At 41.4% G+C, this 144,179-nt stretch overlaps 3 long non-coding RNA genes across 4 annotated transcripts; all 3 read right to left on the reverse strand.

Moving 5' to 3' along the window:
• Nucleotides 1-8,280: 8,280 nt before the first annotated feature.
• On the reverse strand, nt 8,281-12,830 carry LOC102452502 (uncharacterized). Its single transcript, XR_012906864.2, has 4 exons — nt 11,541-12,830; nt 11,174-11,283; nt 10,744-11,082; nt 8,281-9,916 (listed from the first exon to the last, which is right to left on the reverse strand). It is a non-coding gene; the product is annotated as an uncharacterized LOC102452502 (long non-coding RNA).
• Nucleotides 12,831-13,015: 185 nt separating this feature from the next.
• LOC142831209 (uncharacterized) lies at nt 13,016-39,110 on the reverse strand. Of its 2 annotated transcripts, none has more exons than XR_012906859.2 (3): nt 38,719-39,110; nt 32,580-32,891; nt 13,016-17,985 (listed from the first exon to the last, which is right to left on the reverse strand). It is a non-coding gene; the product is annotated as an uncharacterized LOC142831209 (long non-coding RNA). The 2 variants fall into 2 exon arrangements; XR_012906862.2 differs by lacking the exon at nt 13,016-17,985 and adding an exon at nt 30,739-31,236.
• Nucleotides 39,111-47,017: 7,907 nt separating this feature from the next.
• LOC149523660 (uncharacterized) lies at nt 47,018-108,788 on the reverse strand. The gene is made up of 4 exons (XR_016350570.1): nt 108,689-108,788; nt 55,590-55,654; nt 52,322-52,398; nt 47,018-47,788 (listed from the first exon to the last, which is right to left on the reverse strand). It is a non-coding gene; the product is annotated as an uncharacterized LOC149523660 (long non-coding RNA).
• Nucleotides 108,789-144,179: the final 35,391 nt, after the last annotated feature.

Below are 144,179 nucleotides of genomic sequence, written 5' to 3' on the forward strand. Positions count from 1 at the left end.
CATCCCTAGAGGTGTTTAAGTCTCAGCTTGACAAAGCCCTGGCCGGGTTGATTTAGTTGGAATTGGTCCTGCCTAGAGCAGGGGGCTGGACTTGATGACCTTCTGAGGTCTCTTCCAGTTCTATAATTCTAATATACTCTTGAACATCTTATTTGAATGAGTTGCACTTAAGGAATGAATTTACATAACTGGACTGGACATTGTTGTTTATGGATGTTATATCATATCTCACATTTTACCAGAAAACTCTTAGAAATGTAGTTCATAAGACAGATTCTTTGGTACCAATCCTGCATATTCATGCGAGTAATTTATTCATGCAAGTTTATCATGAAAGTTTACCCACCCTGTTCAAGTTTACGGCTAAGCATACAAGTAAGGGTTAGAAGGAGTGGAGCTTTATCTCCAAGTAAATTATTATTATCAAATAATTTACCCCCAAGTGCTCACCTGACAAGAGGAACAGAACATAATAGTTATATCGCTAATGCCATAATTTAATGCTGCGTAGCAATAATGAAATGACTAAAATAGTCAATACAATGAATATGGGCAGGATATATATAATATGCCTAGGTAACACCAGCTTTTAACCTCAACACAAAATTGAAAAATGTAATTAACTCAAAAAAATGTTGTTACGCTATTTGATCACCTCACTTTCCAGTAACTTTTCCTCTGTAACATTCCAAGGGCAGCCTATATTCTCTCTCATTCCTGAAGATAGAATAAAATACAAAATTGATGCTCAGAAGTCATAGGATGGTCATGGTCTATGAACACAGATAGACATGGGGAAAGACAAATACATAAATATATAGGATGGAAAAGTGAAGAACACCTCCAAAGAGCATACAAGTAAAAGATGGAGAAAACAGTCTTTCAATTTGCCAGTGTTCTAAATCATGTTGCTGTGTTCAGATACCATGGGTGCTAGGTGCATAACAGACATGTAGCTTAACAGATACATTCAATATTCCTACCGCTTCTGTGACATTTAACATAAACATGTTCTGTTGGAAAAGCAATTCTTTATAAAGTGCTATTATCGTGCAATTGATTCCACCAGTGTGTCACAAAATCATTTTTGGATCAAATCCTCCTGGTCTTATTCTGTACAGATAATCCCATTGAAGTTATGAGTAAGGCTAATGGGAGCTGGCTCATTATGTTACTACGATTTGCATTTGATGCCATGGTCTTATTTCTAAATCTAGACTACAGACTAAATCTAGAGCTTTTGCTGTTAGTGTGTCATTTGGAATGTCTCCGTTCTTCTCTGACCATCTGTGACGGGACGCGCCGCCCCCGTCCCCCTGACGTCGGCCCGCCCCGCACTAAACCCGTGGTTGCCCTGACCCTCCTGGGCACCACCCGGGGAGCGGGGCCGAGTTGCAGGGCCTGCTCCGCCGCCGCGGCCCAGCTGACGGGCGGCACGGCGGGGGCTGGGCTGACGGCGGAGCAACGACGCATGGCGGGGGAGGAGCCTACCGACGCGGTGCCTGACGTCATCAGGGCCGGACGTCGGCGCGGTTTTTAAAAACAGGCCCGGGGGAGCAAGAGAGGGGGGACGGAAGGAGAACGGAGGAGGGCGGAGAGGAACGGGGCATGAGAGGACGAGACGGAGGAAAGAGCGAAGGAGGAAGAAGAGAGGGACACAACACAAAAGGGGGGGCGAGGGTAGCACGAGTCGGTGAGGGGGCCTCGGGGTAATTGAGAGGGGGTAGGAAGCAGCCCAGGGCAGGCGAGCCCGGCGGGCCGGGGTGCTTCGGACAAGCACCGCCCCAGCGGAGCCGGTGGCCACTCGCCTGTCCTTAGGGCCCTGGGCTGGGGTCCGGGAGAGAGGGTGGGCCCGGACTCCCCTACCCCGCCGCAGCGGAGGACCGGCACCCGGAGGCTTACCGGGGAACCTGAGACAACGGGGAGCAGGACTGGGCTCCCACGTTACACCATCGTACTTCTTCACTTGATCATTTGCTATTTCTAATACCATCAAATCACAAGGGGGCAGGTCCTGAGAGGTGCGCTTCAGAATGTATACATTCTGAGTTTCATGTATTCAGTCTTCTTTTTGGGGTGTGTCATGACAAGAGCAGGAGTGGTGAGTTTGGAGCATCATCGGCCAGCAGAATAGCTCCTAGGGACTGTGCTAGCCACAGCAACTAAAAGCAACTATTTTGTGCTGCACCAGGGGTTGTTTTGGCCCAGGCTCAGGACTGGAGAAGGCACAATTTAGGATTCAATTCCTAGTTTTAGAATGCAACAATCAATAATCAGAAATGTAATGTAGTTCAGAACAAGATGAGGCTATTGATGTTGAACTAGGTGAGACAGTATTCAAGTAACTGAAATGAGTCACACAGTCCTTCCTTTCCGGCAATGGTGTAAATGCCTTTGGAGAAAACAGAAATTTGTAGGCAGTATGCTAAAAAAAATCAAAATGTCTAATTATTCCATTCAGCCAAGTTGTGAGGGTTCAGGCCAGCATCAGACGGCAGTACATGATGATGGAGCAAGTTGACCTTCTCTGGCACAGACATGATTTCCTCAAGCAAATTAACCTTTTTCTCACCTATAGACAGAACAACAAAAACAAAACAAAAAACCCCATAAATCAACTGGTAAATCTGTTATTTTAGAAAAGAGTAAATTCTTCCAATATACCCATACATCATTCATATAGACAGAAAAACAATTGCAAGCAAATCAGATTCCTTCTTTAATTGATTATGTTCACAAGTCTCTCTCAAGAAGAAAACTTGATCTGGTCTCAGTCAATATTCTGATGCCTGCTATTACTATCACATACACCCTGCCCTCTTCCCCCCCGAATTTCTTTCCTACAAGTCACCCATCTTTTAATATATGGAAAATGCAAATCTTTGCAATTGCTTCTGCTCAGAATAAGACTTTCAGATATTGAGTTTTTAGGTTATCATAGCGAAAAGACCAGCTTAGATTTCGTAGGTGAAAAGCAAATAAAACATCTTAATGTTTGTGTTGTTGAGAGAGAGACAGGGAGGCTACGTCTAGACTGGTATGATTTTCCGCAAATGCTTTTAACGGAAAAGTTTTCCGTTAAAAGCATTTGCGGAAAAGAGCGTCTAGATTGGCACGGACGCTTTTCCGCAAAAGCACTTTATGCGGAAAAGCGTCCGTGCCAATCTAGACGCGCTTTTCCGCAAAAAAAGCCCCGATCGCCATTTTCGCAATCGGGGCTTTTTTGCGCAAAACAAATCTGAGCTGTCTACAGTGGCCCTTTTGCGCAAAAGCTTTGCCCGAACAGGAGCAGCATAGTATTTCTGCAAGAAGCACTGATTTCAGACAGTAGGTAGTCAGTGTTCTTGCAGAAATTGAAGTGTCCAGTGTAGACAGCTGGCAAGTTTTTCCACAAAAGCAGCTGCTTATGCGGAAAAACTTGCCAGTCTAAACAAAGACTAGTCAGCACAATGCAATATGGCTTATCACGTCAAGAAACAAATCCACAGAAATGCCAAAGAACATTTGAATCTCTGTTTCCCAAGTAGCCAATCCTTTCCTGGGCTGGGAAGAGGAGCTAATGGAAGAAAGAAAGCAGCAGGTTACAATTTAAAAGCATCTTATAACCTCAATGGTCAATCTTGGCAGTGCTCCAATAGTTAGCATAGAGGTTTAACACAAGCAGGGCTAGAGAACAGAGTCTATTCCAAGTCTAAGATTGACTTGGAACTTGGCAGAATACAGCCACTAAGAAATGCAAAACAAAATGACAGTTTTGGGAAGGCTGTGAATTGACATGCCTGAAGCTGATGCAGCAACTCACTGGCTCAATTTAAAATACTAGATTAGGCCACAGTTTCAGACTTTTACTCCTGGATCCTAATCCCTGTCTAATTCACTACATATTTTCACACTATCTAGCTATTAATTTCCTGAGGGGAGGAATGTTACAACATTAAGTACCCAACCTGAGAGAAAATACCTTTCTATGACACCTGAGATCTTTTCAGACATTCTCTGACATAAAAAACTTAAAGGCTGAACAAAACCAGAACTACTTTCACTTCTTTCTTGTGGGAGTTTCCACTAAAGAAATTACTGCTTCTTTATGCAGACTGTAGCCTGTCATACCACCTACAGAATGCAGTGCTGGAATAACTTTCAGATTAATTGCGCTATTTCCCTCATGTATAACTTTGCAGTTCCACTGTATGCCTCGTAGCAGGGGCTGCTGCATCTTGGTAACTGTCACATATTATTGGAGAAAAAGGTTGAAGTCACATTCCTTTCTTATCATCTGAGATGATTTGAATGTAAAATAAAAGTTATATTCAAATGTACAACCTAATTAAGAGTGGTTTCTTTGCAAAATGTCTCACAGTCACAAACCTCAGTGCTTCAGATACAGTGGAAATGCATAGCTCTTGACTTCACACTTAACTAGCCTGGGCATCAGGAAATTGGCTTAGTGAAACCCTTTTTCATGCTGATCTTGGGTCCTGGAATATTCAGAGGGGCTTTTGCATCAAGACGCTTTCTAAGCCCTAAGAAATTCTTCTTGTAAAATTTTAAATAAAAAAACCCCTCAAAATTGCACCCCATTATGGAGGACTGCAACAGGATGGGGATAAACAATTAGTCATCAGACACCTCACAACTTGCTGGGCTGGCTACTTGATCTGCATGTTCAACAAGAGCTTAAAAAGGTCAACATGCAGCTGTGGAAACCCAGTGCTCCTTCTATCTCCATCCCCTCAGCTACCTCCCCATTCTCTCAATGCATCTGGTCTCGGGGAGTGCAATGTACCCTCCCCAATGTTCTGCTGGCTACTCCCTGATCCTCTCTTCATAAACTGCCTCTTATAGACAGGGGAGCAGATTGGCACTCAAAGGCATTAACTTGAAGTCTTCACTGCTCTGCTGCTCCTAGCAGTCCAAACGGAGCCTGATTCACCAGTCCATTCCTCCAGTTCTCACTGCTGGAATGCCAGCAAGTGTACCGATTATTCAAGCCAACTGTTGTCAATAAGAAAAAAAAAACCACTTGTGTCTTTGATAATTTAGTAATGACCAGATTGCATGCATGCAGCATGAAGATTGTCCATAATTGTAAAATGGCAACAAAATAGCAAAAAATATGTCATTATAATACTACTTATTGAAAGCCAGTAAACTGGGTGTATCATCAGCCATTTATAAAGGAGCTCCAGAATTTCATGATACAGTTGTGATAAGTCAAGTTTTTACTCTGAAGAATCAGACTGTCAGGCTGTTATTGCTTCTAAAGTCTCTTGCATTTCTTCCAGATAGTCTGATAAAAACAATTATCTATGCATATCTCCTGTTTGTTGCTACTGCACTTGACGCCTACATGGGCAGTTTGCAACGTTTTAAGCTGCAGTCACTTTTTCTCTTTCTTCCCCTATTTTTGTGGCTTTTTTTTAAAGACTGTCTGTTAAATAATATTGTGCTCAGAATAAAAGCCAAACTGCAGAAGCCAAATCTCTCTATTGGCATTTGGAAAGCTGTTCTATCTCTAGAGGGTTGTGATATTCCCATACTGGCGGTCCTTGCACTGCACACCTGACTCCACTTATGTTCCCATTGATCCTTTTCTGGTTGATATTAATGCTCCTCATTAACCCAATGGGATTTTGCCTGAGTCAGGAGTGCAGAACTAAGTCTGCAAAGAAAAGTGTATTCAAAATGATCAGCACTGCTTTTTCTCTCTTCACTGTCAGCAGCCCCTTTCTTCTTTAACTGATAATCACTGAGATATCTAAAATTCTTCTTAGTATCTTAATTGCATTGACTTCTCATCTCACTTTGGGTTAGTTGCATGTGTAAAGATACAGATGGGTAAATTCAGGGGGGTGCCCCAATCCTACTGGCCCTAATATTTTACAAAGTGCTGAGCCCCAAGATTTTCAGTGGGAACTCATATTCCAAAACTTTGGTGCATGTACCTTTTGAAAATCAGCCCCATTTAATGAATCTCATGCTGACACACAAACACTGAGGCCCCGAAAATCACTGGATTTCTTTGAAAATCTTGGCCATTAAGTTTATTTCATACAATGTACATGGTGGCACTGGAACAGGTTCCAACACAAATACCTTTCAAGGTCTATTTGACTGTAAGCTCATTGGGCAGTGGGACCTCTTTTTGTCTGCATTTGTACAGCACCTAACATAACAGGTGCAGTCAGTGTTTGCATCAGTACAAATAATGAACAAACTAATTATAATAATAGAGGTTACCTTCTATACTCTAAAACCTTATGAAGAAGCTTGCCATCCCTTTGGGGCAATTAGGACCTTTAGGAAATATACATACTTAAATTGGGAAATTTTTAATACCAGTCAAATGAAAATTGCAGATACAATCATATTTATTTCCTTAAATTTATAATGACTAATTATGATTTACTGGGAATGAAAATAACTTTACTTTCTATGATCTGCTCAGTCTTTTCATAAAACTTGCCCTCAAAGCTTGTTTTCATTTACTATTTAATCTTTTTTCCAATTATAGCTTTTGTGCTATTGTTTAGAGGACCTTATACACAGAGATATATAGAGTGCCTCTCCAATCTTCTCTCAGACTCTGCTTTGAATTGCCTGTTCTTATCTTCTAATTAAAATGACACATGGTGGTCGGAATTGGAAATCCTACTGAATTAAATGACACAAGGTGGTCTGGATTGAAATCGCACAAGAGTGCAGCCAAAACTGGGAATATTTTAACAGTGTCAAGTTACTGATTTCAGATCTCAGCATACTCTGGCTAAGCTGGCTAATGACCAGAAGATACACAGCCAATAGCCATTGGTGAGAGTGCTAATTCCTCCAGTGAAGAAAATACTAATATGTCATGTCACACTTTTAGCCAGCAGTTTGGCAAAGATCTCATATGATTTTTAAAAATATAAACTCATTCAACTAAATCATCATAAAAGCACTGAAAGGGAAAGGATGTTTTGTGCTAAAAAGCTTTAATGCACAATATTATTGATCGTAACTAAGATCTTATCAAATAAAGAAAAGACACACAGTTCTGTTTCTGTACTTCTTGAAGGGCACTGGAGGAAACAAATTATTCAGTCCCAACTACAACATGAACATTGACTGTGACTGGAGCTGGAATGAACATTTGCAATTAGATAGTATTTTAAAAGTGAAAACTGTTTTCAAATGAAGCAAAAACTGAACAAAGTTCATCTGGGTTGATTTTTCCTCAAAATGTTTATTAAACAAAAAACAAAAGTTGTTCCGGCTTTTGGTTCTTTGGTTTTGACTTTTGTCTTTCAGGGCACATCTACACAGCAAGGCTAAATTAGAAATAAGCTATGCAAATTGAGCTATGCTAATTGTGTAGCTTAAGTTGAAATAGCTTATTTCGACTTTTGGCACTGTCTACACAACAGTTATCTTGAAATAGAGCACTTTTCCCCTGACTTCCCTTACTCTTCATGAAATGAGGTTTACAGAAGTTAAAGAAGCCTGTTATTTCAAATTTATTTTGAAAAAATGGGCTTGCTGTGTAGATGCACACTACGTTATTTCAGAATAACCGATGTTATTCCAAAATAACACTGCTGGGTAGACTAGCCTCAGGGTATGCCTACACTTCAGCTAAAGCCCATACTGGAGCCAGGTCTCCAACCTAACCCTCTTTGCATCTATACTGCAATTGTGCTAACCCAGAGCTCAGATCCAGGGTTCCAGAATCGTACACGGTTGGAGGGTCCAAGCGCAAGTTAGGCTATGACACAGGATGTGAGCTCTATTGCTTTGCAGTGTAGATGCAGCCTCACTTGACTTGGGTTCTGGGGGTATGTCTACACTACCACCCTAGTTCGAACTAGGGTGGTTAATGTAGGCAACCGAATTTGCAAATGAAGCCCGGGATTTAAATATCCCGGGCTTCATTTGCATCTTGCCGGGCGCCGCCATTTTTAAAGCCCGGGTAGTTCGGACTACGTGCCCGCGGCTACACGCGGCACGGAATAGGTAGTTTAGATTAGGCTCTCTAATCCGAACTACCATTACACTACCGTTCTTTGAAATGGGACGAGGAGTAACGTTAGTTCGGATTAGAGAGCCTAATCCAAATTACCTACTCTGTGCCGCGTGTAGCCGCGGGCACGTAGTCCGAACTACCCGGGCTTTAAAAATGGCGGCACCTGGCAAGATGCAAATGAAGCCCGGGATATTTAAATCCCAGGATTCATTTGCAACTTCGGTTGCCTACATTAACCACCCTAGTTCGAACTAGGGTGGTAGTGTAGACATACCCTGGGAGTCAGTCAGATGTATCCCACAATTCCACAGGACAGCTTTCTTAGAGTTCTGTATCTCAACAATCTGCAAACCACTCTACTGAAAAGGGAAGCCATCCCACCCCTGCAAATAGCAGCAGGTCACTGTTAACCCATTAACTTTTGATGAGTTATCTGGGTGCACACTATCAAGGAGTGAACTGATCAAGCTTTTTGCAAGAGAGGTGCTTGCTAATCAGAGGAGCTCAGCCAGTTTTCAGTGAATCTCTGCTATAAGGCCAGTAAAAAAAGCACACCAGGAATGACCTCGCATACCAGCAGACAGCTAAAAAGCTGACAGCTCTGCAGGTTTCTTGGCAAGTGATCAAAATGCAGGAAGTGTATTAAGAGGCTGAAGAGGCAATACCAGAAAACCAATGCCAATGACACACCCATTTTATGATGACTTTGACTGGGTCCTGGGCTCGGTGACCAGCGCAGAGTTAGTTAAACTTCATGATGACCCATGAGCTAGAATGGTGCCCTACTAGCCCTGAACCCAGCATGGGGACTGATGGGAGCCAGTAGCAGGCCCTCAGTCAGGAGCATGGAGCAATGAAACTAGTCCCAGAGGAAGTTGTTGATCAGGATCAACAGCAAATTCTTGGTGTCTGCTCAGAAGACGTGTCTGATTTCAGCCCCCTGTCTGAAGAACAACTCACTGCCTACAGAGAACCTGGTGGAGACAGAAGCTGCCCTGGAACCCAGTAAATGTATTATTACAGTAATAGGAAGGATTTCCGCTGTAAGAAACCATGCAAAAATTGTAAGCCCCAGCTACTGGTGTCTGGCCAGTATTGATGGATTGTATCACAAGAGAGCTGGGTGTCCCTCCCCTCCCCCTTCCTACCCGATGAAGTGGAGTTCAAAATGGCAACTTGGAACTTCAAATGTTCATAAACAGTTGTAACAGGTTATTTTCATTGTTTGGAAATTTGCAATTCTGTAATCACACCTGCTGGATCTGTGTCACTACCTGTAAATAGTTAATAATCACTGCCTGAGTGTGTGTGTTTGGGAAACAGTCTTCTTTTTCTAAATCCAGTCTATGTCAGTTAGAGGCAAATCCATGCTGAGGTGGAGTACAGCTGCAGTTTTCAGTGTGTTTGTGTTCAGCAATGTTGGAAAGTCACGTCTGAGCTAAGCCGGTATCATGTTAATTCCCTCCTGGATTCTGACCTAGTTCTGAATGCTGATTGGTGCAAACTTTTCCTGAAACAGGAACTCCAGATAGTCAGTCACATTGCAGAGAAAGTTGTATTTTCTAGGCCCTCATGGATTAGTCCACTCCACTCAGAAATGTGCTCACTACACTTGAATCTCTTTAATATGGCAATCCTGAGAAATAGATTATGCTGGATTGAAGATTTTCCTGGGCCAGGAAACACACTGCGAGGTCTGGGAATGAGGGGGTGGGCTTGGGGTGCTTATCTGCTGCCTCGCTTCCTGGGGCGTACGTGGCTCCCTGCTTCTCCCAGGCACCGCCTCCTGCTGTTATGGGAGCGATGAGGAAAAGCCTCAAGGGAAGTGGCTCTTCATGTTGCGGTTCTTCCAGCTGGAGGAGAGGGGGAGTGGAAGCACACAGAGTCACTTACTCCTCCATACCATGGGTATTCCTGGATTGGGAATACACAGAATATAGACGTTTATATGTATTTGAATATTCAGCTGCATACAGTGTAGGTTTCCCTCCAGGATCTTGGGGTATGTCTACACTACAGAGTTTTTTTCGGAAAAAACCTCAATTTTTCAAAAAAAAACCCTTCAATTACGTCCACACTGAAATTATGTTCTTCTGAAAGAAAATCGAAAGAACGAGGGGGAGGGGTTCTGACACTGATGAGCCTCATTCTATGAGGAAGAAAACAGGGAAGAGGGAGTTCTTTATAAAGAAGAGGAAAGAGGAAAAAGCACAGGTGCCCTGGTGGCTGCTCCATCCATACTAATCACAGCCGATATGTGAGATAGCATCCACGCTGAATGTACACTATCTTTCAAAAAAGCAGATTGCTTTTTCGATGCGCTTTTGCAGTATGGATGCCCTCTTCCAAAAGTTTTTCTGGAAGATCTTTTCTTGTTCCTTGTTCCAAAATAAAAAGTGTAGTCTATTGTCGCTGCAGGGGAGGTGAGGGGGAGAGGGAAGGTGGAAGAGAGGGCAGGGGAAGGGAGGAAAGGCAAAGAGGGGCAACATGTGGGCATCTTGTAGGGAGGCCCAGTGGGGAATGTCACTGAGGTCCTTGTGCAAAACTCTCCCTCAGGGCCTCACAGATACACCCAGCCCCCTGATAGCCCTGCTAGATACCAGCCATGCATGGCTGCTCAAAGGCTATGCCAATCCGTTTGACCTCTGCCACCTACCCTGGCAGGATTGTCCCCCCCTTGCTTTCACAAATATTGTGAAGGACACAACACACTGCCGCCACCTGGGGGATGTTCTGCTCACCAAGATCCAACAGGGTGAGGAGACAACGGAACCTCCCCTTGAGACTTCCGAAGGCACACACCCTCAACAATACGGGCCCTGCTGAGCCTGGCATTGAAGCATCCCTTGCTTTGGTCCAGGTGTCCAGTGTAGGGATTCATTAGCCAGGGAGCAGAGGGTAGGCTGCATCCCCAACAATATAGATCGGCATATCCACATCCCCAACCCTGATGGTGCAGTCAGGGAAAAAGTTGCCAGTGTGCAGCTTTTGAAAGAGGCTGGAATTTCACTTGTGTCTTGTGCCTTCCCCGACCACACGATGTAGAAGTCTGTGAACTGGCTGCGGTGGTCAGTGAGGGCCTGAAGGAAAAGTACCACTTCTGGTTATTATATTCAGATGCCTGGTGATCAGGAACCCAGATGGGGATGTGGGTGCCATCAGTAGCCTCACCTCCCCCTGCAGTTGGGGAAGCTCATGGTGGCAAAGCCAGAGATGATGGGGTCCACGTCACCCAGGTTGATGACTCTGCACTGCAAGACACTGTTGATGGCCCTCACCACCTGTAGAAGAAGACAAACAAGCAGAGAATCACAGGGTTGCTAGGAACCTCAGGAGGCCTCTGAGCCCAAGCTCTCGCCTTTCCCACACACACACCAGGAGGAATCCCAACTTGCCTCATCCCTCCAAATGGCTTTGTGAAGGCGGGACTGAAAAACTTCCCAGGCAGGGGGCTTTCACCCCCTCTCCTTTCATCTCTAGGGAACCCCATTCCAGCAGTTCACCACACTCCTTGGACAATAGCATCAGAGCACCATACCTGCAAGACCATGGCCCAATTACTCGATATCCCCATGCCAAACTGATTTCCAATGGATCGGTAGCTGTCCAGCATGGCGAGCTTCCAGAGGACGATGGCTACCCCCTTCTGGAGGGAGATGGCAGGTGTCATATGGGTGTCCAATCACTGGAGGGCAGGGGCGAGACATTCACATAGCTGCAGAAAGGTGTCCTTCCACATACGGAAATTCTGGAGTAACTTCTGGTTGTCCCACCACTCAAGGATGATCCGGTCCCACCAGTCGGAGCTGGTGTCCAGTCTCCAGAAGTGGCAGTGCATGTTGTGCAGGGAAGGATGGCTGGAGTCGAGCTACATGAGCAACACTCAGAGAGAGGTGAGGAATTGTCCCATAAAGAGCAGCGGGGTCCTGTTCCTGCAGGGACATGAAGGCAACCCACAGAAACTGCAGCAAGAGGTGCAAGAAGACATATAAGAGCCGTCGACTGCTCAGAGGCAGGAGTGCTGGGGTGTCCACAAGGGCAACCACAGCAGGCAAAGAAAAGGCTTTGCTGTCCCTCAAGGAGTTAGGCAAAGGAGACGAGCTTGAGACACCACTGTACAGCGGGTCCCTTTAAGCTCAAGCCTCAGACAGCCTCAAGCAGCAGCTCCAGGAAGTGACTGCTGTCCTGATGCCCTACCTGAAGAGCTTCCGGGTGGCCTTATGTGCGATTCAGTGTCCAGTAAGTGTGCACGCTCTATTTTGAAATAGCAAATGCCCATCAAAATAGCACTGAGCTGTGTAGACACACTATTTTGGAGTATTTCCTCCAAAATAGCTTATTCCAAAATGAGTGTGCAGTGTAGGCATGCCCTGTGAGTCCACATTGTGAAAACATAAAGTATCTGTTTTCTGCTGCTTGGTGCAGTCAGCTCCTGCAGTGGTAACTGCACTTTGTGGATGAGGTATTGAATCCAGCAACCCCCCGCGCTGTCACAGGTTCTTTCAGGGGGCAAGGGTTCACGCCTGGCTTCACAAAGTTTGTGAAAAGTACAGCAAGCCACAACAATGTAGACATAATTGGTGACACTATGATCTAGATGAGATTGTAGACACATCTGCCAAAAGGGGATTCAACAAACATGGTACACCTGCCAAGAGTGTAAAATTAAGCCTTTTTTGCCATGACCTCTGAAATCAGGGTACAGTTTCATAAGCTAAGGGTGTGTCTAGACTACCTAGTTTTGTCGACAAAAGTCCACTTTTGTCGACAAAACAATACCAGCGTCTACACTACTGCGGAGTTCTGTCGACATAACGTCGACAGAACTCCGCGGTTTTGTCGACGCTGGTATACCTCATTTTACGAGGCAAAACACCTTCTGTCGACAGAGTTCTGTCGACAGAAGGTGTTATTGCCTGTAACACTGCGTCCAGACTACGGAGTTCTGTCGACAAAGCGGCTTGCTTTGTCGACAGAACTCCATGTGTCTGGACGCTCTTTGTCGATGGAAGTTTTGTCGACAGTATCTGTCGACAAAACTTCCGTCGACAAAACGCGGTAGTCTAGACGTACCCTCAGTCAACAGGAGGTACACAAGATCCCCCAGAATGTTGTGGGGGCCTATGACACTATGTCAAAATCATTGTGGGTACAATAGTGTCTCAGCCTATCTATGAATACAGACTCCCATATGACAAAAATTCTGGCATGGTGAACTTTTCCTAGACAGCCCACATTGCCATTCATAAATCTGCCTCTGTGCTCCACTACTTCCTGCATCACAATGGAGTTTATGTGTTCAGGTGCTCCTTGAGGAGGACAAACTATGGGCACATGTGTCACATCAATGCTCTTGCCACAGCGACAAACTCTCATTCTCACAAAGCCAGCAATTACTTCAGGAATATCTTTAATGCCTGCCATATTGGGGTAAACCACACATCTAATTGCCTCAAAAACCTCCAGCAGCACATCACTCAAAGTCAACTTTCCAACCTCAAACTTGTTGGTAACAGAACTGTAGCAGTCAGGGGCAGCCAGCTTGCAGACATTATAGCAAGCCAATTCTGGACTTCTGTAGCATCTCTTAGGCTGGCTAGTGGGAGCAAGTATCTCACAAAGCTCCAGAAATGTAGCCTTCTTCACATGAAAGTTCAGGACCCATTGCTCACAATTGCAGTTCTGCATGATGAGGTGCTCCACTCTGTGCATGTGGCCCTGCACCAAAAGCAGCAGTCTGTGTAGGAGGCATCAGCCATACTGAACAGCATCTGCCAATGTAGTCTATGATGCGTCCTCCTCCTGCAGCTCCATCAGGAAATCCATCAGGAACCTGTGGTGGAACAGTAAATGCTGCCAGAATGTCCACCACCACCGCACAGATACTCTGTCAGCTTCCTGCCACTAGAGTGAAAGCACAAGCCAGAGAAATCCTTCCATAGCTGACTCCTCCATGTTGCTGACTCCAGTCATTGGGACTGCCATATTATTTGGCGTGGTGGGTGCTCTAGGGACTCTAGGGTATGGTTACTTTGACTTGGGTCTGCACAATGCAGACGGTGATAGATGATTTAAGAATTTTTAAAGGACTCGGACAATAAAAAATCATCATATACATGTAAAGGAAAGCCTGCAGATCACTAATTATATGTTTCATGAGCTGCATGCTGGGTAATGAACAAGTGAGGACTCCATGATTCTAAAACAACAATTGTTCTATATTCAAAGGTGTGTTCTCAGAGTTGCCACAACTGCAGCTAGCATTCTTGCCTTGTACACACAGACTATCTTCCTGGTGCCTCTTCCAAACTATTCTTTCCTGCAATCTATACAACATGAAAGGGGGGACCAAAGTGTCTCTGCACTGAAGAGACCTATTCCCCACACAATGATTCATGGACTGTTCATGTGTTTGATGTTAAGCACATGCTTAAGTGCTTTTCTGGGACAGGCCCAGGGTCATAATGAGATACTAAAACTGTGAAGAAGAAAAAAGAGCAACAAATTTGTGGCTTTTGCATATAACTTAATAGGATATAATTCTAGATTTAGATTTATGGAATAATTGTGTTATAACTAGTGATTCAGAAGTGGGAGAGAACCATCTAAACAACTAGGCCTGAAATCTAGTTAAGGATTTCTTTGGGATTAATGTTCAACTAGGAAACTGAGAAAACAAGAAGATTGGATTTCAGCAGAGCAAAATTTGGAAGAGCGCAGGAAGTGCAGGGTGAAATTGAACAGGATACAGCAGTAGAGGAAAAGGACACAAAGGGGAAATAGAAAGTGTTCAAAGATAAATTAATGTATGCCGAAGGGTTATGCATGCCATCTAGCAATATGCATGCCATCTAGTAATAATTGCAAGGTAATTTTTTAAAGTGTGAAGGAACAGAGAAATGTAAAAGTAATCAAGGGTGAGAAAGAGGATGGGTTATAAAACATCAAATACAGAGCAGGATAGGAATGATGCATACTGAAATTAAGAGAGCATAAAAAGTGATAAGAAAAGAAAAAACACAGAATGAAAGGAAACATTTAGAAGAGGATAAAATGAAATTATAACAGAATTTTCAGGTGCTGTACATAAACAACAAGAAGCCAGCAAAGCAATTGACAGGACTTTTTAGAGGAAAGGAAGAATGATTTATTAGCTGAAGAATTATTATGGCAAGGTCTAACAATGTAATGTACTTATTATTTATAATTTATAATTGAACCTGGAATAGAACACCATTATACAATATACCATCCTGCAGTCTGATTGATGGAACTGGGCTCCTATGGCCAAAGAGACCCCCATAGATAGCGGTGAAACTCCATGCAGGCATAGGAATCTACTTTCATGAATTAGATTGTGGTATTAAGGTTTAAAGTGAGTCAGGAATTCAGAAAGAACTACAGTAAGAAGAACTTCAGAAAGTTTTAGGACAAAATAGAATTTATACTAAAATTCCTTTAAAATGGCAAAAGTGATGCTGTGCCAAAATCTTTGGCAAAGGGGTAAGTACCAATGGTGTAGTGTTGCTAAATATTGCAATTTGATTGCACATTTCACAATATTTGATGTTTCTCTTAAATCTTCAAGAACTGGAATCATGTGAGTACATGAGAATTTCAACTTTAATTTAAAAATTAAGCAGTTAGCATCCACAGTTGCAGAGAAAAGTTTGAAAACACAAACACTAAAAAGGTAATAAAAAAACAAAAGTCAAATGAAAACAACCAAAGAGTAATAATGATTTTTGGTGCATGACAGAGCTAATGAGAGCTATGTTAAAAAAAGAACACTAAAAATAACCCAAGAAACTCCAAATCATAAACTTGATTTTAATGATAATGAAAATTCCCACATGGGAATTTGCATTTTGCTCCACAGTCACTAAAGTTTATGGTCATCCTGGTCTCTTTTGTAAACAAACTCTAAATTCATGGCCCAGGTTCCTACACCTCCTGTGCACACAAGTTTCACACTTGAGACGGACAGATTATCAGAAGAGGTCATGACAAAATCATTTGCTTTTAATTTAATTTCTTGTAGCTAACAATTTCTCTTCTCACTCTTAAAAAATTTTTTCAGAGAAGTCTGGCATTCTATTTCCACTCAAACACATCATCCTGCAGCAGTGGAGAGCTCTGAAGAAACCTCCTCCCCACACTTGAGTTAATTTTGGCTCGCATCATTTCTTTTTGATGAAAGTGAAAGTTTACTTAGAGGAAGAGGTAGCCCTGCACTGATGATATCCTGGATCTGAAAAAAACACAACCTTTGAAGGAGGGGTCTGGAATCCAAATGAGGATCCAAACTTCACAGCTGGAATCTCTCTCTTTTTCTCCTCCCTGAGCCAAAATTTCTTGACAAGGCCCCTTTCATCTGAGAAGGGCCTAGAACTGAAAATATACAAAATGAAACTGGACAGTTTTGCATAGCACTAGACAGGAGTATTCAAACAAATTTTTCCTTGCCACTGCTGGAATATGTGGAGAGACATAAAGTGTGATGGTATAATCCTTCAGTTCTAACTAGTTATCATATTGTTTGGTTGTTTTTTCTTAATGAATTTCCCATGCTCAGGCATCTCCATGGAGCTGTGCATTTATTTCATAGATGATTATGTGATATTAGGTTACAATTTAGTTCACGGTAGTGTTTAAGAAGGAGGAATAGAATAATCTCACTGAGTCCAATAGCTTCCTTTCTTACACCTCAGTATGAAACTTACAAGAATAACAAAAATTATGATCAATTCATCCCCAATGCAAAAAAGGACTTCTCTCTTTTCATCTGTGAAACACTGGTAGGTGTTTTCTCATTTCTCCTCATTTGTCAAATTCTGTATGCTAGATAGAGAGGAAATGTGCCAGCGTTGTTTCACTGAAAGTGCTGGAAGAGAAGAGGGAATAAAACAAATTCAGCTTGTCATAAGAAAGTGCAACTCAAACTGAAGACTTATGTTGCTTGTGCCAATCTAAGTTTGGCTGACAGAGAGGAGCATGTGAACTCATTTCACCTTACTTTGAGCCAACTCCATTATTGTTGTTTGACCCAACCATTACTGGGTTTGAAAGGGAGAAGGGGCTCAGATTCTGCAAGTCTTCACACAAAGCACACTTTTCCTTTTAGCTAAGAAAAAAAGAGGGGGTTGGTAATTCAATCACATTTGAAAGAGGCTAATTATAGGAAAAAGATTCACAGAATTATTTTTTTGTTTAAACCCAAAATATAATTTAAATGAACCACAATATCTCATGTTTTTCATAGATCACCCATCTCTTCCCTTCACTCTTCTCCTTATATATTCACTTACGCTACAGAAAGTACTCACTATTCCTTATGAAAGTGCATGTGGAGCACTAGCAGGCAATTATTCTCAAGTACACTTCCCTAGCAGTGTAAGGCTGAGATTAGCATAGTTACTAAAACTTATGTTGGTGGCACTGTATTTAAACAATGTAGATATGTCAGTACCAGAAGATCTTGAAATTGGGGATAAACAATAAGCCTCTTATTCTCACTCCTGCCAAATCAAATGAGAGGAAATATTAAACATTCTATAATTCTCTTTCATCAAACACTGCTACTTCTCTTTCAATAGACACCCACCATAGTAAATTGAATTAATTTGCATTTGTGTTGACTAGTTTTCCAAATCTACATACCTCAGTTTTGTATCTCAATAACTAAAGAAACCCAGAAAAAAATTCAGATATTACTATAAAAATAACACTTAAAATATCAAATGATTTTTCTTTTAAATTGGAAACAGCTATAATTACTTTTACCTTATATGTACTTTTATGCTTAAGAAACATGACCTGTCTTTTAAGTTTTGTATTTCCTATCTGCAGCCACCAGAGGGAGAAATCACTTACTGGAATCTCATGGTTTCAAGTTGATTTTTGGAACAGCATCAGAGATATTACTGTAATATGAAAAATCTCGTTCCATGTGTAGTAAGTATGAAGAACACAATGAAGAGCATCTAAAAACAAAGTAAAATACACTTTTTAAACAAATAAACACCAAGTAAAATCTTCAAACCTTGCTAATTTAAACACTCTGTTAATAGTTCTTGCTTTGCTTGAATTACAGATCCTTCTATTATATTTATTCCCATTGCATTTAGGGGATGGGAAGAGATCAGTGTACTGGTTTTCCATCATTCTACAAAGGCTAGATTCTAATAACTTAAACTAACTACGATGGAAATATCATAAAATTATCTAATAGAACTAAGGGACTTTGGAAATCCACTTTTGATTGAAAACAAACCTAAGCAGTTACATTTTTGTTTATATAAGTTGGACATTTTAAAATCTTTGATGTACAATCCTCCTTTCTACTCCATCAACCGCACCAAAGATACTTTTATTGGTTAAAGCATTTGCTTGTGGTGTTGTACCTTAAATACTTCAAAGATATTACTAGTTCCTCATGCTGACAAAGGCCATTTTGGTATGAAAAAAATATTGAGGCTACATTTTCAGATGTAAGGTGCCCTCATCCTTTCCTGGTTCATTTGGAGATTTCAGTTCCAAATCCCATGGGGTCTGTTTCCCCAGGACACTCTAGCTCCAAGTGTGCTCTATGGTATCTCTTATCAGTGGTTCCTGCTCTGCATAGGAACAGATTTCCATGTTGCAGCTCTCAAGGGAATGCAGGGAACTGTGTTATAGTCAATGCCTCACTACAGTTTTAATGTATCTTCATAGGGCAAGAAAACGGCATCCCCTTTTCCCATCACCCCCACCCCAAAACCCATTAAAAGCAAACAGAACATCAGGAACAACAGAGCATTCTGCTGTGCCTTACACTAAGTAGATGGGCCTGGACTGAAGCTAGCTTGACATCATTATTATAAAGCAACTCAGTAGCTAAAATTATTGCTGGTAGTTCCTATATTTAGAACTCATAGTCCTCAATGGATTTTTATTATGATTATTATTATTATTATAAGGACAATGCTTTTATGGGTTCAGGACCCTAAACATTTCCATTTTCTCTCCACGCCATCCTGGTGGTTTTCAGAGGCTGTATATTGGAAAACTGTTGAAGGTGTTCAAGTCATTTGTTTCATAAAAGGTATTCCAGGTTAGTTTTTCTTTCTAAAAGGATTTCCACATGCCTTAAGAAATTTTGGTGTATGCCGTAAGTATGTCAGTCACAAACATTTCCTTTAATTGCAAAGTTTTTCTGTACCGAAATCTGTTCTACAATGATTCCACAATTTGCATTCTCACACAGTATTAAATGAAACCCTCATGCTTAAATAAGTCCATTGCCATTCCTGTAGTGCAACTCAGCTTGGCAGAGGCCAGACTCCATGATATCACTATTTATACTTGGCTACAATAGTAAATGTAGGAACATAGGAATTCCCATTTTTGGGAATTAGCTTTGATCAATTAATGGTATTAACATTTTTAAATCCTACATCAGTTTGAATGATCAGTAGCTTATTAGTGTTTTAAAAATGCATCTCAATGACTTTAGATGGCAGTTTAAAATTGTTCACATATTACAGTGAAAAAGACAAGAAGTGTCATGGACATGTTTGAAGCCAAGTGGGATTGTGGAAGTGTGGCACCTCTGATCCTCCTGGCCACATTTTGATACCTTTGCTCATACTGAATAGTATCTTGCACCACCAATAGTCCCAGTCCCTTTGTAGGTCAGAAAAGACGTCAGATTGTGACTCTAAAATAGCAAGGTCAGATGTAGGATAAGGTTATGTTGCCCTGGCACACTGACTAGTTCATAACTTTGTAGGGACCTCCACTGAAATCATTGGGGCTACTCAAAGAGGCAGGGTCTACACAACTGGAGTATGAATGGCGAAACCTACCTCGCCATTTCTTTGTCTTGTAGGGAACATTTATTCCTGGCTCCTTAAACAGGGGGGCTGTGTTTAGACTGGCAGCTGCTTTTGCAGAAAAACTTGCCAGCTGTCTACACTGGCCACTTGAATTTCCGCAAGAACACTGACGATCTCATGTAAGAAATCAGTGCTTCTTGCAGAAATACTATGATGCTCCCATTCGGGCAAAAGTCCTTTTGCGCAAAAGCTTTTGCGCAAAAGGGCCAGTGTAGACAGCTCAGGTTTGTTTTGCACAAAAAAGCCCCTATCGCAAAAATGGTGATCGGGGCTTTCTTGCATAAAAGCGCATCGAGATTGGCCACGGATGCTTTTGTGCAAAAGCGCTTTTGCGGAAAAGTGTCCGTGCCAATCTAGACGCTCTTTTCCGCAAATGCTTTTAACGGAAAACTTTTCTGTTAAAAGCATTTGCGGAAAATCATGCCAGTCTAGACGTAGCCAGGTTGTGAGCAGACATTTTTCCTACAAGGAGCACTGGGATGCTTTGTGCCCCACAAAGGGATAATTCCTCTTGCAGGCCCCCTGTTTCAGCAGAGGCAGGTATATTCTGTGGTGCTTCATTTCAGGGTGCAGCACAGGAAGTGGGGAGGCTGGAGCCATGGTTCTGCCACCTCCCTGCCCTCCCTGAACAGTTGCTTCTTAGCATTTGGCAATCAGCCCCTCTGCTGCCCTTGGCACACAGCTCTGATTATATTTTCCTGGCTTCTGACTGCAGGGAAAACTCTTCCCCCAGTGGTGCTGATTGCACACGCACAACTCAAGCAGTTCTTGTCAACAGACCTACTATGGCATAAAGGGAAACAAGAAGACCTTTTATAAATACATTAAAAGCAAGAGGAAGACCAAGGACAGGGTAGGCCCACTGCTTAGCGAGGAGGGAGAAGCAGTAACAGGGAACTTGGAAATGGCGGAGATGCTCAATGACTTCTTTGTTTCGGTCTTCACCGAGAAGTCTGGAAGTGTGCCTAACGTAGTGAATACAAGCAGAGAGAGGGTAAGTTTAGAAGATAGGATACACAAAGAACAAGTTAAAAATCACTTAGGAAAGTTAGATGTCAGCAAGTCACCAGGTCCTGATGAAATGCATCCCAGGATACTCAAGGAGCTGATAGAGGAGGTATCTGAGCCTTTAGCTATGATCTTTGAAAAATCATGGCAGACAGGGGAGATTCCAGAAGACTGGAAAAGGGCAAATATTGTGCCCATCTATAAAAAGGGGAATAAGAACAACCCAGGAAATTATAGACCGGTCAGTTTAACGTCTGTCCCAGGGAAGATAATGGAGCAGGTAATTAAGGAAATCGTATGCAAACACTTGGAAAGTAATAAAGTGATAGGGAATAGCCAGCATGGGTTTGTGAAGAACAAGTCATGCCAAACTAATCTGATAGCTTTCTTTGATAAGATAACGAGCCTTGTGGATAAGGGAGAAGCGGTGGATGTCATATACCTAGACTTTAGTAAGGCATTTGATACGGTCTCGCATGATATTCTTATTGATAAACTAGGCAAATATAACTTAGATAGGGCCACGATAAGGTGGGTGCATAATTGGCTGGATAACCGTAGTCAGAGAGTTGTTGTTAACGGTTCTAAATCCTGCTGGAAAGGGATAACAAGTGGAGTTCCTCAAGGGTCTGTTTTGGGACCCGTACTGTTCAATATCTTCATCAATGATGTAGATATTGGGATAGAGAGTACTCTTATTAAGTTTGCAGATGATACCAAACTGGGTGGGGTTGCGACTTCTTTGGAGGATAGGGACATAATTCAAAATGACCTTAGCAAGTTAGAGAAATGGTCAGAGGTAAACAGGATGAGGTTTAATAAAGAGAAATGCAAAGTGCTCCACTTAGGAAGGAACAATCAGTTCCATACATACAAGATGGGAAGCGACTGTCTAGGAAGGAGCATGGCGGAAAGGGATCTAGGGGTCATAGTGGACCACAAGTTGAATATGAGTCAACAGTGTGATGCTGTTGCAAAAAAAGCAAATATGATTCTAGGTTGTATCAACAGGTGTGTTGTAAGCAAAACTCGTGAAGTCATTCTGCCGCTCTATTCTGCACTAGTTAGGCCTCAGCTGGAGTACTGTGTCCAGTTCTGGGCGCCACATTTCAAGAAAGATGTGGAGAAATTGGAAAGGGTACAGAGAAGAGCGACAAGAATGATTAAAGGTCTAGAGAACATGACCTATGAAGCCAGGCTTCATGAACTGGGCTTGTTTAGTTTGGAAAAAAGAAGATTAAGGGGGGACATGATAGCGGTTTTCAAATATCTAAAAGGGTGTCACAAGGAGGAAGGAGAAAATTTGTTCCTCTTGGTTTCTGAGGACAGGACAAGGAGTAATGGGCTTAAAGTGCAGCAGGGGAGGTTTAGATTGGACATTAGGAAAAAATTCCTAACTGTCAGGGTGGTCAAATATTGGAATAAATTGCCAAGGGAGGTGGTGGAATCTCCCTCTCTGGAGATATTTAAGAACAGGTTAGATAGACATCTGTCAGGGATGGTGTAGACGGAGCTTGATCCTGCCTTGAGGGCGGGGGGCTGGACTCGATGACCTCTCGAGGTCCCTTCCAGTCCTATTATTCTATGATTCTATGATTCTATGGCAGAGTGCCGACCGCAGCCAACCTTCAGCAGAGCTCCCTGCCAAAATCCATGGGAAGGTTACTGCTTTTAATGGCCAGCGAGGCCTGTGCAACCAGCTGAAGGTCAGCACCTGAGTGTCTGATAACCCCAGGCTGTTAATGAGCAGGTTTTGATACTCCCTGCTTCAGTGTTCACACCCTGCCCAAGACTCATCCATTTTGGTCTACAAAATTTCATAACAAAACCCTCCATACCAAGTGAAATTCATCTAGTTTGAGATTTCAGGAAATGCCCAAACTAGGCACAGTTGAATGGAGGGAGATGAACCCAGATTGAGCTTCATGCAGAAGTACCCCCATCCCACTTGGGGTGGAGGGATGAGGGAGGGATTTATGGTGTTGAATAGTTTTGGTGTAACCCACATACCTACTGAGTGTGGTTCACTGTCCAATGTAGTGGCACTTCGACCACTTACAGAGGAAAAGAATGAGTTTCCTCTATGGCTTTAGCTGAGAGATAGGCTAAGGTCATAGTGTAAACTCATTCTTTCACCGTGTAAGTGCTTTAAGTGCCACTACATGGGACAGTGAACCTCACCCAGTAGGTGTGTGGATTACATTGGTTCTAAACTAGGATCAAGCTGGCAGCGATGGATATCTTTCACTTTGAGATTCAACTCTCAGGGAACGTCTACACTACAACGTTAATTCGAACTAAGCTAATTCGAACGAACGGATCCAGACTAAAAAACTAGTTTGAATTAGCGTTTTGCTAATTCGAACTAGCATGTCCACATTAAGTGGACCCTGAACCGGGGTTAAGGATGGCCGGAAGCAGTGCCGGCAGGGCATCAGAGGAGGACTTAGAGCGTGGAGATGCTGTCTCAGGCTAGCCGAGGGCTGTGCTTAAAGGGTCCCGAACCCCACCCCGGACAGACAGTTCTCAGGAGTGCCCCGCTTGCAAAGCAGTCCTGGCTCGGATTGCCCGAAGTACCCACACTGGGCACATCACAGCACTCGGCCATCAGCCCGGCTGCACTTGCCGCAGGCTGCCATCTGGGGAGAGGGGGCAATTGGGGGGCTGCAGGAGAGCAATAAAGGGCAATTGTGTTTAAAAATGGAATCTGTCTTTATTGAACAAAACTGGGGGAGACTGGGAAAAGGAGGTGGGAGAGGGGAAGAGAGAGGGTGAGAGAGGGGAGGGCAACTAAAATGATCAGGGGTTGGAAACAGGTCCCTTATGAAGAGAGGCTAAAGAGACTGAGACTTTTCAGCTTAGAAAAGAGGAGATGGAGGGGACACAGGATAGAGGTCTCTAAAAGCATGAGTGGGGTGGAGAGGGTGCATACAGAAAAGTTCTTCATTAGTTCCCATAAAGAAGGACTAGAGGACACCAAAGGAAAGGAATGGGTAGCAGGCTTCAAACTAGTAACAGAAAGTTGTTCTTCACAAAGCAAAGAGTCAACCTGTGGAACTCCTTGCTGCAGGAGGCTGTGAAGGCTAGAACTGGAACAGAGTTTAAAGGGAAGTGAGATCAAGTCATGGAGGTTGGGTCCATGGAGTGCTATTAGCCAGGGAGTAGGAGTAGTGTCCCTGCCCAAGGTTTGTGGAAGGCTGGAGAGGGATGGCACGAGACAAATGGCTTGGTCACTGTCTTCGGTCCATCCCCTCCAGAGTCCCTAGGGTTGGCTGCTGTCAGCAAACAGGCTACTGGGCTAGATGGACCTTTGGTCTGACCCAGTACGGCCATTGTAAGCTCAGGGCTCAGGGTCGGGGGTCTCAGTGGACCACCTTGATTTTCATGCACACCTGCTCCTGGGTGACCAGGCTGGCAGCTCTCCTGCCCTAGCTGGCCACTTTCCTGTGTCTAGTGCGGAGGTCGTGGACGAGGTCCACGATGTCCGCACTAGCCCAGGCGGGTGCCCGCCTCTTGCGGTCCCGGGCAAGCTCCCGGGAGCCACCAGCCTGGTGGCTGCCTGGTGGAAGAGGGGGAGGGCTGGGTGGCATCGGGTGGGTGGCTCGATCCGTGCCAGGTGCAGGGTCTGCTGGCTGGGTGCTGGCAGTCTTGCACCTGGCACGGACACCGTAGCCAGCCCGTGCCCCTTTAAGGGGTCCGGGGCCAGGAGGGGGGCAGACGAGTTTCCCTGGTGTTGGCCAGAGTGTCCACCAGGGAAAGCTGGGGAGGGCTAGCCTCCCACTAGTTCGAATTAAGGGGCTACACACCCCTTAATTCAAACTAGCTAGTTCTAACTAGGCTTAATCCTCGTAAAATGAGGTTTTCCTAGTTCGAACTAAGCGCTCCGCTAGTTCAAATTAAATTCGAACTAACGGAGCGCTAGTGTAGCGCCTATGAAAGTTAGTTCGAACTAACGTCCATTAGTTCGAACTAACTTTGTAGTGTAGACATACCCTCGGAGAGATGTTTTGGGAGTAATTACACAGTAAGATAACCAGGTTTTCCGAGAGTTGTCCCATTTTTAAGGTACCTAATTGCAGGAAATCTGTCAGAGTGCTAACTAAACATTGCCAACTCTCCAGTTTTATGGGCTCAGAATTCCCTGACAAACTGTTGTTTTGTACCTCACAGCAGCAGTTCTCGGGCAACCAAAATTCAAACTTGTTCCATGCTCCTGTGAACTGCAAGTGTTGAGTTTTTCACAGCTCTCTAGGTAGCCACCCCACAGGGCTAATCTTAGTTGTAGTTTACTCATCTTCTTCAAGAACTCTGAGTGCCTCTGGTGGAAGATAATGCTATTATTGTTGCAGTTAGAGCAGCTCCCTTGTACCACAGGCCAATGCAAAAACATGTCTGCACTGAAGAAGTCACTGAAATATGCAGAATATTGTGGAAAGAAATGACAAGGACCTTAAGTCATATGCAGTATCAAGCAAATGTACGTGGCAGATAAATGGACAAGAGTTCAAATCAAAGACTATATGACAGCGATTGTCTTCTAGGTTTCTTTCTTTCCTCTGTTCTAATAGGGGATCCAGACTTTTCAGAGGCAGGTATTCCCGCTATTGCTGGCTTTGGACAGAAAGCACATTGCTGCTACCCAGTTACATAAAATGAACAGACGAACAGCTGAATCACTGACCCTGAATGGCCTTTTCCCTAGGATTTGTGGTTTTGGACAATGAAGCCAACATTTTACATGCAGTCAGTGGTGGTGCTTAGAACTGTGAAGAAAACATGTTTTGAATGTACAGGCAGTCCCCGGGTTACGTACAAGATAGGGACTGTAGGTTTGTTCTTAAGTTGAATCTGTATGTAAGTCGGAACTGGCATCCAGATTCAGCCACTGCTGAAACTGATCAGTTTCAACAGCGGCTGAATCTGGACGCCAGTTCTGACTTACATACAGATTCAACTTAAGAACCCCAGGCATCCCCAAGTCAGCTGCTGCTGAAACTGATCAGCGGCTGATTCCAGGAAGCCCGGGGCAGGGGCTTCCTGTAGTCAGCCACTGGTCAGTTTCAGCAGCGGCTGACTTGGGGATGCCTGGGGCAGAGCAGCTGGGGTGCTGCTGGGTTGGTCCAGTAGCGCCGCCGCTCCTCGGCGCTACTGGACCAACCCAGCAGCACCCAAGCTGCTCTGCCCCAGGCGTCCTGATTCAGCCGCTGCTGAAACTGACCAGCAGTGGCTGAATCAGGACGCCTGGGGCAGAGCAGCTGGGGTGCTGCCGGGTTGGTCCAGTAGCGCCCAGAGCGGCGCTACGGGACCAACCGGCAGTGCCCCAGCTGCTGTACCACAGGCGTCCAGAGCAAAGCCACGGAGCACGGGGGCAGCGGGACAGCCCAGACGCGCCGTGGCTGTCCTGCTGCCCTTGGGCTCCGCGGCTTTGCTCTGCTTTGCTCCCCATCTCCCTGGTCTGCAGACCAGGGGGACGGGGAGCAAAGCGGCGGAACACGCGGGCAGCCTCCCCATGACGTCACTTCTGCGACCTCCTTTCCTCACCCCCTCTCCGCACCGTCAGCCGGCCCCGGCTTGTCACCCAGACGGTGCGCTGGCCCCCCCGCTCGGGGGGAGTGGACGGCTATGCACACCGTGCCGGGGAGTGCTCCTTTCCCCTGCGGCCGCGGCGCCCCGGCGGCCTCCGGGAGGGGCGGGGCTACCCCGCCACAGCTACTTACCACTGACTCACTGCACATTCACTTCAGAATTAACTTGTGCTCTCACCTGTATGGAAGCGCTTCATCCCACCCTCTTCCAAACACAAGAACCCCTTGCCCCAGGTTCAGACATGCTTTGAAACAGTTTGTGTGGTGGTGGGAGTGGGGAAGAGCTCAGGCTCCATTTTAATTTGAGCCACTAACCACCGACTTTGCCATACAAGAAATCTCAGTTATTTAACATGGGCACTGATAGTTCTCAATACCTCCCCACAATTCTGACTGAGCCATATTCTTCAGCCCTTCTTTCTATTGTCTTCTTCGGCACAAGAAGTTACCTATAAACACCACGTCAGTACTTAAACCCTATATTCCATGCAGCCTGATACATGGATACTCTGCACAGTGCTTGATGCCATTTCAGAGAGTCTCATCCCAGCAGGCTGATTGGGGTGCAGAGGCTTATATTATAGAGCAGCTCAAAGAACTCCAGCTATGCCCCCAGAAGTCCTAGTGCCTAACCCAGTTTAATGCAGTGCCAGTGTAGACATGGTTACTTGGGTATGACTTGGATGTGAGTCAGAAGTGCAGATGCTCACAGCTGAGCTTGGCTAACACAGATTCCCAGACCCAGGTTAACGCTATAGTGAAGACACGCCCTAAATCATCAAATCCCATATCTACAGAATTTCCATCAAAAGAGTGCAATATGTCTAATCACTAAATCTGAAAGATTAACTTAAATGTAAAGCAAACTGAGGATGAAAGCAGCATTCACTCCCACAACAACATAGCTTTCAGGCATACTGGCAGGCACAAGATCGCCTTTGTACTTTTGGCTTCCAGTCATTCTGGTTATAAAAATACATTTCCTAAGGCATTCAGAACACAGAGTAAACATTAAACCATGGTCCAAAAGCTTTAACTATGTTAAAGTGCACACTCTGTATTTTATCTGAAAACCCAAACACATATAAGACTTTCTCAACACATAAAGTATTACCTGGGATAGCACTTCAAATGCAAATGAAGGGCTCTGTAAAATTATTGTAACGCAAGAGCACCATGGTTTATTAAAAGCAGATTTGCAAGGTTAATTTTCAATTATGTATTTCTTATTAATTTCCTAGCTGTCTTGCTATTATTAAATTTAAAGAGGAAGATACTTTCAATGTGTCCAGCTTCTGTGGCTTTATTACTGATAATTATTCCTATTTTCCAATTTGTGTTACTCTCGCGTGTTGCAAAATTTGTAATTAATGAGCAAATAATTATAGCAGCACTTACTAGAGCTGCTTTGGTTAAAGCTGTGTCAGCTTTTGCATTAGGGTCCCCATTTTTCAAGGGTTATTACTCAAGCATAAAAATTCACTCTGAACAGTACCTTGTCATACGAGCCATCAGCTGAGAGTGATACTTCTCTTTTCAATGTTTCTAAACAGCATCATTTGATTCTTTTTTTAAATGGTTGGCCATTGTAAATATAAAATATTTGAAAACCAAGAGGTTTATTGCTCTTAAATTTTTCAGTGCCATGATGACTTTGATAACTAGATAGCTAAATATTATTACAAGTGACAATTTGCACATTTAAAATGAAAAGTGAGGGGTGGAATCCTCTCCAAAGACCACAACTGAGCTCTTGATGCCTGGGTACTTTACAAAATAAGCAGAGCAAAGGATGTTTCACATACACTGGAGATGTGCATTCTAGACCCAGCCTAGGGTCTAGAACCTTATGCCTCTTTCAAGGAGGTTTACAGGATCTGTCGAAAAAGTCTTTCTTTCTCGACAGATCCCCCTCTAGACTGCCTCTTTTTGCTGACAAAGTGCTGAGTTGGCAAAAGTAGTGGCCATTTTTATGCAACTTAGGTGCGGGATATTTAAATCCCTGCCTCATTTGCAGTGTTGGCATGCCTAATCTGCATCCCTCTGCCGACAAAGGGATGCAGTCTAGACATACCCCTAGTGAAGAGCTTAAGAGCAAACTTTAAAAAGATAGTGCTCCATTGGACTCAATGGGATTACTGCCACATGTGCTTGATGACCCTCTTCTGCAAAGCACTTAAGCATAAGCTCAACTTTCAATACATGTGTAACCCCTATTCAAAAGTAACAACTGCTTTACATGCTTTACTAAATTGGGGCTCCCGAGCTTAATCCTGGTCCCTCAACTCCTAGGGTATGTCAACACTGCGCCTCAGGTATCCCAAAATAGCTATCCCATGTCTTAACAAGCCACCCATTATTCTGAAATGTTTTTTGAAATAACAGGTGCACTATTTCTGTATCCCTGTAACCCTCGTTCCCCGAGGGTTAAGGGAGGTCTCAAATTAGTGTGTTATTTCAAAATTTGGCACTGTGTAGAGGTTCCAAATTTGAAGATAAGATATTTCAAAATAGAATCAAAATAACATATGCAATTTGCATAGTGCAAATTGCATATGTTATTTCAAGTTTAGGGTGCTGTGTAGATGCACCCCTACAGAAATCAATGGAAGCTGAGAATACTTAGTACCCCACAAGAATCTCAACATCCTCCAGGATTCATCTCTGTTCATGTAATTTTTAGAAACTGGCCATTAATGTGATCTGAAAGTAAGAGTCTGGCTTCTATTTTCCACTGTTTAATCAAAATGGAAAAAAGTCAGGAGAAGGAAAAATTGCAGCAGCTTTGCACCTACCAAATACATGGCAATTCAAAAACTCTTTTTGGAAGAATGGTATGAAAACATGCAGTAAGTTTTCTCCTAATAACCTTCACATCACGTGTGTGAATGTGGATACAATTAATTTTTTAGGGTGACCCCTGTGCTATCATATCTATATGGACAGTGCCTAACACAACGGGTTCCAAGCCTGACTTGCAACCTCAGAGTGCTCTAAGATCAACAAGAAGATAAATGTATTTTTTATGCTGGGTTGCACACACTCTACCTCTCCTTTTTTTCCCCTTCATGTTTTAGTTTGTCACTGCTTATATACATCACTGATTTTCACCAGTAAAATGAGTGTCTGAAAGCAAGAGATGGAGGTAGGTAGTACAGCCATTGACTTAGATGAGAGCTATGGACCAGACGTAAAAGGCTCTTCAAAACTGAGGAACAACTGCAATGGGAAGATACTGCATAGGTAGCGAGAAGGCCATAAAGAGAGTACAGACTAGGGAATTGATCACAATGCGGTCACTTGCAATATTAGAAACAATACAGCAAGCAGCAAGAGCAAGGTGTTGTATATGTGCTGCCATAGCTTCAAAGAAAATATGTGATTTCAAAAACTACTGGGAGACAGAAATGTAGTGTGACCACTTTCTCCCAAGCATCCCATGCAAATATATTGCTCTCAGAAGCATTGTGACTGCGCTAACTAGCCAGACCCTATTTTGTGTACTTCTTTTGCAAAGACTTTTCAGGTGCTCCTATTTCTTGGGCTCTGCAGGATCCACAATTTTTGAAGCAGCTTAACTGTAGCACTGTACACTATAGACAGAGAACAGGGAAGAGTCGTTGGGTTTTGTTTTGTTTTGTTTTTGTCCTGTTAACAAAAGGACAACTGAGGGTACTTGTTTGCTAGAGATTACCACATTCAACAAGAAGTTTTACCTGTTGGGAAACTCAGCCAGAGGCAATGCTGGCATAGCACAGCTCAGGGAATAAACAATCCTATCTGCACCCTTGCGCAATTACACGGAATCCTGGAAATGGAGTGTCTGGAGCTAATTCTGCCCTCTTTTTTCACATCCATGCAGTTTACCTCCTATGACTGTTAAACTAGTAAGGGTGTTTTGTCTATTCACCATGCTTTTTATCTGGACACGTGTATGTTTCAATTTATATCAGCTGAAGTTCCTTAGGTTCCCTTTCCCCATAATTATCTAGCCATCTCCAGATTTTAATGACTATTTCTAGTACTCATTTCTTTAGTGTAATATTTACAGAAAACTAATTCAAAATTAAACAATAGGATTCTATATTATAAAGAACCAGTTTGAAATCAAAATTGGACATATTACCAATATAAATTTAGATATCTAAATACAAATATGTTCTTCTTTGTCTTTGGTCACACCTTGCTCAATTTATTTGAGGGAGACATTTAAGGAGGCAGAAAAAATGGTATGTCAACCCACATGCATGGTTTCAACACATTTTAATCATAATTCCAGCTCATCTGAATAATCCTTTGTATTTGACCATACATCCATCACACAAGGATAGTAATGATCAGTGATTTATTAGTGTTCCAATGGCATAATACACGACTCTTTTGCGGTACATATCATGACAATGGTATATTAAGTGTAGTGAATACATCAGGCCTGGCAAGAATGGTTCTCACAGAGTAGTGAATCACCAGCAGGTCTCGATGTCACATTTCTATTTCTGTCTCTGTAAATATAGACAGACTTTAACGTTTCCTTAGAGGACGGTCCGAATTCTAATCTCAGCTATACCAGCATCCATCCAGAGTGATTCCACTGAAGTTACTTTGGATTGACACAGGTGTATGGGAGTACAGGACACAATCCAAAGCAATTGCATTTTTTGCAAGGTACATTTTTAGTACCATGACACCTCCACTGCTGAAGAAGATGCAGCTAGATTTTCTCACTGTGAGCTGTTTGCCTGTGAAGAAGCTAGATGGAGGCACACTAGTAAAGAAAATAAAATAAAAGCATGTCATTGGTGCCACCCTGAGGATCGCTTCATATTTCATATGCTTTTTTATCCTAACATCAGTATTCTCACCAATAGCAATTGCAAACCTTACCATGCTACAAGAATACTGATATCATTATTTCTCTCTCTAATAAACACACAAGCGAGTGTGTACGCGCATGCACACATGCAAACACACACACAGACACAGACACACACACACACACCAAAGCCCAGAACACACTGACACTTATTTCATAATAAAAGCTTTGTATAAATACCAGCAGTTACTCTGCATATTGGGGGACTGTCTAGCATTTGGGTAAATATTTTCTGCTGCTGACCTAATATCATGTGTGACATGCTTCCCCAGTTAAGATTAGTTTGCTAAAGCTAGTCAGAGAAATCTATATGTGTTCATATTCCCTTGTTGCTGGGGGGCCTTACATTTTGACTGTAACCATGGTGCTGGTGGATTTATCATAACTCCATGACACAATGTGTGTCTCATTATTCTTTCCTGGCAGCTTTGTATAGCTTTTATTTAGCTGTAAAAATAATTTACATTTCTTGAGCATCTGAATTAAAGATAAACTAGAACTATGACATCCAGGGATAGATATTTTTATGCAAATTTATTTATAACACAAATCACATTTAGAACATAACATCACACCAATGTCTTCTTCAGATGACTTGTCTCTTTTGACAAATATTTAAATCTTTCTTTTGGGAAACAAGCTATTCAAGTATAATGTATACATTTACAAAGAAAATAGAGTAGATAAACAAGTGTAATTCTCACTGATTATTTCCATCAATAAGTAAAATTTGGGAAGCTGGGTTAGTGATAGGTTTGGGTATTAAATTAGGAGTTTTTTCATCTTAATATAATTGATTTCAATGTTTTCCATCTCAGTAGTGATAGTCTGACTGCTAACTGATGGTGAAATCCTGGTTCCATTGACTTCATTGGGAGGCCAGGATTTTGCCCCTAATACACATTAAGCAGTCCTGTGGCCTATATGAAGTGCATTGGTGTTATTAGTTCAATTGCTGGTGGTTAACAATCCACATCACAAACAGTACCATCATGTTAGTCTCATGCCATTATTGTCTGTGACAACTTACCTGATACATTCTATCATCAGGACATTGCAATAAAAAACTAACATCTTTTTAATAATTGTTAAGAAAAATTTTGAAATTTGATTTGAAAATAAGCACAATTTAAAATCTTACAGGTTTTTAGCACTAAAATATCAATTTTATAAGTATTGCTAAAATGAATATTTAAGCTGAGAAATGACTGGAAAGAACTAACAAACATTTTCACCTGAACGTCATGAAATCATTTTTGTCAGCTTCCTCAGACTTTTCTTTCTGGTCTCTTCAGTTGGTCATTTTTAGATAATTTCTATATGGTCTCCATTTCTTGATTTGTGTCCAAAAAGTTCGATGGTTAGTTTCTTGAGCTCCCATAAAACATAAGGCTGATGTTTGATCAATGGTTTCACTGTAACCTCTTCCTGTTTGGTGACAGCAGCAGATCAACCATGTCAGAAGCCTCTGCTATTTACCTCCTTCTGCAGCTGTGAACACTCCATTTTCATTGGATGCTACCCTAAAAGGACACCGTAGAACTTTTCTAAAGAAAAATGGAAAACATACTAAATGTCAATAAAACCCATCACAAATCCTAATATATTTTCTTACTCTAAATGTGCTCTGGCAAAAGTTGGACACTGGCACCACTTCTCTGCTTCTCTTAATTATTGTATTGCTAACGCAAATTATCTCAATCTCAGAGACAGGAGCATCTGAGAGGATGGATCATGCAGCATAATGTGCTCTTATGTTAGTGCACCAGTAAATGGTGTTGCCTGTGGTGGTGGGATCCTGTGAGAATTGGAAGGAATACTATTGCTCTTCATTTCCAGCTTTCTAGCCAGATTGCTTTAGCACAAATCAGTGCTTACCCAGCCCCCTTTATATCTCTACTTCTAACTGTAGATGCTGAAGAATGGCTGGTGATGTGAGTGAACCTGCTATGGCTGATATGTCCCAGGCTGTTCCTCTTTCATCACTCCCCTTGGCACTCTGACAAATGTTTTGTGGAATAACCTCAGTCGAATGCTGCAGGCAATATCATGCTCCCCCTTTAGCTCTGCTTCCATGTTCAGACCAAATATAACTCATGAATCAGAAATAATACAAAATATTAGTTCCCGTTTGGCTGGAAAACAGGCCCTACTATGTGTTCGCGGCACTGAAACTGTAAAATCCACATGTTCCCAGACTCTTCAGCACCTGTACTTCATATAGAAAGGTGTGCAAGTCTCTACTATGTCATGCCAACTCATATGCAATCTGGCTTTGTCTCTTATCTGCCACATGAATCCTGTAGGTTTCTTCCTTTCTACACACAGAGCTGGGGGACAACAACAGGGCAAACTCTTGGGGTGCATCTACACTACAGAATTATTTCAAAATAACTCAAATTATTTTGAAAATACAAGATGAGCATTCACATAGAAAGCCTATTATTTCAAAATGATTTCGAAATAAGAGGCTTCTTATTTCGGAATAATAAACCCTCATTTTGTGAGGAATCATGCCTATTTTGAATATGCTGTTTTGAACTAGCGGGGATGTGGATGCTCCTCTTCTGCTATTTCAAAATGGCTCCTCCCCAGGGCCATTCAAAGTAATTACACCCCATTGCTTCCTGGAGCACTAAATCAAGGTAGTGCATCCACATTAGGGGAGCCTGCCTTGGACTAATTTTGAGGTTTCCCTGTAGTGTGGGAAGCCTCAAAATAGTTATTTCAGGAGTTATTATTCCAAAATAACTTATTTCTAAATACCCTTGTAGCATAGACATTGCCTTACTTATCTACAGTTCCCCTTTCTGAAACTTGTCTGTCATTTGGGGGAATGGCCAGCAAATGAAAAGTACATTTGAGATTATATTTCATTTTTAAATATAAGTTTTAATGATAGGGGCAGTGCCTGCAATTAATTGTAATAAGCAAGAACAATTACCAATGAATGTTTTTTTCAAAACAAGTCCTTCCCTAAGCTTTGCATGTTTTGCTACTTAACTGTTAGCTTAATAAACTTAAACTGCAGGCAGAACGTTCTGTCATGGTTTTCTAAGGGCTGAACTCAGTGACTGACAGGTGCATTCCTGCATCCTACATCTCCATCAAACTATGGAGACAGAAAACTTTGTGTGAGGACTGGCATATGTGCAAATAGAAGTAAAATGACAAGGGTGTTTAAAATTTAGTCTATTCAGTAGGATTCTGTTTCTAATTTAGTTCATCTACCCTTAAATGGCACAAAGGTGACTGGGCAAGGAAAGAGATCAGCAGGGATACATAGGGACAGGCAGCTATTTTAGCTGAGGGATATGAATGGGACTACTTGCAGAGAAACAACATGAGTAAAAGTGGCAGAATCTGGCCCTGAGTTATCATGGATTCCATGTCTTCCAACAGCACAATCTCACAAACCTGTAATTTCACCTCATGATTCCTACTCAATAGCAGCTCAAAGTAGACTCAAGAAATTCATCATTTCACTCTTCATTTCCTTCTAGTTACCATTATTCTGCTGAAATGTGGGTTATTGCTTGTGTGTGTATAAAATTCTTTTACATAATGTTGGTATAGCTGTGCTGGTTCCAGAATATGAGCTGGTGAAAGAGGTGAGCTTTCAAACATATCTCTTTCACTAACCAAAGTTGGTCCAAGATATTGCTTCACCCACCTTGTTTCTCTTATAAAAGCAATATTAGAGGGCCACCCGCTGTGACTTGGTTTTGTTGGTTAGTTGCTACAACAGGAGATTGCTGGGTTGTGCAATTGTTCTATTTTGATAGCATTCAAGCATTATTTGTCTGATTCTGTCTACTCTGTCCCCTTTCCCCCTTGCCTTGCAAAATCTTAATTCTTAGAGAGGTCCACTGAGCAATGTGTTTGCTGCTACCAGATCTGCCCATGGTGCATTTGCTTTGCTTTTCAGTACCCAAGACATTTTAGAATGCTCTCTTGTCCAAAATATCTGCCTTTTTCGTATTCTTAATCCATCTGACCTGCTTTTCTTTTTCATCATCCTCTCAACTCAAAAGGAAGAAAGATAAGTGTCTCTTAAACCCTTTTACATTGTTTGAGCCTTTCCTTTTAGTGATGCCATTCTAATGACCACTGACCTCAGTGAAAGTCCTGAGTACCAAATGATAGCAGAATATAGAACTTTGTTTCAATTGACTTCCCTGGGAACTCATTCCATGGGGCCAATATCTACCTTCAAATTCATGCAGGATTTCCATTGACACCAGTGAGGCTTACAAGGGCAGAAGTAAAGGCTCACTTTGCCCCTTGTAATAAGTAGTTCTCATAGATTCATTTTATTCCTACTTTCCTGATTTTTATATTATGTCCCCACATTTTTTTCTCTACTTCATTACTTTTACTAGTCCTTTATCATTGTTGCCTCTTCCATTACTATACTCATAACAACATTTGGATTTTGTTGTAATTTTGAATTGTGTCTTCATGGAAAAAATCTTATAGAATTGTACAGAAATGAAACCATAGGGTTTTATAGAAGCTACTCTAAAAAGGCCCCATTGACTATAAAAAACAATTAGATATTTGTTATGTTTAAACCATACTACAGAATCCTATATAAGGGAGAAGATTGTTGATAAAATTCTAAACAATATTTTTAAATACCAATAGAAAGTTTATAATTTCCTATAAAATGCTGAACACTTTACACTAGCAGTATAATTCAGATTGCTTTTATCATATGTACAGTACATTTTTAGCCAATTATGTCACCAACATAGCCATAAATTGGGTTGGAAAGAATACAGTCAGATTATCTAACAACACATTCACCTTGATGCTTCAGAGTAGCAACATTCGGAAAAATAATTGATGATGTCCAAAGTTAACAGATTCGTTTTGGATGGGCCAGGTATGTTCATCACAGCATCTATACTACAGCGTTATTCTGAAATATCTTAATTTGAAATAGTTAATTTGAAATAAGTTATTTTGAAATAACGCGTCTATACACAAAATGCAATTCGAAATAGCTTTTTGCTAAATCAAAATAGTGCAGCCACACTGACTGGATGCTGAATCGCATTTAAGGCCAGCTGAAACCGGTTCCGTCAGGGCATCAAGTCAGCAGTTGCTTTGTGTGGCTGCTGTCTTAGGCTATCTGAGGCTTGTGCTTAAAGGAACCCCCGGACAGCCAGTTCACAGCTTTCCCTGCTTGCTTGCCTATCTTGCTGAGGGACAGCAAAGCATTTTTCTCTCTGCTTGCTTGGTTGCCCTCACTCGGGACACGACAGCACTCAGCAGTATGGAGCCAGAGCCACCCCTCTGCACTTTGGTGCTTCTTTTGGATGTTTTGCTGCAAGCCGGGCAGCAAGTGCTGGAGACTGCCTGGCACCATCTGCGGCAGCCCAACCCCCAGGTCCTCTTCATGACCCCCCTGGGGGCCATGGAGTATCAGTGCCTGGATGCCAGTGGGTCCCGCTGCATCTGGCACCTGGACACCAGCAGCGACTTGTGGGACCACATCGTCCTGGAGTGCTGGGGAGACCAACAGTGGACCCAGAACTGCAGGATGAAGGAGGACACATTCCTCGAGCTCTGTCAGTGGCTTGCCCCTGCTCTGCGGCAACAGGACAGCACATAAGGACTGCCATTCCCCTCCTCAAGTGTGTGGTCATCACCCTCTGGAAGCTCTCCACGCTGGATAGCTACCAATCTGTTGGCAACCAGTTCGGCGTGCGGAAATCCACCGTCAGAGCAGTGCTCATCCAGGTATGGCAGTCTCCGGCCATTGTGCCAGGACGGGGGAGGGGGATGCAGGAGTAGATGGGCTGCCCCAGGGAAAAGGGGGGAGGGGATTCAAGTCCCCTCCATGGGAGGGTTTGTTCTGTCCCAGCTGCACTACAGACTTCCCATGGTGGCCAGGATTTCAGGGGGGGAGGGGTTGCTCCTGGGGAGCGGGGCAGTGGTGGGGAAGGAACACTCTCAGCCACCCTGGGACCCCAGTGACTCTTGGTTTTCTGTGTCTCTCTGCAGGTGGTCAAGGTCATCAATAGAGTGCTGCTCTGCAGAGTCATCTGCCTCACGGATTTGGATGAGGTCATCGAGGGCTTTGGTGCCCTGGGCTTCCCCAGCTGCGGGGGCAGGGGGGGATAGAGGGTGGGGGGATAGGCAGGCAATCGACAGGTTGCACATCCCCATCCATGCCCTGGAACACCAGGCCTCCCTCTACATTAACAAGAAGGGATACTTCTTGGTCATCCTTCAGGCCGTGTCTGACCACCTGGGCCACTTCCTGGACATCAATATGGGCTGGTCTGCAAAGCACATGAAGCATGGGTGTACCGCAACTCCTCCGTGTGCCAGAGGCTGCACGTCGGGACCTTCTTCCCTGACTGCCACATCAGGGTTGGGGACATGGACATGCCTGTGTGCCTGCTGGGGAATGGGGCCTACCTGCTACAGCCCTGGCTCATGAAGCCCTACACAGGACACCTCAACCTCTCCCAGAAGACCTTTAATGCCAGGCTCAGCAGGGCCCATACTGTGGTGGAGGGGGCCTTTGGCTGGCTGAAGGCCCGATTTTGATGCCTCCTCACCCGCCTCGACCTCTCCGAGAGTAATATTCCACACATGGTGGCAGCGTGCTGTGTGCTGCACAATTTGTGTGAACAGAAGGGGGAATATTTCCTGCCAGGCTGGATGGCAGAGATCAACCACTTGGCTGGCCTGTATGCACAGCCCCGCACGGCTGCCAGCTGAGAGGCCCATCGGGGGGCTGTCCATATCCAGGAGGCCCTGCGGGAGAGCTTCCACATGGAACAGGACTGAAGTCTCCCTGGCATGCCCCACTGGGGCCTTGTGCCTTATTCCACCCTCACATCCTTCCACTTATCCCTCCCTAGCCCCCCTTCCTGATGTCAAATAAAATACATGTATTTTCAAAAATATAAACTCTGTTTATTTAACAAAACTGGGGAGGGAGGGATGAAACTCTGGGGAGAATGGGGAAAGGAAGAGAGAGGGTGGGAGAGGGGAGGGGGAAGACTAGGAGGAGGGAGCAGGAAGGGGGAAGCAAGGAGAAGAAGGTGGAGGGGAAGCTCAGGGCTCTGAGATGGGGGGTCTTGCCAGGCCAACTGTCTCCCAGCACCGTGGGTACGGGGGCTTCGGTCTCCCCAGGGGAACGGAGAGGAGGATGTGGCGGTTGAGGTAGGGGGTGTGGAGATTGAGGAGGAGGGTGTGGAGGTTGAGGAGAGAGAGGCAGGAGGGGGAGAAGGAGTGGGAGGAGGAATGGGAGCTGGGGAGGCAGCAGGTGCTGGAGTGGCATGAGGCAGCATGCTCTGCACCAGGGTCTGCAGATGGGCACAGATGGCACGACCCTGGGTGAACTGTTCCTACCAGAGCTCCAAATCTAGTTCCACCCAGTGATCAACGGTGTGGTGCAGGGCTTGCAGTGCCCCCAGGTGCTGCTCTCGGTATCCCTGCAGCATTTGGCTGGTCCTCCTGTGGAGCCCTCGTGTGGGAGGATGTCTCGGATGGGGTGGTGCGCCCTGCACATGCAGCTGGTGCGGCTGTGGAGAAAGAAGAGGAGTTGTCAGTTCTCCCTGGGGATACAGTTGGTGAAGCCCAGCCCCCCTCTTCAAGGTGAGGATGACCATTCCCTGCACCATCAGAGCCAATGTGCTTGCACAGAGGCCATGGTCAGATTGTCCGGCTATCCCCGGGAGTGGTAGCTGCCCCCAGACGGCACCCAGGCCCCTGTGTTGTGAATAGTGTGGCTGAGGTGGGGGGGAGATCATAGAATCATAGAATCATAGAATCATAGAATAATAGGACTGGAAGGGACCTCGAGAGGTCATCGAGTCCAGCCCCCCGCCCTCAAGGCAGGACCAAGCTCCGTCTACACCATCCCTGACAGATGTCTATCTAACCTGTTCTTAAATATCTCCAGAGAGGGAGATTCCACCACCTCCCTTGGCAATTTATTCCAATATTTGACCACCCTGACAGTTAGGAATTTTTTCCTAATGTCCAATCTAAACCTCCCCTGCTGCACTTTAAGCCCATTACTCCTTGTCCTGTCCTCAGAAACCAAGAGGAACAAATTTTCGCCTTCCTCCTTGTGACACCCTTTTAGATATTTGAAAACCGCTATCATGTCCCCCCTTAATCTTCTTTTTTCCAAACTAAACAAGCCCAGTTCATGAAGCCTGGCTTCATAGGTCATGTTCTCTAAACCTTTAATCATTCTTGTCGCTCTTCTCTGTACCCTTTCCAATTTCTCCACATCTTTCTTGAAATGTGGCGCCCAGAACTGGACACAGTACTCCAGCTGAGGCCTAACTAGTGCAGAATAGAGCGGCAGAATGACTTCACGAGTTTTGCTTACAACACACCTGTTGATACAACCTAGAATCATATTTGCTTTTTTTGCAACAGCATCACACTGTTGACTCATATTCAACTTGTGGTCCACTATGACCCCTAGATCCCTTTCCGCCATGCTCCTTCCTAGACAGTCGCTTCCCATCTTGTATGTATGGAACTGATTGTTCCTTCCTAAGTGGAGCACTCTGCATTTCTCCTTATTAAACCTCATCCTGTTTACCTCTGACCATTTCTCTAACTTGCTAAGGTCATTTTGAATTATGTCCCTATCCTCCAAAGAAGTTGCAACCCCACCCAGTTTGGTATCATCTGCAAACTTAATAAGAGTACTCTCTATCCCAATATCTACATCATTGATGAAGATATTGAATAGTACGGGTCCCAAAACAGACCCTTGAGGAACTCCACTTGTTATCCCTTTCCAGCAGGATTTAGAACCGTTAACAACAACTCTCTGACTACGGTTATCCAGCCAATTATGCACCCACCTTATCGTGGCCCTATCTAAGTTATATTTGCCTAGTTTATCAATAAGAATATCATGCGAGACCGTATCAAATGCCTTACTAAAGTCTAGGTATATGACATCCACCGCTTCTCCCTTATCCACAAGGCTCGTTATCTTTTCAAAGAAAGCTATCAGATTAGTTTGGCATGACTTGTTCTTCACAAACCCATGCTGGCTATTCCCTATCACTTTATTACTTTCCAAGTGTTTGCATACGATTTCCTTAATTACCTGCTCCATTATCTTCCCTGGGACAGACGTTAAACTGACCGGTCTATAATTTCCTGGGTTGTTCTTATTCCCCTTTTTATAGATGGGCACAATATTTGCCCTTTTCCAGTCTTCTGGAATCTCCCCTGTCTGCCATGATTTTTCAAAGATCATAGCTAAAGGCTCAGATACCTCCTCTATCAGCTCCTTGAGTATCCTGGGATGCATTTCATCAGGACCTGGTGACTTGCTGACATCTAACTTTCCTAAGTGATTTTTAACTTGTTCTTTGTGTATCCTATCTTCTAAACTTACCCTCTCTCTGCTTGTATTCACTATGTTAGGCACACCTCCAGACTTCTCGGTGAAGACCGAAACAAAGAAGTCATTGAGCATCTCCGCCATTTCCAAGTTCCCTGTTACTGCTTCTCCCTCCTCGCTAAGCAGTGGGCCTACCCTGTCCTTGGTCTTCCTCTTGCTTTTAATGTATTTATAAAAGGTCTTCTTGTTTCCCTTTATGCCTGTAGCTAGTTTGATCTCATTTTGTGCCTTTGCCTTTCTAATCTTGCCCCTGCATTCCCGTGTTGCTTGCCTATATTCCTCCTTTGTTAGTTGTCCTAGTTTCCATTTTTTATATGACTCCTTTTTTATTTTGAGATCATGCAAGATCTCCTTGTTAAGCCAAGCTGGTCTTTTGCCATATTTTCTATCTTTCCTACACAGCGGAATTGTTTGCTTTTGGGCCCTTAACAACGTCCCTTTGAAATACTTCCAACTCTCCTCAGTTGTTTTTCCCTTCAGTCTTGCTTCCCATGGGACCTTACCTACAAGTTCTCTGAGCTTATCAAAATCTGCCTTCCTGAAATCCATAACCTCAATTGTGGTGGTCTCCCTTCTACCTTTCCTTAAGATCATGAACTCTATTATTTCGTGATCACTGTCCCCTATACTGTCTTCCACTTTCAAGTTCTCAACTAGTTCCTCCCTATTTGTTAAAACCAAATCCAGAACAGCTTCTCCTCTGGTAGCTTTTTCAACCTTCTGAAACAGAAAGTTGTCTCCAATGCAGTCCAGAAACTTATTGGATAGCCTGTGCCTCGCTGTGTTAGTTTCCCAACATATGTCTGGATAGTTGAAGTCCCCCATCACCACCAAATCTTGGGCTTTGGATAGTTTTGTTAATTGTTTAAAAAAGGCCTCATCCACCTCTTCCACCTGGCTAGGTGGCCTGTAGTAGACTCCTAGCATGATATCACCCTCGTTTTTTACCCCTTTTAGCTTAACCCAGAGACTCTCTACACAGCTATCTCCTACGTTCATCTCCACTTCAGTCCAAGTGTGTACATTTTTAATATACAAGGCAACCCCTCCTCCCTTTTTTCCCTGTCTGTCCTTCCTGAGCAAGCCGTACCCTTCCATACCAATATTCCAATCATGCGTCCCATCCCACCAGGTTTCTGTAATACCAATGATATCATAGTTGTATTTATTGGTTAGCAATTCCAGTTCTTCCTGCTTATTACCCATACTTCTCGCATTTGTATATAGGCATCTAAGATACTGATTTGATCTTGCCTCCCTGTTGTGCCCTGACCCTCCTTTCTCCTTGCCATTATAGGCCGTAGTCCCCCCCATTTCCAACCCATCTCCCAGTCCCGCACATTCAGCACTTACCTGTGGGCTTTGCTCACCTGCCCCCGACAAACCTAGTTTAAAGCCCTCCTCACAAGGTTAGCCAGTCTGTGTCCAAACAAGGCCTTCCCACTCCTGGAAAGGTGAACTCCATCTCCGCCAAGCAGTCCTTCCTGGAAGAGCACCCCGTGATCAAGGAAGCCGAATCCCTCCTGGCGACACCATCGTCGCAGCCAGGCATTCACCTCCAGGATGCACCTCTCTCTGCCCGGGCCCCTACCTTTGACAGGAAGGATAGAAGAGAATACCACCTGCGCTCCAAACTCCCTCACCCGTACTCCCAAAGCCCTGTAGTCACACTTGATCCGCTCAGTGTCACACCTGGCAGTATCATTTGTGCCCACGTGGATGAGTAGCATGGGGTAGTAGTCAGAGGGCCGGATAATCCTCGACAATGCCTCCGTAACATCTCGGATACGGGCCCCTGGCAGACAGCATACCTCTCGAGATGAGCTGTCAGGGCGACAGATGGGTGCCTCCGTTCCCCTCAGAAGAGAGTCTCCAACCACCACTACTCTACGTTTCCTCCTCGCAGTGGTGGCAGGAGACTGCTCAACCTTGGTGGTGCAAGGCCTGGTCTCCTCCACTGTGGGGGGTGACTCCTTGTCTCCTGCTGAAAGTAAAGAGTAACGGTTATGTAACAACACAGTGGGAGGGTTAGGAGCAGGGGTGGAACACTGCCTGCTGCCGGAAGTAACCAGCTGCCAGTGCTCACCCTGCACCACTGCCTCCTCCATAAGTGGCTGGTCAACAGTCCCACATCCTAGGACAGTGACCTCCGTGGACTCCACAGGAATACTGTCCAGGAATTCCTCATGGCTTCGAATGCTCCTCAGCCTGGCCACCTCCTCCTGTAGCTCTCCCACGTGCTGCCTGAGAGATTCTACCAGCAGGCACCTTTCACAACGGTTGTCTCCCCCAGCCTGGAGATCACTCAGTGGGAATTGCAAGCCACAAATACAGCAAGACCACACCAGGACCTGGGTAGAGGCATCCATGCTCAGGTTCTCTGTCTGGATACAGGCACAGGTGGAGGAGACAGGAGAAGTACTGGCACAAGCGCTTCGGGTCTTCATCACCATCAGTCACTCCCTCTGCCCAACTCCCTCTTCAACTCCCCTGTCTGCAGTCCCCTGTCCGCTTCGCTCCCCTGGTCGCACTGCTCTGGCTTTTTAAAGCCTGCTTGCCTAGGTCAGGCCTGCCCCCTTCTGAGTCACACAGGGGAAGGCTGAGCCTGAGGCTAATCAGAGGCAATCAAGGGAACAATGGCAGGCTCTCAGTCCCAACTGCCACAGAAGCTGAAACTGAAACTGCTAGCACTCCCTGGAATCAGACTCAATTCACACTTCAAACTGTAAAATTCAAACAGTCAGGCACACACACACACACACTCACACCACAGCTTGTACTCTCACCGGGTAGCCTCTTCGGCGGTGGGGTCGCTTTTGCTCTCCCTCTTCAACTCCCCTGTCTGCAGTCCCCTGTCCGCTTCGCTCCCCTGGTCGCACTGCTCTGGCTTTTTAAAGCCTGCTTGCCTAGGTCAGGCCTGCCCCCTTCTGAGTCACACAGGGGAAGGCTGAGCCTGAGGCTAATCAGAGGCAATCAAGGGAACAATGGCAGGCTCTCAGTCCCAACTGCCACAGAAGCTGAAACTGAAACTGCTAGCACTCCCTGGAATCAGACTCAATTCACACTTCAAACTGTAAAATTCAAACAGTCAGGCACACACACACACACACTCACACCACAGCTTGTACTCTCACCGGGTAGCCTCTTCGGCGGTGGGGTCGCTTTTGCTCTCCCTCTTCAACTCCCCTGTCTGCAGTCCCCTGTCCGCTTCGCTCCCCTGGTCGCACTGCTCTGGCTTTTTAAAGCCTGCTTGCCTAGGTCAGGCCTGCCCCCTTCTGAGTCACACAGGGGAAGGCTGAGCCTGAGGCTAATCAGAGGCAATCAAGGGAACAATGGCAGGCTCTCAGTCCCAACTGCCACAGAAGCTGAAACTGAAACTGCTAGCACTCCCTGGAATCAGACTCAATTCACACTTCAAACTGTAAAATTCAAACAGTCAGGCACACACACACACACACACTCACACCACAGCTTGTACTCTCACCGGGTAGCCTCTTCGGCGGTGGGGTCGCTTTGCTCTCCCTCTTCAACTCCCCTGTCTGCAGTCCCCTGTCCGCTTCGCTCCCCTGGTCGCACTGCCTCTGTATAGAGGGGGCTTGTGAAGGGAGGGCGTCCTGCTGTGTCCCTCCCTGGGGTCAGGAGCATGTCAGGTCTCTGCACACACGTGTGCGGCTATCAGGCCACAGTCTCTGTGTGGCACGCAGCTGGAGCCACCTGCCCAGGGGTGGCAGGGCACGTGCTTGCACATGCACAGGTTGCTGCGTGACCCGTGGTAAGCAAGGCCCACATGCGTGGTCCTTGGTCTCCCTCCCCATTCCCTCCGGAAAAGGAACAGTGATGGCACTTACATGGTGTGGCCTCCCCGGACAACCCTGGTGACTCCGCTGCTGGGACAGCTCAGGGGGTCCAGCCGGCATTGCACCCTCTGTGGCACCCTCCATGGCAGTTCCTCTTCTGCACCCTGGTCAGGGCCCTCTGCTCCTGGCTCACTGCGCCCTGGGCTGGCATGGACTGTCCCACCCCCTAGGATGAGGTCCAGGGCCTCAAAATAGGGGCAGGTGTGTGCCCTTGTTGGGGAGCTGCCCCAGGTGGCCCTGGCATATCCCTGCTGCAGCTCTTTAATTTTCATGCACACCTGTTCTTGGGCGCTCATGTGGCCTTTTGTAGCCATGGTGGTATCTATGCGGCTTGTGACGGGGCCGCTCCGCCGCCCACCACTGCTTCCACACCGTCCGCGGCATACTGGGGAGAAGTGGCCACTCAGCGCCACCCCCAGCGGTGCTCTGCCTGCTCCGCCGTAGACGGGGGGCTGACAGAGGCAGCCCTACACTCCCCGATGGAGCCCAGTGGGACCCAAGGGGAAGGGGAAGAAGCGGCGAGGGCGTCCCGGCCACAGCCAAGACCGTGCATGCCTGGGCTTGTCAGCAATGCCGGCCCGGGCAAGGGCCAGCAGGGAATGGGAGAGGGGGAGGAGTCAAGGACGCTGATGTGCCCCCCCCCCCACATTGGATGCACCAGCTGCGGGATGTTCAAAAGAGGCACCGCCGCCGGGAGTGGTCGCCGGGAGGAGACCGGAGGGGCTAGCCTGAGTCTCAGCATGAGAGCAAGGGAGGTAGGAAGCAACCCAGGGCAGGGTAGCAACCTGGGGGGTTGGTGCGTTGTGGGGTGGAACCCCCACCAACTGGAATTGGGACCCCGGTCCCAGTCCTCAGAGCCCTGGGTACGGGCTTGGAGTGAAGGCAGGCCTGAGCCCCCCTACCTTCCCCTGCCAACTAGCCAAAAGTCAGACGGGAGGCAGAGGACTTTGGGATGACAGCGTCATCAGACTGTCAACGACGCGGGTAACGGGGAGCACAGAGAGGGTACTTGGCCTGGTGGGGCCATAGGCAGAGAGTGGACTGACAGACCCCAGGTGGGGTAGCCCCTCCTGCCTGCTGACACGGCTGTAGATGGCCACATTCCTCCATCTAGTGTAGAGATCATAGATGCTAGAGGCCTCCCCCAAACCTCAATGAGGTCCATGATCTTCGCACTAGTCCAGGATGGCACCCGCCTTCTTCGGCCCCTAGCTGGCTCCTGAGAGCTGGGGAACTGGGTGGTGGAGGGCTGGCTGGATCTGGCTGCCTGGCTCATATTGGGACCACTGGGTAGGATCAGTGACTGCTGGCTCTGTGTTTGCTGGCAGGTAGCTGGCACATGCAGTGTGGCCAGAGTCTACCCATTTAAGGGCTCCAGGGCTGGGGAAGCAGAGAGGGGTTTTCCTGGTTTGGCCCAGAGTGGCCACCAGAGCTCCCTGGGAAGGGCTGGAGGCCCCCTATTTTGAAATAAGCATCTACATAGCGCTTATTTTGAATTAGCTATTTCGAATTTGGCATTATTCCTCATAGAATGAGGTTTAACTAATTCAAATTAAGCGCCCCACGATTTCGAATTTATTTTGACATAGCAGTTTGCCTGTATGGATGCTATTAAAGTTAATTTGAAATAATGGCTGTTATTTCGAATTAACTTTGATGTGTAGACATACCCAGAAAGTGGAGCAGAGAAGGTGGGTGGGGAGAAGAAATGGTGGGAGGGCAGTCAGAATTAAAAATGTAAAGGTTATGCACTGGTACATGTTAACTGGTGATAGCCAGAAACATTTGGAAAAGTTCAGTTGCTTTAGATCTCAAAAGGGAATACTAGCATGAAAACCTCAAGCAGGGCAGATAGTTTATTATGGCCCCAGCTCAACAAAGCATACCTGCTTAAATCCCATGAAGTCAGCTGGATTTCAGCACGTGCTTAAATCAGCACATGCTTAGGGATGGTTTGCTGAATCCTTATGACAGCATCACCACCTGCTGCTCTTGTTATACTACCCATCTAGAGCTACAAAAGTAAAATTACATTTTAAAATACTCTTTTGCAATTAGAAACATTTTTGAAGTTTTCTGGTAGCTTACAGGCATCTTCCTGTTTTTCTGCATGACCAATCTCATGTTTTGTTTCTTTAGCAGTGATTTCTGCTTATCCTGATTTGATACAGGAAAATTACTTCTATAGTCCCAAGAAGAGAGGATAAAGAGCCCAAGGAAATAAGTACAGAGTTTAAGTTTCAGAGTATCAGAAAATATAGTGTCAGTATGAGAGCAGTGTTTATGTTTTCTGGATCAGATTCCTTGCAAATTTGGAAAAAACCTACTTCATCTATGTGTCTCAAAGTGAACCTAAAGTGACCAAAGATTGTTAAGGGAGAAATCTCTTCCAGCATAACTGCAGGACCAACCAACTCCCTGACATCTTCTCTCCACTGTGCCCAAGCAGAGCTTGAATGAAGCCCTCTGTGTTCAAAGTGTAGGCTGATGTGGAAAGAAGGGTATTTGGCATGATAAGCTTGAAAGCTGCCAAAGACATAAGAATTTAAATTTTGACTCAGCCATAACTTTACCTGTTTCTCATTTCTTCTATGAAAACATATGAAACTACACAAAGCTTGAAAATTAATTACCCATTAAACAAATACAGTGTTTCAAAAATTTCCCATCCACTTTCCAATGTCAGAGAGCAAAATTAATAAATTAAGTGCACCACGATATACAGGCAGTATCTAGAATCCAATGCAGAAACATGCAGCATATTGGAGAATGGTACAACGAAAGAAAGCAGTCCCTGTTTGGAGAGTACAACCATCAACTTCCCATGTTAAGACTAATTGAATATTTAATTCTAAAATGGCAAAATACCTTTTAGCTCTGTATTGAGGGATCACTGATGAGGGGACAACAGAGGACTTGCACTCCTCCATGACACAAATACAAAGCATTAAATATGCCTCCCCTACAAAGTGACTGAATCTTTGCCAAACACAAGATGGTTCAATCCTACACTTGCTATAGTTTCTATGCATTGACCTTCTGTTCGAGTAAATTGTATGAATGAAGAACATTCATTAGGGACCTCACCAGGAGTTAGTGGGAGTATTTCCATTTACTTCCAGAGGGTTTATATATCGGCCTTTTCTGTTTACAACAACATGCTTAGGGATGACAGTTCCATCAACTGAAATAACAAGAAAAGGTTGTCACTTATTATCCTATTCCATCCCTACACTTTTCTGCCTACATTATATGCACTGCCATTGCGTCTGAACACCTGGCAATAAACAGTAATATTGCTGTTCCTCTTAGATACATCCTTGCTTCATGTTTCTCCCATGTGAAAAAACATCAAAAACATCAAAAATTAAAACTTCCATCAGTGGTTCAAAATGAATGACATAAATGTAGATATAATTCATTATTGGTTTTCATGTGGTCCCAGTTTCAGGGATTTGCTGCTGGCAAAGGTTTGTATCCTGTTTTGTTTTGTTTTGTTTTGTTTTGTTTTTTTGCTATTGTTGCAAATATAAAACAAAAATGTAAATGTAACTAGAATAAAACCTGTTCCTATTGTGGCAATTTTAGAAAGCACAACTTCTTAGCACAGAGTATGATAATCAGTGCTACTAGGACTAGGGCCTTCATTTGGATAGTAAAGCAACTCTGGGTTTATAGATAATGTTGAATGAAAGAAAGAAAACACTAAGGGCATGTCCACACTATGGGACAAGGTCGAATTAAGATATGCAACTTCAGCTATGTTAATTGAGTAACTGAAGTCGAAGAAACTTAACTTGGGTGCTTATACACAAACACTAGAAGTCTAAATAAGATGAGTGAATTAGAGTGCCTCGTATTAAAGGAGTATATTGATATAATAGGCATAATTGAAACTTGGTGGAATCAGGACAATCAATGGGATGCAGTCATACCAGGGTACAAAATATGTCAGAAGGACAGTACCTGTCGTATCTGTGGGGGAGTGGAACTATACGTGAAAGAAAATGTAGAATCAAATGAAGTAAAAATCTTAAATGAACCAAAATATTCCATAGAATCTCTATGGATAGTAATTCCATGCTCTAATAATACAAATACCGCAGTATGTATTGTCAACCACCACAAGATAGTGATAATAACTATGAAATGCTAAGGGAGATTAGAGAGCCAATCAAAATAAAATGCTCAGTAATATTCTGGGATTTCTTGATACCTTAAATGACTGCTTCTTGGAGCAGCTGGTTCTGGAACCCATAAGGGGAGAAGCTATTCTTGATTATGTCAACAGAACTCAGCGGCAGTGTAGATGCAGTTATAGTTTTGTCGACAAAACCCCACTTTTGTCAACAAAACCCTGTAGTCTAGACACACCCAATGTTAGGAATCATTTAAAAAGGGATAAAGAATAAGACAGAGAATATCTTATTGCCTCTATATACAACCATGGTACGCCCACATTTTGAAAACTGTGTACGGATGTGGTCACTTCATCTCAAAAAAGATATATTGGCATTGGAAAAGATTCAGAAAAAGGCAACAAGAATTATAAGAGTTTTGTACAGGTCCTATATGAAGAGAGATTAAAAAGACTTGGACTTTTCAGCTTAGAAAAGAGGAGACTAAGGGGGGATATGATAGAGGTCTATAAAATCATGACTGATGTGGAAAAAGTGAAGAAGGAAAAATTATTTACTTGTTCCCATAATATAATAACCAAGGGTCACCAAATTAAATTAATAGGTAGCTGGTTTAAAACAAACAAAAGTTTTTTTTTTCCACACGGTGCACAGTCAACCCATGGAACTCCTTGATAGATGATGTTGTAAAGACAGATCTTTAACAGGGTTCAAAAAAGAATTAGATAAATTCATGGAGGTTCGGTCCATCAATGGCTATTAGCCAGGATGGGTAGGAATGGTATCACTAACCTCTGTTTGTCAGAGGCTGGAAATGGATGACAGGAAAGGGATCACATAATGATTTCCTGTTCACTCCCTCTGGGGCATCTGGCATTGACTACTGTACTGTCAGAAGACAGGATACTAGGCTGGATGGATTTTGGTCTGACCTAGTATGGCCGTTCTTATGTTCTTATGACTTTTGGCACTGTCAACACTACAGGAAGTTGAAGGGAGAACACTCTTTCTTCGACTTCCCTTCCTCCTCATGGAAGCAGGACTACCGGCATCGACCAGAGTGCCCCACTCAGTTTGAATTAGTGTGTCTTCACTAGACCCACTAATTCGAACCCTGGAAAATTGACTGGCATCTTTCATCTTCTCTGTAGCATGGATGTACCTAAGGGGGAGATTGTCAGCTGATGTACCGTCTCCTATCTCAAGTGAAGACAATGGATCTGTGACAATGTATACCTTTAGCTGATGATCTGGGCTAAAGAAACAATGCAAGAACAATGACAAGAACTCTTGTCTGGATACTGGTCGGGGGTTTTTATTTTCTCATCCCTTTCTTCTCTTCCTCTTCGGTATACTTCTGGGCAGTAGGTTTCACAGATGCCAACAAGCTGCCAGAGTCCAGTTAACTTTTTAGGTTCACTGACAGTTGTTTTCAGGCAACAAATGTCAGGACATTTGGCTGTTACAGACTGCTGTAAAGTTCTTTCTGGTTTTAGTTTACAACATTTTTAAGCTTTAAAAAAAAATTAAGTTGTGTAAGAGCTCTGAATTTACAGTTAAAAGATAATTTTGTAATGCTCTAAATGATATTATTAAAAGTAAAAAAAGAGGGAAAATAAGACAATAGCAGAGTATGCAAAGAAGCTGAGAAGAGAAAGCACAGAGGAGCAAGGATTGAAAGCCTGCCTTTTCCAAGAGGTTTTACAAAATCTAGGGGCAATTTGGAAGCAAAGCACAAAATATATAGTAAAAGCTTTGTTATTCGGCATGTTGAGGGAATGGGGGGGATGGCGGTCAATGAAACGTTCTGGTTATCTAAGAGTTGTACTTAGCAGTGGAATACCAATTTCAATTAATAAGAATATGATAAAATGAATAATGTATAAAACAGTATACAGGAACTCACCAATCCAGTAATAATACCACTTTGCAGAGTGGTTGTTTTCTTGGAGACTGTAAGTATATACAGGTAAAGTTTTCTGTACAGCTTGTTCTCTTATGACACTACCTATCAGTATGGACAGTGTATGGCATTGTACACCCAGATCACTAAACACTGAACATAATTTAATTTTTCTTTGATGATTCAAAAAGCACTTCAGGATCTTGCAGTATCTCAAGGTCATCATTATCCACATCACTTATCATTTATAGATGAAGATGTTATAGGAAATTGGGCTGAATCTGTAATGACCCTATGACACACCCTAGAAGATTTTGAATAATTCCCTGATTTCAGCTTGATTACTTGTCTTCTGTCTCTTTTACATAAAAGTAAAGTGCAGAATGTGCAATTGCAAGACCTCCTGGTCAGTATACAAGTCCCAGTTACTAGATTGAAGATTTGTATTAGGAGGTATGAGAAATGCTGGTTAATATAGGTTTCTGGTTGATAAAGTGCAAGATGACACAGCTTTTACTGTATTATGCTCATTGTTTTGATATGAGGAGGTGGTAACGTAACATTCACAGACAACTGGAGACAGTCTCACAGCCAGCTGCACCTTGGTACAATTATTTCTATCTGTAAAACTAATTTTGCAACTAAACATTTCTTTTGGAAAGTCTATTTTTCTGACTTCTTTGAAAACTGCTGTTTTTAAATTTACAGGTAAAGCCACTTGGATTTGCAAGAGTTCTGTAATTTCAAGTAATAACTCAGGGTGGACACTTTTAAAATGTATTTTATAAATCAAACTAACTAAATAGAAGGATTTAGCCATGCCACTTACTATATATTGACTTAGTGGGATGGTCCATTTAATATTCATGCCCCTCATGAAAGTGAACCTTACGTTTACAAACATTCAGGCTGTGTCTACACTGGCATGAATTTCCGGAAATGCTTAAACAGAATAGTTTTCGTTATAAGTATTTCCGGAAAAAGAGTGTCTACATTGGCAGGCTGCTTTTCCGGAAAAGCCCTTTTTCCGGAAAAGCATCTGTGGCCAATGTAGACGCGCTTTTCCGGAAAAGAGCCCCGATCGTCATTTTCGCGATCGGGGCTTTTTTCCAGAAAAGACTACTGGGCTGTCTACACTGGCCCTTTTCCGGAACAGTGTTCTGGAATAAGGACTTATGCCCGAGCGGGAGCAGCGTAGCTTTTCCGGAATAGCGGCTGATTTTGTACAGTAGAGCATCGTTGCTTTTCCGGAAATTCAAAGGCCAGTGTAGACAGCTCGCAGCTTATTCCAGAAAAGCGGCTGATTTTCCAGAATAAGTGGCCCAGTGTAGACACAGCCTCACAGTGCACATTTTAAATCTAACCCAAACAAAATAATGACAAAAGAGAATCAGCTCTAGAGCCACATTTATGTGTCCTTATTTTCAGATTGGACAAATTTTCTCAGGTGATTCTAACAGACACACTATTGAGGCCTCCGGTGGGAAAAACTCAGTTGGAGGGGTCACAAATGGGAGGTATGCTATTAATCCAGCTGGAAGACTGAAAATTTCCCACAAATCCACAGCAATGTGATATGTGAAACATTTTCCACCTTCACCCAGAAGATAAATCCAAGTCATTTTACAATCTTTGAAGTCATGTGACAAGCTCTAGACTCATCTTGCATCCTCACCTGTATATTCAAGTGCCATATCCCCTCACCATCTTCATTTCTATATGCTGCCACTGTCAGCTTGCCTGGATGCTAATCTGTGAAAAATATTTATACTAAGCAACAAAGACCCACGTTTATATCCTCCCTCTCCTGACTAAAAACACTAATAAAAATCTAGAGACACAAAAGCTCTTTTCGAGTTAATAAGAATTATAGTATTTTACAGAAGGTGGTACCTACTATGTCAGACTAAATACAGTGCTGCTGGATGAAACAAGTTGAGTACTAGGAATATTACTGTTAATTATTATCAGTGGGCAGAAGTGATGCTCTGATTTTCAAATACAACCATCACGCTGCTCTACACCCCATAAATATGCACTTTCCCTGGATCATGTCGAAAGGATCAACATCCCAGACTTTCAGGCAGTACTTATCTATTAATAAAGATTATCAGAAGAGCATATTTACTGAAAACTAGAACTATTAATTCAGTATCCTTCAGTCATTGGCAGGGAGCATGTTTGGAAAATGGCAATAGAGGCAACAGATTCTACCTTTGGATATAAATGAGCAACTCATATTAACTTAAATGACCAGGCAATAAAAGGATTTTTTGCATACTATTTTCATATCATTCAAGAAAACCCCATAAAGAGATCAAAGATTTCTATCTTAAATTCCTATAAAACTGTAGAAACTGATTTCAATTTCAATTTCTTTAAAATCAAAGTTCCAAAATTAGGAAAGAGGATAAAGAAAATTAATTTCCCCATTTTTTCTCTCAGAATTCCTTCAAAAAATGTGTAAAGGTGATACCTGTTGTTAAAGAGCTAAGTCAGTATGTTCCTGGCATGTACAGATGATGTCAGTCAATGCTGGTATTGAAAGACTGGCTTTATTTTATTGTTTGTACCTAGGATTGAATTGACTCATTTTGTGAGATTATAGAAAATGTATTATATGATTATATGTGCTTGATGTCCTCTAGAGACTCTATGGAAATGAGATGATGCATTTCATATGGTTGTCTTGTCAAGAAAGATTGTACTAGCTAAATAAATAAATGGCAGTATGTGATTTCACTGTGCACCGTTGACTTCTGCTTACATGATTTAAAGGATGTTACTATGAATATCCTAGGTTGCTAATGTAAATGTTGAAGAAATCATAGGTCAATCACATAATAATAAATATTAACATAGGTTTCTCAAGGCCAAAAATGGCTGCAATTGTAATTGGAATTGGAATTTTTCTCTTGAATTATGTGATGTGGAAAACACTCTGGACCTTGCCTTCCTGGAACTGCCCAATTAAAGCCAAGCAGTCTCAAGTGCTGATTTTTGTGCTGTTCTAGAATGGACATAACTGTATTATAAGAGGCATTTTTGACTCCTTGTACATTTGTACATTATACTGTATTAATTCATATTGTATATTGACATGTGGAGGACTGATACATAGCAACTGCCATACTGTATCAGACCAGTGGTCCACCTATTCAGTATCCCCTCTCATGCATTCGCCAAAGGTGCAAAGGGAGGGGCACTTCACAATGCTTCAGAAATCTCTGTAGCCAAGACAAAGAGTATTTAATTTACTAGCCACTTGTAAGCTGCTCCATCTCAAACAGCAAAATAAAATGTTCTCAAAATGTACTCCTGTGATCACTAATACATTACATTTGACTGAGAGCCAGTCAAAACAAGGTGGTGTAAACTGATAATATAACCGTCACTTATAGTCCTCTTTATCCCACTAATGAAGTGTCCTGGACATGAAAGAAGAAAGATGATGCAAGAGATGTGCTTTAACTGGCCACAATCTTATCAACTTACCTTTCCTCTGAATTATCCAGCAATAACTCATACAATGCAGGTCATTCTTTCATTCAATAATACACTCCACCTGATGGAGGGCTGCTGTCAACCCCCTACTCCTCCCACACCAAGTGGCAGAGCATTGTTGGGATACCATCACCCAGAGTATGATGGTTAAGGGATGGGGCACATTAAAAGCATCAGCCACTTCCCCCAGCTTCCCCATAATTCACTTCCTATCTGGTTTATCAGGGAACAGATCCCTATTGAACAATTATCTGCTCTATATTGCACCTGCATTGCACCGCCACTGCCAAGCTGAGACAACTTGGACCTTACCTCCCTTGTTGTACCCACCATGTCCCCACCTGACAGAGATGAAACTAGCACTGTGCCCACAAAATTCCTTCCCAGTCCCCAGAGGCAACTAGCACAATGCCCACAACAGATCCAACAACACTAATTGTGTGGGTGAGAGAGTGGGAACTACTAGTCCAATGTAGAATGGCATCTAGAAGATAAAATAAGGTCTATATGCCCTCCCTATTTTTGAACAGAAGCCAATGGGCTTCATTAGAACTTCTACCAACTACCTTCCCCAAACTATGAGAAGTTGGCTTTCAACTGAAGAGCCACACAATGATCCCCATGTTGGAAGATTTGTGGGTGCATTTCTCCCAGAGACTTTTATGGGAGTTGCACCTATTTACTTCAGGTTTCAATTTGATTCAGCATTTGGCAATTCAAAGGTTATCACATAACAATGTTTTTCATAGTATTAGGGCAATTGGTGTATTACCAAAATAGGAGGTGAACAAGGTAGATTTGGAAATGAACATGAAAAAATAATCTCTGGTTACTATAAAACTTACACAGGAATTGCCTATTTATAGACATTTATAACTTCATGGGAACTTAGGCCTTTTGGAGACACACTTCACTGGAAACACTGTTCATAAAAGACTTCCACTGTTATCTTATCAGAATATTTTCCTATGGTTTCCTAATATGTCATATGTTTAGAGATGAACAGGCACATTCTTTCTGTTGGCTGATTCTGTACCTCTACACAAAGGAACCCAAATAGTTAGCAAATATTTTAAGACAGCGGGAAAAAAATAAGCAAAAATGTAGGTAATAAATGATATAGTATTGCAAGGTAAAAGCAAATACAGTGACTATGCAGAACTAGAAATAAAAGGGCAGGAATGAAATAACATTTATTTCATTAAGAATCAGACTCTGTAAACCATCCAACCATTGAACTCAGAGGATTCTGGCATGTTTAGCTATGAAATATATGTATACATCATATTCATATAAGGTATATGATGTATAAATATGTTCCATCAAGTAAAGACACAGCAATAATTGATGGAATTATTTAATCAGAAAGGCGCCGTGCCTTTTTTCAGCTTTTTTCCAAAATGGTTTAATTAAAGGATACTCAAAAGATACACACTTACATGAGCAGCACGTATCAGACTCTTGTAAATCAGCTCTATTCATTCTCTTAGGGATCCAAGTTCTTCTATGTAAAAGAAGAAAGATTACTGGGTTATAACCATAGGTTAAAAGACACCATACAACCTTCCATAGTCTTCCAAAACACTGCCCTGCAATACATTCAGCATGGCTTTTTTTTCTAACTTCATGCTAGATTAACAGGTTTTTTTATGAAATTTAGCAACATAAGTAAAGTCAAACAATATTAGGTCCTAATCATTACCTGCTTTCAAACTGGTTGGGTCAAAAGTGAGGCAGGCTTCCTGTTTATCATATTCTAATACAACCACATTGTACTTTAAGTATCAGGAAACCCAAATGGAATTTTTTAAAATTTTCTCATCTCCACTTGCAGTAATTCAGCAAAAATGATATGCAAATGCCTCAAAACCTCTTAAAGAAGCAACATTTTTTCCTAATTTGAACAGATGAAGAAATATTTCAACCCAAGCTCAGCAAGGGATAACAGTATTATAGTCACTGCATGGGGAATTTTGCCACTCATAATTCTAAATCCTTCTCAAACACTTTATTGCTATAAGGTAGCTAACACCAGCCTCTACACAACAGGACATCCATAGCATTAACCATGAGAGATAGGCTTCCAGAAAGAAACTATAGCAAAGTAATTGTAAATCTCTAATGATGCATAAAACCAAGCTGAATTGGTCCCGAATTTTCAGCATAAAAGAAATGAACCATCAGAAGAACCAATTCTGGTGGCAGTATAAGATACTGTAGTGTAGAAAGTGTTTATGGTATTTGCTGCAGTGAAAATATTCCTACTAAAATGCCTTATGTAAGCAATATGAATACATTAAAAAGACCTAACTGAGGCAACTTCTAATAACATTTTGTGCGACAATAAGAGCAAAGAATTTGCCAAAGGAAAATCTGATCTATGCTATACAACTTGCTATCACATTTCCTCATCACCGCTTATATCTGGCAAAATTGGTCAGAATTTTTTAAATAGCTATCAAGACACTTTCCTTGTGACATCAGATGTTTCAGTAGAAGTTTTCACATTACATTGGGCTCATGTCTTTTAATCCACAGCCCTGTGGAGGAAGCAGCATGGAATTATGCCATCACAAGAGGGCACTAGGAGAGACTATAGCACAGGCAAGTGCTTAGTGCACACACGGCACCATGCATCAGACTGACATGGTTCGCCACAGTGTGCTGGCCCTCTCTGCAGATATAGATGATAAAATATAATGAGTGACTTATATTTGTGTGTGAATGTTATTTATTTTGACTGTTACAGTGCCTGCCCTGAGTTCTAAGCACTTTGCATTGTACAAACACCTAGTCAAACATTTTAAAACTGCATTTGAAACTACTGTATTATTAATTAGTGGCCTCTGCAAGCCATCAAAACCAACTCATCCCAGCAACCTCACCACAAACCCACTGAGGCCTTCATCCATCAATCCATGACTATTTTGGAAGTGTGTATGGAAAGATGAGCTTTGCAGCAAGCTTTATTAATGCTGGTTAAAGGATATCAGACTAAATTATCCTGAAAGTGGAAGTCCTCTACCTAGCTACAGATTGGGAACAGCAAAGGCAGCAGCCTTGCAAGTCCCTTCACCTGATCTCACTTGTATGCTCCTGCATAGCCATGGAGGGTGCATCTAGACTGGCAAGATTTTGCGCAAAAACTTTTCTGTTAAAAGTATTTCCGCAAAATCATGCCAGTCTAGATGCAGCCGGAGAGAACAACTTTTGAAATAAGAGCATTGTGTTGTTTCTTTGTCTCACAAATTCCAGCTTTTTTACATACATTGCCAAGGGGGTACCAAATGGGATCATGGTTTTTATGCCATGGGCACCTGTCCACTGAGAGAGAACATGTTGAATTTGGTCCTGGATTGAGCAGCTGCAGGGGGATGGACTATTTGACCTCCTGAGGTCTCTTCCAACCCTCATATTCTATGATTCTGAGAGCTAGACAGGTACCTCCAAAATGCTTGTTTTTAAAAAAATATTTTCACAAATCTCAGAGCCAGACATCTCAAAACTAGGATATACGAACACTGTCAAAATCTACCAATGAAAAAACTTGAAAACTGTACATGCAAATAAAAAATATGGGATACTAGCAATTCAATAATTATCTTTATGGAATGGATTAGAGACCCACATTTACCCATAATATTTTGGTGACACTGGTATATGAGTTTCAGTATATGATCTCTTGTGCGCTGTTGATGTTTTATTGAGAGAACACCTAGCTGCAGCAAGTAAAGCAGCTAATATTTATCATTTTATTCTTTCAAATATTATATTGTAATTTCTCTGGTTAAAATAAGAAGTAATCAAAATGACCCACTGAAGCTTTGTATAAATTACGGAATATGAATTACAGTATCTGTGTACAATTGTTATACCTATATTTATAACCCCTTCAAAATTCTGCTTAACAGGGAAAAAATAAAACATTCTGCATGGGATCTTTAAAAATGTTTGGTATCAGCCTACCACTGTTCCTGTTAAAGTCAATGATAATTATACCAACATTTTAGTGGATACAGAGTCAGGATCATGCTAAAAAGTGAAAAAATATCAGTTTCCTGAAGACTGTAATTGTCCTCCATCCTTTATACAAATACCTAGTAATTAGTGGCAGAGAAACTGATTAACAAGAAAAGACGATGTAGAGACAACAGAGGAGTGAACCAGTTCATATTAAGGACCAGAGTCAAAGCACATTGTATATATTGGTGTGACTGATGGGTTCCCAATCTCACCTTTAACTCCAATCCCAAGCCCTCTCCCCATTTTTAGATACAAGCTAAAATCAAGCCAAACCTCTTATGATTTTCTGAAATGTGTGGATATACATTTTCTTCACTTGTTTCCACACTGGGAATGGAATCAGACCTAGTCAAATGCCACAGAAAAACTGTCCACCGAGTACTTACACCTGGAACCAACAACATACTTGATTTTTAGCCTTTCTACACAGAACATAGAGGTTCAAACAGTTTTGCTAAGCATCTGAAGTTTGGTATGACTGTCAAGCCAAACACAAATGTTGAACCTTTTGTTTTTCCCTATCTGAAACCTTTGATCACCCCTCAAACCATATCAAAAGCTTCGAGAGGTGTGAGAGACTTTTGTGATTGTTTGGAGGTTACAACTCTCCTCCCTGTTTTGAAGAACTTGCTTGGAGACGTTATTTTAGGAGGAGGGCTTGGTGTATAATACTTACCATACATCCATACCAACTCAACCAAACACATAACATCGGCTGCCTGCTTGCCCCACAAATGGACCACTACGAGAGGGCCATATTTATTCACTCTATATTCCACAGCAAACTAACATATTTCGTGAGCCATTAGAAGGTTTCTCTCTGGGCCCTTCGAGGTTTTTATGAGTATTAGTTTTGGAAAAGAGTCCAGGCTACTTGACCTGCTATTTCCGGGATCTCACAAAGCCAATGAGACTCCATTTGACACCTCTATAATTCAGAGATACCTCACATTTTTCCAATCAATTCAGGCCATCTCTAATTAAACTGAAACAAGAAACTAAAGTGAGATGAATGGTTTATAGCTGCTTCAATGCGTCTCTACATTGATTAATAGATAAAGAATTCATACCTCTACCAAATTAGTTGACAAACTCAACTGTAATTTATTCCTTGTACATGATGATCTGCAAGCACAATATGCTGCTGTTGAGGCTCAGCTTCAGCTCTCTCTAAATATACTTTGTGCTGCTTGGCTGCCTCCACCAGGTACGCACATCTCAGCAAATGCTTCCTTAGCATGCAAAGTTCTTCCACACAGGCCCTCTTGCAAAATACCACAAAAAAACCCAAGTTATTCTCAGCATATAGTGTCAGTATTGGTCAATCAGGTTCATAGCACAGGGGTCTATACCGGTTGGACTGCCCTGGTCTGGTACCCTCCGGACCTGAACCAGGGAGTTTGCCAGACCAGGGGAAGTCAATACTGGCCACTCTGCTGTTGAACTCCACTTTCTGGGATCCACTCCCAGCCGCCAGACTCTGCCCCCCAGCCCCAATTGCTGAGCTCCGACCCCAGCCAAGAACCCCCGGCCCTGGGGCTCCCCCCTCAGCCACCAGCCTGGCACTCTGGTCTGGCAATATCCGTAGTCCTGCTGCACTGTTTTTCTCCATGAGTGCTCCAACCCAGGAGCACCCACAGGATCCCCAATAATGCTGGACCATGGACGTTGCTGGACCAAGGAGTCCTGGATGAGAGAAGCTGAATTAGACCAATGGCTACTCCTAGATGTCCAGAGAGTAGCTGTATTGAAGAGTATATTTCTCCATCTGCACTTAGCAAGGTATATGGAATAAATCTCTCATTTTGGGTCTGCAGCATGCTATACTTATCCAGGCCTTTCTCGCCTTGGTCTGAGACTATTGCAATAAACGGTTCTACTTGAGATGGTTCAGAAACTGATGCTAACTCTTCCTCACTGGTCACCTACAGGTTTCCAGGTGAAATCAAGGTATTGGTACTGACCTTTAATATCATACATATTATGCATCTGGGTTACTGATGAGACTGCCTCTCTTGTGCCTCTTGGTTTTTTGTTTTTGTTTTTCCTACCTAAACGTATCAAATATCTCTGCTGTCTTGCTGTGGTGGCTTTGCTGTTCACTCCCATGTGGTCCAGTTGCAAGCCCAGTGATGACTGCTTTAAACAACCTGTGCATCATCCAGGGCTTGTGTGTTTCGGAGGTCACTGCCCTTCATCTTCAGTGTCACCAATTTTTCTTTAAAAGTTGACATTCTTCAGCTCATCACACTTTACATGATTTACCAATCAGCAGGGGGGGAAATGGTCTTTTGTCAGTCTCTCTTTGCTTGTTCCTTTCTCCATCTTTCCTGCAATCTCCATTTGTCATTTCTTCTAAGTATTGCAAGATATTTTGAAATGCTTTGATTCTGACTCTTTTATAAGGGCCAATCTTACTCCAGCATCAATCAATGGCATAATGATTCACTGACTTCAAAGGGCAGGACCATGTCCTTAGTTTGCCTGGGGATAAAAATTATATTTTACTCTGCCAATTTCAAACAATTTTCCAAAAGTCTCTTGATCTTTTTGTTCTTTTTTCTCTGTTGGCATGTTAAAATCATGTCTGAATATGATCCTTAAGTTTTATGTGATTGGGTTCCTGTCTTGCTCCCATTCAACACAATACACATTTTTCCACTGACATTTTTCTACTTTCCCACTTATTGGTGTCTACCATTTATTGATGACCTTTTAGGTTCAGAATACTGTTTTTGTTTGTTTTTAAAATTATTAAACTACAGTATCTGTAATATTTTTACAGTATGAAAGCATATCTGATGCCCCATTTCATAAAACAACCATTTTTGGATCAAATCATAATTTCTTTTGCAGGAATAAGTTCCCTCTAATAGCAGTACTCCAAAGTAGGGATAACACTAAATGCTGATTTTTCCCTAGGGTCTTCAAGGTACTTACTATAATATTAGGGCAAAATTTCCAAAAATGGAGCCTAAATTTAGAAACTTAAAGCAATATTTATGCCATATTATGTGCCACATTCAGGCATCATCTTTAGGCATCTGATTTTCAAAAGCACCCATTAGGACCCATCATTTTACAAAGGCTGACATGAGAAAAATTAAAGTCGAAGCCAAATGTGCAATGCAAATGAATCACTGGACTACATGACAAATGACAAGAATTCCCAGGTTTAGAATGGCAATGATATTCCTCTTATTTTGAATTGGACTTTAAAGCACGGACCATCTATATCAGGGGTTCACAGGTGCTAGTGTGAACCTCATCTTTTCTATAGTATATGTAAGCAGGATCTGAAGGAATGCTTCTGTAATACCCCGAAGGGAAGATTTGAACCTGGGACCTCAGAAGCTGACTATAGGAGCCTCTGCCCTCTTAGCTAAAAGCCAGCTGCCTCCCAGCCCATCCTGTAGAGGTCTCTTGATCTTAACTGTTGCAGTGGTCTAAGTGCCACTTGCAGTACTAGGGCTGTGTCTACATTGGCACCCTTTTCCGGAAAAGGGATGCTAATGAGACAAGTTGGAATTGCAAATGTCGCGGGGGATTTAAATATCCCCCGCGGCATTTGCATGAACATGGCTGCCGCTTTTTTCCGGCTCGGGGCTTTGCCGGAGAAAAGAGCCAATCCAGACGGGATCTTTCGGAAAATAAAGCCTTTTCCGGAAGATCCCTTATTCATCTTAAAATCAGGAATAAGGGATCTTCCGGAAAAGACTTTATTTTCCGAAAGATCCCGTCTAGACTGGCGCTTTTCTCCGGCAAAGCCCCGAGCCGGAAAAAAGCAGCAGCCATGATAATGCAAATGCCGCGGGGGATATTTAAATCCCCCGGGCATTTGCAATTCCAACTTATCACATTAGCATCCCTTTTCTGGAAAAGGGTGCCAATGTAGACACAGCCTAGGTGTGTGGGTCACACTTCCATTACAGATAGCTGGAATGGGAGAGAAACCTTGGGTGTGTCAATGTAAATAAAGGTTACCTTTGTTTTGCTTCGATTTGTTATCTATTGAGCAGGTGGAGTGATATTTTGCTCATTGTAATCAATTTAGTTTGTGCCCCAACACCAGCCATGTTTGTATTAAATGCAGGGAGAGTTACAGTATGATTGCCAATGTTTGCAATTTTGTGGGAATACAGAAAAGTAGGACTGTAATAAATTGTTCCAAATGAAAGAGCTCACAGTTAGCATAAAGAATCTTGCAAATGCAGGGGTTTGACTTTCAGAGTTCTGTGAGGGGTAAGGGAAAGCTATTCTGGACAGAGAGCTTTTTGGCTTCGCCTGCCTGGACTGGTTTGACCTGTTTTCTCCCCTCTCCACCACTGTTTAAAGAACAGAACTAAATAGGCATCATTAGGTGCCTCTTTTCTTACATTAATGGTGCTGGAGCTGTGTTTCTTCTAGCCTACTTGCTAAAGTTGAAATCCTTTGAGACTGATGGGCAGAAGTCACAGCCAAGAAGTGAGGAGTGGGAGCCAATGAGGGGGAGTGAGAGTCAAGAGGGTGGTGATGGATATATGTGATGTGTGGCTAACAAGGTGGCAGTGGAGAGGTGCGACAAGCGATCAGCAGAATGATGGCATTCTGACAAGTGGCCAGCAGGGCAGCTTCAGAGAGGCATAATGAATGACCAGCAGAGAGGTGGCAGAGAGATGAGATGAATGGCCAGCAAGGTGGGAGCAGAGAGCAGTGAACAGGCAGATGATGAGGTGACCAGTGCAATGAGTAAGATGCTTCTTTACCTCCCCACACTGAAGATGGGAAGTGAACACTGTGGATGCCCCTCTGAACTCTGTCTGCCCTGCCCAAGGGCAGCAACTGTGGGTGGGGTACAGAGAAGAGTTGGGAATGTGAAGGGGACATTTACATTGCTGGACTTAAGAACCTGAGAGGAAAAGGAGGCTGCCCAACTTACTTGTTTATGTTTATGAACCTGTTTGTGGTATTTTCCCAAATTAATGCCAAGTTATTTCCTTTCCTTTTGTTAAAAGTTTCTTTTCTAAGCTCAGACTCCATGCTTGCAAGTGGTTACCTAGGGGTAATGTGTGAATTTCCAAGGTTACGGGGTGTGGCTAAAGCCAGTTCTTTGTTGGATGAATGGAGAGGAACCCCTTGTTATTGAACCTGGCCCTGGCTGCTGCTGGCTCCACCTGGCAGAAGGGTTACACGTGGACCTCAAGCATCACCTCACACCCAATACACCACATAGCATAATGTCCCTGTACCAATTACAACAATTGCTTATACGCAAAAACAGTTGTAAGAAATTAATCTATTTTAGCTGCTTTTAATGAAATTTTACAGTTGGAAGCAAGGAGGAACCAGTAGCATGTGACGTGCCAGATCCCCACAGGTCGCTAGTGATTTGGAAAACCTCTGATCTATAATATCACACTTCACAGCTCCTTGATATTTATTGTCTGCTCTGTTTTGGTACAATGACTATAGTTCTTGCTGTCCTGGAAGCAGAGCCACGGATTCCTTTCCTCTCTTCACTTATTCTTTTTTTTTCTGTATTGCATTAAAACCAAAATGAAATGTGTTGCCAACTTGTACTTGGAGGCATTTTAGAAATGTCTCCTCAGATTTTGGCCCATTTGTGCTTTATGTATTGTATTAATACATCTCCAGAAAGATGTTTGGGAAAGAAATATATCTGGCACTTCATGGCTTTTCCCATTTTATCAAATTGCTTGCTTTCTGAACAGCAGTCTGATTGGCAGACATCACTTTTACAAACATAACAGTATCAAATTGCTCCAGAGCGAGATAAAGCAAGGGTGTTGAACTGGTTCTCTGCAGTTCTATAAATGCAAAGACCGGATGTTCCACATAATTAACCTCTTTCTATTCCTAGGTCTGGAAAATATGGTTGTGTTGGAGTCCCCCAACTTAAAGTTCAAGACCTTCATGGATGAAACAATATTTTAGAGCATCAGAACTATATAAAATCCTTATCAAAACCTGTCAGAGTTGGAATTACCAGTGGGTCTCAGTCCATAATTGTTAGAATTACTGATGGGTAAGCAGCAACACTTCACATGCAATTCTTTCATGAGGATGAGAAAAGCAGCTGGAAAGAAATCATAACAAGAATCTTGTGGAGCTCAGAGAAATGTGATGTATAAAGAGATTATTATTTCCTGTGGATATTGATGATAAAGGAACTGAATGTTGTGTGAATAAGAAATATTGTTACAGTTTAAACCAGCTGAACTCCTTGCCTGTCGAGGTAAAAAAACCTTTCCTGTCACATGTATGGACTCAGGAAATACTAAATATCTGGGTCAGAAGTAATCAAAAGTAGAAAATTCTTCTGAAGTTCTTTTCATTTAATTAATTCTTCCTGCAATGTTATCAATGCAATAGAACTTTGGTTAGTGCAAAAGGTGTTGTATGGGATAAGTTATTCCATATCAAAGGAGTTGTAAGAAGTATTAAGTAGTAAGATAAATAAACAAAAAGCAGGGTATGTTGGTCATCTGGTTGAAAGACTTTCCCAGGGGATACCCATACCTGTAAATCAGTTACTGTAGCTAGTCTAATCATAGTATGTCAGAAATCTACAGCTTTCTTTCTTGATCTTTACCTGTACTCATAGCTTATATAAAACATGAATCGTTCAACTGTAAAAAAGCTAAATCAATAAGGGACCATAGAGACAATGTCCCACATGAAGCTGATATTTTAGCTAATTTATGTAATAAAACATAGGTAATATATGACTCTTCCATTTAACTTTTAGAAAATTGGTATTTAGTGGTATAGGTCTGTCAATGTTATAAGACACATGGCCAGTAATTCTAAGATGAGAGAAAAGCAATGTGAATGGATAAATCATGCTTACTATTAAATCCCAAAAAGAGCCCATGTCTCTTATTTCAAAATAACAAGCAGAGCGTTCACACTACCAAGCCCATTATTTCGAAATAAAGGTCTGGTTATTTTCAAATAATATCTCCTGCTTTCCTTGGAGAATAAGCTTATTTCAAAATAATAACTCTTATTTTGGGAATTATTATTTCAAAATAGGTTATTTTGAAATAATTTCCTAGTGTGGACATGCCCAGATTGATGTTCAGAGAAGCAGGATGCACCCATAAAACTGACTTTTAAAATCTTTTGTTGACATGCGATGCAGCTAGAGATGTTACCTGGCTTTTTGCAATGCCACATTCATTTCTAATAAACAAGTGACAAAGAAAAACAAGAAAAACATTGAAATATCCCATTAAGATGAAATATGGGGCCAGTTTCTGCACTGATGTGCCCTCCACAGACCTCCTTTTAACTTAAGGGGATTGCACAGGATGCATATCACTGGAGATCTTGGTCCACCAAGTCCAATCAATGAAGTGCCAGGTGGCACTGGCCCCCAGTGAGGGCAAGAGGAATGAAAGGTGCATAAAGAAACTTTTTATTACTTCATGACCTTGCAGAGGGACCAGCCATAAAAACACACTCCAAGTTCTCATGGAGACTGCACACCACTTAACTGACCAACTACCTAATACATCTCGTATAATGAATATCAAATTCACACATTCATTCTTCAGAGTGGGAAAACATTGACACAAAAATCTTACCGAGTATCTTTACAATAAAAATCTTGTATCTTTACACGTTCCATTGCATTGATAACATTCAAAGAAATCACGTTGTCTCCAAGCAGAGAAAGAGGCTGAATTCATGAGGTAAATTACTCTGGATAATTATTCACTCAGAGCTAGTGTGAATGGTGCTATTTTAGTCTATAACCTCCTAAGGGCAGGACCCCCATCTTCCTCTATGCTATGGGCATGTACAGTGGAGCACCAAGCACATTGATGGTGCTCATCAAATAATAATATATGTTTAAACTATTGACCTTACACAGAAAACTGAGTTTGTTATTGATGATTTTAGACAGAAGAGCTTGCAGTTATGTAGGACTACACATGAGGGATGTAAAATCCCATTCAATTGGTTAACTGGTTAACCAGTTAAAGGGAGATGGGTGGGGGGCTGCTTCAATCTGACTGGAGCAGCCCCACTGGTCGCCACTAGGCTGGAGAGACACCCCCCTACACACCTGTCACAGGCAGGGACTGCACCAGCTGGGCCAGAGCAGCCCCTGCCTGTGACGCACACTCCCCACCACAGACAAGGCTACTCCACTGTCCCAGCCAGAGCAGCTCCATCTGCAGTGGGCCCCCTGTGGGCCTAGAGGCAGCTTCTTGCCTACTGCCAGTGAGGAGTTGCTCCAGCCCCCACCAGTTAACCTTAACTAGTAAGCCTCACCCGTTAAGGTTTAACTGGTTAAATATTCACATCCTTACTACACATCCATTTGGTTATTTTGGAGCCACCAGGCTGTGTATGATTTTGCATAGCCACCTGCTTTATTAGACAGTCTCATTCAGAATGTTGGATTCAGGATCCGCTGCACTCCTTGGAGCACACTGGGCTCTTAAGGAAATGGATTACAAGAAACCAATACACAGAATTTTCATGTGACCAATATAATCTCGTTCACATACTGTTTGTGTTATTAAATGGCAGACTGATACCTTTGGGGGCAGATCCCAGCTGGTGTAAGTCAGCACAGCTTTGTGAAGGATAATGGCAAGAGGCCAGTGTACACCAGGGGAAGATCTGTCCCATTACTTTCCAATGAGCAATCTGAAATTTCAAAAGGTAGAAATAATTTCTCAGTTTGGAGATAATGAGAAATAGAGACTTAGGTGACATATTTATATGAGTAGGGGCAGTGTATGTTTACACACATGCCCACAAATACCCTCATATACACTGGTAACTTTCTTTAAAGTATTAGAGTTCTGTACCAAATGGGTGAGGTTTTGTTCTTTCCACTAGCATGACTAAACCAATACAACAAAACAGAAAAGGCATATCCTGCATGTGCAATGGATTACAGCAGTTTGTGACATGAGACATGCATATCAGTGAAATGAAAAGTACATTTTGAATATGGCTTATCACCTTGCCTGTGTGTTTCAGTAGCAGAATGGTGTCACATCCTACGACCAACAAGCACATGTATATATGCCCTTCAAGTCACTAACCTACATGACACATAATATTGTAATTCTAACTGTATAATGCAGTAGAAGTAAAAGTTGGATATAATGAGATTGATTCTGCTTTTACTCACTTGTATAAATCAGGAGTCACTCTGATGGAGTCAACAGAGTTACTCCAGTACAGACTGAGAGTTACTGAGATCTAAACTATCCCTCTGTATTTAAAGGGGTTGAATAAGAGTCATCTAATAATTTCTTCAACATGTTTTGCAATATTTTGAGTACATTATTTCACAATTGACTTTTTTGTTATTCACCTAGGTATATAGTTGAATGGAATATATATAGAGAGAGACTCATTTGGACAATGAATATGGCAATATCTTTTCAAGTAAATTATTCAATTGTTTTTTTCCTATTAATCACCCAATTCTAGCTGTATTTTTTAAAATTTTTGCATTTTCAGTTTTCTTGGTAAACATGCAATGAGTCAACAGAAAATTGAGAGTGTGAAACTGGTCTCATAATGGACATTGAGAGTAAAATGGTCCTTTGCACAAATCCTATAGCACAAAGCAGCTACAAATCCAGCTAGCAGAGGTTCCTGCCCTTCATAGTGGAATTCTTGATTGATGCAGGAGGGCTTGTGACAAAGGCACATCAGTTTTTGTGACCATCTGCACACATAAGAGTCATGCAGTCAGCACCACGTCTGATCACACGGGAGGTGATGTTCCAGTGGGCAAGTGAATGAGACCTACACTGGCAACCTTCAGGATTATGAGCAAGATTCTGAATAAACCAGCCCATTACAGCTTCTATCTCATCCATCAGTGCAGGGAGTTCTCAGTTGATAGGATGACATAATGGCATAAAGTAAACCAGCTCCAAGGGTAATGTAATTTATTATAGGGACTTCCTGGATGCTGAATGGCCCCCATAGCAAGATGGCATAAATGTAGCTCAAACTCACCTCTGTACCCCACATCTTCCTGAGCTACATCATGTGCCTACAATCCAGGATCAGACTGAATTTTTTTTGCTCTATGTGGATATCAGTCAAGATTCCAAGTCCATTTTTGTGATACACTCTGAATTTCAAGTTTCACTCTGGGATTGATTACATGATGGAATGCACACAGCTGAATTTTTTTCTTCTGATTTACTTGGTTGGCTGCACCTAATGCACGTGCTGAGGATACTCAGAGGAAGAGGCTGCATTTATATGCATCTTCTGCTTCCTTGTGTGTCTTGTTAAAATATCGTGTTCTGAAGATTTTTTTAAAATGTATATACTTCACTAAGTATAGATACAAATGCTTCTTGCATTGACTTGCAAATACGTTTACTTATTGCAACATTTAAATTGCTTTTTATAATTTGAGATTTAGCTGTTTTATTTTGGTGTCAATCAAAGTCTTGAAATGCATTCTTAAAGGTGGAATAGGAGCTATATATTTTTCCACCAGAAGCATTAATGAACTAATAATATTAATGAGAGTCATTTATACACACACTTAAAACTTCATTACATTATAGCTACTAACAAGGAGAAAATTGTCATCTGATAATATAATTGTATACATTTTTCTAGATTTTGAACATGATTCTTAATTGTACAGGGTTAGTAATTATTCTGTAGTTATAACTACACGCTCAAACTTACACCGATAAATGAAAAAATGAAGAAATGGAGGTTGATGTAGTGTGGTCTTCTATGTGGGTAACAGGATCCAGCAGCTCATGACTGAAAAGAAAAGTCAGAGAACCTGGTCCAAGAAGGTGACATAAAGAAACACATATTTGAATGGAGAGCAGTGGCTCTCAAAGTGTTGTCTGTGGACCACTAGAGGTCTGCAACCACCTTGCAGGTGGTCCATGGGCTTGGGGCTCACTCCCCGGCATTTCCACTCCTACACTGCTCATGCACACTCCCTCTCTGACCCCCCACCTCTACCCCGCTCCTGTACGCGCCCTCCAAGCAAGACCCCCTTCCCCCCACCCGGCTCATGCACCTTACCTCCTGATCTGACCCCGCATCTCCACCCTCTCCTGCACCCATTTTGTCATCCCATATATGGTGGTTGGCTGCTAGGTCTGTATTACATCAGAACGTAAGAGCGGCCATACTGGATCAGACTAAAGATCCATCTAGCACAGTAAACTGTCTGCTGACAGTGGCCAATACCAGATGCCCCAGACAGATGGATCACAACAGGTAATCCTCATGTGATCCCTCCCGTTACCCACCTCCAGAGAAACAGAGGCTAGGGACACCATTCCTACCCATCCTGGCTAATAGCAATTGATGGACCTAACCTCCAGGAATCTATCTAGCTTTTTTTGAACCCTGTTAATGTTCTAGCCTTCACAGCATCCTCTGGCAAGGAGTTCCACAGGTTGATTGTGCACTGAGTGAAGAAAAACTTCCTTTTGTTTGTTTTAAACCTGCTGCCTATTAATTTCATTTGGTGACCCCTACTTCTTATATTGTGGGAATAAGTAAATAACTTTTCCTTATTCACTTTTTCCATACCAGTCTTGATTTTATAGACCTCTATCATATCCTCCCTTTACTCTTCTCTTTTCTAAGCTGAAAAGTCCAAGTCTTTTTAATCTCTCGTCATATGGGACCCATTCCAAACCCCTACACGTTTTTGTTGCCCTTTTCTGAATAGAGTGGACCATGGGCCAAAATGTTTAAGAACCACTGATGTAGAGTGATAGAGAATATGACACAGAACAATAGATAGAGCAGACACAATTTGATGGGATTAATGCAAGGAAGAAAAGTTATGCTTCTATAACAAGTGAATCTTGCAAAATACAGCTCATACACCAAAGAGCTATAGCAAAGTCTAGTTAATAAAGAATGAACTTTTAAACCTCAATCTGTTTTTGCTAAAGTATAAAACCATCTTCAGTGAAAAAGAGGTTTAAGATTTTGTTCTACATGTGGTGAAAATAAATGCTCAAAATAACATGCCTCAGGCCCTTCAAAAACCTTTGAGCAGCCTTAGAGGAGATGATTTAGGGCATAAAAGTTTGGGAGAAATTTCAGCATCCAGGAGGGAGAAAAATAGACTAACCTCAATATGGTCACAGACAATTTGCTGACACAAGTGCTCATGTTGTGTGAAATGTTGGGAATTGCAGCACAGAAGCCAGAACCACAGGGAGTAGCAGGCCTGGTGATTTCTCTAATGTTAGTCCTTCTTATGTCTCCCTGAGACTACCTGTTCCCAAATTATGGGCTATGGATAATTCCTGAGGCACTTCTGGCTACTGGTCACACGATTGAGCAGAGTTTTTCCAGGTGAGCAATAATTTCCAGAGGGAAATTATTTGATGGCCAGTAGATTAAATGGTCTGTGAGACAATTCATCTATTAACATGGGGTCCACACTCAGCTTTGGAGAACCCCTTCCCTTAGGCAATTGCCCTAGTCAGAGTCCCTGCTCTGGAAGGCATAGTTCAGGGTAATGTTTCATCAGCATCATCAGTACCTACAGTAGGGAGATATTTCTTATGTAGAGACAGAAACTGATCTTCATGGGACTGTGGCTATTTAGATTCAATGCCAAAGTTGTCAAGTATGAGGTTTGCATCATACATCAGAGAGGTAGCTAGGATGTCAATCTTCATTTGCATGCTCTTGAAGCATTGGTAAGCAGTAGTGGGTATCAATGCTGGCCCAATGGAAAGGTTTTACATATATTAATGACCCCACAATTACAGTGTATTGTACTATAAAAAGGCCCCCAATTGTTAATACCACAACTGTCACTGAAAAGGAGAGGGATCAAGACATGGGAAAAAGCATGACCAGGGAGACCATAGAAAAGACAGTAAGTACTATCACAACTTCCCTGACACCTTCGTTTAATGTCATGGTAGCTAAAATGTTGGCCCTTTATTTATTGCCCTTCTCACACTTGAAGGAAGAAGACCTCTGTTGAAATGTGCAATTCCAAGATGGCAGTCACACATTTTTTGCTTTCCTATTTTTCACCATTTACAAAAGAGTCCCCGTCATGATTCAACTAACTATGGCCATACAGATTTACTGAGAACACCACCACCTGCACATCTGAGTGGCCCTGAATCAGTTTTGACAACAGCGGTATCCACAAATGTACCTCGTTGCTTGTATGTACTCCAATTAATCACACACAGCCAATAATGCAGACCATCAGAACAGACTAACTGACCAGATCTGCTCTCTTCTGACATTATGGTGTCAGACAACAGTGCCAATGTAGTAGAAGAAGGATTCTGAGTGGACTCCTCCTGACAGTCAAAACAATAGACTGGACTTCTACATAGAGTGCTTCCGCCGACATGGCTAAAATTGTGGACAACCAGAATCCCTTGCCCCATTACCTCCCCTGTGCAGAACTCAATGCCATCTACAGCCTCAGAAACAACTCAGTCATTATAACTAAAGAGGCTGACCATGGAGGTTCTTTTAGTCATCATGAATAGGTCGGATTACAAATGGAACGCTGCCAGGCAACTCTCCAACACTGCATTCTGTAGGCCACTATCCTCTAATCCCACTGAGAAGTACCAAAAGAAACTACATCTACTCAAGAAACTCCCAGAAGAAGCACAGAAACAAATCTACCCAGACACCCTCCTAGAGACCCAACTAAGAGCATTGTATCTACTCCCCATAAACCTGGAAATCCTGGATAGCCTATCATCTCAGGCACTGACACTCTTACAGCAGGACTGGCTGGATATTGTGATAGGGCAGGATAGAAAGCTAAAGAAAATAAGGGCCAGCTGAGCTGATTTTGGGCCCTCTTTAAAAGCCTTCCTGGTGGGAGAGGGGGAGGAGGAGAGTGGAAGAGGAGCTTGGAGGGAGGCGGAGAGGAGTTACAACTGATAAGGTTAGAGTGAGAGACACTGACAAAGAGACGGCAGCACTGCTAAAGGAGGGGAAAGGTGAGGAACTCTAACAGGGAGCATTTGGTCTCCCTTCCCCAAGCAATCAGAGAATCCAGCTGATAACTGGGGAGGACTGGTAACGCAACCCAAGTTGACCAGAAGCATCTGTCCTGACAGCCATTTTTGCCAAGGGACAACCCCCCCCAAAATGCTGAAAGGGATAAGCCAGTGGTTCCCAATCTTTTTGATACCGAGGACCAGTAAACCTATTTACAAGGTTTTGGAAGACCAGCAACATTTATTTGCATATTTGCATATTCATGAAGCAACTGATGAATATGCACATAAATTGTGTTGCGGCCCAAACTGTCCAGCGGGTTGTTCTGCCCCTCCTCCTGGCCCCAATCCTGGCCACTTTATTGGCCGGCGCCTGCTCCCCCACTGCATCTGGTGCCGAGCATTTTGCGTCAGTGCGCACGGCACCCAGCCTTTTCCCTGGGTCCTAGTGCCCACCGGATCTAGCCCCGCTACCTGGGAGCATGCCCGGCAGAGACGCCACAGCGGCAGGCTCTCTCTCAAGAGGACTGTTCCACAGCGCTCAGCAGTGCGGGGTGCTGATACCGCATCACACAAATTAATAGGATTGTGCTCAATAATTTTTCTAAGGACCGGTTCTGGGCCGCGGACCACACTTTGGGAAATGCTGGGGTAAGCATTTCCTAGACTGGAGATTGTAGACTGAACAAATGTCTGGGACTCTCTCCTCAGGCCTTACACTATCAGCACTCCTAGCAATCTTCAAGACACCACTGACATCATGAGGAAACTACAGTTGAAAACACCATCCTGGCCACTGTGGATGTAGGAGCTCTCTACACCAACATTCCACACTAAAATGGATTTCAAGCAATCAGGAACAAAATCCCCAATGATGTCATGGCACAGCTGGCGGCTGAACTTCGTGACGTTGCTCTCACCCACAATCATTTCAGATTTGGAGATGATATATATCTTTAATTCAGCAACATCTCTATGGGTAACTGCATGGCCCCCGAGTATGCCAACTTTTTTACAGACTTACAACAATTCCTCAGCTCTTGCCTCTAAGTGCCCTTCCTCTACTTGTGCTACACTGATGATATCATCATCTGGACTCATGGGGAGGAAACCCTCGAAGAATTCCATGGGAATTTCAAAAAATTCCACCCCACTATTAACCTCCGCTGGACCAGTACATAAAAGAGATCCACTTCCTGGACAGTCCAGTGCAGGTAAGTGATGATCACATAAACACCACCTTATCCCAGAAATCAATTGATTGCTTGTAATGGGGTGGATATATCCCACACTAGAGGGAAGGGGTGAAAGGCCTGTGGGCGGAGGAAGCACCAGCCTTTTAACCAATTGGGCATGCTCCTGGTGGGGGGACTGTATAAAAGGCCTGGGTACAGCTCAGTTAGGGGGAACTGCAAGCAGGGAGGGAGCTCAGGCCAGAACTCCTGAGCTATCCTGGTTGTTGCAGCCGCCCTCAGAACAGCAACCCTGGCAGCAGCTGGCCCAGCTGTAGCCACCCCAGGAGCAGCAACACTGGAAGGAGCCTCCACTACCACAACCTCCCCTGAGCAGCTCCCCACCACTGCCGCTTCAGCCACTGCCCCAGAGACCACCCCAATCAAGGGGGAGGGCAGCCACAAGGTTTGGGTTCACCAAGCAACACTCCGAGGACTGAACTACATACCTGAGACAGTAGGAAGTGGTCCAGGGTAGTGGGTTATTCTTCTGGGAGCTCAGCACATTTCGGGTGGAGTCCCCGCTGAGCTGGCAGCACAGTCTCCATTGCCAACAGGGCCCTGGGTTGGGACCCGGTAGAGCGAAAGGGCCCAGGTACTCCTACCTCCCAACCAACTGATGCTTGGCTCTCTAACAGCCGGGGAAAGCTCACCGGTGACTTAGGCCTCTAGGCCAGAGTGTGTTTATGACTAGGCCCAGAGGGGCCGTATTTGCCATGATAAAGGGAGGTGAACTTTGGGACTAATCCCATTGGGGGAGGGGTTTATCCCACGACAGGGGGCCTACCCTGTGACTCTACTATATTTACTTAAATGCTTCCAGCTTTCATCCAAAACACATCACATGAGCCATTGTCTACAGCTAATCCATAAGATAAGGTTCAACAAGGATAAAGGCAGAGTCCTGTATTTGGGATGGAAGAATCTGAAGTGTAATAAGACAAAGACCTAAAACCAAAGCCCAAGTAGCACAGGCCTGGTGTGCGGCCTGAAGCCCAGCTAACAACAGATAAAACCTGGCTAACATAAAGCAAAGCTAAGCTGTGAGCAAGAGGCAGGCCCCTGCTCAGAGAACTTGGCACAAACAGGACTGAGAGTGTAAAACACTAGATAGTAATAGGCCCAGGTGTGGAACAGTAATTGGTACTGGTCATAAGTTAAAAGCACATGGTACCACTAGTTCATTAAAAAAGACCTTGGTACCCACTCCCTACAGATACTGACCCAGGTTCAGGAAAGGGTCTAAAATGACATGATGGATAGAGATGTTCTAATCAAATTGCGAGGTACAGGGTGGTGGGTGGCATCTAAGAAGCATCAGAGGGTGGTAACCTGATAATGTCAGAGGGTGGCAACCTATGTAACTTGTGTGTACCTGTATATAAAGTGGTATCTTGGGGGGACTGTCTTTGTCCAGCAGGGGAGCAGTGGAAGTTTCCCACTGGTTGTGCTGAGGCCACTGTTGTAACTACATGTGTGTAGCGATTTGGCAGAGTCTACTGACAACTATTACTGTACTTCATTTAACAATAATCCTGGCCGGGCACCTTTGGTCGTTATGGGTATGTCTACACTGCCACACTAGTTCGAACTAGGGTGGCTAATGTAGGCATTCGAAGTTGCAAATGAAGCCCGGGATTTAAATATCCCGGGCTTCATTTGCATCTTGCTGGGCGCTGCCATTTTTAAATCCCCGTTAGTGCGGACTCCGTGCCCGTGGCAACACGAGGCACGGAGTAGGTAGTTCGAATTAGGCTCTCTAATTCGAACTACCATTACTCCTCATGGAACGAGGTGTACCGGTAGTTCAAATTAGAGAGCCTAATTCGAACTACCTACTCCGTGCCGCGTGTAGCCGCGGGCACGGAGTCCGCACTAACGGTGATTTAAAAATGGCGGCGCCCGGCAAGATGCAAATGAAGCCCGGGATATTTAAATCCCGGGCTTCATTTGCAACTTCGAATGCCTACATTAGCCACCCTAGTTCCAACTAGGGTGGCAGTGTAGACATACCCTATCTGATTTGTGGTCTTTGAGGGCCCTGTCAGGGACTACTGTGGTCATTGGACCCACATCATTGAGCACACATGCAAGCAGCCTTCTGATTATCATCATCGACCTTTCTGAACGCCTTGACAGTAAATCCTCCTCACTACGCCAACCACTGCTACAGGCTGGAAACTGACTGGCTAAGAAATCATTCAGAAAACAAAGACCTGGTGATTGCAGTGGATAGGAAGCTGGATTTAAGTCAACAGTGTGCCCTTGTAGCCAAGAAGGCTAATGGCATAATAGGGTATATGACGAGGAGCATTGCCAGCAGCCCTAGAGAAGTGATTATGCACCTTTAATCATTACTGGTGGACGTCTGGAATATTGTGTCCAGTTCTGGGGCCCCCATTACAGAAAGGGTGTGGACACACTGAAGAAGTCCAGTGGAGGGCAATAAAATGATTAGGGTGCTGGAGCACATGACCTACGAGTAGAGGCTGAGGGTATGGGTTTCTTTAGTCTATAGAAGAGAAGAGTGAGGGGAGATTTGACAGCAGGGCCAGCCCACAACAGGATGGCACCTGAGGCGGGGAGCTCAAATGACGCCCCCATACCCTCTCGCTTGGGCCAAAACATTGAAAGGTCTCAATTCTGCCTTCTTCCTGTTCTACTGCTCTTATGGTATTGTGCATCTAGAGCAGAGAGAATACTTATGCACCAGCAGCAGACACAATTTTCTACACTCTGGGTCTTAGTGGCACCCCCTCACAGTCTGGCACCTGAGGCGGCTGCCTCAGTTCCCCTCATGGTAAGGCCAGCCCTGTTTGACAGCAGCCCTCAACTTCCTCAAGGGGCTTTCCAAAGAGGACAGAGAGGCTGTTCTCAGTAGTGACAGTTGGCAGAACAAGGAGCAATGGTCTCAAGTTGCGGTGGGAGAGGTCCAGGTTGGATATTAGGAAAAACTATGTCACTAGGAAGGGGGGGAGTGAAGCACTGGAATGGGTTACCTAGGGAGGTGGTGAAATCTCCATCCCTAGAGGTTTTTAAGTCCTGGCTTGACAAAGCCCTGGCTGGGATGATTTAGTTGGGGTTGATCCTGCCTTGTGGGGCAGGGGGCTGGACTCGATGACCTCCTGAGGTCTCCTCCAGCCCTATGATTCTATGCTGATACAACTGCATTTGCTCTAATCCCTCAGAGAGAGGCACACACCTAGAGGATCTTGATCAAGTGTTCTTAAAACTACAGTATCCACCTGGGGAAGTAAAGAAACAGATTGATAGAGCCAGGTGGGTACCCAGAAGTCACCTGCTATAGGACAGACTCAACAAAGAAAGTAACAGAATGCCCTGGCTATTACCTATAGTTTCCAGCTCAAACCTCTTCAGCTCAGCACATCATCAGGGATCTACAACCTATCCTACATGTTAACTTCCTTATTCTCACAGAACTTGGGAGATGGGTCAGTCTTTGCTTACAGACAGTCCCCCAACCAGAAGCAAATGTTCACCTCCAACTACTCACCACACTACAGAAACACTAACCCATGAACCAACCCCATTGTCCAGATATCTACCCAAGTGACACCATCAGACCTTAACCATATCAGCCATACCATAAGGGACTCATTTCCTTACACATCTATTAATGTGATATATGCCATCACGTGCCAGCAATGCCCCTCTGCCACGTACCTTGGCCAGACTGAACTACCTCTACACAAAAGAATAAATGGGCACAAATCAGACATCAACAGTAATATTCAAAAACCAGTAGAAGTTTTCAACCTCCCTGGACACTCAATAACAGACTTGAAAGTTGCCACACTTGAACCAAAAAAACCCTCAAAACAGAGCGCAGTGTGAAACTGCAGAGCTGGAAATCATATGCAAACCTGACACTATCAGACTGGATTTGAACAGAGACTAGGAGTGGCTAGCTTTCTTCCATTCTCAGACAGAAAAACTTCAAAAACAAACTAGGAGAAAAACTTCAAAAACAAACTTGGAGAAAAGCTGCTGATCTGGAATTTGCTGATCTGCAAATTTGACACCCGATCTAAGATCTAAATAAACATATGGAGTGGGTCTCACATTACAATAGGTAATTTCCCTTTCAGATACTCTTACCTTCTCACCACAAAAAAGGTTTGGAGGGGTAGATATGTTAATTTTTAGCTTGAAAAACAAGGAGCCATCCTGCGGTACCTTAGGCTTTGTCTACGCTACCAGATTATTTCAAAATAAGTTATTTTGAAATAGTAACTCCCAAAATAACTATTTTGAAATAAGTTTATTCCTCTTCACAACCAGGAGTTATTATTTTGAAATAACAAGCCCATTAATGCAAAATAACAGGCTTGGTAGTGTGGATGCCCACCTTGTTATTTTGAAATAGGAGATTATTCTGAAATAACTCCCCAGTGTAGACAAGCCCTTAAAAACAAATGTATTAGGTCATGACCTTTCTTAGGTAAAACGAACTTCAACAGATGACTTGATCACCACTCTTGATGAGCTACATCCATTCTGTTTTAATTAGCACTGTTGTCACATACACACACCTCTTCCTTCCTTCCTAGGAAGTGAATTGTAGCTTCCAAAAGCTTATTCTCTAGTCCCCTAATAAATTTGTTAGTCTTTAGATGTCACCATACTCCTTGTTGTTTTTATAGAAAGTAATTATTATCCCCCCCCCCCCTTTTTGGCTTTCTCACCTTCTCATCAGCTGTTGGGAGTGGGCCACATCCACCCTGATTGAATTGGCCTCATTAGCTCAGGTCCTCCACATACTAATGCAACACTCCCTTCTTTGTATGTGTATATAGCCCTACCAAACTGAAGTTTTCACTTTATGCATCTGAGAAGTGGACTCTAGCCCACAATAGTTTATGCCCAAATGAATTTGCTACTCTTCAAACTGCCACAAGACACTTCTGTGTTTTTGCTTACACAGACTAACACAGCTACCCCTCTGAAAAAAATGCCAGTGTAGCATAGACAGCATGTGATGTGGATGTCTTGAGGTTACAGGCTTTCACACTGTGTGGATAGCCCTGTTCCTTCAAAGTATATGGGAACTTATGAAGTTTGGGGACAGAATTCTCTGCTTCTTCCATGACAAAACCAAACCTGTCTCCTCCCACACAACCCACTCTGAGGAGTTTTCCTCCCTAACATAAGTTTTTTTCTGGAAGAAGGCAATTCCCTCTCCTCCTTTCCCATCTGGTTTAGAAATGTTGTTTTTTCTTCTTCCTTGCAGATGGCAAACTCTTTGGTTTCTGCCACCACTAAAGATATAAATAAATCATCAAGATATGATCTGTTAACATATTCAGATAATGCTTGGCCTCCATTTTTTTAAGCTTCAAACATCAATTTTATTTCATAATGAATGTAAATGTTAGCTTGCAACATTTAATTTTTTCTACATTTAGCGAAATTGCTTAACTGATGCATTTTTCCCAAACAGTCTTCTTTCTGCCCTAAATTAATGCAAATCAAAGAACCACAGATTTATATGATGTGCATAATTCCCCACAGCTAGTTCAATCATGAAATCATAAAATATTCATAATATATCTGCTTTTTTACAAAATGAATTTGGTATCCTAACTTTTTTCTTGTGCGGATCTTCTTAAAATATTCAGACAAAATTGTACAGGCTTCCCCATATAGTTATTTCCATTTATTTGCTTTTCTCTACAAAGACAACTTCCCCCGAACCTCTCCATACACATATATATGGAAGGAGCCTTATCTTAGACGTTGGCTAGACATATCCAGTACACTCTTCATGAGCTTAATGCCTCTTGCAATTCCTGTCTGAACAGTTGTTAGCAAGAAGACAAGAGGACTTATTCCTATTCATTCTCTGTATAATCCACCTTACGAATTTATACCTCACCTATCCATATATTCAAAGACCTGAAATATAAAATATTTCCTGCTGTGTTTTAAACCCACATCCTCCTGGATACAAGATAAGAGCTTAATAGCTTAAAAACTGCACTGTTTTCATATTTATGCATAAGTTATGGATATAGCAACAGATCAGTACTTCTTTGTGATTCTCACTGGCACTGGTTTGTTGCCTTAAACTGAGTCAAGACCATGTTTTAATGCCATAGACATTCTATTCAAATACCAGTATGACCACATTTTAAAACCCACCCTGTACCACTTCATTGCTGCAGATGTCCTTTACATCTGGCAAGGGCCATTTCTCTGCATGTCAACAGTAATTCAGTTTAACAGCTGTCTCTTTTGACAAGCTTAGTGTCAGACTCTAAAATGACAGGGTGACAGTTTTCCTTTTCTTTAACAGAACATAGTACAAATTAACTATTTGAATGCAGGATCAGTGGATGCATTTGGAACAGCAGAGCAAGCTGAATAAGATTTTGGAATTGTTCATAATACAAGCAAGGCTGTGAGTCTACAGAGTTTGATAAATCAAGGCACTTTCCATGTCATTGAGATCTGTACCTGAAATCTAAACATTCACAATTCAGAATATCTTGAATTGAGATGAAGTAGACATCTAAGGTAAACATTGGGAATTCACAAACTGGTGTGATAAGTACTTTTGCTACATTGTGTGAATACTCAAGAGAATTTCTTGTATATTAGATAGCATGTAGCTAAAGTGCTCGTTAATATATTAGTTAATGGTACCATGTGTATCAGCTTTCAAACAGCATACTGCACACATACTATTTTCTACAAATGCAATATATACAAAAGAACCATGCAGCATAATTTGTCGAGGACTAAAACACTGTGCATTTTAATGACTGAAACCTTTAACATAAAAATCAGAATGTGAACAGTAACAAACTGTCACTGTGATTTATGAACAACTACAACATGCTATGAAGGCTCCACTTTAATCTGGTGCAAGAGTGAGCTTTATGAGATTGGTTGTATTAGGGTCACATAAAAGTGAATAAAAAAAATAAATATTTGCATTTTCATGTAAACTACAATGGCTTGGTCACTTTTCTTCACCATGCCTGTTATACGGAGGTCTACCACAGTTTGGATGAATGATCTCTCGTTGATTGGGAAGATAAGCAGCCCTACTCTTCTCCCATTGAAATCAATGGCAAACCTTCAATAGGAATAGGGTCTGGTGCTTATGGACAAAGCGCTATACAAAAGGATTAATACCTTTTCCAGTTCATTTCTGTGTAATTAGCTAGACCTAACTGCATAAAGAAAAATCTGCAATGGCAAGAGAATGCAGAGAGTTTAGCATTTAGATTCTTTAATTCACTTTGTTTTGTTTGCTTATTTATTCACTGATATAAGCATTTGTATATAGCAACAATTGCCATAGCATCTTGGTGCCTCACAATATTTAAAAGACGCACACTTGACTGCTTATTATTATCTGCAAGAGGCATACACATTTATGCTAACCAGAGTTGCAATTTCTTGTTAACCTCTAAGTTTCATAATTTAGCTGTACTCTTGCTGTTTTCACCAAGATTTTTGTAACTGATACCTTGTTTGCATATTAAAGCAAATCTTTTAGGTCTCTTCATAGCATTTAGAGGACTTGGGATAGACAAGATGAACCAGCTCTCTTTTCTTAAGGCTAATATCTTACCTGATATGCACTGCTTCTTCTTTTGCCTACCTAAGATTCATACTCCTGTTTCCAGAGGAATGCTCTCTAACAACAGAGTATGTTATTCATACATCATTCAGCTAACCATCCAACTAACTCAGTTCCAAATGTTACCAGCAAATAATTTAAAAGAATTGTCAATTCTATATGGAAATATACAGGCACTTTTCTCATTGACATTCCCCGACCTTTTCATTTTCACACAGTTTACATAACAACTATGAAACATGGATTTAATAATTTAAAATACTTTTCTTTGCCTCCTTAAAATGCATAGCATGGTTCAGCCACTAATAAGTCTATAGCTTAAGATGAATAGAGTATTATTCAGTTGTAAGGTTTTATGTCTACTATCTCCACCTCTTCTGAAGTGTGAAAAGGGGTTTCATATCTGTCAGTCTTTTCTCAGAAATGACTTTCACTGCTTACTTTAACTTTCATTAAATAAGCTTTCCGCAAGCTGTAAAAACAGAACACACAGGGAAAAAATTGGCTCTCTTTTAAAAGTGCTGTAGAGTCTCTTTTTGAATGAGTAATTAGAAATGTGTAAACTCTTTTATGGATATCTGAGAAGTACATACAAAAAATGTGACATTCCATGTGAGTATTTCTGTGTGCTATCAAATTTCATTGTATTTAGCAGACACCAAAACTATACAAGACCCAAAATACACATGCCCTAGTGGACATGGGTTATTTGCAAAGATTGACTTTACATACAATACAAGCAAATCATTCTAATTTAAATCTAGGCCAATGTATGCCCACATTTTTAAAGAGAAATCAGAGTTCTTTGTCTTTCCTCCCATATTTGGACAGATTGCAAAGATGCTGAGAGAACACAATTTGAATTGGGCCTGACAATTTACTTTTATTTTTATTGTAATTGTCAGTCACCTTTTCATATCAAGAGTCAATTTTAAATTAAGACTTAATTTTGGAATCAGAAAACAAAAAGAGAGGCAGTGTGGTCTAATTGTTAGGGTACTAGAAACTTAGGGTTGATGTTTTGGTTGGATTTATTCCTGGAGATTTCATCTTTTATTAAAAATGAATCGTTAATTCCTGGAGACTCAAGGTCAATCCTGGAGGGATGGCAACCATACTGGAAACCTGCTTTCCATTACTGACTCTGTCACTGATCTGTGTGACCTTGAGTTAGTTACTGCACACACAGCTGTGCCTCTGTTTCTCCTTCCACCTATTGTCTGTCCTGCCTATTTTTCTGTAATCTTTTTTAGGGCAGTGACTGTCTTTTATTATACATGTATTAGTGGAGGACCATTTTTGGCTGGAGCTTTTAGGTCCTGCTGTAATATAAAATATAATAAGAGTTTAATAATTAGCACCAAACTGTCTCTAAAAGAGTATACACAGTCTAAACACCAACTCTTTATGACCCTGAACTAGCAAGGCACTTAAGCACATATGTGATTTTAAGTATGTGAGTAGTCCATTTACTTCAATGGGATTACATACATGTATAAAATGATACATATGCTTAAGTGCTTTGCTGGATCAGGGCTTATGAAATTGAAAATATCATATTACAGCAAATCTGCTTTGAACATTTTTTCACTATTGTACCCTATGAATTAGGAGATATGATCAGAGCTGCTTACAGGCGAGAAAGGGGGCAGCTGCCTTGGGGCCTAGTGATTTAAAAGGGCCAGAGCTCCAGGCCACCACTGTCGCTACAGTGGCAGCAGAAGCAGCCAGGGTCTGGGCCCTTTAAAATGCCACCAGAGCCCTGAGCAGCACTATTCAGGCACTGCTGAAAGCTGCTTGGAGGAGGCATGGTACTATCCAGCAACACTGAGAGCTGGATGAACCTATCTGCACCCCTTCTGCTTGAGGCTCTGCCCCCTCCAGCAGGCCCGGAGCTGAGGTCCCACCTCCACATTGCCCAGGGTCAGATTTCACCTGAGGTATGATATCTAGATTGAAAGGTACAGGTTGAACCTCTTTAATCAAGCACTCTCTGGTCTGGCAACATCCGTGGTCTGGAATAATTTTAGTAAGATGGATGTCCACTTATCAAGGATGTAGCCAAGTTTCCCATGGACCCATTAAGTTTGTTTACAGACACCAGTCCTGGTTCTCCATGTTCTGTGCTGTTATTTAGTTCTAATTTACCTCTAAATGTCTTCTGAGACCCCGATAAGCAGTGGAAGTGTTGGTAATGCTGCTAGACAATACTCACCTCCTGTGGTTTGGCAAATTCTCTGGTTTGGCACCAGTCAGATCTGGAGAGTGCCGGACTAGAGAGGTTCAACATGTATTCAGATTCCATGGTAATGAGAGTGAGATAAATACTTAGACAGAGACATGTGTCAGAGTGTTTAAAGGCAAAATGGATAATTCTAGTTATGTTTCTCCATAGTCTTCCTAAGTCGACATGGGCCACAGAAGTATCAAATCGGGCCCTCTGGGTTGGAAGAGACCTTGAGATGCCAGCTGATCCGGCCTATTGGAAATATCCCAGGCTACATTTACACTGCAGGCTTCTTGGGCAAGTGATGTGCTTTTGCTCAAGAGCGTCCACGACAGTGTGGATGCTCTCTTGCGCAAGAAAGCTCTGATGGCCATTTTAGCAATGGTTCCTATCCACACATGCCTTTTTGCGCAAGAGCTCTTGAGCAAAAAGGCTTATTCCTCATAGAAAGAGGAATAACTCTGTGCAAAAAGCCCCGTCTTCTTACAATTTACTGTACTTTTTCTTGCACAAGAATGTGCTTGTATTGTGGATGCTCTGCAAGTTTTTGCACAAAAACAGCCATTTTTGACAAAAACTCTGCAGTGTAGACGTAGCCCCAGTGTTTAACAATCCTGATACTTAGAAAGTTTTTCCTAATCGTATCTTAGACAAATCTTGCAACTATTCTCAACTTGATGTCATCCATACATCTTAAAAACATGGTCTCCATTCTATTATCCAAGTTGTTCATGAAAATATTAAACAGTACTAGACCCCAGACAGACCCTTATAGGCCTCCACTAGATATGTCGACCTTCTCATCCCACAGTTTCATAGCATACCATTGATTACTACATTGAATATGGACTTATAATTAATTTTGCACCCACTTTTATAGTAATTTAATCTAGACCACTTTTTTCTAGTTTGCTTATGAGAATATCATGTGGAACTGGGTCAAAAGTCTTACTAAAATTGAGGTACAACACTTCCTCTTTCCCAGTAGGCTAGTTACCCTGTAAGAGAAGGAAATTAGTCTAGTTTACTGTGATTTGTTTTTGGCTAATCCATGCCGGCTATTCGTTATACTCACATCATCTTCTCGGTGCTTACAAGCTGTCTAATAATTTGTTCCAGTATCTATTCAGGTGTTGAAGTTAGGCTCACTGAACTATAATTCCCCAGGTCCTCTTTGTCCCCCAATTTAAAAAAAAAGTACTATGTTTGCTCTTCTCCAGGCTCGGACCTCACCAATCCTTCATGAGCTCTCAAAGATAATTGCTAAGAGTTATGAGATTAGGGCAGCTAGTTCCTTAGGCACCCTAAAATGAGTCCTGCCAACTTGAATACATCCAATTTACCTAAATATTCTTTAACATGTTCTTTCCTTACTTTGGCTTGTGGTCTGTTCCCACTCCTCATACTTGCACATTACTCACATTGACAGCGACGTTATCTTTCCTTGCCTGTGGGCCCTATAATCAACTCAACAGCATGAAAGGGAGTAAATCAGACTAAAAAGGTATAGAAGTAACCCAGTTATTTTGGTTGGGGAGATGTGTGACTGCACAGCATAATTTCCCCTTAGAGGGGGCCTGCAAATACCCTAGGTATTGTCACAGCAGGAAAAGCGAGGGCCAGATAAGACTCTGTTTGGAATGTTTTCCCCTTCCTCCAAACTGGTAGGCTATTTGCTGGAAAAGCCAGTATATATGTGCACATACTGTGGACGATAAGTAGTAATGTCCTATATGTTCCTTTTTGGGGAAAATCTACACGAAGGAAAATAGTCCAAACTCTGTGAACATTTCAAGACAAAAACAAAAGCTGCATAAAGGAGTATGGCCTGTGACCACGTGCAGTCTGAGGAGCTAGGGGAAAATCAGGTTGCAGCACCTTGTTGCTTAGGTCATTTGTAAAGAGGGTATATATATATATTCCCCTCTGCACTGCTGCCCAGCCTCACTATTCCCCTGGGGAAATGCAGCTGTTTGGCTTTCTCCCCTACAGCTGCAAACTTGCCCCTCTGAGAAAAATCGAAGTTGCAGAAGAGAGTTAGGCTGCTTTATGCAAGCAGCATTAACTACCATGTGTTTTCCCACTCCAAAACTTGCTGATGTTTAAGGAGAGCTTGTCCTGAAGAACAGCTGCTCACAGACTCCATCCTCCCAATTTATCCTTCTCCTTCTAAAGCCTACATATCCCCGGCATGGAAATCCTCCCACTGCCACCTGAGGAAAGGGACACACTCGAAAAAAGCAATTCTTCCTTGCTTGCTTGCTTCTGAGATACTTGAGTCCTCTGCCCCTTCTAACTAGGACCCTAAGGTCCAATATGAACAATTCAACAGCTAAAACTACCCTACTCTCATTTATTATGTGAGCAAACAATGCACTCAGTCCCGTTTCTACATTGTGCTGGTCAGCATAAGTTATCTGAATATTAAGGTCTTGTATAAAAGTGAATTTGTTGGCATGGAATAGCAAAAGCCACAAGAAAAAAAAGGGGTTCCCACAAAAGAGGAAATAAAGTGTTTAATACTCTCCAGAATCAACTAGATTGGAAGATATAAACAATGTTTTGCTTTGTCAATATCTTTTATTTTAGTTTAATATTCTACAAAAAAAAAATCAGCATATCTGTAGCACATTCTCTACTTTCTTTAAAATACCTCACTCAAATTTCAAATGTTTTAACTCCCGGATCAAATCAGCTCTCTCTGTCACATTGATAAATGGATCTATTTAAATTTTTTATCATGGGAAAACGCTTTTTCTTGTGTCTTTTTTCACTATCAGATTTCATGCACAAGATAACATAACACTTATTATTTTTGTTATGTTATCCCTGCAATAAAAATAAATTGAGTCGTGATAGAAAGCACAGATGTCACTGTAGAGTGGTTGTGTTTGGCTTGCAGAGTTCGAGCGTGTCTGTGTGTGGTGTGAGGACCCACCCCGATTGATATAGCAGTGAGATTATACTTATTATTAACTCAAAACAATAACATATCAAGTCTGAGTTAAACTGTATAACTGCATTATAATTGTATAATTCAGTCTGATAAATAAAATAGTTCCATCAAACGTTGTAGAACACACAATAGCAACAACTGAATTTCCAGATCTGTCGCATCATTAGAAATTGATGGGCGCCCATGGGCACAGCAAATGTTTGTGCGCCCAATGATCATATGGCAATAAGGCTTCATTCATCCTGTTGAACTTCTAAAAGTTTTGGGTGAGCACTTCCACAAGTGACCTTATCTTGTATACAATCCAGCGCTGAACTATTACTCTGCAACAGAAGTATCCTTTTGAAGGGATACAAAATGTTCAAAGAGAAAGTGCCCAAGTAAACAAAGGGCTGGACACAACATTATACCATCCATCCGTGAATTACAGCATATCCCTGTGCTAGTAAGTAAATAAGTCAGGAATTCTCATTACTGTCTTACACTTACCTGCATAAGGAATTACAGGAAGATCTATACTAATCACCAAAGTTTAATCTTTCTTGGCAATCTGTTTCTTCTTAGAGCAAAGTAAGAAAAACTGATGCAAAATCAACAAATTTCTAGATATTATTGTAAAGAATTATCTGGCTTTCCTGCCAATAATCAAAACCAAAATGTAGTTAAAGAACTTTTTTAACCATAAGCATGATAAATGCTTAACCTATACGCTTAACCCTTACTTAATAACGTTATGAAAATGCCTAATGCTATGGCTACTGTAAAGATAGAAAAACAGATACTAAAGGAATATAATAGTGTTTAATGACAAGTTACAGAGCATTCTGGTGAAAGAAATGCAATCCCGAGAAAGGTTAAATAAACAAAAACTACAGTACTTGCAATCTTTCTACATTAACTTCCAATAACTAGACAATACAATACTTCCATATATGATTTGATTTGCTGATATGTGCATTAAATATTTACTTCTAATTATAAACTTATGAGAGCTCCAAACAAAAACTAATTTGCATTATTAATGATGCAAGAAATGTGATGTTTAATCTCTGAAGATTTGTAATAAAGAAGAAAATGTTAGAGATTTACTTTCTGTTTTTCATTTTAAAAGGGGAGTTAAAATGATAAAACATATTTAATTAACAGAGGCTCCACTTATGAATTACTTGTTCCTGCCAGCAAGAATGTTAAAAAAAAACTGTCTGAAATGAGGCTGAGACTACAAAGAGTCCATTTTCAGCTTCAGAGTCTCAAGGGAAAAATCAAAGGGTTTCTTTCTTTCAACAGTTTGGGTGAGATGATATTTTGAGATGTTGACAGCTGCCAAACTGCAAAAACAGTGAACTACCAAAATGAAATCTTTTTTTATCTTTTTGAATTTTTCTCAGTGTTCAGCTTGATTTTCTTTACAACTTTTGACTGATTATTTCTGATGCTTAGGAACTTTTAGCCATATAATTGTACTGTAGCTTCTACATCTGACTAGAAATGGATCACATTCAGATACCACCAATGATGAAATATTTTTAAAAATAATAAATGAGTAATAATACTTAATATTAATATATTGTTATTTTTTATTATTATTTGTAATGTTAACATCAAGCGGCCCAGTTAGTGATCAGTGTCCCACAGTGATGACCAGTGCACAAACATAATACAAGAAATAGTGCCTGTTTCTAAGAGTTTTCAGTCAAAATATTTAAGGTCTTGATCTTTCAGTGTACTGCACATGGGTAGATGGTTACACTGACTCCAACAGGACTCTGCCCATGTGCAGTGCATCATATTATCGAGAATTAAAATTCTGTACTTTCACATGAAAAACTGATCAGTGTCTTAATCACCACCATTATTCATCATCATCAACAACGACCATGGGCTCAATGCCTGTTGGTGTCCAATGCCTCCCTCACTATTTCCTTCCATCTTTCCCTGTCCAGTGCAGAGTGGCTTAGTTTCTGTAGACTAGCTCCGCACCAATCTACTATATCATCTATCCATTCTCTGTGGGGTCTGCCTCTCTTGCTTGGACCATCCATTATGCCGAATACCAGGGCCTTAACTTTTCGCTCATCGTTCATTCTGCAGATATGCCCGAATAGCTGTAACTTTCATTCTGCAGTAGGGTCTCTTCTGGCTGTATCTTCCTATATAATTCCTCGTTGGTGACCTTCTGCATCCATCCTATTCTCAGGATCTTTCTATAACAACTCCTCTTGAATGCCAATATCCTTCTCCTCGAATCTTTCGTTATCACCCATGTCTCACCCCATACAACATGCTGCTAAATACGCATGTTTTCAAGATGCTCAGCTTCATTCCTAAGCTAATCACTTTACTTTTCCAGATCTTATCCATTGCCTTCAAACTCACTCTTGCTTTTGCTATTCTAGTCGCTATTTCCTTCTTACAGTTTAAATCATATGTCATGTCGCTCCCCAAATACATGAACTTCTCTATGTGGTCTAGTTCGATCCCATCTACACTGATCTTCCTTCCTATTTCCTTATCTCCAAATACCATTGTCTTCATTTTATCGACATTCATAATCAGTCCATACCGCTTCCCTTCTTCATTTAGCACCTGTACCGTTCTCGCTAGCTTTTCTTCACCTTCCTTGATGATAACTATATCATCCACGAACCTCAAGTTGTTAATTCTCATCCCATGCACCAATATCCCTTCTGCCTCTTCCTTGATCATGTCCATCGCTCTCTTATTACACTACATAATTTGTTTCATATTTACCATGGAAAGAATGGCATAGATCTATTTTGTTGGATTCTTTCTTACAACATATTTGTAAGAAGATTTGTTCTACTAAGCTTATTGACGTAAAATTATCTTTATTCTATAAAGGACATTATTTTAATTTTTTCTATATTACCCAATATAAACTGTACCATAATTTATTTATGAACTAGAAAGAGTTTCTATTTGTTAGACTGATTCTTTAATTTCAGAAGAGACCGCTCTTCAGGAAAAAGGATACAAGTACATACATGTGAACCACACTGAGGGTACGTCTACACTGCAGGCTTCTTGCTCAAGAAGCTTTTTGCGGAAGCACAAAAACTTATTGCGCAAGAACGTGTCCACACTACATGGACGCTGTTGAGCAAGAAAGCTCTGATTGCCATTAACAGAATGGCTACCAAGGCTCCCGTAGTTCTTTTGATAGGTTGTTTTTGTGCAGGAAACCCATTTGCCAACCACACACACTTTTTTGCACAAGAGCTCTTGCACAAAAAGGCTCATTCCTCATAGAAAGAGGAATACCTCTTGCGCAAAAAGCCCTCTCTTCTTCCGATTTACTGTAAATTTACTTGTGCAAAAATGCACTTGTAGCGTGGACGCTCTGCAAGTATTTGCGCAAAAACAGCCATTTTTGCACAAAAGCTCTGCAGTGTAGACATATCCAGAGACACAAACACACTCAAGCAAACATGTTAATATATCTTCATTTGGAGTTTTTTGATATAATCTTTTACTTGTCACTCTATTTTTATGGCACAGAGGATCTTGGAAGATGAACTGTTTTTCTCCTTCTTCACTAAATCCACCCCTTTCTTCAACTTCTCCCACTGCTAAGCCTTGGCCCACACATTAGTCACTTTGATTACTGTAACCTTCTTCCTTCCGACTTCCTGCTTTCCTATATCATATAGTCTATCCAAAATACCACTTTGAAAGTCATCTTCCCCCTTTCACTTTTTACCATGTATTTCCTGCTTCTCAGATACATTCACTGACTGATTGTCCTTCCCCATTAAAGTTCAGTTCCTCACCTTCAGCTAAAAGGTTAATATAATCTAAATATCCTACAAGGATCAACATAATCTCAACCTCAACTATACACTCTGTTTTCTTTCCCCTCCCTTCCATTTTACACTCCTCTTACTCCCCTCTCATTACTGCTGCCTTTCTCACTCTACATTATGTCCTCACTCCTGCCTGGTGCATTCACCCTCTATCCTTTCTCGTCCACCAAATCATTCCCTAAAACCCAAGTCTTCCTGGCTTTTCCTCAAATGCTCACAACTCTTCATTACATATATTGTATTGTGTTATATCTTAGTGTGGTCTGTCAGTCTCGCTGGTCATTGTGCATAGGCCCATAACATTAAGTATGGGTATGTCTATACTGCACACTTATTTCAAAATAAGCTATTCTGGAATAGTTATTCTGAAATAGCTTATTTCTAAATAGCACACCTACAGTGCATGGAAGCCTCAAAATTATTCCAAGGCAGCACGTCTACATTAGGTAAGCCTATCTCAATTTAGAGCCCCAGGAGGCATTGGGGAGGAATATCTTAGAATGACCCTGGTAAGGGGCTATTTTGAAATAGCAGCAGTGGTGCATCTATACATGCCTTATTTTGAAATTGCTATTTTGGAATAGGTGTTATTCCTCATAGAATGAGTTTACAGATTTTTGCTTGTTTCTGGACTTTCTCCTGTTTGTCCACATCTTTCCTACAGTGTGGTGTCCAGATTTGGACCCCAATGGTGAGTAGAGCAAGATGATTCATTTTGTCATACATTCTTAGACCTCAGAATGGTATTAAGCTTTTTCACAACCTCATCTCATTGTTAACTCATAATTTATTTGTGATCTGCTATAACCCCCAGATCTGTTCAGCAATGGTACTACCTAGTCAGTTATTCTCCATAAGTGTACCACTTTGCACTTATCTTCACTTAATTTCATCTTGTTAATTTCAGACCAATTTTCTAATATGTCAAGGTTGTCTGAACTCTAATCCTGATGTCCAAAATGCTCACAATCTTTCCCAGGCTGGTGACATCTGCAAATTTTATATGCATACTCTATTCCATTATCCAAACCAGTAAAAAAAATGGAATAGTTCTAGATGCATGACATCTTCTGAACTTCTAAGATTTACAATCATCATACACTGGACAGGGTGGGATTTCTATACCAAAGGAAGTAGGAGTTAAGTGTATTTATTCATTTTCCTTAAAGCAGAGCAAGTATTATTAGGAAATTAAAAGAATAATTTCTGTGACCTCAGTTAGTGTGCCTCAGAAACATCATCAAGGGTACTCTGTTTTAGGATAGTTTTATAACCACATTTTACATTTAATTTAAAAATGTCAAGAAATGGAGTTTGAAAAGTTAGCCACTGCCACTGTCCAGTGGCTTTTTAAAAACAAAACTTTTACAAGAGTTATCATGAGGATTTAAAACATATGTTCAGCAGCCACAAAAGCATTGACTTGGAGGAATCTATACCCAAAGTAGTTTTTATGGAGGGGCTATCAAGGGGAATGAGCCGTGAACTAAGTAGTAGTTGTACAATAAACTATGCAGGGTGTATATGAAAAATAAACTTTTAGCAAAGTGTCTAAGTACAGAGGAAAGAATTTAACAACTTTTAGAGAATTCTTACAAACACCAAAAGAAAATATGAAAATTTGTCTTCTTTGACATACATCTATTTATGTTGCAACTGTACTAATGTGACCTCATTTTCTGAGCACAAAGAATTACATAGATAAAACTTTGTGGTACACATCAAGACACCCTGAGTGTCATTTTTAGTTCACAACAAATGGTCTGGTAGCACTTCATAGAGCTCATGATACCATCCACATGTTTTGTTAGTCTATAAAGTGCTACCAGACCATTTGTTGTTTTTAAGTTTATCCTGTACAGACTAACTCGGCTACCCCCTGAAACTTCTGATTTTTAGTTCAGTACATGTGGATTTAACTTGGCAACTCAAGCACATGCTAGTGAGGGTTCATACGCTAAAAATGTAGTCTCCGGTTCTTATCTCCTCATGATATTCCATTTTAAAAAATACTAGAAGGATTATTCTCACAGTGGAACAAACTTGGTAAAAAGATCGTTTATTGAATACTGCTCCTATTGAAGTCAGTGGGAGCTTTGCAACTGATTTGAATGGGAGAAGGGTGTGTCCATTAGGGCCCAGCTACACAGTTACATTGACTCCCATTGACTTCAATAGGATGCAAATGAAGGAATTTTAGTTTGGATTTCATTATTCCTACTCCCCTTGCTATAGCACTAGACATTTACAAAATATCTGTCAATTCAGCCATGTGTGTGTATGTGTCTGTGTGTGTGTGTTTGAACCTGAATTAAAAGTTATAATCCCTGGATATGTGATATCAAAGTGTGTTGTAAGGAATACTATTGGGATAGCATTGATTTCATATTCATGCTTCAACACAGGATTAAAAATGAAAGAGAAGATTGGCTAGGGGATCCAAATCCTGTTTAAACATGTTTAATTGACATGAGAGATAAGGCAAACTATGAACAGCACAGGACAGGTGAGTGAATTTTAAGTATGATGTAAGAGAATGTTTTTGGCGCATGTAAATCCTCCTTTAAATACTGAGGAAACATATTTTAAACATATTTATCTCTAAACTTTACTTACAGATCATTTCTTTTTCAGTACAAGCTTCAATGAATGCTAAAGGTACTTGGTACATGTATATATAAAGCATGTATGCTTACTAAGTACATTTACAGCTAAAGATGAAAACAGGAGTCTTAAAAAGAATGAGTTATGTAATATCTTCATTGTTCTATTAAAAAAAAACCCTCACCTCTAAAATTATGATTTCATCACAACCCAGGTACTGTAGCTCCAGCTCAAAATGTATCAATTGCCAGTTATGACTAAATAAACATTCCATTAGATCTAAGAATGTTACTTTGTAATTTATCAGAATAGAATGTCTTTTAAAACTATTAAAAGGACTCAGGAAATTAATTTTATCATCTGTAAAATTCCTTGTGCTGCTACAATCAGACTGTGTCTACCCTACAAAGAAAAATCAGGAAAAGATACGCAAATTGCAAACCACAATTTGCGTATCTTTTTTCGCTTTTCTTCCAAAAGAGGCTTTTCTGACATTTGGTCCATCTACATGAGGACAAATCTTGGGAAAAAATCCTCTTTCAGAACATCCCTTCTTCCTCATAAAATGATGTTTATAAGGATGCTGAAAAAAGTGTCTCCTTTTCCGCAATTTTTTTCAGAAAAATAGACGTGTTCCTTGGACGTAGCAGAGCTTTTCCGGGATACCTTTGGTATCCCAGAAAAGCTCTGTAGTCTAGATGTAGCCTCAGTTGCATATTTCCATATCTGAATACAACACTAATTAGGAATTAATTATTTTCACTTGCTTTAATTGCAACTACTCTTAACACTAGCAGAAACTGGTTTTATTCTTTCAGTACATCTACACTGCACACTTATTTCAGAATAAGCAATTTCAGAAGAAATATTCCGAAATAGCTTATTATTCAAATTAGTGCATCTACACTACTGGAAAGCGTTAAAATTAGTCCAAGGCAGGCTCCGGTAATGTGGGCACACTATCTTAATTTAGAGCCCCAGGAAGCACTAGGGAATAATTACTCTGAATGGCCCTGAGGAGGAACTATTTCTAAATAGCAGCAGTGGAGCATGCACACTACAGCTATTTTGAAATAGCAATTTTGGAAGATGCATTATTCCTTATGGAATGAGGTTTACAGAAGTTGGAATACACCGTCCATTATTTCGAATTTATTTTGAAATAATGGAATTGCTGTGTACACGCTTACACTGTTATTTCGGAATAACGTCCATTATTCTGAAATAACACTGCTGTGTAGATACACCCTCATTTATTTATATGTGCATCACCAGTTTTAGTTGTGCCACTGTTTGTCTGCACCTAATTTATGACAAACCTTATCCTGAAGGGAATACAGGGTGTCCCACTGTCTCCCAAATAGGATTAACCTGCTCAAGTTAGAGGAAGTTCTATGAATCATAGAATACTAGGACTGGAAGGGACCTTGAGAGGTCATCGAGTCCAGTCCCCTGCCCTCATGGCAGGACCAAATACTGTCTAGACCATCCCTGATAGACATTTATCTAACCTACTCTTAAATAACTCCACGGATGGAGATTCCACAACCTCCCTGGGCAATTTATTCCAGTGTTTGACTACCCTGACAGTTAGGAACTTTTTCCTAATGTCCAACCTAAACTTCCCTTGCTGCAGTTTAAGCCCGTTGCTTCTTGTTCTATCCTCAGAGGCCAAGATGAACAAGTTTTCTCCCTCCTCCTTATGACACCCTTTTAGATACCTGAAAACTGCTATCATGTCCCCCCTCAAACTTCTCTTTTCTAAACTAAACAAACCCAATTCTTTCAGCCTTCTTTCATAGGTCATGTTCTCTAGACCTTTAATCATTCTTGTTGCTCTTCTCTGGACCCTCTTCAATTTCTCCATACCTTTCTTAAAATGCGGTGCCCAGAGCTGGACACAATACTTCAATGGAGGCCTAACTAGCTCAGAGTAGAGCGGAAGAATGACTTCTCGTGTCTTGATCACAACACACCTGTTAATGCATCCCAGAATCATGTTTGCTTTTTTTGCAACAGCATCACACTGCTGACTCATATTCAGCTTGTGGTCCACTATAACCCCTAGATCCCTTTCTGCCGTACTCCTTTCTAGACAGTCGCTTCCCATTCTGTATGTGTGAAACTGATTGTTCCTTCCTAAGTGGAGCATTTGCATTTGTCTTTATTAAACTTCATCCTGTTTACCTCAGACCATTTCTCCAGTTTGTCCAGATCATTTTGAATTTTAACCCTATCCTCCAGATAAGTCACAACCCCTCCTAGCTTGGTATTATCTGCAAACTTAATAAGCGTACTGTCTATGTCAATATCTAAATCATTGATGAAGATATTGAACAGAGCCGGTCCCAAAACAGACCCCAGCGGAATCCCACTTGTTATGCCTTTCCAGCAGGATTGTGAACCATTAATAACTACTCTCTAAGGGTATGTCTACACTACCCCGCTAGTTCAAACTAGAGGGGGTAATGTAGTCATCCGCAGTTGCAAATGAAGCCCGGGATTTGAATTTCCCGGGCTTCATTTGTATGAAGCCGGCCGGCACCATTTTTAAATGCCAGCTAGTTCGGACCCCGTGCCGCGCGGCTACACGCGGCATGGACTAGCTAGTTCGGATTAGGCTTCTAATCCGAACTAGCTGTACTCCTCATGGAACGAGGTGTACAGCTAGTTCGGATTAGAAGCCTAATCTGAACTAGCTAGTCCATGCCACGTGTAGCCGCGCGGCACGGGGTCCGAACTAGCCGGCATTTAAAAATGGCGCCGGCCGGCTTCATGCAAATGAAGCCCGGGAAATTCAAATCCCGGGCTTCATTTGCAACTGCGGATGACTACATTACCCCAGCTAGTTCGAACTAGCGGGGTAGTGTAGACATACCCTTAGTATGGTTATCCAACCACTTATGCACCCACCTTAAAGTAGTCCCATCTAAGTTGTATTTGCTTAGTTTATTGATAAGAATATCATGTAAGACCGTATCAAACGCCTTACTAAAGTCTAGGTATCCCACATCCACCGCTTCTCCCTTATCCACAAGACTTGTTATCCTATCAAAGAAAGCTATCAGATTGGTTTGACATGATTTGTTCTTTACAAATCCATGCTGGCTGTTCCCTATCATCTTGCCACCTTCCAAATGTTTACAGATGATTTCTTTAATTACTTGCCCCATTATCTTCCCTGGCACAGAAGTTAAACTAACTGGTCTGTAGTTTCCTGGGTTGTTCTTATTTCCCTTTTTATAAATGGGCACTATATTTGCCCTTTTCCAGTCTTCTGGAATCTCTCCTGTCTCCCATGATTTTCCAAAGATGCTAGCTAGAAGCTCAGATACCTCCTCTATTAACTCCTTGAGTATTCTAGGATGCATTTCATCAGGCCCTGGTGACTTGCAGGCATCTAACTTTTCTAGGTGATTTTTAACTTGTTCTTTTTTATTTTATCTTCTAAACCTACCCCCTTCCTACTAGCATTCACTATGTTAGGCATTCCTTCAGACTTTTTGGTGAAGACCAAAACAAAGAAGTCATTAAGCATCTCTGCCATTTCCAAGTTTCCTGTTACTGTTTCTCCCTCCTCACTGACCAGTGAGTCTACCCTGTCCTTGGTCTTCCTCTTGCTTCTAATGTATTTATAAAAAGTTTCTTGTTTTCCTTTATTCCCGTAGCTAGTTTGAGCTCATTTTGTGCCTTTGCCTTTCTAATCTTGCCCTTGCATTCCTGTGTTGTTTGCCTATAATCATCCTTTGTTATTTGTCCTACTTTCCATTTTTTATAGGACTCCTTTTTTATTTTTAGATCATGCACAATCTCGTGGTTAAGCCAAGGCGGTCTTTTGCCATATTTTCTATCTTTCTGACACAATGGAATAGCTTGCTTTTGGGCCCTTAATAATGTCCCTTTGAAAAACTGCCAATTCTCCTCAGCTGTTTTTTCCCTCAGTCTTGATTCCCATGGGACCTTACCTATCAGCTCTCTGAGCTTACTAAAATCCACCTTCCTGAAATCCATTGTCTCTATTTTGCTGTTCTCCCTTCTACCCTTCCTTAGATTTGTGAACTCTATTATTTCATGATCACTTTCACCCAAGCTGCCTTGTCAAATGAATGTCAAATGCATTTCCTTCCCATTTCTCCATTGCCACCACCATGGAAGGAGTAGAAGTTTTAATTCCCTTCATTATTAAAACCCTCAAAATCTCTGAGACAGGGGTCACTTTCATTAATATCCCTTCGCTTCCCTCCATTGCCCCATTCCACAGGCTCGGAGAGCATTGAGTCATACTTCCAAAGGTTCACTGACTATGTCTGTCCCATAAACCTCTCCAGGAAGAGTGAACAGTACAAAGTAATAGAACTTCAAGCTGTATTCCTGACCCATGCTGTTCTATAAGTTTGAGGGAAAGGGGGAATTCAGAGATGCACAAATGGCTTCCTACCCACTCTGTCTCTCCAAATCCCCACAGTGGAGCTTCAGTGGGCCTCATGGGAGCAGTCAGCATTTGCTTATGCACAATTCTCCCCTTCCACCGGCACGGGCTCCCCTCAGCACTTCAAGAGAATTATGCCTCCTTCCTAGCAACTTACTTCCTATCCTACAATCCAGAATACTCATCTTGAACATACTCATGCGAGTTTATTCTATTTCACCTGGTGATTTTGTGAACAATTGCCTTCAAGAGGACATAAAACTTATTTTATATTAAGTTATTTTATATTATGTTGTTCTCTTGAAATCAAGTCTGCAATTTTCATTTTATGGAAAATTTTGAATCGTGCTTATGGGGTGGAGCTAATTTCATATCACTCTGGATATTTATAAAGTTATATAAAGTATGATAGATATAAGTACAATTTTAAACCTAGCAACTGATATTTCTCAAGAAATTAGACTTACCATGAAGATCACTGTTTCCATTTACTAAGTTTCTTTTTCACATCTCAGTCACACAAGATTGCCAGCACAGTGTGTGCACTAGCACTCCATCAATGGAAATCTTCATTTTAACTTTGCTTAGCTGTGATGTGACAATGGATATTCCAGTGTTAGCTCTGAGTAAACTGCAGGAGTTTCACCTCAGAGACTCCTCTTAAAACATCCCATGCAAATATGCACATACAGGATAGTAAATAATTGAGTAGCAACAGCAAAAGTGTTGTAACTTCCAAATTCAGGTAAACCAGCCTTATGCATATTCTACCATGTTTCTGATTTCCTAGAGTATGTCTACAATAGCCCCCTAGTTTGGACTAGGGAGGCTAATGTAGGCATTTGAAGTTGCAAATCAAGCTCGGGATTTAAATATCCCGGGCTTGATTTGCATCTTCCCGGCCGGTCGCCATTTTTTGAAATTTACAAGTCGAGTCTAACTACCCACGTCTACACGCGGCAGGGACCTGGTATTTCAAGTTAAAGCGCCTAAATCGAACTACCTGTTAAAAAATGCTGAGCTTCAGCCTACTGTCTGCCAGTTCTGAGGAGAAAGTCTCACTGGGTTCACTATAGTCATCCTGTAGGGCTCCATTAAGCTCACCAATCTTCAACCACTTAAATGGGATAAAAACCAAGGCTCCACACTGAGTATTTTTATGTATTTAAGTTCAGAGTTAGAGTGGTTTTGTCAAAGACTGAGTCCAGAAATGGAAGGAATCTGGTGGAAAAAATAACATTGGAAATTGGCTGCATTTATTTTTCTTATTATTTTTTAAATATTAATAATCATATAATACTAGAACTAGAAGGAACCTTGAGAGGTCAAGTCCAGTCCCCTGCCCCCACAGCAGGACCAAGCACGATCTAGGTCATCCCTGCTAGATGTTTATCTATCCTGCTCTTAAATATCTGCAGTGATGGAGATTTCCCAACCCCAATAGGCAATTTATTCCAGTGTTTAACCACCCTGACATTTAGGAAGTTTTTCCTAATGTCCAACCTAAATCTCCCTTGCTACAATTTAAGCACATTGTTTCTTTTCCTATCATCAGAGGTTAAGGAGAATAATTTTTCTCCGTTCTCCTTGTAACATCATTTTAGGTATTTGAAGTCTGTTATGTCTCCTCTCAGTTTTCTCTTTTCCAGACTAAACAAATCCAGTTCATTCAGTCTTCCCTCACATGTTATGTTTTCTAGACCTGTAATCATTTTTGCTGCTCTTCTCTAGACCGTTTCCAATTTCTGCACATCTTTCCTGAAATGTGGTACCCAGAACTGGACACAATATCCAGCTGAGGCCTCATCAATGCATAGAGCAGAGCAGAAGAATGACTTCTTGTCTTGCTCACAAAACTTCTGTTAATGCATCCCAAAATGATGTTTGTGGGTTTTGGGGGGCAGAGGGGGTTGGGGATTTTTTTTAACAGTGTTGCCTCTTTTTACTCATATTTAGCTTGTGGTCCACTATGACCTTTAGATCCCTTTCTGCAGTACTCCTTTCTAGACAGTCATTTCCCATTTTGTATGCATGCAAATGATTGTTCCTCCTTAAGTGGAGTACTTTGCATTTGTCTTATTGAACTTCATCCTTATTTCCTCAGACCATTTTTCTGGTTTGTCCAGATTTGAATTATGACCCTATCCTCCAGTAATCTTTTGCAGTTTTAGAACATTTTGGCTATGGCTATACTGTAGCCTTCTTCCAGAAAAGCTTATGCCAATGGAGCATGGCGTGGAATATTGCTATGCTTCATTTGCATAGTCAATTGGCAGCCGCTTTTGCGCAAGAGGCTTTTGCACAAAAAGGAGCTGTGTAGACGGTTCCTTTTTGCACAAAACTACCTCTTGCACAAGAGCCGTTCTTCCTGAAAAAATTAGGAAGAATGGCTCTTGAGCAAGACAGGGTTTTTACACAGTTCCTTTTTGCACAAAAGCCTCTTGTGCAAAAGCGGCTTGTAATTAATTATGCAAATGAAGTACGGCGATATTGCACACCACGCTTCATTTGCCTTCTGGAAGAAGGCTACAATGTAGCTGTAGCCTTTGTGTTTGCAACACCGAAAGAGCTTTATAAATGTTCCTTTAACTTTTGTTTTAGCAAGATCAGACTAACACGGCTACCTCTCTATTACTATTCATATCCTTTTGTCAGAGTGCAGGGTGTGGCCGAGTCAACATTGCTATAAAAACCTTCACTTCCTGATTTTTTTTTTTTTATCTGAAATGACTTCCCTTGGAAATCTCAGCATCATGCTAACAAAAGGTTTTATATTTTATTGCATAGTCATTCTTGGTTATCTCAGACTCATCAGCACTCTCCTGTTTCTTTAATCTCTTTGCCAGTTTTACAGCCGTTTGGTATTTTATGCTTCTTTTCTGATATTGTGCGGACATTTCAAGTTTCCAATCAGGCACAAAATACTTTTTTTTCCTTTTCTTCTGCTTCTAATGCCATGAGGATCAAACAAACACTAAAATGTTTTTTCAAAAAAATCATTACATGTATGTGATTGTTTGGTCCATGTGACAGCTAAATATTTGTTTCATTAATAAATAATTTGCAATTAATTCACAGAGTTATTTCTAAAAAAAATGTAGTGCTGTCTCCATATGTTTAAAGTGGCAAAATAGTACTTAATTTCTGACAAAACTTCAGCAGAAGTTGCACATATGCTTCCAAAAGCAAAATTTCACCTTTCATGAGGCATATCCCCTTGATGCATGAATACAATTTTAATGCTAATTAAATACACATCTTCAGCAAAACTTGCATTTATTTAGACATTTATATCAGCATCTGGGCACTTTTACATTACATCTTAAAGAAATTATTTACAAAATTAATTTGAAAAGTCTATATTTAGTGAAAGTTCAATAACAAAATACTCTGTACATTACAGGAATGACTTAAATTCCCATCATAAATTATTTGGCTCACCTACTTGTTTGCTGATGCTTTTCACTACAATTACATCTTATGCTGTGCCTTGAAACTCAACAAAATCCTAAAAGAGTGTTGTGCTGCAGGTCACAAACAATTTAAAATGTAGGCAATGGCAGTGAATGCAACCAGTGTCAATTGTAAGTCCTGCAGTGGGCTACAGTCACAGGGGCATTTTTTTATGTTAGAGGTCCCGGGCCATGCCAGGCTTTCCAGATCACAGATAACACCTTGGAGCGTGAACACATAGCTAAAGCACAGCATAGAGCATTGGCAATTTAAGAGAGGCACAACATAGTGGCTTGTTCCAGCTCTCTGTTTTCAAGGATAATAATACTAGATAGAGCTCATTGTATTAATATAATTCAGGATACAAAAGTATGATGATCCATCACATGCTGATGCAAAGTCAATATCAGAAAGGAAAGTCCCTGGGGCAGCCATAGACCTTTAGCAGCACTATGTGCCAGAACTGACATTTGAGATTCCAGAAGTAATGCTGAATCCAGCACAACTCTGAGGCTGACCCTTATTGACAACAGCACAGATTTTTAAAGGAGTTAGGCACCTAATTGACTTTCAATGGAAGTTGGGGACCTACTATTTGTGTCATTGAAAATCTCCCTCAAAGGCTGGGTATCCTTAATAGACATCACACTTACTGCACTAACCTGTTCCCTTCAGATTCTTTCCCCAAACACAGTCATCATTTGTGAGCTGACTGAGACAGTCCTAAAAGAAAGGCAGTGACAGGGCAAGCATGTATTGAAAGGTTTTTGGAACAAGTTGGAGTTAGGCACTGAAGGGTTTAGGTTTCTCGATTAATACTTAGTGGACTAATCTGAAGGAAAAAAAGTCCAAAACGAATGAGGTGTAGAACACAACTAACCACTAAGAGAAACCTGGACTTTGGGGTAATAACGGACATGGAAAATAAGCAATTGATTAGCTAGGGTGATCTCTCCTTTTCATTATTTATCAGTCCCCCAATTTTTGTTTCATCTGCAAACTTTATCAGTGATAAGTTTATGTTTTCTTGCAGGTCATTGAAAAAATGCCAAATGTTGTGAAGCCAAGATTAGGTGGAATCTTGGACTGATCGAGTATAGCAGTCCCTATTTTCCAACATAATTTCCATCTTCTTTCATCTCACTCAGTTGGTTGAATCAGAAAAACTTTGGAAATAGTGATATTGCTATCACTGATATACCTAACAAACCAGTATGGGCACTCTACCTGTGTATGTAGCTAACACACAATGAGCTCTTCAACCATAGATCCCAAAACCATCATCTCCATGCTAATACCCCATATCTAAAACCTGGCCACTAGACGTCAAGGACACCCATAATCTTAAGTAGCAATTACGGCGGATCCCACATCACTCTCTCAGTAACCTTCCACTAACATGATAGGCTAGAGATTTTCCAGTAATCAATAATCCCCTAAAGGGAAGATATACTGCACTAAAACAGCAAAGCATTAATCAGTACAGTGGCAGCCCTGCAGAAGGGAAAAATAATGTCTTAAAAAGTAAATCATGATAGTTAAAACTAATTTAATATCAAATGAGTAATTGATATCCAGTGACTGCAAAATTAAGAAAAATACTGGCAATCCCTACATATTGTATATGTCAATAGATAGAAATGTAATCTGATGACAATTCCACTAAAATTGAAAGATTTTCTAGTTTTGGGTGCATGGGAGAAAGAGGATTGCTTACAATCATAGCTTATTGTAAAGGTGAATTAATTTACCCTTATGCTAATCCAAAATTTTCTACTTTTTCAATTTTACAATTAAGAAGGTGCCATTTTCATAAACATTTCCCCATTTTTCTATCAGTTGTAGCTTAGCAGGATATGCTGTATGTCCATAATCTGTTTATAGGAATCATGAAATATTCATCACTTTAATCTCTGTAACAGAGACTCACTAGAAGTTTCTTGTTCTGCTATTTATCAAGAAGAGCTGGTTAAAATCAATATGTCAAAAACCAGTACAGAGACCTGACTTCATAGCTAGAAAATATTAAAGTTTCATAAACATATCTATAAATTTATCAAACCTGAAAAACTGGAAACTATTAGCTATTCTTTATCTACCTTCACTGGGTGTTGTTATACAGTGTCTTCAATGATAAAATGATTCTTACGTTACATACAGAAAATATTACAATACTGTGTGCAATTTACAACCTATTAGCCTGACCCATGAAGTCAACAGAAAGAAGACTAGTAATTTCAGTGCAAGCTGGATCAGGCCTTGTCTACAGAAACAGTGTATATCCTCAACTACATATTCAGTGGAGAAAAATCCCCCACGATATGTTCTACTTGGCTTTGTCTACACTGCAGGGTTTTTGCGCAAGAAGCTTTTTGCGGAAGAGATCTTCTGCAAAAACTACTTGCACAAAAGCGTGTCTACACCTCAAAAGCGAATCACAAAAGTGATGTGCTTTTGAGCAAGAGAATGTCCACACTGCATGGACACTCTCGCACAAGAAAGTTCGGATTGCCATTCATAGAATGGCCATCAGAGCGCCTGTGCTTTTTGTGATAGGCTGTTTTTGCACAAGAAACCCCTGCGGAGCGTCCACACGCACCTTTTTGCAAAAGAACTCTTGCACAAAAGGGAGTTATTCCTCGTGGGGAGAGGAATAACTCTACTGGCAAAAACCCTCTGTCCTGTCGATTTTCTGTATTTTTTTTTGCACAAAAACATTCTTGAGGTGTGGACGTTCTGCGGGTTTTTGTGCAAAAACCCTGTAGTGTAAACCTAGCCCTCTTGAGCTTTCAGTGGGAAATCAGTGTAATATGTATCCAGGGCAAAAAGTGAACACACACTGGAAAAATACTTTCAAGTAGAAATTATGAGAGTATTAAATACTCTTGAGTAAATCTACAAAATGCTAGAGATGTAATGAAACTGCACAAATACACTTCTAAATCCAATTATAACAATGGAGCAGAGATTATATACTTGCTTTAACAGTAAAAATAAAACATATTACTAGATAAATGTTTGTACTAGAAAGACATTATTAGATTTTCTTGCATTTATCCACTGTAGTGTGTGCCACCAGCCCTTGAAGCCAGACACAGATAGAAAATAACAGATAGAGGAGAGAGAGTTCACTTGCTAAATATAGCTAGTAACAACTGAGATATTTCAACTAGAAAAGATAAATAGAGTGATACCAATACATGACTTGCACAACAAATCAAAATACTGCCTCTTCTTCACACTCAGACATCTCCACCAGAATTAGTAAATTTTAAAACCACCAGATCCTGGCACAAATAAAACTGAAAAGGACTCAGTGAAGAAAGTCAAAACATCCCAGAGAAAACAAAATACCAAAATTCCAACTATCTATATTCCTCAGTAGACTGACGGACAGGTAGATACTTAGAGTAAGATAGGCATGATTGTATTCTTTCTATGATTTAACGGAAAAGTGATACTTTTCTGGGACAGGTGGGAATGGAGTCACTCATTTTGTTTATTTTAATAGTCACTTGACGCATATCCATCATGTCAAAAATTAACATTTACTTTAAAATGTCAATGTTTTTGTATTATTGAAGCTCATTTAATCAAGCTAGAGAAAGCAGAAATACATGCCCTAATTCCAATTGTTTTGTTTCTGATTTAGAAGTAAAATACAATCCCTGGCTTGCTTGCTGTCTCTATTCTACGCAAGTTTGGTTTTGACTGATGAAATTACCTTAAACTTAGAAGTTGTGTGAACAAAGGGAAAGTTACACATAAAAATTGCCAGATTAGCTGAAGAAAGCTAACATCACTTTCCACAAAGCAAGATATATTTTTATTTTGTGTCTCTCTCTGTTTCTCCTCTCCTTCTGTTCCTGCACTCAGTTCCATCACTAGCCATTGCCTCTGGATAAAGCAGAATTAATTTAAACAACATGTTCATGACAATCACTTTTTCATTATGTAACTACCCATTCATTCCACACATGCCCTGTAACAATCACCAGATGGCAATGATGACTTGGCAGTGGCTCACCACTCACCTGGGCCACAAGAAATTAACTATCAGATTTTAACAACGTAGTCAGATACTCTGATGACGAGCACCATGCAAATACACAGAGATGGAAAGATTAGATAGACTTCATGTCCCTTTCATAGTTCCAAACTCCTCAGACTCAATGGCTCTTCCCTGCTTCAGAATATAAATGATGCACTAAAAATATTAAAGAAAATCCTGGCTGTAGCATGCTGGGCTGGCTGTTGAGGATTTCCATGGGGACAGAGGAAAATAGTCCAGATAACAAGGCAAGGAATGGCAGTTGAGCTGTTCTGCAGTCATCTACTCCAGCCCTATAACTGAATCCTCCTATGTGGAGGATCAACATATAAATGGTTACTCAGCAGTCCATTCCCATCTCAAACAGCTGTTGCACTTGGCAACTAAGGCTGAGAGTGGACTTGGGTACATAACTCTGTGTAGTCATCCAAATTTGAGCCCCTTCTCCCCCCCCCAAAAAAAAATCTCTGCCATGGTACGTGCTGTGAAAGGTTCATCTAGACCCTTGGCAGAAAGGGCAAATTTGGTGCAACGTTCCTAAAGAGTGAGACAACTTTTGCAATAAATAAGAGAAGAAATTATAAATGCTGCTAGTTAAACCAATTTCACACCAAAGTTCACTTGAATTGGGTATTGCTGTACTTGAATATTCTAGGTATTGCAAATCCATTTTCTTCAGCTAACACACACCCAACATTTAGTCCTGGTGTGAATTTTTTTTCTGATGCTTTGACAGGCTGCTGAACCTGCCTGTGTTCTCCCACCCACCAAAGAGCAACCATCATACAGAACAGCTTTGAGATCTCTACAGTACTCCCTGACATAAGGGAGTGAGGTTTGTTTCATGTTTTCCTTATGATGGAGTATTCATCTTCAAAGTATCTGGCATATGAGTGGGGAGCCTCAGAAGCATAGATGGGGCAATTCAAAGAGTTTTACATGGAACAGGAGGGGGTTCCCTTTCAAAGTCTCAGTCCTGTATCTGTCAGAGAAGAGCAGAATCAAAACCTAAAAAGGTCACTGCTCCTAGCTGCAGCGGAACCTGATATTCAGAAGACTCCAACTAGAAATAAGGGAGAGTTATACACTGTGATGACCAAAGCCTCTAAGCAATGTTCTCTTTCTTCCCCTCACACACAGGCACATAACCAGCATTGCAAAAAATATATACAAATGGTAGGAGACATAATGGGCTCCAGACAGCTGATCCTCTTCCCAAAAATATCCACTTGGTATGAATGTAAATGTTTTAGGTATGCTGGAGAACTTCACAGCTCTGTTGTTCAAATTACATTGAATGAGGCAATGGGGTTTAATTTTAAGAAAACTGTATGAAAGAGTACATGAAATCCATAGATTTTTGATAAGTTATTTCAGCTTTGAGTTAAAGCACAGAATTGATTTTAAAATATGACACATTGAAGAAATATTCCATATAGTTCCTAAATTATTATTACTATTTGTATTATAGTATTATCGGGAGCCCATTATTTAGATCAGGGGTCTCTGGTATTGGATGCTGTACTATCACAATAAGGGTACGTCTACACAGCAGGGCTAAAGTTGAATTCGGCTACACAACTTCAGCTATGTCAACTAAGTCGATATAGCTTAATTTGGCTTTTGGTGCTGTCTACACAGCAGGAAGTCGAAGGAAAAACACTCTTCCTTTGACTTCCCTTACTCCTCATGAAATAAGGGTTGCCATGAGTTGGAGTAAGAAGTTCTCCAGCTTGCCATTATTTCGAAATAAAGGCTTGTAGTGTATTCCGAAATAATGTTGCTGTGTAGACATACCGTAAGAGAGAGTTTCTGTCCCACAATTTTACAATCTAAATTGATAAAGACAGTAATTCAGAGGTAAAAAATTATAGTTAGCTTCATTTTATACATGGGGAAATGAGAAATATAGAGACTGAGGATTTGTCTTCATGCATATTCACCCCAATGTAACCATAGGTATGATTTAATATCAAATTAGTTAACCAATACACAAGACTCTGTGGATACTCTTAAAACAATATAAACCTGGTTTATATTAATTTAGCTTAAGCCAATAGGATATGGATTTAAGCTAAACCAAACAAACCTGAAATTAGAGTGTCTACCCAGGTATTTGCATTAATTTAACTAAATTGGTTTATACATAATATAAGTTAAACCAGTGCAACTTATTTGTGTAAGCAAGGCCTACACTATTTGCTCAAGCGCATATAAGAAAGTCTGTGGCAAAATCAGAATTCAAAATCAGATCTTCTGATTTCCAGTTCAGTGTTTTAATAACAAGTACTTTAACCAAAACGTTTGAAAGAAAAGGTGAAGTAAACATCTCCTGGGTTTGGGTGTATGTATCTGTAAGCTTAGTACAGTAGCCTTTCAGTCATTATAAACCTGTTTTCAAACACAGAGTAAATCAAAAGTGATGTTAGACATTTCTTCTCAGTTCTCAATTGCTCATATAAAAACACATTTTAAAATATACAGTATCTTTTTCTTGCTTCCCTATCACTCTATATTTCCCTCTGTCTCTGTTGTTATTTAATGCTTACTTGCAACCGTTTAATTTAAATCTGAAACATACTTTGGTATACTCATTGCCAGAATGACAATGTACCAACAGAGTTGAATTATACTTTGTGTGGTATACTTTTTTTTCCCTACAATTAACATTTGTAAGTCATCTGCCATAGACTTTACTTCAATGCTGACTATGGCATTTCAGATTCAATGGTGGGTTTTTTAAAGTGGGCTGGGATGCAGCTTGGCCTTTTCCTCTTCATATGTAACTTTGGTTCTATCAAATTTTCATTTTCCTCTAGAATTGAATATTTATTATGGCTTTAAATTGACTTATTAAATATCCTAGGACTTGTGGGACACTTCCAACTGTTTAGCAGAACTGTAATGACCTCACCACATATTAAGTCATTGGTACCACTATCAGGTTTTATGGAAGATGTGATCCTCTTTAAGGGCTAGAAAGCCAGAGCAGTGTCAGCTCTATACTAGGCCCAAGTGTGGACACTGACGCATTTCCCCCACCAGGTGACAAGATGAGACCTGGGACTGTTTACACAGGTGAAAGAAGAGCTTTTATCTGTACCAGGCAGAGCAGCTCCCACCTTTGCATCCAGCAAAGTTGTGAACTGCTAGGTTCATCATGATCCACTGTGTGCTTTACAGTAATCTCCCCTTTCATGGGGGAAACTGGGAAGGATTTTTTCCCTCTCATCATCACATTGGCCAAATCGAGGTGAGAATTGTTCATCTTTGCCACTGTGGTTTGGGGGCTTTGTTGGGGCAGACACAAAAAGGGAGATTGGCTGTGATGTTGCAACTTGCAGGTGTCCAATGCAGGTATTCCACAGGAAAGTAATCATGATCACATTAAATGGATTGATAATGGATTTTAAGGAGCAGAAACTGGAGCTAGGGAGTTGAGGTTCCTATGACTGGTACAGCAGCGAGTCAATCACCACCTCCTTTACAATCCCCCCTTTAAACCTCATGTGAGTGGGGAGTGGGGCAAGGCCTAGCAGCAGGTTGGCTGGAAACCAAGATGGGGTAAAATGGGAGGGCTGACAGCCCCACCAGGTATATATAAATATCTGCACTGTACACTTTCATCCACAGGATCCTCCCAGACATTTAGAAATAAAGTTGCAGCCTAATCAAACCATATTCGGTGCCTCTTGTTCTTCTTCCAGCATATCTGAATATGCCCTGTAGGCACTGCATATACTTTGTTACCATATGCTGGTTCACTTGCTATCAGATATAGTTTATATTTCATGAAAGCTGTATAATTATCATGTGATTTTTTTAATACTACTGGGACACACCACACTGTATCAAGTTATTCTAGTTTGCACCCAACAGATAGATTTCTATTCATATTTTGTTCTCACTCTAAGCAATGAGATTGCAAGCCTTCTGATGCCTCCTTAGAAAAGAGCTATCCGTTTACACCCCATGTGGTTCTTAGGTTGCAAAACAACATAAAACTGCAAATGATGAGAAATACACTATTTTTCTTCCTGCTGTGTGCAATGAAGCCAGAAAGCATCCTCTAGTGCAAAAAAACTAAGATACTCAATGTACCTGGATCACCAACTCTAATAAGGCATTAGATCTATTTTCCCCTTACTTACATTGTCTATGTAGAGTTGATACTCTTTCCTGCTGGGGACCTTCAGCAAGTCTATGACATTTTCTGTTGTCATGTTGTCTTCTTACCTATTTGTTAAAGATTCTTGAATGTGAATGAAATACAGGCCTTTACCATAGAAGCACAAAAATACTCTTTAAAAGAATTGTACATCAATTATCGATTGTGTCCAGGGAATCTAAAATTGAAATAGATATATACCAGCTAATAAATAACCATAGAAAAATATTTTGCAGTCAATCAAAGTGTGAAGAAAATCATTTCATGTCCTTTTCAAATGAATCTTTAGTTTACTTATTTTAAGTAAAATTGTTCTAGACTATCAATAATTACATAAAATATTAGTGTGAGATGATTATGAAATACAAAGGTAAATGTAAACATAGTATATATTATGTTTGCAGACCAATCAGCTTAACTTCTGTGCCAGGAAAAATAATGGAGCAGATAATTTAAGAATCCATTTGCATACATCTAGAAGGTAATAAGGAGATATGTAACAGCATGGATTTGTAAAGACAAATCTTATCAAACCAACCTGGCAGCTTTCTTTGATAGGATAACAAACTTTGTGGATAAGGGGGAAGTGGTAGATGTGGTAGACTTTAATAAAACATTTGATACAGTCTTGCATGACCTTATTATAAATAAACTATGAAAATACAACCTACATGGGGCTACTATAAGGTGGATACATAACTGGTTGGATAACCACTCTCAGGGTATGTCTACACTACAAAGTTAATTCGAACTAACAGACGTTAGTTCAAATTAACTTTGATAGGCGCTACACTAGCGCTCCGCTAGTTCGAACTTAATTCGAACTAGCGGAGCGCTTAATTCGAACTAGGTAAACCTCATTCTACGAGGACTAATGCCTAGTTCGAATTAGCTAGTTCGAATTAAGGGCTGTGTAGCCACTTAAGTCGAACTAGTGGGAGGCTAACCCTTCCCAGCTTGCCCTGGTGGCCACTCTGGCCAACACCAGGGAAACTTGTCTGCCCCCCTCCCGGCCCCGGAGCCCTTAAAGGGCCATGGGCTGGCTACACAGTTTGTGCCAGTTGCAAGCCTGCCAGCACCCAGCCAGCAGACCCTGCACCTGGCACGCCATAAGCCAGCCACCCAATGCCACCCATCCCTCTGCCTCTTCCTGGGACCAGCCTGGTGGCTCCCAGGAGCCTGCTCGGGGCCGCAAGAGGCAGGCGCCCGCTTGGTCTAGTGCAGAGATCGTGGACCTCATCGAGGTTTGGGGGGAAGCCTCCAATGTCCACGATCTCCGCACTAGTCACAGGAACGTGGCTGTCTACAGCCGCATGGCTGACAGCCTGGCCGCCAGAGGCCACCAGCGGACCCGGGAGCAGGTCCGCTGTAAAATAAAGGACCTGCGGCAGTCCTACTCCCGGGCCTGCCTGCCAGGGGCTGACCAGGAGGCCTGCCCCCACTTTCAGGCCCTGGACCGCATCCTGGGGGCTCATGCCGTCCATGCCCCCCGGGTGGTCATCGACCCCGGGGCAGAGGAACCCGTCCTGAACACCGAGGAGGTGGAGCCGGAGGACGCCGCAAGCCAGGAGCCTGCCGGGAGCCTGCCCAGGACCCAGGACCCCCAAGGAATCCCACAGACAACATCTCCTGTGTCGTCCAAGGCCGGGGAGGCCTCCACCTGTGAGTACCATCACGCTCCCTTTATGTGTACGGGGGGGGGGGGGAGAGGGAGCCATGGGACCGTGCGCCTGGGCCTTGCCCACCATGGAGCAGCAGCTGGGTATCATGCAGGGGCCTTGGCCTTGCAGAGGGGGGCTGGGTTTCACCCACCTTGTCCTCAGGAAGAACTGACTGCTGCTCTTGTTTCACCACAGCCGCAGCACCTGGGACTGCAGGGCGCACCACCCCACCTGCAACAGCCACCCGCGCCCGGGCCAGCAGGCGTGCCAGGAATGAGGAGGACTACCAGTGGCGGCACCTCCGGTTCATGGAGCAGCTGCTCCGCAACCAGGAGCACTGGGTCCGGGAGGACCTTCGGCTGCACCAGCAGAGTGTGGATGCACTGGAGGAGCAGGGCCATGGCCTCAGAGGCCACCTCCAGACCCTGGTGGACCGGTTCCTGCCTCCTCCTGCTCTGGCTCCTGCGGCTGCCCCAGCTCTCGCTCCTCCTCCCACCCCTGCTGCCCCTGCTCCCTCTGCTGCTCCTGCTCCCTCTCCCGCTTCCGCTGCACCCCCGTCCCTCCTGCCCCACCCTCCACACTCATTCCCCCCTGAGGCCCCCACACCCGCAGTGTTGCGAGACGGGAGAGCCAGCCAGACCCCCAACCCTGAGCTTTCCCTTTCCTTCCTCCTCTTCCACCCCCTTCCAGCTCCCTCCTCCCAGGTTTCCCCCTCCCCTTTCTCACCCTCACTCCTCCCTCTCCCCACCCCAGTTATGTAAAATAAAGAGAGGTTTTTTTTGCCAAAACAGGTGTCTTTATTTGACATTAGGAAGGAAGGTTAGGGAGGGAAAAGGGGAAGTGGGGAGGGTGGAAGAAGGCCCCAGTGCAGCATGCAGAGAGAGTTCAGTCCTCCTCCTCCACCTGGAAGCTCTCCCGCAGGGCTTCCCGGATCCGGACGGCCCCCCACTGGGCTTCCTGGATGGCGGCGGTGCGGGGCTGAGCGTACTGACCAGCCATGCAGTCAGCCTCAGCCATCTAGGCTGGCAGGAAAGCCTCCCCCCCATCCTCTCACACAAATTGTGCAGCACACAACATGCTGCCACCACGGGAGGGATGTTGTGCTCGGCGAGATCGAGGCGGGTGAGGAGGCACCTAAATCAGGCTTTCAGTCACCCGAAGGCCCCTTCAAAGGCCTAGCAGGAGGGGTTGAGGTGCCCCGTGTAGGGCTTCATGAGCCAGGGCTGTAGGGGATAGGCCGCATCCCCCACCAGGCACACGGGCATGTCCACGTCCCCGACCCTGATGTGGCGGTCGGGGAAGAAGGTCCCGGCGTGCAGCCTCTGGCACACGGAGGAGTTCCGGTACACCCTGGCATCATGTGCCTTGCCGGACCAGCCCACATTAATGTCCGTGAACTGTCCCCGGTGGTCACACACGGCCTGCAGGAGGACGGAGAAGTACCCCTTGCAGTTGACATAGTGGGAGGCCTGGTGTTCCGGGGCACGTATGGGGATGTGCATCCCGTCGATAGCCCCCCAGCAGTTGGGGAAGCCGAGGGCGCCGAACCCCCGGATGACGGCGTCCGGGTCGGCGAGGTGGACCACCCTGCGGAGCAGCACCCGATTAATGGCCTTGACCACCTGCAGAGACATAGCAAAGCACAAATCAGTGGGGCGCCCGGGTGGCTGGGAGTGCTCGTGCCCTGGCAGTGCCCCGTGCCCCACTCCTGGGAGCAACCCCCCCGGGCGGCGTGTAGTACGGCCGGGAGAGACCGGCCCCTCCGGTGCGGGGCACTTTTGCCTCTCCCCTCCGTCCCCCCGTTTTCCCTGGGGCAGCCCAACCCCTCCTTGCAGCCCCCCTTGCCACCGGCCCAGTGGCCAGCGAGTGCCGTACCTGCATGAGCACCGCTCTGACGGTGGATCTCCCCATGCCGAACTGGTTCCTGAAGGATCGGTAGCTGTCCAGCATGGAGAGCTTCCAGAGGGCGATGGCCACACACTTCTGGAGTGGGATGGTGGGCCTCATGTGAGTGTCCCTTCTGCGCAGAGCAGAGGCGAGCCACTCACTGAGCTCCAGGAAGGTGTTCCTCTTCATCCTGAAGTTCTGGGTCCACTGTTGGTCTCCCCAGTGCTCCAGGATGATGCGGTCCCACCAGTCGCTGCTGGTGTCCAGACGCCAGATGCGGCGGGGCACACCGGCGCCCGGGCGCTGCCGCAGCTGCTCCATGGCCCCCAGGGTGGCCAGGCGGAGAGGCAGGGGGCTGACGTGCACCAGGTAGAACCAGGCAGCCTCCAGCCATTGCTGGCAGGCTTGCAGCAGCAAGTCCATAAACTGCACCAGAAAGTGCAGGGTGAGTTCTGGCTCCATGTTGCCACCTGCGGCGGCGTCCCCGAAGGGAAACACTGACACAGACGGGCGCAGAGAAAAACGCTTTGCCTCGGCGAGGTAGGCAAGCAAGCGGAAAACCTGAGAACCGGCCGTCCAGGGGGGTCCCTTTAAGCACGAGCCTCAGATAGCCTCAGACAGCAGCCACACAAAGCAATTACTGACCTGATGCCCTGCCAGAACCGGTTTCAGCTGCCCTTAAATGCGCCCCAGCGTCCAATCAGTGTGGATGCGCTAGTTTGAATTAGCAAAACGCTAATTCCAACTAGTTTTTAGTTCTAGATGCGTTAGTTCGAATTAGCGCTGTAGTGTAGACATAACCTCAGAGAGTAGTTGTCAATGCTTCACAGTCATGCTGCAAGGGCATAACACGTGGGGTTCCCCAGGGATCAGGTTTGGGACCAGTTTTGTTCAATATCTTCATCAATGATTTAGATAAATGGCATAGAGTGCACTTAAAAGTTTGCTGATGATACCAAGCTGGGAGGGGTTGCAAACGCTTTGGGGGATAGGATTATAATTCAAAATTATCTGAACAAATTAGAGAAATGATCTGAGATAAATAGGATGAAATTCAATAAAAACAAATACAAAGTACTCCACTTTGGAATGAACAATCAATTTCATACATACAACATTGGAAGTAACTGTAGGAGTACTTTAGAAAGGGAGCTAGGGGTCAGAATGGACCACAAGCTAAATAAGAGTCAACAATGTCATGTTGTTGCAAAAAAAGAAAACGTAATTCTGGGATGCATTACAAAAAGTATTGTAAGCAAGACACAGGAAGTAATTCTGTTCTATTTTCCACTGATTAGGCCTCAACTGGGGTATTGTGTCTAGTTCTGGGAACCAAATTTCATGAAAGATATGGAGAAATTGGAGGAGGTTCAGAGAAGTACAAAAAAATTATTAAAGGTCTAGAGCGAAGATTGAAAGAATTGGGTTTGTTTAGTCTGGAAAAGAAAAGACTGAGAAGGGACATGATTAGCGCTTTCAAGCGCCCAAAAGGTTATTACAAGGATTAGAGAGAAAAATTATTCTCCTTAACCTCTGAGGCTGAGACAAGAAGCAAAGGGTTTAAATTGTAGAAAGGGAGGTTTAGATTGGACATTAGCAGGGCTCGACAAATACTCTTATCTACTCGCCCGTGCTGAGTAGATTTCAGCCGGTCGCTCCATTCACTGGCGGTCCGCACATGTGCAGGGTGAGTCTCGCACATGCGCGGTGCAGGGCTGGCGAGTGGTTATCGCCACGATAGTCAAACCCTGGACATTAGGAAAAACTTCTTGTCAGGGAAATTAAGCACTGGAATAAATTGGCTAGGGGGGTTGTGGAATCTCCATCATTCGAGATTTTTAAGGGCAGGTTAGACAATCAACTGTCAGGAACAATCTAGATGGTCCTGCCATGAGTTCAGGGCATGGAACTTGATGACCTCTCAAGGTCCCTTCCAGTTGTAGTATTCTATGATTCTATGAGTCAAATATATCTTTGTATAATTTCTATCATTTGTTTCTGTGCTGTCCTTTAATGATTCAGACTATTTATTTCACGTTAAAGGCCATCTTGTCACTTGCAGGAAATGTGTCATTCACCATTATATTGCTGAAAAGTTTGGTGTCAAGAAATTCTTTATAAACCTATTCTGGGCAAGATCCTCACATGCTGTAATTCTTTGCTTCTCTGCTGGAGGCAACAGAGACACGGTAATTACATCAGCTCTGTATCAGTAAATACTAGCAAGACAGATTTACATCTTTTTCAGAACAAAAGATTTTTAAAGCTGGATTAAATAACGTAAACACTAAGCTGTTTTGCTAGACTGTAAATGGTATAAAATATGCTTTGTGTGACATCTCTGAATTATCTGCTGGTGGGGATGTTGACATTACAAGGTATTGACTCATAGAAGAAGCTTAAATACCCCTTTAAATTTTCAAGACTCTTTGACAAAGCACTATTTCATTAACAAAATGTTAATGAAATCGAGGAAGTTTGCATATACAGTATAGCCTGCTGGTTTTCAAGGAGCTCTGTTCATTTTCTGTGGACCAGACATGTGATTGCACTACTGCAATGTAGCAATGTAGTTCTTATTCCAGGCCAGCAGAAAAGGCAACATTCTGATGAGAATAGTCATCACTGAGTAAGTAATAACTAAACAGTGGCTGGTTACATGAGAGTTCCACTTGTGGCCTACCACATTGTCTTGCTGGAGAACGATCAAAATAGCACAAGCACGTACAACGTGTAATTCAGAGCACATTTTAGAGATTCTCATTCATTTTGCATGTGAAAAAAAGGACAAAGCAGAATAAATCACCATATATGGTGCCTTGGATTCATTTTGGCAAGAATATATTTGAGAGTCTAGCACTAAGATCTCAGGCACTAAGTATTCTGCCATCTCGGAAAGAGGCCACTAGAATGAATGAAGCTGTTTAGTTCAACCAGCCATAGTTTAACTTCAGTCATCAACTTTTTGTATCACAATAGGGTTTTTTCAGTAATAAATAACCAATCAACATAATAGATCCAGCTATTACAGATTAATATTCAGTCCACACTTAATGTCACATCCACTGGTTCACTGGCCAAGGCCAGGGGCTGGGCCAGAGTCTACTAGTCTCTACCTAATTATACAGATCTGACACCTGAACACAAAAGGTAGTCACTGAGTTGTTTATAGGGTAGAATTTGTCTGTAACTAGAAACCTATTGTTAGTTTTCCTCTTGGGTGGATTAAGCCAGTGGTTTTCAAACTTTTTTTCTCACAACCTACATGAAGGAACTTGGTGATGCCTGCAACCCAGTGTAATTATATCTTTTTACTAGAATGGGGGCTGTGAAGTGGGGCAGAGGATGAGGAGTTTGAGAAGCAGAAACAGGCTCCAAGTTTGAGGGGATCAGGGCTGATTCAGGATGTAGACTTAACTCCTACAACTCCTGCAGGGCTAGGTCTAGACTATGGGGCTTCATCAGAAAAAACTACACAAATTGCGCTCCGCAATTTGCATAACTTTTTCTGATAACTTTTCTGGAAAAGGATTTTCCACCATTTGGCCCTGTCTAGATGGGGCCAAATGGCAGAAAAGCCTCCTCTTTCGGCAGAACTCTTATGTCTCAGGAAACGAAGTATACAGTGCTCCCCAAAAGAGCTTGTTTGCTCTTCCACGAAATAAAATGGAAGAGCAAATGCATTCTAGATAAAACATAGTCTAGAATTAGCCAAATTAGTCAGCAGAGCAGCAGGAGTGTTAAGTAAGACTTCCTGCCTTTGTAGGCACTGAAGACTGCACTGCACCCCAAAAGTGGCCAGCAACAGGTTTAGCTTCTTGGTGTAGACATGAAAGCAGCTCTGCATGCCTCTCTCACCCATAGGCACCATCACTCCACCTCCCATTGGCCAATTCCCATTTGTGCATGAAACAAGGAAAAGTATTAGAACACAGAAAAGTTTGTTCCTTATTAAGCTCACACTTCTGTCATCAAACTAGAGAATGAGACTGACAATCATGAGATGAACTATGTCATTCAGCAAGATGACAAAAGAAAGCACAGATGTAGCAATGACATGCTAGTATAATTGATTCTCACCACACTGAGCACCCTTCTCTGGCAGATAGATATGGATGGAAGAAAAGGGTCCTGCTATCTGATCAAAATGATTTTCTTCGCAACAGGCAGCCTTCATTGGTATATAGATATGAACAAGGTTTACCTGACCAATTAGCAATGTCTTGCCATTTGAGATGAAAGATATCTATGAGAGCAGCACATTCAACTTTTCAGTGTGCATGCAGCCAAAAATCAGAGAAAAAGACAGTCATGCTTTATATTTAGCTTCCATTTATAAATAGTTTTAAAAGGCTTAATGCAATATTAATATGCGATCTCATAAATGATTAATCAGTTGTTAGACTCCAACAGGTTAGTAGACTGCTTATAACTTTCTATAACCCCTTCTACTGCTGTGCTGATAGCCATTTATATTACATACTACATGTGTGGAACATGCATAGAACATCAATTAATCATGTATCAATTCTCTATAAAGGGAACCTTAATATAAATTATCAGAGGAGTAGCCATGTGAATCTGAATCTGCATAAGCAATGAGAAGTCCTGTGGCACCTTACAGACTAAAAGATTTATTGGAGCATAAGCTTTCGTGGGCAGAGACCCACTTTATCAGATGCATATTTTTTTTGTTGTTGTTGTTCATGAAAGCTTATGCTCCAATAAATCTTTTAGTCTATAAGGTGCCACAGGACTTCTCATTGTTAATATAAATTGTAATTAAAAAAAATACCTACGGTGAAGTGTACATTAAAACATTTAAAAACAACCTTACACAAAAATTACTCTCGGATCAATAGTAGGACTTTTAAAAATTCAGAGATATAACACTTAACGATTACTATAAATGAAAGAGAAAAGAAAGAAAAAAATCCTGTTTGTTCACTTGTGTATTTGATAGCCCTTTCTGTATCATCGGTTGCACAATTTGCCACTGAACAGCAGTTTCACAAGGCAATAGGGGAAAGAAAGACATGATAATGAAAATAAGAAAATTACTGTATATAGTATGTGCAAAATTTGGCAGGTTACTCAATCATTTTCTGTAATTGTCCACATTTTAAGTTAGCAGTATCCCTTCAACATACTAACCCAATGCTTCAATGCAGAAATGGGCTCAGATAGAAAAAAAAAGAAAAAGGGAAGAGAACTCTGAAAGATGCAATAATGTTACAGATAAATTTCATGGCGTGCATAATTAATTTTTAGGCACAAGATTTTGTATTCAGTTGAAGGACCATCCTTTAAACCTGTCCAGAAAGTTCTGAAATGGGGGAAAAGCCCATGACATATATTGATATGATATGCACTCACATAAATTGTAAAAAACAGTTAAACATTTTTATATGTGCAAAGAATGAAAATATTGAACCCAATCAAATATACCAGAACTTTGAAATGCAATTGATGCCTGAACTAAAGGATGAGGTAATCTACAACATGCTAATGAAAACTGAACTCATAAAGCTTCATATGACTATGGGCCTGACCTTGCACCAATGAAGTCTGTAAGTACTTTGCCCGCTGACTTAAATCAGGGTTGAGCTTTATAAGCTTGACACCTGACAGGAGAATAAGAGCTTCAGAGGGGTAGCTGAGTTAGTCTGTATCAGGAAAAACTTAAACTAAAAAAACAACAAATAGTCTGGTAGCACTTCAAACACTAACAAAATATGTAGACGGTATCATGAGTGAGCACAGCCCACTTCCTCAGATGACCGGAGTGTTGGATGTCCAGAACCAAAATAAATGAGTGGGGGAGGGAGGGAGAGAAGAAAAAAATGGGGAGGGGGAACAGAAAGAGGTAGAGGGTAGATAAGTATCAAAGAGAAAACCGTAACTGGAAAAACTAGAAAACAACAGATAGTCTATTAGCACCTAAAAACTAGATAGTTAAAAGAGGAAGATAAGAACCATTAGTTAGTGATAGAGAGGACGAGAACTAAAACCAGATTCTCACAGACACAAAGAAGCATTGGCACCTTCATTGTTTGGTTGGTTGATAATGTCCCAGCCATCCAGTATCTCTATTTAAACCATTAGCATGAGAATTACATTTGTGAATGAACTGTAGTTCCAATCCTTCTCTGTGTATTTGGCTTGTAGAATTAGTCTGTAACAAAACAGCAACTTTGAGATCTCTTAATGAGTGTCCAGGTAGATTAGATTAAAGTGTTCATCAACAGATTTCTGTATGTTCCCTTTACGAATATCTGATTTGTGTCCATTAATTACTTGCCATAGGGACTGTCCAGTTTGCCCAATGTATATTGCAGTGGGGGCATTGCTGGCATAGATCACATTAGTGGATGTGCAGTTAAATGAGCCTCTGATTTGGTGGCTGATGTGATTGGCTCCAGCGATGAATTCGCTTGTATAGATATGTGGGCACAGTTAGCACTGGCAGAGAATAAGCCTATTCTTGCTTACAGACAACCCCTCAACCTGAAATAAATTATTTCCAGCAACCATGCTACACAGCTACATCATAAGCATCCAGGAACCCAGCCCTGCAATCAGCCCCGGTGCCAACTCTGCCCACATATCTATACAAGCGAATTCATCAATGGAGACGACCACATCAGCCACCAAATCAGAGGCTCATTTAACTGAACATTCAACACTACAGTCATCTGAAGAAGTGTGCTGTGCCCACCAAAGCTCATGATACCATCTATATATGTTGTTAGTCTTTAAATTGCTATCAGACTGTTTGTTGTTTTGTAAGTTTTTTCTGGAGAATAAAAGACGTGATTCTTTCAGGCTGATGGAACCCTACATGACATCTTACTAGGCTGAGAAAGAGAAACTTTGGCAATATATAAAATCTCCAGGTAACTTAATCAAAGTTCTTTTTAATTAAATTTAAAGCATGTAATATTGACCATGGTGTCTAGTCTTGCCATGTTAGTATTGACCATGGTGTCTAGTCTTGCCATGTTAGTATTCTACTTCAGATTATTCACTTTCCCTCTTTTTCCCCTGTATGTCCAATAATCTGTGCGTTTGAAGGAAAAGCATGTCAATGGGAATAATTACAAGTTGGTGCTGAGTGGGGAAATAACTGATTTTGAGCTTAAAGGAGGTGGGAGGATAAAAGATTTTAGCACCCAGCCAAAGGAATGGAGATGCAATACATTTTCCCAGTGTTACTAAGAAACTGATTTAAGTCAACAGTTGCTCAGCTTCTCTGAGTTAGCTTTAGAACAACCAAATAGTCTTGCTTGTCTCCAAATTCACGTAAAGAAAGTCATAAATAATAACATTTGTACCAAAGCCCAAGAATTTTAACCTCTGAATGGGATGAACAGTTTACAAACAATGAAGCAGGTGAGCTTTCAATATTCAAAGTTCCTGTTTTCATGAAAATGTACTTAATGAAAAAAGTTCAGAGAGACAAAAGATAACATGTTCTACAAGCAACGTTCTTCAAATTTCTAGATGGGTTTTGTTGCTGTTGATTTAAAGTAATTGGAAAATATATGGAATTATCTAAATTTGGGGGATAACACTCATCTTACAGGATCAATGGATTCTCAACCAAAAAAAATTGACCTCACAATCCAGAGTACCAACAATGAGCTATCTGAACACTGGGTGGCACATCCGTGCAAATTGCCATAGCTCTGCTGAACTCAAAACCTAATCCAGCCTCCTGACAAGATTGGGATGTTCTAGCCCATGGGTTCCCAAACTGGGGGGGGGGGTTAAGAAATTCTGGGGGCACGAGGCAACCCAGCCCCCTCCCCTGTCAATTCCCCCTCCAAAGTTTTGCTGCTATTTTTGTTTTTCAGCCCTGGTCAGTTCCGGTGTTGTTGTTTTTTCTCAACAAGTTTTGCTGCTATTTTGCGGGGGGGAGGGGAGTGAGGGTTTCTCAAAAATTAAAAAGGGGGCATGATGCCGAAAAGTGTGGGAACCACTGTTCTAGACAATGACATAGGCTATGTCTACACTACTGAGTTCACTTATGTCCATACTGTAATCATGTTCTTTCAGGAAAAAAAAATCAAGAGAACAAAAGGGTTTTTCCGACATTAGTAAACCTCTTTCTACGAGGAAGCCTTTTTCCAAAAGAAAGGCGTGTGTGGGAGGGGAAGAGGGAGTTCTTTCGAAAGAAGAGGAAAGAGGAAAAAGCACAGGTGCCCTGGTGGCCACTCCATCCACAGTAATCACAGCTTAAATGCGAGATAGAGTCACTCAGTGTGCACACTAATCTTTCGGAAAAGCAGATCACTTTTTCTATGCGCTTTGGCAGTGTGGACACTCTCTTTCAGCAGAAGTTTTTTTGGAAGATCTCTTCTGGAAAAGCTTCTTCCAAAAGAAGCCTGCAGACTAGACATAGACATAGAGTTTCCTGTGGTTGCTCTTTGTTCAAACACTATATCCAGCCATGATCGTTGTCATCCTAAACTCTAAAAACTGAGTGTAATTACAGTTCTTAAATTATCCAGGATACATCCAGAATTGTTCTATTTTAACATTTAACAGGCTGCTCTGGTACTAATATTGTTACAATGTTTCCAATAAGAAAATAGAGAGAAAAAGTCACCTTATTCATTCTCATTTTGAGATTGGCTAGTGCAGATGCTCTGCACACTGAAGTACACAGGGAGGTGACATGTATCAATATTAGTTACCACATGGTCACGCAGCATCATTAGGGCATCCCCCCATCACAAGTTCTTCAGATCTGGGATACTGGTTTGTTTGGTACAAGCCCCACACAAGTAGTAATACAGCCAGGTGTCAGACATTACATGTGTTCCTGCGATGGGTGGGTATTTTGCTTGTACGACCAGTGTAGCATAGACTTTTCTAGGTAAACCAAGATGTTCTTTTCTCTTTTTTTTTAAAGACCTGACTGGCTTTTTAAACCAAAGATGTCAGAAGTCAGATAAATAACACTTCACTTTAATATAAACAAACATTTATCATTGTTATCACAATCTGCAACAGACAATATTTTCTTGAACTTCAAGCACATTCCAGAAATAACTTTTGTGCTGCAGTTGTTTTATCCATGTTCAGATGAGTGCTGATCCATCATCATTCATCATCTCTGTGATGTCACTCAGGGTACATCTACACTGCAAACCTCTTTCGAAAAAAAGCATCTAGACTGCAATCAGTACTTTCGAAAAAGCAAGCCACTTTTTCGAAAGAGAGCACCCAGGCATTCTGGATGCTCTCTTTCAAAAAAACACAGTTTGCATTACATAGCACCTTTTTTTGAAAGAGCACTTTAGAAAAAAGGCGTTATTCCTCATAAAATGAGATTTTCCACAGTTGAAAAAACTGCTGCATTCTTTCGATTTACTTTCCACAGAACGCAGCAGCAGTCAAGACGCAGGGGAAGTTTTTTTTTTTTAAAAAGGCCACTTTTTAAAAAAAAAAAAACCCCGTGGTCTAGACACACCATCAGTCAACAAATATGTATACACTTTTATGTGCTCACGTTCATCAAAATGATTAGTTCTAGACATTAATTTTTATTTGTATTATAGGAATTATATTACATCATGGCATATACTCTTTGTGCAAGAAAATAAAATAGCATTTTCAAGACCATTTAGGGCAAACACCAAAATTCTACTGTTGCTTAATGTTTTTATTCCTCTCTAGTTTTCATTTGCTAGGCTGAGTGCTTAAATTCAAGGAAGAACCTTTGGTTAGTAACTGGGTTCCCGTGGGTGGGGCTGTTTTTGCTTGTTTGCCTGTTTGTTGCTTTGTTTTGCTTCTGTTATGAGTGACTTCCTTTTTCCTATTGATTAGTTGCTCAGCAATCTGAGTTAAACTTCATACCCTTCCCTCTTCAGACAGCTTTATGTTTGTGGGGTTAGCAAGCACCTTTATTTATCAAGGATGATGGAATGAATTATGAGAATCAGCTGAGAAGCTGAAGGTCCCTTGTCCCAAGAGCAGGAGAGATAACTCCAGTATATTATTCTTACCATATGACAATAATTCGGTGAGGGTTGGGTTTTACCTTCTTTTCCATCAGATCCAACATTTCAAAAAGCTGCAGGGGCATGCGACCCTAATAGCAAGAGGTACATTAAAATAAATGCACTCATTACTAGGTCATTTGAACTTAGTCTGCAAGGTCATTGCTAAAGTGAGAGGGGCGGTTTTCCCATCAGTGTTTTCTGAAACACGGTTTCCTGTCTGCTAGTCTCTAAAGCCATGAGTTTGAAAATCCTAAGGGACTATTCCATCTGGCTATTATTCTGTAGCACATAGACTACAGCTGTTTCTACTGATAACCTGAAGTTCTGCAAGGCTCTGCAACTACGTTTAGGGCTGCATGAAGATAGCTATGTTTGAGAACATGGTCTCATGGCTAGGGGTATAAGGAAATTGTGCTAGAATTTTAGAGAAAGGAAGGAATCACATAAAATATTTGCGTCAGATCCTGCCACGTGGTCCAGGACTATGACAGACAAATCAGAAGATGATGTGCAAAATGGGCTGTAAGCCCTGTTGAACTGCTCTGATCCTCCTGTATTCTACATCAAGCCAATCTCAAGTTGTTCTTGCAGCCAAGATTTGCCCTGAACACATCCCCTTTCCCTTGACTGAACCCCTTTCACCAGTCATTGAGATCTGCCTTTAACAATAATGTAATAAAACTTTATTTGGAGTACTCAACTAAGACAAAACACATAGGTGAGTTATTGCTGGCCATAATGGCTTTCAAAACATTAAGTGCTTTAGGATCATGTCATCCAGCTCCTCAGCTATATATCTATATCTATATCTATATAGATAGATAGACAGACAGATAGATATTAGAGCCAGCTGTCAAATGTTTATTTTATATATTAGAGCCAGCTGTCAAATGTTTATTTTTCCTGCAAAAATATTTCACTGAAAACAACAACAACAACAACATTTACCATCAGAATTTTTCAGGTGTATTGACATTCCCCCCATAATTTTCTACAAACATTGACATTCTAATGAAAAAATATGAAAACATTCAATTTAATCAAAAACTCATTTTCCATTAAAAATATATCAGTGTAAGTGCCTAACAAGTCCAATGCATATATACACTTCCATCCTATTCAGTGCCCCTTTATGTTGCCAGAGTATTATAAAGAAGCCTTAGTATAAGTTAAAGTCGGGCCCTTGTTGCGTACAAGAAAAGTTCTAATAGTGCACAAATAGCTTGATGAGCAGAAAAGCCAGCTGAGGCAAGATCTATGATGACATGTAGCACTCCTAGGATGGGCCACTTCAAAGATGCAACAGAATCAGCTAAATGGAACCTGTGCCAAGAGATGCAAACTGCCAGTATGAAGATAGTGCCTGCAGCACCAGCTACACCCTTTGTCAAGGAGGAAGGGAGTGAAGTTCCCCTGATATTTCCTCAATAACTTCTGCCAATAATCAAAATGTGGACAAAAGTACATTGGCACTTTGCCAGACTCCACCCACAAATGGAGCTCCTCCCACTTGAGAAGCCAAAACAAGATATTAACACAGTAGGTTATACAGATGTTCAAAATGTGATCATGAACGCTCTTTGGACTTGTCAGGTTTGTGTTCATCCCATCAAATACCTTGCCTGTTCTACTAGACTTAACTCCTCTTCAGTGGGCTTAACTCCTCTTTAGTGGAGTACTGAAGCTCTGCTAAGCTATTTTGGCTTGGCTCCCTCTCATTAAACTTTGGATACCATGCTTTGGATACCATGCTAGCCTCTGTAGAGTTGGCTTCCTCTTAGCGATGCTTGGATGATTCCCTGCAATCAATTTCTCCCTTCTAGCTTGTTAGCTCCATGGATCATACAGGAAAATAAGTGGTATCACTCACCTTCGGCACCAGAATATTCAAAGCAAATTGTATAGATCTTCCTAATGTGATCACCCTTCTTACCGATTTGCTCTAATCAGCAGTGAAATAGTTAAAAATGCTAACCACTAAATTGTTTTGCACGGGAAAGAAGAAGGGTGACCTGGCAGGAGCACCAGGAGTGAGGGGGCAGGTATCCTTGTGCATTTGCGTGTAGTGGCGGATGAATTTGAAGCTGTTGGATTTCCTACTTTGGCACCAACCCACCTCTGTAGCAAGAAAGGGTTCACAAGTGATCATGGATGAGTGTGGGCTAAGAATAGCTGATGGTAGGATTTGAAGGACAAAGATTTCATGCACAGAAGAAGTTGTATTCCCCCAGTCCTTGTTTTTCATTTGGTTTTTGCTTTGTTTGGGTTGGGTGGTTTTTTTTGTTTTGTTTTTTTGCGTGCCTTCTGAAATATGCTGGACCCACTGTAATGAACAGTACTGGTTGAGGAAGAAGTATTAAACTATTCTGCAAGTTTAATGAGGTTTTGGTCAAAAAAATTCTTTCAAATAAAGTCTTTCAGAGTGAGGCAATGATTAACTAAATACCCTTTTCACTTTTGTTGTTTTAGTTATTTTTTTTTATTCAAGATAAACCAAACTGTTGCCAGTGCAAATAATTTTCTTTCATAAGCCGTGAAAAAGCAGGTGTCACACATTCAAGATAAGAATGTAGTGTTTGTTATGGGTTACAGTAAGTAAATAAGATGGTCTTATAAAAATTATAGCTGAGATTTGTAGTTTCTTGAATGTGCATGGGTTTATCTAGGACCTGATTCTTAAAAAAAAATGCTTCCATTTTGTAGGTACAAGGTTGAGCCAGAAATTCATTGTGGCTGCAAATGCTAGCATTAGATATTTATCCACATGCACCCACAAATCAGTCACTTAGGCTGTGTCTAGACTACATGCCTCTGTCGTCAGAGGCATGTAGATTAGACACATAGGCAAAGGCAAATGAAGCCGCGATTTAAATGATCGCGGCTTCATTTACATTTACATGGCTGCCGCGCTGAGCCGACAAACAGCTGATCAGCTGTTTGTCTGCTCAGCGCACTAGTCTGGACACTCCCCTGCCTACATCAAAGCCCTTTGTTGGCAGCCCCATTATTCCTCATGGGATGAGGTTTACCGGGGCTGCCGACAAAGGGCTTTGATGTCGGCAGGGGAGCGTCCAGACTAGCGTGCTGAGCAGACAAACAGCTGATCAGCTGTTTGTCGGCTCAGCGCGGCAGCCATGTAAATGTAAATGAAGCCACGATCATTTAAATCGCGGCTTCATTTGCCTTTGCCAAAACAACAAATCTACATGGCTCCGTCGACGGAGCCATGTAGTTTAGACGTACCCTTAGACACTGAAATATTAGAATAATTGCCCACAGTGAATTGCTTCTGCAGAATGGAATTGTGACTTGTGGCTCATTTGAAACATTGGCACAAAAGAAACACACCCAAATTCTGTTGTACACATGTATTCACATATGCAGGTATATTTTATATCGGTGTATGCATATTATAGTATTTATTTCTAATGTAAAATATAAGCATGCACATACAAACACACTCAAGATTTTGTCAAACCAAACCAAACCAAACCAAACCAAACCAAACCAAACCAAATATATCGTAAATAATCCAAGAATGGGAATTAAAAAATGAATGTGGGGCTCCTCCTTAGGAAAGGGGGGAAGAAAGGCCAATGTGGTCATTCTAAAAACACCCTGGGGAAAAGCTCTTGCCATTTTTTTAAAGTGAGCAGGAATGTAAAGACACTGATTTCAAAGAAGCTCTACTCCATTGAGCTCTCCCGCAGCCAAAGTGTGATAGGCTGCTGATTTTAGGCATGATGCTGTAACCCTTAACAGTGGAACATGGATGGCACATGAGCACATATATTCAGCAGGTGAAGGCTCAAGACATAGGTCTCCCATGTAGTCAATGCTAATCTAAAGTCACCCCCCTACCTTGTGTACAGCCACTGAAGAACACAAGGTGGACATAATCTAATTAAAATATGTCTAGTCAGTTTGAAAATGGGCTGCTTCATTTCCAATAAGCTGCAAGCACTGGTGGGCCATTATGGACACAAAATCACAATAACAGAGCCTCAGATTCATGAGAGCATATGCTGCTGTTGTAATCTTATTGTGAGATAAAGGCATTGCTAAAACAAACTGCACAAGTAAAAACCCAACTTTCCCACCTTATTTAACATGTAGGTTTCAACAGGAAGAGTGTAGTCAGAAGTGTCATTTCTCTTCCTTCATATCCCTCCATGCATGCTATCTCCTTATACAAACATACAAAACAACTTATTCTACAAATGTGATCATTCCAGAGTATCTGGGACTCCATTTCATCAAGCACTGTTGACTATGCCACCTCCCCTTTGTTCCCTCATCCATTTTTGCTAGGATTATGCCTCAGCATCTCTGAGTGGCTCTGAGATCCAGTGTTTGAAGGTTTAAAAAAAATTCAAATCATACAATAGGCCGAAAAACAGAATTTCCATTCCTCAGGAAATTCCAATAATGACCACATTTGGAATGAAATAATGACCAAATTGGAATGAAAAGTTGCAGTTTTTTGGTAAAACAGAATTCTGAAAATTTTCTATTTCGAGCCATCTTTGTAGACTCATACAATTCAAGGCCAGAAGGGACTAGCAGATCATCTAGATCAGGGGCAGGACATAAGTGGCCCACAGGCCGTACACTATTTACCAAGGTTAGCTCCTAGCGGGCCGCCAGATGCTTTATTTACCTGCAAGTCTGCAGGTACAGCTGATCATAGCTCCCATTGGCCAATGGGAGCTGCAAAAGTGGTACAGACTGAGGATATATCTACACTTCAGAGTTTTGTCAGAAAAACAGACTTTTTCCAACAAAACCTGAGTTACGTCCACACTGCAATCGCATTCTTCCAAAAGGAAATCGAAAGAACAGAGGGGTTTTTCCAGCATTGGTAATCCTCTTTCTATGAGGAAAAAGCCTTTTTCCGAAGATCTCTTTCAGAAAAAGGTGTGTGTGGAAGGGGAAGAGGGAGTTCTTTCAAAAGAAGAGAAAAGAGGGAAAAGCACAGGTGCCAGGGTGGCCACTCTGTCCATAGTAATCACAGCTTACATGCGAGATAGCATCCATTCAGTGTGGATGCTTTCTTTCAAAAAAGCAGATCACTCTTTTGATGCGCTTTTGTATGTGGATCCTCTCTTTTGAAAGAAGGGGTTTTTTTGGAAGATTTCTTCCGAAAAAAGGTTCTTCCGAAAGAATCCTGCAGTCTAGACATAGCGTGAAAGACAGCTTGCCGCAGCTCCCATTAGCCAGGAACAGCAATTCTCTTATTGTCCACCCCGATCTAGATAATTTGGCCTCTTGTACAATACAGGCCAGCAAGACCTGCACCAGTTATCTCTGCATTGAGCCTAGTATCCTGGATTAGATTAAAGTACAACAGCCCTTGAGAAACTAATCCATTGTGTGCCCCAGATACAGAATAGGAGGGACTGAGATGAATCAGTTGCCCAAGGACGTTGCAATGGTAGAGCATTCACTTGGTGAGATGAAAATAGCAAACAATCTGCATCCCAGACTGAAACAGAAGGCAAAAATATCACTAAGAGACACAAAACCCCGCAATGTCCCTGTAATAGGGTTCTCAGTACACAGGGAGGACTACTGGTTAATGTCCACTCTATTGTAGGGGAGCCTGGAACACCCATTCCACCAGACTCTGACCTAGGGCCCTGGAAGAGCCAACAACATTTGACTTCTGGGGGGACCCTCAGAGATGCCATCCTCAGGTCACTTACTACCACTGATTCTCTCTGCTTTTGGTCCTAGATAAGGAAAAATAGTAAAGAAATGAAAACCAAACTATCAGCCCCAACTAGGCTCTGCATACATCCGGTACTTCAGAAGGGCAACTCTGGTCCCTGTTGACAGGAGCTTTTGGGATAATCTGACCTCCTCTCTAGCCTCCCAAGATGGATTACTCCCTTTTCAATTCTGTCTAAGTTGCAGCACGCTCTGCAGGGCTGGAGGGGTGGGACTAGCTGGGCCCAGTACTATCCTTGAACCCCTCCTTGAGTTAATATCTCAAGAATATAACACAAATGTAAATTTAAAATAAATATTTAAATTGTAGAAGTCTACACAATATTTAAAATATAGAAGTCAACATAAAATGAAATTAAACACTCACATTATCAAAATGAGAAAGTAAAAACCAATTCATTAGGTTGGTTTTCTGTCAAAAAATGCCAAAGTCAACACATTTCTGCAAAACATTTCAATTATAGTGAAACTGCATTTTCCAGTGGAAAACTGTTCTGTTGAAATTTTTCAACAAGCTCTTCCTTCCCAGATACCACTACCAAGGTAATAACGCACATACAAACTCAAGAGCCTTACTCATTCTTCCATAAAACTTATAATACTCTCTATAAAATTGGTGGTCTCAGACCATTCCTCAGCAAAGATGTTACAGGAGAGAGCTGGAGTGGCATACTACCGTGCATTTACTAGTATACTATGAAATAATATAAATAAAGGCACAAAATACATTTCGGGATTAATTATCCCCAATATTATGCACTTGTTTGGTCACTCCTACTATTTGGTGCTCCTCAGTGGGTTTCCCAACCATTAGTGTGAAATTGTTTGGTTCTGCTGTAAATACATGCATATATATATATATATATATATATATATATATATATATATATATATATATATATATATTCTCATCTTCAGACTGCAGATCTATATCTATTAGTTCTGTGTATTGCTTTAGTGCACTTAAAATACAGCTTTCAAAGGACATTCTACATTTTTTCTGTAACATTGTTTCTCTTTTCCTCAACATTTCCTCTTGCATTTTCCCCAAAATAAAATCCACTAAGGCTCCCTCAATGGTTTAAGAGAATCCTGCATGGAAAGCTCCTTCAACTGCTTAGCCCAACAGCATAAATTTGATCTTGTAATTAGTATTCAGCTCAGCAACCTGGATAGCAACCAATGTTACAGCCAAGAGGTGGTTTAAATCACATAAATCATAGATCAATGACAGAACTCTAAGCACTGGATAGATTACAAAAGTAAGCTTTAGTTAAAAATAGATTAACCATTTCCCTGCAGGAATTCCTTCAGAAAACTGAATATAAAACAAATAACATTATATCTTATAATTTTTATAATATATGCATATACTACATGAATTGTCCTTTCTCCTGACAGTTACATAGTGATTAAAGAAAGGTGTTAACATGCTATTTCATTGGAAAATATCATAAATTTTAATTGTAAACTTTAATTTTTTAATGAGCCTTTAATAGCCAGCAAGAGTGCACAAATATGTAATACATAAAGTACAATCAGCTTTATGATAATTGTTACACCTCCTAATGACTATTCCTTGTGTTTCTGTTTTAAAATAAGAATTGTATATGCCTTTTCATAATGTGTCAAATATATTGTGAATGCAAAATTATTTAAAATTTTATCTAATAATGTGAACAATTTTAAGAAGTGCTGAGTGCCCTCTGCCATAATTTATATTTCAGTGTGCAGAGGGTACTCAACACCTTGCAGAATTGGGCTCTGAATCAATGCATTATTAAACATTAAGGAGAGAAAACAGATGTCTAAATCTACATTTCTTAGTCCAGCAAATTCCCATTGAGTGATTAAGGAGGTCAGGATCAAGCCCAGGATCAAATTATCAACAGGTATAAAATGACCAAGCTCCAAATGTAAGATCTACAAATGCAAAGGTGAGTTTTAGAACACAAATAGTAAAAATATTTCACAAGTCCTATCCACTGAACTTTGTTTTCTTGCTGTAGGTTTACACACATGGCATCATTTGAAAGCAGAAAACTTTTCAGAATCTCAATAATTTCCATTTCCATTTAATAACTACTGAATTCAAAATGAAAATATGTAAATACCACCAAACTATTCCTAAGGAAGGGGAATTTTGGAACCCTAAACCATGATGGCTGGGAAAAATTATCTGCATTCCCTATGTTTATAGGCAGGCACACCGAAAGAACTGCTTTTTCAAAATATAAAAAATAAAATCCCACAAACAATTCTAGACAGTTCAAACAACATCAAACAGATAAAAAGTGGTCTTAACTTCAAAAGCATAATCCTGTCACTTTAGACACTTTTTTGCTCTACTTAAATAAATAGTGCAGTAATAAATTGATTAGAAAAATGATCAAATTAAAAGAAATCCAGGACTTCTCCCCATTGGATTTCCCAAATTTTGATCAAACAAAAGGGGTGAAATTCAATTATTTTAGTGCATCATGATAAAACTGTATAATGTTGGCTTGACATATAAGTTTCTACCAATGATATAATGAAAACAAACATTTCCAAATGCCTATCTCTATTTCTATCTTTACTTTCCCACAATTAACAAAAAGGTACTATCATCATATCTAGTATTTTAACAGCAACAGTCCCACTCTCATGTACATTTAACCTTTTTTCAAACATTCTAATGCCCCATAACAAATAATTGTGTTATTGTTTGGCATCATTATGTAAAATCACATTATGTAAACTGGAAGGATGCATTCCAGTAATTACTAATGCAGATTCCAGAGGCTAGGAGAATACTGATGTTTCACTTCTTAAGGCCCAGATCCTGAAACCCTTAATCCTACAAGTAGTCCCATTGAAAATAAATGGAACTACTCACATAAATAAGCACTACATAAAAGCTCTACATTCCTGCTTTCTAAGGTGCTGAAACAGATGAACGTCAATGTAAAAACTCTCCCAATATCTGAGTTAGTATAACTGGAAAAATATTTTTGAAAACCTTTGTTTAATAAGCCAGTTTTTCCTTGAGAAGTCAGGGTTAATGTTTAAAGACAAATTTCCATGCAACAATAATTATATTTAATTATTTCAATGTGAAACAGATTATCAAGCAGGTTTGTTCCCTGTTTTAGTTTTTGGTGGCTCACAAGATGTTTAATATTCTTCAACTCTGGTTCAAGTCCACAAGGCATCAAATGGGAAATGATTTCAGTTAACTTGAGCACTAACCAGGAGATACTCATCACTTTGTGAGGACAGGACCTAAGCTTGTCTTTCACGTGGCACTGTAACTAAAACCATCATATTATTCTAACGGGGAAAAAAACCCACCCACTTTGGGCCAAATTCTACAGTTCTTTCACTGGAGCTAATGGGATAAAGGACTACAGGATCTGGCACTTTACAGATAAATAGAGACACTGTTCTATAAGGCATAGAAGACAATCCTCTAGCTTTCAGGGATGTAAGATTACCATGGGCTATTCACCAACTTCCATCAATTGGCTACAAAATGCTCAACAGCATTCCAAAATATTTGTATAGGAAATTTTCAAAAGGTTTTGAGGTTTAATAATTATGTTCAATAGAAAACATAAATGAGACAAGTTAATGAGAACATTGCTAATACACTCTAACGTACAATGCCACTGCATGATGGGATATCAAATAGTAGCCCTTTGAGATCACAAGTGTTTATGGGAAGTATTTTCAGAGTTCCGTTCAAGCAGAATACGAGAAATTACATTGCAAAAGTACACTGTAACATCAACATGCAACAACATCTGAAAAAATCAGAGTTAAAAATAAAAAAGATGAAACATTGTTTTCAATATTCACCTGATGAAACATTTGGTTCATCAGATGAAAGATCCCAACATCACAAATGCAACAAATATGCCAGGGAGGTCTGTTATTCCACCCGGTAAATGCATTGTGTCCGTTTAATAGCATTTTTAATTCAAAAGAAAAAATTATTTTAAAAAATATTCTAAAGCTTTCAAAGATACCAGCACTTTCATAGACATACTCTACTGCAGTTTCATGAGCTAAAATTATTTTCTTTCTTGTGTTGGAAAAAAGGGACAAGATTTTGGACCAACTCTACCAGATCAGCTATAATCTAATGGCCTTTTTTATACCACCTACAGTCAAACTCACTATATAGCCAGTCATAAGATTAAAAGCTTTTCAAGTTGCTATCTTGGGAAATTTCTTTCAAGGAAATTACTACAAAGCCTTGTTTTAGTATGTACCCCTACTGTGAGTCCTACTGTGTTTTTTTAATAAGGAAACCTATCCATCCATAGAGGTGTATCCTGTTCTCTACGCTTGAGTGTCTAACAGCAGGCACATACAGTAGACACTCTGATGTTTTGCTTCTTTAATTTTCACTCCATAATGTTCGTGCCTGACTGATGCATGTGCCTGCATAGGAGTTTAATTATGGGTGTGCATAGAATTTAGAGGTTTTCAGTCAAAATAAAGATATTATAATCAGCCTTTATGTACAAATGTACTAAGATATTGCTATTAGAAAACAATATCTTATTATTAATGGGTGGGACATAGCTGGAAACTACAAAAAGAAGAACATGAATCTATCATGATTAAAATAGAAAAAAGTTCAATCTATAGAAGGCTAATTTAGCTCTTCTTTAATTATAAAAAGATAATTTTACAATAAATGCAAAACTATTTAGAAGTGTGATTGATTTGTTTAAGATAAATTGTCATACGATGCTAGGTTGCTACACACAACCTTGTAACAGTATAAAGTAATTAATGACAGAGGCAATATGGGTTGTTTTTTTCCATTCTAAGGATATTGTTAGTTTTGATTTTAACAACAATTTTAAAGACAGGTCAAAGAGATCTTTGATAAAATAGGCTACTGTAACATTCAACTACCAAAACAGAAAAATATTTTTAAAATCACAGACCACAAACTGAACTAGTATAAAATAGTATTGCTCAATTGACTTCAGTTTTGGTATAAATATTGATCAAATGGAGCAACATCAGTTCCCATCAGCTGAGAATCTGTCCTTGTAATCACAACTAAAGAGATTTTCTTTCACAAATAAAGGCCTTAAATCTTTACTCACACAAAACCCCACTGAAATTAGGGTTAGCAATGCATTCATTTAAATCTTAATAAGCAGGAGTACATACATACTTAGTGACATGTTTTAGTGTTATCACATATTGAAATTAGCTCTTCAGAAATCCTAAAATGTTGACAGAGTAATATGTACATTTCCATATTGTCTCATGTGGTCTGGAATAATACCTGGCTGTTCTCCAGTAAGGTTGTATTTCTTTAGTAACTGACAAAAATAGTATATTCATTTTTTTTGTGAGCAGGAGTTTGAGCTATCCTGAGAAAACATGTACCTATGTTGACAGAATGGCAGTACTTTAATTTCCAAATTATATACATAAATAAATCAGGATTATCACCTGATAACTGAAAGATTATGAAAGTAGTAATATCCTACAAAATCTTGAAAGGCATCATAATTCCTCAAACAATTATCTTCTGTCAGTTATTTGTGAGTAGCCTCATGTAGTTCAAGAAGAAAAAATACAAATGCGCTCCTTTAAAATTCATGAAACCACTCATTCTGTCATAAAAGCAGGCATCTTTCATGCCTACTTATTTCACACAGTCTCATAACTAATACTGACAGATATTTGGAATACAAAAAAAATGAGCATTGGACAAAGAACATTTGCTGCTCAATTCTTACATTGTAATGTCTAAAACAGAAAATAAAATCACATTTTATATGCAGTTAAGAATTTCTGGTGTAATTAAATTAAAATTGGTAGATAAAAATGAGATTGTACAAAGACTAGTGGTGTACTGCTACCAGTATTGGGCTGTGCTGCATCCATGACAACAGGATGGAAGGTTGCTTTTAATACTATTATCTTACATACCCACAGCTGAATGCTAATGTAGCTATACTGAGGAAATCAAGTTTTAGATCTGTATCCACTGAACTTAGATCCACAAGGCAGAGAGTTAAAGACCCAGAGTAGCATACAAAGGCTAATCTCATAGTGCTGTCAGCTCCCAAAAGGTCAGTTATTTCAAAAGGTACACACGAGTATTAATTGTCAAATATTTTATACTTCAAACTTAAGTTGAGGCAAAATAAGATTTTGTAGGAACATATTCCTTTTCAGCTCTATTTTCAAAAAGATAGCTGCAGCAGAAATGTAGAAACTTTACTAATTTTTATTTGCATTCTGTAAATAGAGAATTGATCATTTAGTTTCTTAAAAAACGTCTGCTTCATTCTGTAACCAGAAGCCAAAAAACCAAAACAAAGTGTGATAAAAACCAAATGTATAGCTTTGGCCTTGTGTTTCCAGAGGCTAAAGTAATTCAAGTGATCTGTCCTTATTCTAGCTGTATGCCAAAGGAATAGGGAAAATTGAGACTGAGAATTTAATCCATCCTATGCCTTTACTAGAAGTAAGAGTTTTATCAGGAGTAATAGGGAATGTTCTCAGAGGCAGATTTAAGTATCTGAAAAGCCTATTGTGTAGTCCTTCCCTCCCACATGCACACTGAAAACACCAATGTAGCTTATTTTTCATTTAAAATATACACAAGTGATTTTAGTAATAAAAAGACTAGTTATCATTTCAGTTTAACATGGGCAGCTGGTTTAATTTCTCCCAAATACAGAAAGAATGAGAATCCTCTCAATATCTCAATGGGAAGTCCTGTTAAATCAATGTCTCTTTCTCTCTCACAGTTGCTTACAAAATCAGTCTTCGATCCTTCCCCACTTTCAGAAATTCTTTTAAAGTTTGTTTTACTAGGAGTGGCTCAGGCACATGTGAATAAGGAACTCTGACTCAGCTCACGGGAGAAGATAGTCTCCTGAAACACTTTTGTCAGCTTTTAGTGAATTGCCAATTTTCAGTCACTCTACTATCAGCTCATTTGTACTCATCAGACACTTTCTGGGTAGAAAATAAATTCCAATTAGAACTATTAAATGATCTAAAGGTTCATGCAAGTACTGTATTCTCTTCCTATTCAAAAAGGCCTACTGGAACTGCTGATCACTTGCTTATGATGTAGTGAAACTCAGTGAAATTACACGGGCTAAAATAAACAGCTTGGGCCACATACTATCTACATTCTGAAAACTCCTATTGATATGCAGTACAGTATTATGGTCCCATAATCCTGTTAGAAACTATTGTTCCATCTACTAGCCTAATAAAGTGCAGGAATTTCTTGGTAGGTCAAATGTTCAATTATTTTGCCATTAGATTCTTAGAGTTATTATACATAATAGAGAACTGAAATCCACTCTTCCACAATCAGAGAACAACAAAAGGAAGCATTTCTGATGAAGGCTAATCCAGTAGTTAAATGCTACTTATAGAAGACCACATCCAAGGTAGTTACAATGGAAATGAGAACTCCTTGACAAGTAGCTGGGTTGGTGTGTCATACCCAAGTAGGTGCTAATATCCACAACAATTGAAAATGGAAAAAATAGAGCACATTCTGAGAATTACCCTCCCCCCCCATATACAAATATATAGTCTTCTTTGAAAGCAATGAAGCAGTTATGTATTTGAGGAAGATAAAATGGAAATAGCAGGAATGTGGAAGTGCACAATGAAGAAAACGTGTCTGTGAAAGATAGAACTCAATAAATTAACTGTAGTATTTTATGAAATACTAATTGAAAAAATACTGTTTTTGTAAATACCACTCCTTAAAGGAGAAACCAACATTCATATATCAAATAAAATTAATGTTCATGTGCAATAAAAATCCTTAAAGACACAAAAGGCAGAAGTCTTTTGTAAAAGATATCATGAAGTTGCCCATTATCTCAGATTTCCCTGTTGCTAGCTTCTCTCCCAATAGTTACCTTTCCATTGGTACAGCAGATGCCAGTTAATTGAACATTGAGTGGCAGGAATGGATTCTACCTTTACTCACAGAATTAGTACTTTGAGCAGAAGCCAAGGAAACATGCTGACACATTTTCTAACCCAGTACCCACAGGTAGGCACACTAAATGGCCCAAAGTTGCCCAGGGCTGTCCAGGCTGATATTACATTCCTGAACTTCTGATGACCCCAATAAGGACAACAGCACAGAACATGAAGGCTTCTATTGCCAGCCTATCCTGCAATACTCATATTTCTAAATTAACACCATAAAAATGCCATTATTGTTAATGTTCATTTTTTAGCTATATTCGAGTTATTATCCACCCTTCTGCACAGTCAGTTCTGCAATGTAGAATCTGAGGCAGTAAGCTGGTGAGCTGGTTTTCCAGTTCAAAAGCTCACAAAAGAAATTAGTCCCAGGTTAGGGATGTATTGCATTACAAATTAATTTCATCCACAATTAGAAATGATCTGAAAAAGGGTGACCATACCAGCTCTATTTGATATAAGGCTCCCAACTTCAGGAGTGGTCTCCCACCTATGACTCATTGTTTCAACTTCTATGGAATAACAAAGTTCATAGAATCATAGAATCCTAGGGCTGGAAGAGACCTCAGAAGGTCATTGAGTCCAGCCCCATGGCCAAAGCAGGACCAATCCCAACTAAATCAACCCAGCCAGGGCTTTGTCAAGCCGGGACTTAAAAACCTCTAGGGATGGAGATTCTAACACCTCCCTACGTAACCCATTCCAGGCTTCACCACCCTCCCAGTGAAATAGTTCTTCCTAATATCTAACCTATACCTCCCCCACTGCAACTTGAGACCATTGTTCCTCATTCTGCCATCTGACGCTACTGAGAACAGCTTCTCTCCATCCTCTTTGGAACCTCCCTTCAGGTAATTAAAAACTGCTATGAAATTTCCCCTCACTCTTCTCTTCTGCAGACTAAATAAGCCCAATTCCCTCAGCCTCTTTTCATGGGTCATGTGCTCTAGCCCCTAATAATTTTGGTTGCCCTCCACTGGATCTTCTGTAAGAGTAAGTCTACACTACCACCCTAGTTCGAACTAGGGTGGTAATGTAGTCAACCGGAGTTGCAAATGAAGCCCGGGATTTGAATTTCCCGGGCTTCATTTGCATGTTGCCGGGCACCGCCATTTTTAAATGTCCGCTAGTTCGGACTCCGTGCCCCGCGGCTACACGCAGCACGAACTCGGTAGTTCGGACTAGGCTTCCTATTCCGGACTACCTAGTCCATGCCGCGTGTAGCCGCGGGGCATGGAGTCCAAACTAGCGGACATTTAAAAATGGCGGCGCCCGGCAACATGCAAATGAAGCCCGGGAAATTCAAATCCCAGGCTTCATTTGCAACTCTGGTTGACTACATTACCATCCTAGTTCGAACTAGGGTGGTAGTGTAGACATACCCTAATGCAGCCACATCCTTTCTGTAGTAGAGGACTCAGATCTGTATGCAATACTCCAGTTGGGGCCTCACCAGCACTGAATAAAGTGAAATAATCACTTCTCTAGATCTGCTTGCAGTGCTCCTCCTAGCCTTCTTGGTTTCAAGGGCACACTGTTGACTCACATCCAGCTTCTCATCCACTATAATCCCCAAGTCCTTTTCTGCTGCACTGCTCCTTAGCCATTTGGTCCCCACCCTGTAGCAGTACTTGGGATTCCTCCATCTCAAGTGCAGGACTTTGCATTTGTCCTTGTTGAACTTCATGAGAGGTCCAAAGAAACCTCCATTCAGCCAGGTACATTCACTGCCAACAAATGCTGTAAACTGAACTGAGGTGACTGATTTACTTCAGCAGATTATCAAACAACCAAACATATCAATTAATTTGAGCTAACAAACTACAATAGCTGTTGGATTAACTTTATTTTACTATAGGCATTGATCAAATCAATTTATGACACATCTAGATTACCAAAAACATCAAGTTAATAATTCCCCCATGAGTGCCAGCTCACACCCCACAGTTACAGAAAAGCAGACATTGGGAGCTAAGATTCCAAGGTTTTTATTTTGATCACCAGTCAGTTATGGTATCATTAAATTGTGGTATCTTCCTCTTTTAGTCTTGGGAGATGGTAGTTACACAAACTGGACTAAAGCTGATTCACAAAGATCAGTGTTGAAGTTGCTCACTGAGAGGAGAATCTATCAATATCACTGACTTTCAGATGTGCACCTGCTAATTCAGCATGTGACCTTGCCACCTGGAAATTAAATAAAGCCGCAGTTATTGCTGTTTTGGTGGCGATGGTGGTCAGAGCCATTTCTCTCTTCTTTCCTAGACCTCCTCTGTCTAGTTTCATCTCCATGTGTGGCATTGCTTATAATATTGCTACCAGGCTCTGGTTTATATTTCTCAAAGCCTCCAGCCTTTCCCAATTTCCAGACAAATAAATTAATAAATTAATACATTAATTAATAATTCATAATTAACACTTTCTTATATTTCCTTCCAAAATACAAACAAAATAGGAAAAAATTGAAAATATGTCCTGAGCGCCCTGCTAGTCTGTTATTTTGTATATTACTGTATATTACTCAGCTGCTCAAATGAGCTTTTTTGTCCACAAACTTCCTCCATCAGGGAAACTGTTAATCCCATATTGTAAGTAAAACTGTGCCAGCAACAATGTGGGTCAGCAAGTATAATTTAACCTTTGGCTTCTTCCATCCATTATATTACACAAAGACTGTTTTTACTCAACACAAGAACCTGGCTTTTGCCTACAGGGGATGCTGCTAGTGGTTATATTTCCCCCATAAAGTTATATCCTAGCCCATCCCACCCACCACACACACCCCGGCACCACCACCACAACAATTCTGCAACATGAGTAAAGAGAATAAATCTGAATCACATGAAAAAGCTCTTTTCCTAAGAATAGGCCTTGAACCTGCAATCTGAAGCATGAAAGGAAACCCTTATACTTGTGTAGAGCTCAATTGGCTTCAGTGCTCCACCAGACAGTTCTAAGGACTCACCAGCACAGAGTCCCTTGTCACTGAATGGAGCTTTGCACAAGTTAAGGATTCCCGTTGCATAGTTCAGATTGTAGTATCAAGTCTATAGTCCCTTCCAGTCTCCCATCCCTCTCTTTGCATCAGTTAGCCAGTGAGGCATCTCAGGACATCTTACATGGTAATTACATATATTCGTATTAAAACATTCACAAGGTTTCATTAGAAACTACAGAATCTTCAGTCAGAGTTTCTTTCATTAAGCATCCAAGCTTCGGTACTTTTTCCAGTCAAATCCTGCGTAACCATTGAAGAAGAAATGAGAGACTATGAAAATGCTGTAATTTTTTAAAACAAACATCAAAAGACATGTGGTAAGAATGCACTTGATACCATCCCACAAGACTCAGAAGTAGGGCTGTCGGGCAATTTTAAAAATTGATCGCTATTAATCGCATGATTAAGAAAATTAATCATGATTAATAACTCAGTTAAATAATAAACAAATACCATTCATTCAAATATTTTGAGGGTTTTTTTTACATTTTCAAATATATTGATTTCCATTACAACATAGAATACAAAGTATTCAGTTCCCTTTCTATTTATTTTTATTAAAATATTTGCACTGTAAAGAACTAAAGACCTAGTATTTTTAATTCACCTAATACAAGCACAGTAGTGCAATCTCTGTGCCATAAAAGTTGAACTTACAAATGCATAATTGTGTACAAAAAAAAACTGCATTCAAAATTATAACACTGTAAAATTTAGAGCCTACAAGTCCACTCCAGCCCATTTCCTGCTCAGCCAATCACTCAGACAAAACAAGTTTGGTAACAATTTGCAGGAGATAATGCTGCCCTTTTCTTGTTTGCAGTGTCACCTGAAAATGAGAACAGGTGTTCACATGGCATTGCTGTAGCCAGCATCACTAGATACCTATCAGACAGATGTGCTAAAGATTCATATGTCCCTTCATGCTTCAAGCACCATTCAGATGACACGTGTCCATGATGTTCATTTTCATCGCCTGAGTCAGATGCCACCAGCAGAAAGTGGATTTTCTTTTTTGATGGTTCTGGTTCTTTAGTTTCTGCTTCACAGCGTTGTTCTTTTAAGACATCTGAAAATATGCTCCACATCTTGTCCCTTTCAGATTTTGGACAGCACTTCAGGTTCTTAAACCCTGGACTGACTGCTGTAGCTTCCTTTAGAAACCTCATATTCGTACCTTCTTTGCATTTTGTCAAGTCTGCTGTGAAAGTGTTCTTAAAATGAACAAGTAATGGGTCTTCATCCGAAACTGCTATAACATAGCATAATGCAAGTAAACAGAACAGGAAACGTACAATTCTCCTCTAAGAAGTTCAGTCACAATTTTTATTAATGCATTATTTTTAATTAGCATCGTCAGCATATCGTCTGGAATGGTGGCCAAAGCATAAAAGGACATGAAAATGTTTAGCATATCTGGCACATAAATACTTTGCAATGTCACCTAACATGTGATGTACTTCTGTTCTCACTTTCAGGTAACATTGTAATTTAGAAGCGGACACAATTATCTCCTGTAAATGTAAACAAACATGTTTGTTTTGGTGACTAGCTGAATAAGAAGTAGAACTGAGTGGACTTGTAGGTGTTAATATTTTGCATTGTTTTGATTTTAAGTGCAGTTATGTATCAACAACAACAAAAGATGCATTTGTCATTTGCAGTTTCATGATAAAGAGATTGCAGTACTACAGTACAGATAGAAGGTGAACTGAAAAATACTATTTCTTTTGTCTATTATTTTCATAGTCCAAATATTTGTAATCAAAAATAATAAAGTGAACACTGTACACTTCATATTCTGTGAGGTAGTAAAAATAAATATATTTTAAAATGTAGAAAAACATCCAAATATTTAATACATTTCTATTGGTATTTTATTGTGTAACAGTGCAATTCATCATGATTTTTTTTGAGTTAATCGCATGAGTTAAATTGCAATTAATTGACAGCCCTAACTTAGAAGAGAATGTTATTGATAATTGAAAGCTTTCTGTATATAAATAGGTCAGTGTCTGGAAGGACAGTAGGTTGGATATTTATAGAAATATTTCCTCTTGGAAGGGTTTAATAGCAATACAATTTAGTTATGTGTAACTTTCCAAAAAAAGGTTTTGTGGCAGTATTGCTCTTTGCAAGGAAACATATTCTGACAGACTCCAGGTTGTTTCCTAGTTGTCATTGTTTAATTCTGAGTCTTCATCTGAGACAGGCCATGGCAAAATACCACCCTGGGGCCAGATCTGAACTGCCAAGCCACCGGATCCAGCCTGCAGATGCTGCGGAGAGCCTCAGGCAGCTTCCCAACTTGCTTTGCCTGACCCCACAAAGCTCAGAAATGCAGTTGCGGGGTTATTTCCCATTTAAAACTCTGAGCCCCAGAGGAGAGGGAGAAAGTTTCAAGTGCTGCTGGCACCACCAGCACAATCCCATTGGCCAGTTTCTGCTAGAAACTGGCCAATGGGAGTTGCCTGTTTGAATAGCAGGCAGCCATGAAGCACCACACGCCCTCTCCTTTGGGCGGGGCAGGCTCCTTGACTGCCTGCCTGAGAAACTGCTGGGCTGCTGACTGGTAAATCTCTTGGCAAGAGCCTGCCACTGACATCCCAGCTCCCTTCTCCTGCCCCCCATTTCTGTCCCCTCCTGCACTCCAATCCCCTGCCCCAGATCACAATCCCCTTCTGCCCTAACAACCCAAATGCCCTGCACCCCAATCCCATGTACTCCCTCCTGTACCCCAATTCTCTGCCCTAGGTCACAACCCAACCCCCTACACCCCAGTCCAGTGCTCCAGGTCACAGCTGCCTCTTTCACCCAAACTCCCTTCCAGACCCTACACTCTTTTCTGCACCCCAATCCTTTACCCCAAGCTCCCTTCTGCACCCAGTCTCCATCCCAGATCCTGCATCTCCTCCATTAATATCATGGAAGAGTGAAGCCCCTGATCACTTTTCTAATTCTTGGAGTACCTCCTCCCCCTATCAAAAATTATTGCCCACCCTTGACCTGAGATGTTCTTCATTTAAAATTTTGCCAAGCACATTTTACCCTGATTATTCCTCTTTTATCAAAGGCTCCTCAATAATTCTTGAGGCAACATTTTATGGAAGCAAAAAAAGAAAAAAAATCCAGAAAAGTTTTACAAGAGAGAGATGCTGCTGGTGGGATTTTCATAACTTCTCAGCACAGACCTGACTCCGTTCCATTAGTGAGTACCTTTGAAGCTTCCACTGTATAACACTATCTATATTATTATAACATAGGATATCACAAAGAGCCTTGTACTGAGTTACTCACCTATTTAAGTCTTTACAGGATCAGGTCTTATTACTAAATTAACTTAATTAATTAATGAAGTAGTTAGTTAGTTAAATAGATTAGGTACTCAGTTTCAGTCCCCATGACTTGGCTACTAATTTCTTTTCCCTTGCACAAGAGAGATTGAGGAAAGTGATGTTGGTGTTGGTTTTTCAAAAATTCAAAATCAAAGGTAGATTGGAAGTGAGTATCATTTATGGGGTTCAGATACATGATTCAGTTTTGACCAGTGCTACTGTTTACTATTATCACCTAGCCTAGCACATCCTTTCACTGCATTGCTCACAGACATTGTTTTCCTACCCTCTACAGCTCAGTGTCAAACATCACATATGGCATGCATGTGAAAGAATTCAGTATGTGGGAACTAGCAGGAAAATGCCACATAACCAGTACCAATCATGTAGATATACAGCATGGCAATACAAGGAAAACCATTTCCAGACTTTTTCTCAGATGTGGATACAGCAGATGGATAAAACATCACTTATACTAGAACTCACTGGGGTGATAACAATGTTTTACAGTAACATTTTAGCTTTATATCACCCATCACTCTTAGAAGGCCTAATTCCACAAAATACTGAGCAGACTCAACTCCCAACAATTTCAGCATACTGTCCAAGTAGAGGGGAAAACATGTTTGCTGCAGTCAAACTACCACAGCTTGAAGGGTTTTTTTGTTTGTTTGTTTGTTTGTTTGACTATATCCTTAAAAAATCCTTGCATTATTGTACAGGGGAAAGGGGATATTATATAAACATACCTGAAGAAAAACACATTGCTCTCATTTTATATAGAGATGCCTTAGGCAACGATAACTTACATAAAAGTGCCCTCATTTGTTTCATACTGTTTGTAAGTTCCTTAAGGTGACTAACATAAAATGACAATTCAAAAATTTGAAAACAAGTTCCACACAAAAAAATTAATCAATCAATCAGTCAATCAATCACAAGATGGTTGACACCCAATATAATGGGACAAAAGCGTCCTTCACCATTTAATCAGTTGTGTGGGAATTTTTTGTTTTGGGGGCGGAGAGTAGAAATCATTTTAAAATATTCATTGTATTTTAAAACAGAGTAATTATTCATAGGTTATCATAGAACTGGAACAGAATAAAAACATTCTTATGACAACAGGTCCGTTTATCTTAACTCCAAACTGGCACATGCATTGTGTTATTTAGTTTAATCAAGGTGTTCATTTTCCCATTTCTGGAAATCTTTCATATTGCCATGTATCAGAGGCAGAGTATACAGTGATATATTATTATTAAAATAATCTTTTCTTAATATTCTTCCTTATTCTCTCCTCTGCTCCCCATACAAATTTTAAGCATTCTATACAAGTTTTAAAAATCAAACTGCTGCAGAAATCCAACAAGTAGTTCCTGTGTAAAAACCCAAGGCAAAAATCGAATCCTTTTTTACCTGTATACATTGGTCAAAAGTTACAAACTCTGTGTGTGGGTCTGAATGAGAGAGAGAGGGAAATGATTAAAAATGTACCAAGAGTCATGAGTGCCATTTTACTGTCATTTCCTTTGATTAACCTTCACCTGACCTCAATCCCTAAGGCAATTTCAGTTTCTTTTTGTTCTTACATTTAATTCTTTAGTCTGCCAGGTAAGTACATCTCTGTCATTAAAGAACAGCCTGTTTTTACAGAGCTTTTCATAGAAATATTTCGTCTAGAAAATTGTTTGCAAAACCTTTAAAGTCTCAATATCTGATAAAGTTTGGCCCAAAATTTAGATTTTATGAAGCCTACAATAAAACCAAATAGACATTATTACATGACATTTTTAAACAGCTATTTTTAAGCAAAAGAAAAAAAACTGTCTTTAAGTCTCTGATCTAAACAGAATTTAAATCAATG

This window comes from Pelodiscus sinensis, chromosome 13 (genome assembly GCF_052426305.1).
Source record: "Pelodiscus sinensis isolate ZL-2025 chromosome 13, ASM5242630v1, whole genome shotgun sequence".
In the NCBI taxonomy this organism is placed as follows: domain Eukaryota; kingdom Metazoa; phylum Chordata; order Testudines; family Trionychidae; genus Pelodiscus; species Pelodiscus sinensis.